This window comes from Lycium barbarum, chromosome 4, assembly GCF_019175385.1.
Source record: "Lycium barbarum isolate Lr01 chromosome 4, ASM1917538v2, whole genome shotgun sequence".
NCBI lineage: Eukaryota > Viridiplantae > Streptophyta > Magnoliopsida > Solanales > Solanaceae > Lycium > Lycium barbarum.
The window spans coordinates 99079457-99223635 of NC_083340.1; the positions used below are offsets into that span (position 1 = coordinate 99079457).

Here is a 144179-nt window from a genome sequence, read left to right on the forward strand (position 1 = left end):
CGTTTATACCTTCATTAATATCATAACAATGGTCATTAGTCATTCACATTATCTAGATTCCTCAATTTGCCTCTAATTCACCCACATTCATGGTCATAACACCCATCTTCGTCCGTTCGTCTAAAGTGTTTAGTTCATGATCTTAATACCATTTATGACACATTCATATCACAACACAACAACATTCATAACTCAATTCAAACTATTTCTCAAAATGTCACTATTCATCTTTCATGACCTAGTTGACCACATTTTCTATAACCCATGTATTTTAATTCTCCAATACCTTAAACATCTTGTAAAAATCATGAATCTTACCTTAGAAGTTGTAGGAACAAGCTTTGGTTGATAATACTCTTCTTTGAGCAAAACCCTAGTTTTTCTCCATTTGGATTTCTTGACTTGGATGATCCTTGATGATTCCCTTATCCTTGATTCACTTGTCTTAATGTTATTGATGGCTTATAATCCTTGAAAACTCATATAATAAATGTATAGAGAAGTTTTAGAGAGAAGTGGTGTAATGTTGTAATGAAATAAAATAAGTCTTGATCCTCATATTTAATGAATTGGAAAATCTGTGCTGGGTGAACAGTGGTCGTCCATGGAGGTTTACAGTCCGTATTCCACTTTATGGACCGTCCCTCGTGGTCGTCTTTAAGCTTAAGCAGGACCAGAGACTTTGGCCTGCATGCATGGTGATTTACGACCATGGTTTACGGACCGTAAATCACTTTACGGTCCGTCCACCAGGTCGTATTATACCTCTTCCTCAACTGGCAGAAAGTTGAAGTTGGACATGCCAGTTTACGACTTCAAGTTTACGGACCGTATTGCACTTTACGGTCCATATTTTGCACTATACGACCACTGGCAGAAGGCTGAAGCTTTTGCATGGCAGTTTACGACTGCCAGTTTACGGACCGTATTGCACTTTACGGTCCGTATTTTGCAATATACGACCACTGGGCAGTTTTGCCAACTTTCAATTTTTCTCATTTCCCGACTTTTCATTCTAATCATCCACATACCTTTTCATACATTTCCCATGAAACATTATACACTCGCACTCCTCGCACACATCATTAGTTCATTTACTTGCGCACCAACGGGAAATTTTTCCGAGGTGTAACATTCTACCCCCCTTAGGAACATTCGTCCTCGAATGTTAAAGGCTTGGGGAATTCTATAAAAATTTCGCTAGAGTTTCCTCTGTAATGTGGCACTACCACCCTGTCACAACAACCCACAATAACAATGCCTCACAGGGCAATAATACAACAGCACTAGAAATTTGGCCACAAACGACCTGAATGTATAAAAGGGAAAACATGCATACCTTATGATTTTGACGTCTCATCTTGGACTTCTTCCAAGGGCCGAAATAAATGTGGGTATTTGGATCGCATATTCTCTTCCGCTTCCCATGTCATTTCCTCTCGATTGTTATTTCTCCACAGAACTTTAATTGAGGCCACTTCTTTGTTTCTAAGCCTCCGTACTTGCCTATCTAATATGGCAATGGGTATTTCATCATAAGTTAACTTTTCTGTCACTTGAATATCATTCACTGGGACGATCCTCGTAGGATCTCCAACACACTTCCGAAGCATCGAGACATGCAATACTGGATGGACTGACTCCAAATCTGGAGGTAGATCTAGCTCATAGGCCACTTTGCCTATTTTGCGTATAATCTCATAGGGTCCGATATACCGGGGACTGAGCTTCCCCTTTTTGCCAAATCTCATAACGCCTTTCATTGGCGACATTTTCAAGAATACCCAATCCTTAACTTGGAACTCTAAGTCCCTTCGACGATTATCTGCATAGGACTTCTGGCGACTTTGAGCCGTTAACAATCGATCTCGTATAAGCTTGACTTTCTCTATTGCTTGCTGGACCAAATCTGGCCCTATCAACTTGGCTTCTCCGGTTTCAAACCACCCAATTGGGGATCTACACTTTCGCCAATATAGAGCTTCATACGGTGCCATTTGAATGCTAGAATGGTAACTGTTATTGTAAGCAAACTCAATGAGTGGCAAATGGTCATCCCAATTTCCTCCAAATTCTATCGTACATGCCCGTAACATATCTTCGAGAGTCTGAATAGTACGTTCAGCTTGCCCATTAGTCTAGGGGTGAAATGTCGTGCTAAGGCGCACTTGGGTCCCTAGACCCTCTTGGAACGATCTCCAAAACTTGGCAGTAAACTGAGTTCCTCTATCGGAGATAATAGATACTGGAACACCGTGGAGTCTTACTATCTCTTTAAGATAAAGATTTGCGTAATCTTCAGCCACATAGGTCGTCCTGACCGGTAAGAAATGAGCTGATTTAGTGAGTCTATCCACGATCACCCATATGGAATCATATTTACGTCGAGAACGGGGTAACCCTGTAATGAAATCCATATTAATCACTTCCCACTTCCAAGTTGGGATTTCTATAGCTTGCAATAAGCCACCCGGCTTTTGGTGTTCTATCTTCACTTGTTGGCAATTAGGACACTGAGCTCCGAATTCTGCCACGTCTTTCTTCATCCCATTCCACCAATATATAGTCTTAAGATCATGATACATTTTCGTCGCTCGGGGGTGAACGGAGTAACGGGAACAATGAGCTTCTCTCAAAATCTGATGGCGTAGACCTGCCACATCGGGAACACATAACCTACCTCGACATCGGAGAACTCCGTCTTCCAAAATGTCAAATGATTACCCCTCCTTCTGAGGGAGTGTATCTCTATACTGCATTAGCATGGGATCCTCATATTGTCGCTCTTTTACTTCCGCTACTAACGATGAAACTGCTGAATTCTGAATAGTAGCTCCGCTGCTACCTGAGTCCACCACTCGGACTCCTAGGCTAGCTAACTGCTGAAGATCACGGGCCATCTCTTTCTTTTCTGGTCGTACCTCACTTAGACTTCCCATCGACCTACGGCTAAGAGCATCAGCCACAACATTTGCCTTTCCGGGGTGGTATAGGATTTCAACATCATAGTCTTTTAGCAACTCTAGCCATCGTCGTTGCCGCAAATTCAACTCTTTCTGCTTGAAGATGTACTGGAGACTCTTATGATCTGTATAAATATCCACGTGGACACCATATAAGTAATGTCTCCATATCTTTAAAGCATGGACCACCGCGGCCAATTCTAAGTCATGGGTAGGATAATTCTGCTCATGTTTCCGTAATTGTCTAGAAGCATACGCAATCACCTTGCCATTTTGCATCAATACATAGCCAAACCCGACGCCTGAAGCATCACAATAAATAACATATCCTTCCAATCCCTCTGGAAGTGTCAAGACTGGGGCTGAAGTCAGTCGGTCTTTCAACTCTTGGAAACTACGCTCGCAAGCATCTGTCCATTGAAACTTAGCTGACTTTTGAGTCAACTTGGTGAGCGGTGCAGAAATAGAAGAGAAACCCTCAACAAATCTTCTGTAATAACTGGCTAAGCCCAAAAATCTACGAACCTCCGTAGGGGTCGTGGGCCTTGGCCAAGTCTTCACGGCCTCAATCTTTTGGCTATCCACTCGAATACCATCAGCTGCAACAATGTGGCCCAGAAATGCCACTGAGTTCAACCAAAACTCGCATTTGGAAAACTTCGCGAATAACTCTCGAGTTCGAAGAACTCCAAGGACAACACGCAAGTGATCCGCATGTTCTGCCTCGGATCTAGAATACACTAGGATATCATCGATGAATACAATCACGAATAAATCCAGAAAAGGCCTGAACACATTGTTCATTAAGTCCATAAACACTGCCGGTGCATTAGTTAGCCCAAACGACATTACTCGGAACTCTAAATGGCCATATCTTGTTCTGAAAGCTATCTTAGGGATATCTTTCTCCCTAACTCTTACTTGGTGATACCCGGACCTCAAATCAATCTTTGAAAACCATTTGGCACCTTGCAATTGATCAAATAAATCATCAATCCTCGGGAGGGGATACTTGTTCCTAATTGTCACTTTATTCAATTGCCGATAATCAATGCACATTCTCAAAGAGCCATCCTTCTTCCGGACGAACAATACGGGTGCTCCCCACGGGGATGAACTAGGCCTAATGAAGCCTTTTTCAAGCAAGTCTTTTAATTGCTCCTTCAACTCTTTCAACTCTGTGGGTGCCATCCTATAGGGAGGAATAGATATGGGTTTAGTGTCTGGCAACACATCAATCGCAAAATCGATCTCTCGCTCGGGAGGAAGGCCTGGAAGCTCTTCCGGGAACACATCCGGAAATTCGTTCACTACCGGAACTGACTGAAGAGTCGGCGACTCAGCTTCTACATCTTGAACTCATACTAGGTGATAAATGCACCCTTTCGTGATCATTTTCCTTGCCTTTAGATAGGAAATAAACCTACCTTTTGGTGATGCCGCATTCCCTTTCCATTCTAAGACTGGTTCTCCCGGAAACTGGAAACGAACCATCTTCATTCGGCAATCAACATTGGCATTACAAGAAGCCAACCAATCCATGCCCATAATAACGTCAAAATCTACCATTTCTAGCTCATGCAAATCAATCATGGTACGACGATCACAAATCACAATCACACAATTCCTATATACTCGGCTACCTATTACCGATTCACCCACGGGTGTAGACACCTCGAAAGGTTTGATAGACTCCGGCTCAATTATAAATCGACCCGCAATATATGGAGTAACATATGATAATGTGGAGCCCGGATCAATCAAAGCATATACATCATGAGAGAATACCGATAATATACCTGTGACCACATCAGGAGAAGACTCAAGATCTTGGCGTCCAGCCAAAGCATAAATACGGTGCTGAGGACCGCTAGTACTGGGAGCTCTGCCTCTACCTCTACTATGGTTGACTGGCACATGTGAACCTGGCCCCGTAGGGCGTACAGATGCTGATGATCTGGCTGCCGACCCTGCTGGCTGGGTCCTACCTCTACCCTGTACTGAGGGGAAATCATGCATGATATGGCCTGGTTGACCACATGAATAGCAACCATCCGAGCCCAATCGGCATCGACCCCAATGCAACTTCCCACACTGGGAACATCGTGGTACAGGTGGCCTTGACTGGCTTGAATCACCTCTAAACTAAGATCCCGAATAACCCTGACTCGGCTCGGAACGAGTAGATCTATCAAATCTCTGCCCCGTGAACTGTGGAGGTGTACTGGTCATAGAATAGCTTGAATGGCTGGGAAACTGCTGTCTGTGTCCACCCCTGGACTCGCTCCTCGAACCCGAAGGTCTGGCCCTCTTGTTATGGCCCCTATCCTGCTCACGTTCATTTCTCCGCTGCTGTAGGTGTTCCTCTAATTCCTGAGCATGTGCCTGAATGCGTGCAATATCCATGCCATCCTGAAGGGACGCAGTTAAGCATTTATCCATCAAGTGTGGCCCGAGGCCTTTCACAAACCGGTGCACCCGATCGCCCATATCCGCTACCATGGCCGAAGCATACCTAGCCAAGGAATTGAAGCGGAGACTATACTCTGTAGCACTCATGCTACCTTGCCTCAGATTCAAGAATTTATCGGCCCTAGCTCGCCGAACGTCTGGAGGCATGTAGTGACGGAGAAAAGCGTCGACAAACTCTTGCCATACCGGCGGAGGTGCATTGGCTCCCCGCGAAGCCATCCATACTGTATACCACTGGATCGAGATATCTCTCAATCTATAGGACGCTAGCTCTACCGACTCAGTGTCTGAAGCTTGTATCAACCGGAGCGTCCTTAGCATACCATCAATAAAGTCCTGGGGATCCTCCTCCGGTTTCGACCCAAAGAATTCTGGGGGTTTCAAAGCAATGAAGTCACGGGTCCTTGCACTACCAATCCTGTCACCTTGCCCTGCGCTTGGCCTCTGAGTCTGGGCCGCAACCAACTGAGTCAACAAATTAATGGCCTCTCTCACGTCTTGGCCCGAAGCATTCGGTGGAGGAGCTGGAGCTGGGGCTGAGGCTCCCACGTGCTCCTCGGTAATGGGCACTGTCTGGGAGGACTGAGATTGAGCCGCACTCTGGGACTCATCTTCCTCTACTACCGGTGGCGGTGCTCTTTCAGCCCGCTTTTCTGCCACCGTCTTACCCTTTTGGGCTGCTGTAGCCTTTTTCTTTTTAGGCATCTCTGAAATACACAACACACGATTTAAGAACAAGAATTTCTTACATCATAGCTCTATCGCACGATTCTTATGAAGAAAGAAGGTCATATATTCCTAGAATGTCTGCAGCTTCTCGTTTATAAGTGTGGCGCACAACACACCCATAACCAAGACTCTACTAGACACAGCTCGTAGACACATCCTAGGACTGAACTGCTCTGATACCACTTTTGTCACGACCCGACTCGGGGCCGCGACGAGCACCCGGTGCTGACCCACCCGAGCACCCTCTTAACTTACTCTTATACTTACATCTAGGTGAGCCACATAATTATACATGCATTTCCATTTATTCGTCAACTAGTCCCATATGGACAACCGCACATTTATATCATCATAGGCATTTATGCCACATCAATATTCATGGGCCAACTTGGCCGACAAAATGATATACAAAACATAGGCCGACAAGGCCAAACACATCTACCCACACACACACATGTCTACGAGCCTCTAAGAGTATAACATATCACATTAGCGGGACAGGACCCCGCTATGCCCATAATTATATACACAAAAGAATGAGTACCCAAAAGATATGGCTCCGAAGGAAATGGAGCTCTCTATGTAATCTCCGAATAGGCAGCTAAGGATCAAGTCTGTCTCCCTGTGCACCTACGGGCATGACGCAGCGTCCACAAACAAAAGGATGTCAGTACGAAGAATGTACTGAGTACGTAAAGCATGATCAAAATCAATATAGAAGCATAATAGATATGATATGAAGATAGCATAGGAGGGGAGACAGTAATATCATCATCATCATGTCGCTTACTTGCATACGTCGTCGTTCGTATCCCATAATAATACTCGTACCATATTGGTGCTCATATTCGTATACATGTCCTTATTCGTATTCTCATACATAGTCTTATCACATTCATATTCATATTATATACATAGCCATACACTTATATACATACATAGCGTACCCGACCATAAGGTTCGGTGTTTCATACATACTTGGCCAACCAAGGCTCAATATTATTTCTACCTGGCCCTACCAAGGCTTCAGGGTTATCTGTACCATCTGCAGAGGTGTGCGCGCGTTACGTAATCGTATACATACTTTATACATAATCATATACATATATCCTACCCGACGTTATAAGCTCGGGGTATCAGTATAGCCCTTCATAGGCACATATACATATATCATAGCTCGTAAGCATCTTTAATCTCATTTTACTCTCATCATCATTTCTATCCTCATCACTATCGTTACATCTACATTATGGACTTACTCGTCAAGCGAGGAACATAGTATAATCATAGTACATATCAAGGGTCGTGAGCTTATGAGCTCGGAATGTCAACCATGTGAAGACAACATACTCATATAGAGGAATTTAGGAATTTGGCCAAGAACCATGCCTTATGAAAGAAGGGTTAGCCTTACATACCTTTCCGTCGGACTATTCTACACTTGCACGTTTCCATTCAATGCTAGCGTTTATACCTTCATTAATATCATAACAATGGTCATTAGTCATTCACATTATCTAGATTCCTCAATTTGCCTCTAATTCACCCACATTCATGGTCATAACACCCATCTTCGTCCGTTCGTCTAAAGTGTTTAGTTCATGATCTTAATACCATTTATGACACATTCATATCACAACACAACAACATTCATAACTCAATTCAAACTATTTCTCAAAATGTCACTATTCATCTTTCATGACCTAGTTGACCACATTTTCTATAAGCCATGTATTTTAATTCTCCAATACCTTAAACATCTTGTAAAAATCATGAATATTACCTTAGAAGTTGTACGAACAAGCTTTGGTTGATAATACTCTTCTTTGAGCAAAACCCTAGTTTTTCTCCATTTGGATTTCTTGACTTGGATGATCCTTGATGATTCCCTTATCCTTGATTCACTTGTCTTAATGTTATTGATGGCTTATAATCCTTGAAAACTCATATAATAAATGTAGAGAGAAGTTTTAGAGAAAAGTGGTGTAATGTTGTAATGAAATAAAATAAGTCTTGATCCTCATATTTAATGAATTAGAAAATCTGTGCTGGGTGAACAGTGGTCGTCCGTGGAGGTTTACGGTCCGTATTTCACTTTACGGACCGTCCCTCGTGGTCGTCTTTAAGCTTAAGCAGGACCAGAGACTTTGTCCTGCATGATGGTGATTTACGACCATGGTCTACGGACCGTAAATCACTTTACGGTCCGTCCACCAGGTCGTATTATACCTCATCCTCAGCTGGCAGAAAGTTGAAGTTGGACATGCCAGTTTACGACTTCTAGTTTACGGATCGTATTGCACTTTACGGTCCGTATTTTGCACTATACGACCACTGGCAGAAGGCTGAAGCTTTTGCATGGCAGTTTACGACTGCCAGTTTACGGACCGTATTGCACTTTACGGTCCGTATTTTGCAATATACGACCACTGGGCAGTTTTGCCAACTTTCAATTATTCTCATTTCCTGATTTTTCATTATAATCATCCACATCCCTTTTCATACATTTCCCATGAAACATTATACACTCGCACTCCTCGCACACATCATTAGTTCATTTACTTGCGCACCAACGGAAAATTTTTCCGAGGTGTAACAGCCAGGCACGGACAACGCTGAGCCTTGGTAGGGCCAGGCACATATAACACCAGGCATTATTATATCTGGGTACGTAAGACACCAAACCTATATGATTAGGTACGATACTACTATGTATTTAAATGTCACGACCCATCTAGGAGCCGTGACAGGTACCCGGGGCTAACCACCAAGCACCGCTCGTGCCATCACTTATTAAGCTCATTTAGCAATCATTTATCCGATCCATGCTTAATTTATAATAAAATCCATGTTCATTTAGGAACGAAATGCTTTTATACATACGAGCCCTTAGGCTAGCAAAATAATATACATATATATATATATATATACATAATGACCATGCCATAAAACCACACGACCCACGTCGAGTATCTACGAGCCTCTAAGAGATGACATCTAAAACTGTATACAAAAGAATCATCATAGGCACCTCCGGGACAATAGAGGGCTTTCAGTCAGCTAGCCGCCTCTAAGAATCCGGAGTAAGATCTCCTCCCTGTCTACCTGTGGGCTTGAACACAGCGTCCAAAGAAAAAGGACATCAGTACGAATATTGTACTGAGTATGTAAGGCAGGAATGAAACAAACAAACATAATAGAAAGATCATGAGTCGTGGGACAAAGATATAACCTGAACAAATGTCATAGGCAATCATATTACTTTCATATCTCACATTTTACATAATCATAGTATACATGTTATCACATCCCATACATCATCACGTACGTCATCATCACATCATAATCTGTATCGTCACCCGCGTCCGGGTAACCCTCATACGCCGCCCACTAGTGGTGATCATGCCCGGCCCTCTCGGCTTGGTGTAAACATAGCAGCCCGCATTAGCGGTGACATGCCCGGCCATATAGGCGCGGTGGAATCATATCATCACAACATCAATCATAACACGTCATTATTATACATCTCAAGCCATAGCATCATGTTATCATTTCTTAGTGTTCCATGTATCCCATAGTGTTACAAGTTAGCATTACTTGTCATCTTATTGTCATAACATACATTAGCATTAAGGGCATTCATTAGGCTTTAAGACAACCATACTATGTCGGGGTGACGCAAGGTCGTAAACCCCCGATTGTATTATGGACATTTATGAGTATCATGCCTCGCCTTGAAGGGAATAAAACATAAGGCGAGTGTTAACAATAATAACATCATTAGCATTGTAGGAACATCATGCCACAATTTCTTGAGTCTCTAGACTCTAGCTCATTGTCATCACTATCATGCTCATAGGGGATTTAATATATAGAAGGACTCTTAAGCATCATCTTATAGAAGGATTTGTGGAAAGCTTGAAGGATTCATGCCTTTTGAAAGAAAAGTTAAGACTCACATGCCTTTCTCGTTTAAGCAATTTAACGTTTGCTTATTCTCCTTCAATGTCACGCCTCTACCTTCAAAAAGAGGATTCGTACGATCGTTAGTTAACCAACTATAAGAACGCACTACTATTTTTAGAGAAAATTGGGCAGCACTTCCTTTGTTTATACTACTTTTCCCATGTTCTATTTCAACTCCCAACATTTACAACAACACTCATAATATAGCAATCGCAATTATCATTCATATACAATGGCCATGATCCACCATTTCTCTTCACTTTTCCCCACATTTATGGTTTTAGGTTCGCTATCGTATTTTCCAATGTATCACACTTATCTCATAGTCTACATGTCCTTTATAACATATTCATACTCACAACACACTAACAATCATGATTCAATTCAACTACCACTCACTTATGACACTATTCACTCTTGAATGACCCATTTGCTATGTTCTTCTAAAATTAGGGTATCTTAACCTTCCAATACCTTAAACTTCATGAAATGGTCATGAAACCTACCTGGGATGATGGTTGAACAAGTCTTGAGTGGAGTTCTCCCTCTTTCACCAAAACCCTATTTCTCCTCTTCTTGGTTTTCTTAGTTTGGATGACTTCTACTTGAGTTTCATAGACTTTGATTCATGGATTTTGTGTTATTGATCTTAGTTTCCCTTGGGTTTCTCTTGTAGTGGAAGATTCGGGAAGGTTCTAGAGGTATCTTGAAGTATAGATTGAGGAGGGAATGAAATATAAAATGAAAAAGACCCCTCACACTTCAACTTAAAAGTTGCCCGACCCTCACTATACAGACCAACATACGGTCCGTACTATTTATACGGACCGTATGTATGGGCGTACATTTGGTCCAGAATGTTATCTTCATTTTGGCCAATTATACGGTCCAACATACGTCCAGTATAATTTATACGGACCGTATGTTTGGCCGTATAATGCCAACTGAAGCGACTTCCGTTTTCGTCGACTCGCTTGATCTCCGATCCTTATGGAACCTTCTTAACACTTGTTTAACACCTTGATACCCATCTAAATGACGTTATTGCTTATCCCTAAGACCTCATTATGCCATCACCAAATCGTTGCTTGTTATTCTTATCCGATACACAACGTATGATTAATTTTCCTTAGCAACTTTCTTTCCTTGCGTTGTATGCCTTTAGAATCTCGTCGAGGGTCATCTAATACTCTTTATCACTCATCAAAACATCGCACAGGCTACGCCCTTGGTTAACCTATTCACTGTACATATACGGGGGATTTTCCAAGGTGTAACATTCTTCCCCCCTTTTGGAACATTCGTCCTCGAATGTTAAACATTCGAGATTCTACAAAAATTTTGTCAGAGTTTCCCCTGTAACTTGGCACTACCAACCTGTCACAACAACCCATAATATCATTGCCTCACAGGGCTACACCACAATAGCATCATATCTATGGCCACACACGACCAAAAACATAAAGATAAAGCATACATACCTTGTATTGTCGGCGTTTCATTTTGTATCTCTCCTGGGGGTTGGAATGAGTGCGGATACTTGGACCTCATATTCTCTTCTGCCTCCCAAGTCATTTCTTCCCGATTGTTGTTTTGCCATAGGACTTTGACTGAAGCTATCTCTTTATTTTGAAGCTTTCACACTTGCCTATCCAAGATGGCAATAGGCACCTCTTCCTAAGTTAGCCTTTCTGTTATCTGCACATCGCCTATCAGGACAATCCTTGTGGGATCTCCAACACACTTGCGGAGCATCGAAACATGAAAGACTGGATGGACTGATTCAAGCTCCGAAGGCAATTCCAATTCATATGCTACATGTCCCACCTTGTGAATGACTTTGTAGGGTTCGATGTACCTAGGACTTAGCTTCCCCTTCTTCCCAAATCTCATTACCCCTTTCATTGCTGACACTTTCAAAAATACCCAATCGTTAGTTTGAAATTCCAAATCTCGCCGGCGGTTATCCGCGTAAGACTTTTGGAGACTTTGGGTTGTTAACAACCGATCTCGAATCACCTTGACCTTTTCTACTGCTTATTGGATCAATTCAGGGCCCACTAGTTGTGTTTCTCCTATTTCGAACCATCCGATTGGAGATCTACATTTCCTTCCATATAACGCTTCATACGGAGCCATTTGTATACTAGAATGGTAGCTGTTGTTATATGCAAACTCAATTAATGGCAAATGATCATCCCAACTACCACCGAAATCCAACACACACGCCCGTAGCATATCTTCTAAGGTTTGAATGGTACGCTCGGCCTGCCCGTCAGTTTGTGGATGAAATGTCGTGCTAAACTTCACTTGCGTGCCCAAACCTTCTTGAAAAGACTTCCAGAACTTAGCTGTAAACTGTGCTCCTCTATCCGTGATAATAGACAATGGAATGCCATGGAGTCGCACAATTTCCTTGAGATATCGCCTTGCATAGTCTTATGCTGAGTACGTGGTTCTAACTGGAAGAAAATGGGTTGCTTTTGTCAATTTATCCACGATCACCCATATAGAATCATATTTACCATGGGAACGAGGTAATCCCACGATGAAATCCATGTTAATCACTTCCCATTTCAAGGTGGGTATTTCTATCGCTTGCAATAAGCCTCCTGGCTTCTGATGCTTAACTTTTACTTGTTGGCAATTTGGACATTGTGCCACAAATTCTACTATGTCTCTCTTCATTACATCCCACCAATACATCATCTTGAGATCATGATACATTTTGGTTGAACCCGGGTGAATACAATATCGAGAGCAATGTGCTTCTTCTAGAATTCATCGGCGCAATTCCGCCACGGTCGGCACACACAACCTGCCTCGGTATCTAAGAATTCCATCACTAGAGACTTCAAACGGAGACTTTTCCTTTCCATGCGATGCGTCTCTATAATGACATAACTGAGGATCTTCATACTGTCGTTCCTTCACTTCCAGATCCAAGGACGAAATTGCGAAATCATTGATACTAATACCTACATCACCTGGATCAATTACACGCACTCCAAGATTAGCCAATCGATGAAGTTCTTGAACCATCTCTCTCCTTTCCGGAGGGATTTCACATAAACTGCCCATTGATCGGCGGCTAAGTGCATCGGCTACTACATTCGCCTTCCCAGGGTGGTATAAAATGTTAACATCATAATCTTTTAATAATTCTAGCCTCCGCCTCTGTCGCAAGTTCAACTCCCTTTGCTTGAAAATGTACTGGAGGCTCTTGTGATCTGTATAGATATCAACGTGCACACCATACAAATAATGCCTCCACATTTTCAGGACATGAATAACCGCATCCAATTCAAGATCATGCGTCGGATAGTTCTTTTCATGTTTCCGCAATTGTCTCGAAGCATATGCAATAATTTACCATGCTGCATCAACACGCATCCTAATCCTACACCGGAAGCATCACAATACACAACGTAGCCATCTGGCCCTTCTGGAAGTGTTAAAACTGGAGCTGAGGTCAACCTGTTTTTCAACTCTTGGAAACTACGTTCACAAGCGTCATTCCATTGGCATTTAGCCAACTTCTGGGTTAACTTCGTCAATGGGGCTGAAATAGATGAAAAGCCCTCTACAAACCTTCTATAATAGCCTGCTAAACCCAGAAAACTATGAACTTCTGTAGGCGTCATAGGCCTTGGCCAAGTCTTCACTGCTTCAATTTTCTGAGTGTCGACTCGAATACCGTCATTGGAAATAACATGGCCCAGAAATGTCACAGAATTCAGCCAAAACTCGCATTTCGAAAATTTTGCATATAGCTCCCGGGCTCGAAGAATACCAAGAACGATCCTCAAATGATCTGCATGTTCTGATTTCGTGCGAGAATATACCAGAATATCATCAATAAATACAATCACAAATAGATCCAAGAGAGGCCTGAATACGTTGTTCATCAAATTCATAAATACAGCCGGAGCATTAGTCAACCCGAATGACATCACTCGGAATTCATAATGTCCGTATCTCGTTCTGAAGGCCGTTTTAGGAATATCCGCTTCTCTAACTCTCACTTGATGGTAGCCCGACCTCAAATCTATTTTTGAAAACCACTTGGCGCCTTGCAATTGATCGAATAGGTCATCAATCCTTGGAAGAGGATATATGTTCTTTATCGTCACTTTTTTCAATTGCCTGTAGTCGATACACATTCGTAGAGATCCGTCTTTCTTTGTCACAAACAAGACCGGTGCTCCCCACGGCGATGAATTGGGTCTAATGAATCCCTTCTCAAGCAAGTCTTTCAGCTGCGCCTTTAGCTCTTTTAATTCTGTCGGAGCTATTCGATAAGGGGGAATAGAAATAGGCTTTGTGTCGGGCAATACATCAATAGAGAAATCAATTTCCCTTTCTGGTGGAAGACCTGGAAGTTCATCTGGAAATACGTCTGGAAACTCATTCACCACCGGAACTGACTGGAAAATTAGTGGCTTTGCCTCGGTATCATGAACCCGAACTATGTGATAAATATACCCCTTGGCTATCATCTTCCTTGCCTTGAGGTAGGAAATAAACCTACCATTCGGAGATGTTGTATTACCCTACCATTCAAGCACGGGCTCTCCCAGAAATTGGAATCGAACCACTTTTGTGCGACAATCAATATTTGTATAACACGAAGCCAACCAATCCATACCCATGATTACATCGAAATCTACCATTTCTAACTCAATCAAGTCAGCTTGGGTCTGACGATCGCATATCACAATAGCACAATTTTTGTACACTTGTCTTGCTATCACAGTATCGCCAACTGGGGTGAGTACCTCAAAGGGTTTAATTGACTCGGGTTTCACCCCAATACAACCATCAACATATGGAGTAATATAAGAAAATGTAGAACCCGGATCTATCAACGCATACACATCACGGGAAAATATAGACAATATACCTGTGACTACATCCGGAGAGGACTCGAGATCCTGTCATCCCGCTAAAGCATATACACGGGGCTGAGTGGCACCCGAAGTAGATGCTGCCTCTCGGCCTCTGCCTCAGCCTACTGTCATCTGAGGAGTCTGCCCTGCGGGGCGTGCTGATGAGGAACCCGCTGCTGAGCCTGTGGGCTGAACCCCACCTCTACCATATCGCGAAGGACAATCTCGCATCAAATGTCTGGTCTGCCCACGAACATAACAACCATCAGTGTCCTGACGACACGGCCCTGAATGTAATTTGCAGCACCGACTACATCGTGGAACTAGTGGTATCCTCTGACTGTAATCACCCCCAAACTGGGAACCCGAAGCTCTCGAGATCTGACCCTGTTCCGACGGAAAAGAGCGATCAAATCCCCTGTTCGCGAACCGGGGAGGTGCACTAGTCGCTGACTGGCCTGAATGTTAGGAATAAGCCTGCCTCGATCCCCCTCTATAATCGCCACCTGTGCCCTCAGATCTAGCCCTTTTGTTTTGCCTCCTATCACTGTCGCGATCGCCCCTTTGTTGTCGTTGTCGCCCCTCTAAATTCTGAGCATGGGCCTGTATCCGGGAAATGTCTATCCCATCTTGCAAGGAAGCCGTCAGACAATCTCTGAATAAATGTGGTCCCAAACCACTCACAAATCTATGTACCCGATCTCCCATGTCAGCCACCATAGTCGGAGCATATCTAGCCAAAGAATTGAATTGCATGCTATACTCCCGGGCACTCATGTTCCCTTGTCTCAAATTCAGAAATCTATCCGCTCTAGCTCGGTAGACCTCGGGTGGCAAATAGTGGCGAATGAAAGCATCTACGAACTCTTGCCAAACCAGAGGAGGCGCATTCTCCCCTCTTGATAACACCCAATTGTTGTATCATAACACCGCCACATCCCGGAGTCTATAGGATGCCAACTCCACGGATTCAGTTTCGGAGGCATGGACAATCTTCAATGTCCTCAATATTTCATCAATAAAACCTTGTGGGTCTTCCTCCGGCTTTGACCCGAAGAATTCCGGGGGATTTAGACTCATAAAATCACGGGCCTTTGTACTTGCTGCCCGGTCACTTGAGCCCACATTTTGTCATTGTGCTTGCGCGGCAACCAATTGGGTCAATAACTGAATAGCCTCGGTCATTTGTTGACCCGAAGCAGCCGGCGGAGGAATTGGAGCTGGGGCTCCTCCTTGCTCTTCCACATTAGGCGGGGTAGAAGAAGTATTTGACAAGGCCTCGTTGTGCGATTCGCCTTTCTCTATATTCATCGGAGGCTATCTTTCTACCCGCATCTTTGTTGTAGGCTTGCCCTTCTGGGTGGCTGTAGTTTTTCCCTTTGGCGGCATTCTGAAATCATAACACACTATTAGAGAGGATAACATCGTATACACGGCTCTATCGTACGATCTCATAGAAGAAATATGGTCATTTTTCCTAAATGCCCCATAGCCTCTTGTTTATTGATGTGGCGCGCTACACACCATAAACAAGACTCTACTAGACACGGCTCGTAGACACTTCCTAGGAACGAACTGCTCTGATACAACTTTTGTCACGACCCAGCTAGGGGTCGTGACGGGTACCCGGGGCTAACCACCGATCACCGCTCGTGCCATTACTTATTAAGCTCATTTAGCAATCATTTATCCGATCCATGCTTAATTTATAATAAAATCCATGTTCATTTAGGAACGAAATGCTTTTATACATACGAGCCCTTAGGCTAGCAAAATAATATACACACACACACACACATATATATATATATATATATATATTTCAATCAGCTAGCAGCCTCTAAGAATCCGGAGCAAGATCTCCTCTCTGTCTACCTGTGGGCATGAACACAGCGTCCAAAGAAAAAGGACGTCAGTACGAATATTGTACTGAGTATGTAAGGCAGGAATGAAACAAACAAACATAATAGAAAGATCATGAGTCGTGGGACAAAGATATAACCTGCACAAATGTCATAGGTAATCGTATTACTTTCATATCTCACATTTTACATAATCATAGTATACATGTTATCACATCCCATACATCATCACGTACGTCATCATATACATCATCACATCATAATCTGTATCGTCACCCGCGTCCGGGTAACCCTCATACGCCGCCCACTAGTGGTGATCATGCCCGGCCCTCTCGGCTCGGTGTAAAAATAGCAGCCCGCATTAGCGGTGACATGCCCGGCCATATAGGCACGGTGGAATCATATCATCACAACATCAATCATAACACGTCATTATTATACATCTCAAGCCATAGCATCATGTTATCATTTCTTAGTGTTCCATGTATCCCATAGTGTTACAAGTTAGCATTACTTGTCATCTTATTTTCATAACATACATTAGCATTAAGGGCATTCATTAGGCTTTAAGACAACCATACTATGTCGGGGTGACGCAAAGTCGTGAACCCCCGATTGTATTATGGACATTTATGAGTATCATGCCTCGCCTTGAAGGGAATAAAACATAAGGCGAGTGTTAACAATAATAACATCATTAGCATTGTAGGAACATCATGCCACAATTTCTTGAGTCTCTAGACTCTAGCTCATTGTCACCACTATCATGCTCATAGGGGATTTAATATATAGAAGGACTCTTAAGCTTCACCTTATAGAAGGATTTGTGGAAAGCTTGAAGGATTCATGCCTTTTGAAAGAAGAGTTAAGCCTCACATACCTTTCTCCTTTAAGCAATTTAGCGTTTGCTTATTCTCCTTCAATGTCAGGCCTCTACCTTCAAAAAGAGGATTCATACGATCGTTAGTTAACCAACTATAAGAACGCCCTACTATTTCTAGAGAAAATTGGGCAGCACTTCCTTTGTTTATACTACTTTTCCCATGTTCTATTTCAACTCCCAACATTTACAACAACACTCATAATATAGCAATCGCAATTATCATTCATATACAATGGCCATGATCCACCATTTCTCTTCACTTTTCCCCACATTTATGGTTTTAGGTTCGCTATCGTATTTTCCCATGTATCACACTTATCTCATAGTATACATGTCCTTTATACCATATTCATAGTCACAACACACTAACATTCATGATTCAATTCAACTACCACTCACTTATGACACTATTCACTCTTGAATGACCCATTTGCTATGTTCTTCGACAATTCGGGTATCTTAACCTTCCAATACCTTAAAAAACATGAAATGGTCATGAAACCTACCTTGGATGATGTTTGAACAAGTCTTGAGTGGAGTTCTCCCTCTTTCACCAAAACCTTATTTCTCCTCTTCTTGGTTTTCTTAGTTTGGATGACTTCTACTTGAGTTTCATTGACTTTGATTCATGGATTATGTGTTATTGATCTTAGTTTCCCTTGGGTTTCTCTTGTAGTGGAAGAGTAGGGAAGGTTCTATAGGTCTCTTGAAGTATAGAGTGAGGAGGGAATGAAATATGAAATGAAAAAGACCCCTCACACTTCAACTTAAAAGCTGCCCGACCCTCACTATACGGACCAACATACGGTCCGTACTATTTATACGGACCGTATGTATGGGCGTACATTTGGTCCAGAATGTTATCTTCATTTTTGACAATTGTACGGTCCAACATACGGCCAGTATAATTTATACGGACCGTATGTTTGGCCGTATAATGCCAACTGAAGCGACTTCCGTTTTCGTCGACTCGCTTGATCTCCGATCCTTAGGGAACCTTCTTAACACTTGTTTAACACCTCGATACCCATCTAAAGGATGTTATTGCTTATCCCTAATACCTCATTATGCCATCACCAAATCGTTGCTTGTTATTCTTATCCGATACACAACGTATGATTCATTTTCCTTAGCAACTTTCTTTTCTTGCGTTGTATGCCTTTAGAATCTCGTCGAGGGTCATCTAATACTATTTATCACTCATCAAAACATCGCATAGGCTACTCTCTCGGTTAACGTATTCACTATACATATACGGGCGATTTTCCAAGGTGTAACATTAAACGTATGAAAAGCCCGGGAGACCTGTATGTGATATTGTCGAGCCATTACATGGCCGAATACGGATAATGTTTAATGTGTATGAGCAGATACGATATTATGATATATATATATATATATATATATATATATATATATATATATATATATATATATATATATATATATATATATATATATATGATACGATGATGTATGCGCTATGATGATACATGTACTGTGATTATATATGATATAGGCATGAAAGGTATCCTCCCATAAAAGTTACGCAGGTTATGTCTTCATCTTATGTCTTATGATTTATCTATTATGTTCATTTCATTCATGCCTTACATACTCAGTACAATATTCGTACTGACGTCCGTTTTCTTTGGACGCTATGTTCATGCCCACAGGTAGACAGGGAGGCCACCCAGATTTATAGAAGCCGATAAGCAGACTTTTGAGAGCACTCCATTATTCCGGAGGTGTCGTTGATTTGCTGTTTTGTGTACATATATGTTTTGGGCACGACGGGATCCTGTCCCGTCCATATGTCTAGTACTCTAGTAGAGGCTCGTAGATACGTATGTGTGGGTAGCATGGTTTCACGATGTTACTATTGTATGTATATTATTTTGATAGCCGAAGGGCTTATGTACATAAAAGTAATTATGTTTCCAAAAGAAAAATGATTTTTCCTATGATTGAGTATGAATTTGATGAATGAACGCTTAATGATTATGATGAGTAATAGAATGATTAGTGCTCGGTGGTTAGCCCCGGGTACCCGTCATGGCCCCTAGTCGGGTCGTGACACATCATTACCTCGGGATAATTCCCAAGTCTCGTACCAGGCATTTGCTACATAGTCCTGGGTTTGAGCAGCTACTAACTGTGTGAGCATTGCAATAGCACTCCCAACATCCACATTAGTTGTTCTAGTCTGAGGAGCCGGAGTCTCTGTTGGAGCTGGAGCAGTAGGAGTAGTCTCTGGCGTAGGCGTCTGATCAGAATTGGCTCGGATAGCCTCGCGACGAGCAGCGTTGGAAGCTACCCTTAAACTATTGGTAGTCTTTCTCTTTAGAGCCATAATCGTCTGAAATTACGTAAACGCAAGAATTAGTAAGACATCCTGAAGTTATAGCTCTAGTTGCACGATCTAGAATACAAAGAAGTGAGACTTCCTTAATATGCCCTGGTGGTCAGCTGTTTATATGCATGCGACCGTTATACATATAAAGGAGACCCTACTGGACACGGTTTCATAGACTCCCTACGACACTGAACCTGGCTGCTCTGATACCAAGCTTTGTCACGCCCCGAACCATGGCCTAGACGTGACACGGCACTCGGTGCCTGACTGTCAATGACCGAGCGAACCCATGGCTACTGAGTCTAACAGTTGTATCGTGAAAGCATGCAAGATATAAAGTGAACCAATAGAATACTCTAACTCAAATATAATATAGGATGCGGAAATAAATGTTGTGAGGCAAAACCAACATAACTGACTAAAGACTGTGTCTATGAAACCTCTATGATCAAAATACTGTAAGAATAACTAAGTCAGGACAAGACCCTGACATGCCTCATATACTAATGAACTAACTAATACTCGAAAGCTGGAAATAGACGGGAAGCCCTGAATGAGAGGGGCTCACCAACTAGCTAATGTACTCAAAGTGCTTGAAGCTAAGCGGCTGTTGTATCCTCCTGAAAGTTAGACTCTGCACCGTGAAGTGCAGGCCCATGCATAAGGACGTTAGTACATTTGAATTGTACATGTATGATAGGCAACTGAAGCAATGATAAGGGATACATGAACAATAAAGTATAATAAAACTGAATACTCATATCATGAGCTGATCTATATAGAAACCACCTGTGCAAATATCATGTAACAATGGCCTCAGGCCCAACAAATAATGAGATCTCAAAGCTATGGCCTCAGGCCCAAAATAATTACATATGCATACGAATCATAACTATGGCCTTAGGCCCAATCAAACATGAAGCAACAGGTGTAAAACTGACTACTGGCTCTGTAACCTAACTGATGACTTAGACTGCATTCTGAGACTTGTAGATTGAATTACAAGTCTTTTAGATTAAGCTAGGTTCCATAGCATGCATAACAAGTGTGAACATAATCAGAAAACTGAGCTCTAACCCTAGGTTATGAAAATCAAGAACTGGCTGGATTTTCTGAGAATTATGATAATCGAGGTATGAGGATGATTAAACAATGTTCCTCATATAGATAATATGCTTAACATACCTGGAATTGCTCTCAAACTTGAATAATAATCTTGTCTTGGAAAAAGAGTTCCAAGGTTTTGCTCTTTATGCTCTTTAATTGGGTTTTCTTGAAAACCCTATGTTAAGAACATGGTTTCATGATTAGATTAAGAGCATATATGATAGAATTGATTTGGAAGAGCTTGGAATGACTTACCTTGTTGTTTTGGATTGTTGGGAGAAGAACACTTCGTTTCTAAAGCTTGGAATTATGAAAAACGAAATAAAATAACTAAAGGCTGGTATTTATATGTTCTGGTGCGGGCTGGGAAATACGGGCCAAAATACGGCCCGTAAACTGATTTACGGTCAGTAAACTGGACCGTAATTCAACATGTTTCAAACAGAATCACCGTTTCCGTTTCCTCCTTAAATACGACCACACTTTCCGGGCCGTATTCCAAAATACAGTCCGTATTTAACAATATGAAATTCCACAAGACAATTTCCAGAATGCACAGTGATTTAGGGTATCACTTTACGACTTGAAATACGGGCCGTATACTGATTTACGGTCCGTATTCTGGGACGTAAATTCCCATCTGACAGCTAAAGAGAAATTTCCAATTCTTACATTCTTTATCTAGTTTTCTAAGTCTGGAATCATGGTCAAAGCTTAAGTTAAAGGTCTGAGGTGTTACAGGCAGGTTCATTGTTATGCTTTCCTTAGTAGACCATATGCAGAGGCTTTAGATGTTGTTATCACAGGTACTATTTTAGTTTTCCATAGGGCAGCCTCAGTGTTATTTGATCTAGGCTCTACGTTCTCTTATGTGTCCACATATTCCTCTATGGGTTTGGATATGATTTGTGATCTACTTGATATGCCTATTATATGTCTACTCCTATCGAAGATTTTATGGTGGTAGATCGAGTCTACTGGTCTTGTACGGTTACATTCATGAAGTATGGTATGTGGGTTACGCTAGGGGTGTATGACTGTGATAGAGTACGAGACATAGTTTCATGCATTTTATCTCCATGACTTGATGATTCTTCCTGAGGAGGCTAAAAAGGTGAGGAGATTCACCAATGGGCTGATTTGTCCTCTTCATCTGATTGCAGCACATATGGCTGCCACAGGGTCCTCTTTCCAGCAGATAGTTGATATTGTTCAAGAGGTCGAGATTATTAGGCGTAAGGATTATGAGGAGCAGGTGGTCAAAAGGACCCACCTTACCCCTTGTGTTGGTACCTTGTCTGGAGGTAGGGGACATCACGATAGGAATCATTACCGCCAGTCCAGCAGACCAGTTTATGCAGCCATGCCAGTCTCTGAAGGAGGTCCGTCTGTGCTTACTTCTTATGGATCGGGGCAGTTTCCCCAGAGTTCTTATAGGCTATCTGGTCGTGGTGGACATTCAGGCGCCAGTTTTTCTCAGTGACCCGTGGTTCCTAGGGCATGTTTTGAGTGGTAACCCTGGACATTTCTATAGGGACAATCCTAGACTTAGCCGTGGTGGTCAGTATCAGAGTTCTCAGACTCCCGCACCTAGGGCAGCAGCACAGCCGATAGAGTGGTTCTCACGATAGTAAAGGTGGCTCTTAAGTAGGTAAAGGTGGTAATTAGCCCGGCTGAGGTGGTTGTGTAGGGGTACTCAGATTTCGGGTGATCGTGCTTATTTCTATTATGCATTTGTGACTCCACATCTCGTCTAAATTATGAAAGAGCAAATATTCCTTATAGTGAATTGATATTATACATTTCCATAGTATACGCATATCTAGCCGAGAGGGCTACAAAGGACAAAGCGTCGCAACGACGGCGCAATCTAGCTGAGAGGGCTACAAAGGGAAAGGCGCCACAAGGGCGGTCCGATCGACCAGGAAAGCTACAAAAGGGCAAAGAGCCACAAGGGCGGGATAATCGGGACGAGAGGGCTACAATGAACTAAATGTTATAAGGACAATATTATTATGCCAAAAGGGCCAAATGACGAACAAAACAACATATCAGACCAAGAGGGTCACAACCGACATAAAGGAAGAAAGAAAGACAACCTAGCTAGAAGGGTTATATCTGTCATTCATCCAAACATTTGCATGCCGAGAGGGCCATTCATAAAAACTGCCGAGAGGGTCATTCATACAAACTACCAAGAGGGCATTCATAAAAAAACTGCCAAGAGGGCATTCATACAAAACTACCGAGAGGGAAATTCATACAAACTGCCGAGAGGGCCATTCATACAAACTGCCGAGAGAGACATTCATACAAGTTGTCGAGAGGGCCATTCATACAAACTACCGAGAGGGCCTTTCATACAAACTGCCGAGAGGGTCATTCATACAAACTGCCAAGACGATCATTCATACAAGCAATGACCGAGAGAGTCATACGAGTCGAACGGTGCCGAGAGGGTCACCTATTTTAAGATTTTAGCCGAAAAGGCCACATTATTAAAACCACGCATGGGTGGTGGAAAGGAAAATACGTCAACCAAAGGGGCACACGAAAAATGACCAAGAGAGTCATTCAAATCAAACGGTACCAAGAGGGTCACCCACTTATAAGATAAAACCAAGAAGGTTACGAAGACTAAACCACGCAAGAGTGGTAAACAGAAAATATAGGCCAAATGGGACAACTATGTCGCTACCCAGCAGATGGAAGCAGGTTCGAAGCCGCCAAGGAGAGGAGCAGGCTAATCAAACCAGATCTAGTTGCATGCGGAGCAAACGTGAAACTTTTTCTTACACAGCAGGTCGAGATAGAGTGCCAAAAAGAGTCAAGCTCTCTAGATAGGAATTGGGGTCGCTCCACACCACACTCAGCCAAAAAATTGAATTTGAAAAATTTTCTCTTTATTTTGCTTTCTTTTTAAAAATTCGCGACCGGTCTGACACACACCGAAAGATTTTATCATAATCGGACAACGAGACATTCGAAGTATTCGAGAATTATGTCCGTTTACACTCACATTCATGGGTTTGAAGGGCACCACATTTAATGGCTTAGAGCATACAAGCCTCTTTCCGTTCGATCTCACCTGTCGTAGAGTTTGGAAACCAAGGCATTCCCGCGTAAGGGATGCCCCTTTCAGCCAATTGAGTCGAACTACATGTGACCTAATTTTCGAGACGGGATATGTAGATAGACTCAATACTAGAGGGTCAGTCACATTCCAACAGATCTCTCCTAAATCTCTCAGTTTCAACACTGGAGGGTTCAGGTGTTACTTCTTAGAAAACCGCGCATTAGAAGTCTAATTAATTCGAACAACAAGTGGTCTGAATTCTTATTTAGCCTGAGATATGTAGGAAACCCTAGAGACTAGGATCTAGCCATATTCTTTTGAAAATTGCATAAAAAGAGAAAAGTATTTTGACTTGGTCGGTTAAAAGTCAGATTTGTCAAATTTTGATGCTCAAGGACGGGCTCACCATCCCCGAACAATGAAATATGCATTTTACAAGTCAAAAATGATTTTACAAAATTATTTTGATGACATTTTGTCATTTTACTTGGAAAAATACCATCAAGCATAATATTGTATATCATCTTGTATTTTTGGTATATTTTTAAGGATTTTCAAATATATTTATCAAAATTTAATGCAAAATAGTGAAAATAATTATTTAATTAATTGCTAATGATCAACTGATAAATATTTTACTCTGTTAAGATCGAGAAATCTAATTAGTTAAATAAATAATCAATTACATCTCAATTTTATAGTTTATTTTCCTTTAATTGCAATTACTTTCAAAACGGTTAAGTTGAAATGTCAAATTGCTTCATGTGTTAATTATGGTCATAATTGAAATAATAGATTTATTTCTACATTTTAAATACTGCCACAATCGAAATGCTTGATTCAATTTTGAGTTTACAATTATAACCAAATTTGCATCAAGGAGCCTCATCTCTTTTTAATTTGTTGAATTAAAATTTGGGAAAAGGACATATATGGCGGGTCGGCCATAAATAATCCCACCCTCTAACCCAATTTTTCCCAAACCCAAATTATACTCACTAAACTAATTTCATCCATTAGCCAAAACTTAAATAAGACAATTTTCAAATAAAAACTCAAACACAAAAATGTTTGAGGCAATTTTTATATATAAAATGTGTCATTTGTGTATAAAATATGTATCGGTACCTGTCTGTAATGTATAGAAACTGTATAAAATATGAATGACTAAGGTATGTATCATTTTTGTATATAATATGTATCATTTGTGTATATAATGTGTATCAGCACAGTGCAACTGCCCTGTATAAAATAGAAAATTGTATCATTTTTGTATAATATGTATCATTTTTTGTATATAAAGTGTATATATAATTCCAGCATGTGTATATAAACTGTATCAGTCTTGTATAAAAAGTGTACTATACGTATAAAAAATGTATAATAGAAACCGTATCATTGTGGTATATAATATGTATCACTATTGTATAGTAAAAAAAATATCATATCATTATTGTATAATATGTGTGTAATAAATGTATAATTAAAAAATATATGATATCATTATTGTATAATATGTGTGTAATAAATGTATAATTAACGTATAATTTATGTAAAATAAATGTATGATTAATTCCAGCATATGTATATAAAATGTATAATTCTTGTATATAAAGTGTGTATATAATTCCAACTTATGTATATATGCTGTAGCAGCCTTTAGTGGCGAATTTTTGTGGTGACTTAGTCGCCACAAAAAGTTTTTTTTTTAAGCGTCTGGGCTGTTGGGCCGGCCAGCCTTGGCATTATTTTGGGCCGACCGACCATTTTTGGCATTATTTTGGGTCGAACGGACACCTACTGGAATTAAGCTCAAACAGTGGTTAAATGTGGGATTAATTTGACTGAGTGGACACACAGTGTACTTTTCCCTTAAAATTTTGGGCCATCAGCACAATCCTTTAACATTTTTTTGCGCGGATTGCCCTTCTTTTGGGGCGGTCTTTAAATTTTGCCCCTCATATTTGTGGTCTTTAAATTATGCCCCTCATATTGCTGGTCTTTAATTTTTTCCCTTCGCATTGCAACTTTGAGCGTTCATGCAAAAATCATGAGGTTCTGAGTTCGAACCCCCGCTTAAGCATAAATTAAAAAAAAAATTGCAAGGCAAGGTTTGGGTCGCGTGTATGCCGGACCCGGCATAAACTTGTTAAGGAATTACCAAATTTATGCCGGACCCGGCATACTCATGCCTTATGGGCAGACTTGGCATAAGTATGCGGGGCCCGGAATAACTTTGGTAATTCCTTAACAAGTTTATGCCGGTGGGGGCATACTTTTAATGGGCAAACTTTTATGCCGGACCCGGCATAAACTTGTGAAGGAATTACCAAAGTTATGCCGGACCCGACATACTTATGCCAAGTCTGCCCATAAGGCATAAGTATGCCGGGTCCGGCATAACTTTGATAATTCCTTCACAAGTGTATGTCGATGGGAGCATAGCGAAATTTAAACTCTGCCTTGCGAATTGTTTTAAAATTTTGACTGTATGGGGGTTCGAACCTGGAACCCATGAATTTTAACCGAAGGGCAAAATTTAAAGATTTCAAATATGAGGGGCAAAATTTAAAGACCACCCAAAAGAAGGGCAATTCTGCGAATTGGCCATCCTTTAAAACCGGCGACCCAACCCACTTTCCTTTTTATTTCACAAAATCTACCAAACAAACCCTTATTTGTTTTCTTTGTTGAAAGGTTTGAAAACCCTAGCCGTCGCAGCTTTTCTTGTCTATCTCACCATCATCATGCCCAAATTAGCAACGGTGCAGAGTACTTTTGTTTTTCTTCGAGCCATGCATGCCCTAACAAGGCACAGCATTAAATGCTCTGCCTTATCTCACCCTTCACCAGCGCATTACAGCCAGGTGAGGTTGACCCTCTCCCTATTTCTTTTCATCTGAATTTCTTTAATGGATTTGTCCAGTTGCTAGTTTGAATACTCGTTTGTAATTGGCTATTCAACATTGGAGGGATTTTTCCCTTCATTTCTACTCGTCCCACGTCGAAGCTGGGCATCAAACCTAGGTTTTTAGGGATTCTATATAAACGAACCCATTCCCCAGTGTTCAGATACCTTTTTGCATACTGAAATTCTTGATCAAGAGTTTTTCTAGCCTAATTACTGCTTAATTAGGGATCCAGCTTTAAGTAGAACCTTTACCTAGCCTAATTCGGTTTTCAATTTTTTAAACTCTCTTTTTTCTTTGTGGTTGTGTGTTCGAGGAGCTTGGAGGAGATCCCCAGTTTGATCCTCAACCAAGGCTACGCAAAGAAAAGGTAATTCCCTTTTTCTGTTTATTTCTTTTAGCAATTTTCTTTCATTCTCTGTTTGTATGAGTAATTTTCTGTGTTGGCATGTATTTGTGTGTTTTTTTGGTTTAGTATTAGTTAGTAAGTATGTGTTATCATGTGTTTAGTTTGGTATTAGTTAGATTAGTTTAATCATAGTTAATAGGTATTAGCATATGATTATGTCTGCTTAGCCTTATGTAATAGCAAGTATGTGCTTTAGGTATGCTTTAGATTAGTCTGATTATAATGAATATGCGTTAGCATATGTTTGCTCAGTTTAATATTGGTAGGAGTACCATGATGGCTTTTATGATGTGTTAACATAGTTGATTATGCATTCTGTGATCTAAAACAGTAGTAAAATGTTTGCTAATTGTAATGACCCTCTGATATTTATGTGATCTTTTGGTTATGGTCTTCTAATTAACCAACAGCTTTATCATATGGTCGATTATGTGAAATGATCTAGTCTAAACAATTTCTATCTATGTATTGTATTTAAATCCCTATAGGACATCCTGTTTAGATTAACCAAGTCGCAATATGAGATTAGTTTAAATAAAAAGGGACTATCTAGGACTTGTTCATAGTTAAGTGAAACCTGTAAAGACTGTGGCTAACAGTATCTATTAGCACATTTTGCATTGCCTGTGACTGTTTGAAAAAAATGACAAATATCCTACACATATTGTATGACTGTCTGCTTATTCAAAATGATGATGAACTTGACTTAGCTTCAACTGTTGTGTCCATGGACTGTTTTTGTGGTAAGAGTTGTTGGGGGATGTCTGTATGATATGGTTTGTTGCATTTTTGCTTGGTTGGTTAAATGGAGATTTAGGTTTGAAGAAGTCAAAAACTCAAAGCGTGTACTGTTAATGTTTCATGATAAGTTAAACTAGCATGGCACGGTAGATGTTAAAATAAACCAGTGCTATGCATCTTAAGTGTGAAAGGGGTCAGGGAGGTTGTCATTTGATTTGTGAAGAGGTAAGGAGTGATGTCCTAGAGTTAAGGTCTTAGGAAAGGCTTTGAGTACCCACTCAACCTAGTAATAATTGCCCTGGACTACTGGGGTTCCTCCCTACTAAATCACAAGATTATGGGACCCTCCATAATCCTAATAGTTAAAGAATAAAAGGAGATCTGAAGTACATTTACAAAATAAGGTCCTGCTTTAACTGAAATGGAGCCACTGAGGTTAACACTTGTTAGCACAACTTGTTAACTAAGAAATAGCCTTGAAATCAAAGAACTTGTGTGTTAGTAAAGGATAAGCTTGGCTATTAAAAGTTTGTACATGATTTGTGTGTTTTATCTGAGTGTTTCTAGTTAGTCTGTCTTGTATTCAACTTCGTGGCTAGGCCCCCATATAACTCTGTTAGAATGGTTTTGACCCGTATGTGCTCCACAAACCACATGTTGCTATAAATGTGCTGAGTTGAGTCTTTAAATAAGCTAAGAGATCCTGTGTGTCCAAGTTCTCTTCTTTGAGGAATAAGAGGTGTTTTGTCCTATTGGTATCAGCATGCCTCAAACTGTTGCATTATAGTATATGCATGCAAAACTATAAATTTCTTTTTTTTTTCTTAGCTGAAACTGTATTTGTCGTGTATATGAAGCATGTTTAAGATGGTTTGTCTTATGTTTGTTTCTCTGTTTGAGTCTAAAAGATACGAGGTACAGTTCAAAGGAAAGGTTCGGAATTAGCTTGATTCTGTTTAGAGTGTGTTTGCTGGGATAAGCATGATGCATATTTGAAATAAGAAAAAGACTGATGTTACTGAGTTTAACTAAAATCCTGAGCTTGTGTTTGGCCTTTATGTGTAGCTTTGAAATAAATTGTTCCATTCAACTCCCTCTCTTAAACTGCATTTGTGGGATAAATGTGAGCTGTTTATTTTACTTCTCCTTCAAACTGTGCATAAGCTTGAATTTGCCTATGGTACAGTAATGAGTGTCAAGGTGTGATATATAGGGTTGTTCACGGTTTTGGTTAAAACCAAAACCAAACTGAAAATTTAACCAAACCGAATAAAAAAATCGACATTTGGTTTGGTTTGGTTTGATTTGGTTTTAAATTTTAAAAACCGATAATATTTGGTTTGGTTATGGTTTTTTAAAAAATAACCGAATAAATAACTGAACCAAACCGATAAACTATATACATAAACTAGTGAATTTGACCCGCGCTTCGCGCGGCTATTCGTGGAAAAATACCAATGGATTTATGCTATAATTTTTTTTAGTTAGATTATATTTGAGAGATAAAAAAGAACCATGAGAATTATTAATATCAGCTATAAAAATCACATCTATTAATATCATACTAATAATAATTCAGGCAAGTAGATTACTCGGAGTAAAAATTACAAAATTTGTTAGCTATATCCTGATAGTATGTGGAAACAATTCCTAAAAACTCAATTTCTCATCATACATTAGTCGTGTAGCACCATTCATACTTCTATAATTCTAACAATTGTGCTTAGAAGAGATCTGGTGAGACTCTCCCTAATTCCTAATCGACATCCCTGAATAGAATAAAATTGAGGAAAAGAATGTAAGGAAAAAAAATAGATGACTAAATACTTGCATGAGTTGAGAAAATTAAAACCTTGAACACACTTAATTTTCTTTCTCATTTAATTCAATTATAATTGGATATTTTTTATAGATAAAAGAAGAGTTAGATTTTAATTTCATTTTTTACTGATATTTTACGTTTCTTCTTGTTTTAGAAGATAAATTACAAAAAAATTATTTTAATCTACTAATATTAGAATCCCATTAGACACTTTTAGAAACTTTGAAATCTCATTAAATAAGTTTAAATTAAAAATTACCGACACGAAAAAAGTATTGTTAGGTAAGTATATACAATGTAATTTCCATAAAATTGTACATGTACTACGATTATGTATAGGGTATAAAAGGTCAAAATATGCATGATAATGTGATGTATTTCACATTCTTCGTATACCACTCACTCCAACTTTTAATAACAAAAGAGTATTAACTTTTTTTCCCCAAGGCACAACAAAATTGATCAGAACTTAAAGCAAGGAATCATTCAAAAGTAATATAAAGTTAATTGACCTTCATTCCTTCAAAAGTTTTTTTTTTCCCTTATACATGGTTTATGCACAAAAGAAAATTAATAAAATAAATGATAAAAATATAATTTGACCTTTATTCCTTTTCACGTGAAATTAATTATGTAGGCAAAGTCTCTTTTTTTATTTTTTTTATTTTCTATTTTAATCAAACATCTTTATCTAAAAAGGTAATTGATATATCAATTACCACTCCTTATGATAGACTTTAAACGTCTCTTAATCGCAATTGCTTCAGAAAATACTAATTAAAAACGACTTAACAATATCCTCGTGAGCAAAATAATCCAAATATACACATTAATCAACCTGCAAAAAAAAAAAAAGACACCACAAGAAATTTAAAAAGGAGAAAGAAAAATATCATAAATTTATCTCGCTAAGCACAGTTCAAGCAATTGAAGCCGGAAAAGGCTTCAAATACAATTCAAAAGCCTAATATTTTCAATTAAGAATTTCAATGAAAAGTAGAAAAAAAATTGATGTAAATAATAACAATTGGCACTACAATTTTCAGTATACATTAAGAAAATCCAAAATTCATGAACCATAGAGAAAGAAGCACTGAAGGACAGAAGAAGAAAAAGTACCTGGACCAGCAGTGAAGTGGTTGAAGGCTGGGATTTTGAAGTAGAAATAGGTCTGAAACTAAGGAAGAAAGAGGGACTTTAGGAGAAGAAATAATTAGTAGTAATTAGGAGAGAAATAATTAGTAATAGGTTGAGGGATGTTAATTACATTAATGAGGAGAGAAATAATCAGTAGTAGTTAAGGCCTTAAGGGCTGTTAAATACATATGTTACTGAAGAGGAAAAGGTGGGAGAAAGAACAAGAGCATAATACTCAATTAAGAAGATCAATTGATTACGGGATAATAATATCACTTTAAAGTTTTTCAGCATAATTAGAGAGTTAAAAAGATGGTTTTTTTTTTTTTACATAGCACATTTAACATAATTAACAAAGGCCATAAATTGGAAATAATAGAAAAAGTGTCAAAAAAGGAGAAAAAAGATAATTGTATTTCTTGCCCATAGAGAGGTGTCACATAGGATTGCTTATGCCTAGCTTTATATTATATATAGATTTTATAATTATTTATATGTATAATATTAGTTTTTCATAAATAATTATAAATATTTTATACCTTTTAATCATTAATTTAATTTTTGGTCTACTTATTGCACATGATTGTTTAAGGCCCATTTTTTTAAGAATATGTCCAGGTCCATGTTTTTAAGAATATGTCCAAGCCCATGTTTTTAAGTCTTTTAACTCTTTAAGTGTAAACCTACTAACTGAAGCTCACGTTAGAGTCTTAATTTCTTTAACTAAAAAATTTAGCCTTTCTTTGTCAGCCATTTGATTTTTGGTTTTTTTTTTTTTCGAATTTATACCTTTTTTTTTCTTATCTGAATGGGTCCTAAACTTGTAATATTTTTCATATGAAAAGGACAGAGGTTGTAGATTTGGAGGTTTCTATAGAAGATATTTTAGTAACATCAGCATTTGTTGCAACTCAAGCACATGTTAATGCCCTAATACTTCTTCCGTTGGTAATCCTACTAAAAATCAGAAAAGAACAACTCCTTGTAGTCGAGACCCTAGCCTTAGGGATAATGATAGAAAAAACATCTGAAGTTTGGGATCATTACACAAAGCTTTTTTAATAAAATGGGAGAATTGAGGGCAAAATGCAAGTACTGCCCCAAAGTTTGGGATCGTTACACAGAGTTTTTTTATTTCATATATTTTAATTTTAATTTTAGGTAGTCTTTATGTGTAATTAATATGACAACAACTAAAAGCTCCTATGCTCTACTTTATTTCCAGGTATGTGTATTAAGATGACAAAAATGGTGCAACCACTACTAAGTTAGTTTTTAGCTCTATATGTAATAGTTTAGCAACTTTGGGTAACTTGAGTACTACACTATCACTAGTAGTGAAAATGTTTCTATGATGTATGTTCCACCTTTAAATATAAATAAAAGTTATCGTTTGAACAAAAAAAAAAGACATGTCTTTTTTGACTTTTTAATGTTTTACTGATAAGTCTTATGGCTGCTAGTCATAAACCGAAAAATCGAACCAAACCGACAATAACCAAACCGGTGGTTATTATTTTATTTTGTTTGGTTATTGTTTTAGACATTTAAAAACCGATTAAATTTGTTTGGTTATGATTTTAATCAATAACCGACTCAAACCGAACCATGAACACCCCTAGTGATATATACATGTTGACTCAAACCGAACCATGAACACCCCTAGAATGGAATGTTTCTCTTATTTGTTGTCTCTGTCATATTGTTCTTGTTAAATGATGAATGGCATCATATATATGCTAGATATATGCTGTGAAAGCAGAAACGTATACATATCTTGTATACCTCGAGTATACAAGGGGTATATCCTTTGTATATCAAGGTATATATAGTGTATATTAAGATGATCTAGTGTATATATATATGAACAATCCATATGTTTCCTACTCCTACTTCTATTCTTCTCAAAAATGATGAAGTAAGATATGCCATGAGTATACAGAAGTATACATCCTCTTGTATGATATGGTATACGAAGGATGTATATCATATATACCCAAAGCATATCCTACCCCTTAAAATGATGTTTATTTTTCTATATTTATTTAATTGGGCCGAGGTCTTCTTCCTTTCCCTTTTAGGCAAAATTTCTCAATTGACTACCTTATTGTAGCTTCCTACCATTTGTAACTACCCTTTTTAATATTACCATTCGTAGCTAAAAATCTGCTTATTTGTGTATGTTTTCGGATGTATTTGTTGTCAGCAAATACATGAACATACGGTAAAAAAAGGAACAACTTCCTTTATTTTAGCCTCTAAACGTGGTGATATTAAATGAGAAATCAATATATTTTTTACCTTCCTTTCCACAAAATAAGCTGTAATATTCCCTTTCCTTATACGTATCTCTTCTTCCATTCATTCTTCAACAGTAAAAAACGTAAAAATTCAAATTTCAAATTAAATCTTTCAACACATCTGAAATTACAGTAACAAACACAAACACGTCAATCATCAGGTAATTCGTGCAAAAACACATTTTTTCATTTCACTAATTTTGTCTATTCAATTTGTATTTATGTGATTTCAATTTTTTTCTTTGATCATAATGTCAGAGTTGTTTTATTCTTCTGTTTTTTAAAAAAATTCTGATTTCTGTCTTCATCACTGATATTCGAAAATAATGATGTAATCTCATTGTAAGCGTGTCAATGAATGAATAATGCTTTTGGAAATTTCGGTTGAAAGTATGTTAATGTACATGAATGGTTAGGAATCCAAAAAAAAGGATCCAGATCATATCTTTTATTTTTCTGAAGCTAAACTATGTTTTTCTGAACTAATTTTCATATTTGTAGCAATTTATGCTAAAACTAAGTATTTCTGAAGTGTCAAAATACATGTATGTTATATTCCAATATGTTTTCTCTTTTACACGTTCCAATAACTTTTCGAAGTGTTCATCAATAACTTTCCGAAGATCCAGTTCATATATTTTTTGTTCATCATTCTAAACTATGTATTTCTGAACTATAATTCAATATCTAAACCATGTATTTCTGTACAATGTAAACTGAACTATGTTTACTATGTATTTTTATAATATCCAAACTATGTATTTATGCACTGTTTAAACTATGTATTTCTGAACTATATAAATTATGTATTTGTCAACTATTTTTCATATCAGTTTATGCTAAACTATGTATTCTGGAGTGTAATTCAATATGTGTATGTTATATTAGAATTATTAGTGAGTAATTCTAATTTGTATAAATTATTTAAATTTGAACGTGAATCTTATGTAGGGCATACAATTACAGGTTTTATGTTGACACAGTGATTCAAGGAATTTTTTTTTTATAAAATGGTCAATATTTCATCGTTGATTAGACACTCTGGTATTTGGAACGACGAGAATAAATACGTCAATTACAAAATCGATGTTGTGACTTTCAAGGAGTATTCGACGTATGAGGAATTGTTACAAACAATTGCAACACAATTGAATTTGGACACGAAAATGAAAAACATAAGCATAAAATACATGGTTGAAGGTGATTATATTCCAATGGAAATTCACAATGACATGGGTGTTAAGGTGTATGTGGAACTGAAGAAAGAGAACAAAGCATTACCAATGTACCCATTATGTATCATTACAACGGATAGAAGCATGGAGATATGTATATCGGATGAGAGTTGTGTTGAAGGTGATTATTTGCAAATCGGATACACGAATCAAACAGTTGGTTCCCATGATTTTGCATCATCAAGTTGTGGAAAGGCTGATTTGTTATTCGAAAACAACAAGGGTATGGTTATTGATGACAAGAACCAAAAAGTAGTTGTCGTCGATCAAGTATACAAGGATAAAGATACATTAAAATCTGTGATGGTGAATTATGCAATTACGAATAGGTTCAACTATCAGACAAAAAGGAGCAATGCAATAAGGTACTAAATGTGCATTTGTTTATGTATTTGCAACTGTGTGTTGTTATGTATTTGAACCGTGATAGTGTATGTTTGTTAATTTGTACGAGTGGAAGTATTTCTCAGCATGTGTATGTTTATTATAAAGTAGAATCAATACTGATTTGTATGTATTTGTATTCATAAATAATGTATTTGGTCTGGTTTGCATTTGATTAACTTATTTACATATGGTAAAGTTACTCATCTGTCCTTTGTATTAATGAAACAAGAATAAATACATTACTGATGCATTTTACATTAATCTGTTTATTTATTTATTTCTCTTGTTTTTTTGTTGTAGCTACACTCTTGTGTGCGTATCAGGAGAGTGTGATTGGAAATTCAGGGCGTCAAGTGTCGGTAAGTCAGGAATGTTTAGAGTTAGAGAGTTTCAAGACAAACATACATGTCCATTGAAGGAAAAGGTTTATTCCCAATGCCAAGCTACAAGTCGGTTGATAAGTGGGATTGTCAAACCAAAAATATCAAATCATAAGAGGAAATATACGCCTAAAGACATTGCGGAGGACGTCAAAAATGATTTCGGAATGGATGTGTCGTACATGGTTGCTTGGCGGGCCAAAGAAAGGGCGATGAACGATTTAATGGGTGAACCGGCTGATTCTTATAAAAGACTACCTGGATATCTATACATTTTGGATAAGACTTACCCGGGTTCACATATCAGAATGCGTAAAACCCGCGAAAATGAATTTATGTATGTTTTTATAGCACTATATGCATTTATCAAAGGCTTTGATTATTGTCGGCCAATTGTGGTGGTTGATGGAAGCCACTTAAAAACACCATACAATGGAACATTTGTCTCGGCAAGCACATTAGACGGTGCAGGTATGTCAAAAAAATACATATTAAATTATTACCTCAATATATATTTTATATGTTTTGGACAAATACAAAATGTATTATATTATTTTTTTTTTCTTCTTAACTGTATCTCCAGGAAACATACTTCCCTTAGCATATGGTGTGATTGATTCTGAGAATGACAGATCATGGACGTGATTTTTTGAGCGTTTCAGAGAATCATATGGAATCCGAGAGAATATGTGTATCGTATCAGATAGGCATGAAAGTATAAACAAGGCTGTTTGTCGAATTTATCCAGAAGTTGCACATTATGCATGTATTTGGCATTTGTGGGGTAATGTATGTAAAAAATACAAGAAGAGCCATGATGTGCTGAGTCTTGTTTTTTATTCCATGGCAAAGGCATACACGCAGGATGATTTCGATGAGTTAATGGGAAAGGTTCAAAAGGTAGATATGCGCGTGGCAGAGTATTTGGAATCGGCTGGTAGAGAAAAGTGGGCTAGATTGTATGCATCTGTTAACCGACGGTGGACAATGACTTCTAACATAGCAGAGTGCATTAACCGACATCTTCTAGCAGCTAGAGAACTGCCTATATATGACTTTCTCGAAGAAGTTAGAAGGATGTTTGGGAGATGGAATTACAATAACCGGAGAAATGGAACATACACGTTCACTACACTCGGTAAAAAGTTTCAGAAAATGCTATCAATCAACGAGTATCTATGTCTATGAATGACGGTATGTTTCATTTTAATGCGTGTTATAATTTATTTGACAAACTTGTACTTGTACTAATCTGGTGTTTCTACACATTATACATTTGTGTATTTGGTATCCATGAACAGTTAGTGTTAATGTAAATTATATGACTACCTTTGAAAATTGATATGTATTTGTTTAATGATTTGTTCATTTATTTTAAAATTCTGATTGTTTCAATAACAAATACATGTAATATTTATTTTTTCAGGTAGAACCGTCAACAGAATTCGTGTACACAGTACATGATGGAGGACGACGATTCATTCTTAATTTGAATAGAAAAACTTGCAGTTTTCGTATGTTTCAACTAGATGAAATCCCCTGCCCGCATGCATGGGCTGTCATTAAAAAGAAAAATCTGGTTGCTGAGGATTATTGCTCTGATTTGTTCAAACCGGCGACCGTGTTGAAGACATATGATGTACCTGTGGATCCTCTACCCGACGAGCCTGAATGGAACATTCCCAACCACATCTTGGAGGATGTGGTTTTGCCCCCAAGATACAAGAGACCGCCTGGTAGGCCAAAGAAGAGGCGTGATAAGCCTTTAAGTGAATTGTTGTTTGGAAAGGGCAGACATGCTTGCAGTACTTGTGGACAAGTTGGGCACAACAGACGTTCATGTAGTTTTGAACCTCTGAGGAAGTGAATTTTTCTTGTGTTCCTATCCATTTAATTTTTTTACCGAAGATAGATTGGTTATTTAAGTATTTGAACACGTGTCAAAAACTTCCATTGACACTTGTTGTAGTATTATAGAAATTTTTGCAATGAAATGAATGTCCCATTCAAAATGATCTTAATTGAATTTTTTTTCACGATACGTATGGCGTTTTTTTCAACATCAAAAAATAATGCGTACTTGGTAAAATAACATACATATTATATCTGTAAAAATGATAAAATTGTTTTTATTTTCGAATTTTTTTGGATTGGAGGATCGTAGTTGTGCTGGTAATGTCAACTTAAAATTATGTATTTATTGGCCTTCTGAAAACTTGTATAAACTGTAATAGAACATACATGGTTTTTGTGATCCCGGTGTCTGAAATTACACGGTAATGTTCATGTATTTTTAACACAAAAAAAAAAGGCAAACCATGTTCCGGTATGAAAATGGTGTTGTCTATTCAACCTCGTAGCACAGCATATGTGGTATAAAAACGTACGTATTGTTTCCGAAACTGATGAAGATGGTTTATTTGAATTAATTTTTTTTTATTGAAATCATATAGTTGTGCTGGCCATATCAAATACACAAGATGTGTTTATTACCTAAAATATATCTAAAACATACATATTTTGTGAACCTGGGGGAATTAAAAATACATATTTTGTGAACCTGGTTAATAAATGTATTTGTGGATTCATGATGTCGCATTTTACTGTATTTTTTCGAAACTTCAGATTTATTTGACAATATATGGAACTAAGTACATCAAACAGATGGAACATAAAATCACTGAGATTTCTTTGGTTAAATGATAATTATCCAACATAAGTCAAAATACATCTAAAAGCATCAGATTGTTTGCTGTAATGAAAAAAAGGACAAAAAACATCGAATGCACGAATAGTATTTATCAAACATCAATTGCATCTACAGTGTCGTAATCGATTGCTGGCGTAATCGGTCTTGGTGGAACTTCATTATCACTCTCTGCATTGTCAGCAACCTTGCCTTCAGCGTAGTCCCATAAGAGTGCACCGTATCTCATACGCTGCATGTGTGCATCAATGACATCTGGAATCCTTTCACCCGATGTCAAATACTCGGCATACGCTGCCACAAAAACACCACAGTCCCTAAAAAAAAAAAAAAAAAAAGATAAGAACTTGTATTAGAAAATATATGTTTCTAGTTCTAAACAAGGTATCTCAAGTTCAAACAACTCATGTATTTTTGAAGAATAATAAATTGATATGATATATCATGTATTTGATACTCTATGATATTTTTAAAAATGTATGTCTACAACTTACATGCTACCAGCAGTTTAATGCGGAAGATTATCAACATAGACAACTTCAAGGATATCGATCTGTCCCTTATCCGCATATGCTGGGTCTTTCACCAAATCTATGCTTTTTTGATTTACATAGAATCCAGCCAGATGTAGGAAATGTGGCAGCAGTGTGGCAAGCTTTTTTTATTTCATTCCCAACAACTGCATTGTGCCCGGCTGATTGATACGAGTTGTAAACATACAGAAGCCTATACATTTAAAAAAAAAAGAATTCAACGGCCAATTAATGAATGAAAAACTAATGATAAATATTTAATTCATCATTAAAAATACCTATCCTTGAATGAAAGGAGTACCAATAACCAATGATTTTCTTCTTGTATATTCACCGGTATTAGCACGTTGTCAACGGTATGCCACGCGACATTGGCAATAAGCCTGTGGCCCTTAACATACTCAATCAATACTTGCTCTTCATTTGCCACATTTGTCTGTGTTTCAACATTGCGATATGCGTGGTGGACCACATCAATTCTCTGCTTGAATAGGCAGTCAACAGTGGTGAAGCTGAAATTGTTCCTTTTATCGTACTTTCCTTTCTTCCGAAAGTAATAGAAAATGACGTCAATGTGCTGGAATTGTTAAAAAATACATAAATTAGATCACAGTCAAATACATAAAAAACTTTGTAGTAGCAAAAATGTGGATTTCAGAACCTCTCTGTATTTTACAAAAACACAGCAGACCGAATGTACTGAAATACATCCATCTCTGTATTTTACAAATACACAGCAGCTAAAATACACAAAGTGCACTTGTAAAACAACTAGTTGATAGGCATATCATTGCTGATAAAAATCACCTCGTCATTCCAAAGCTGACCATCCATCGATAATAGGTAAAACTAGTTCTTATCATTGACAGTTGTGATGCCAAAATTGAATTTGACTCCATTGTCAAAAACTGCCATTTTTTTTTGTAATGGTCTTCGTTGTTCTTTCTGCGGCAACAAAAAAACCAAATACATCAACTTATTCACAAAAATCATGCAGAATCACTATGTGTAAAATTGGGAGAAAAACACATACTTGCTATCGTGCCTCATAAGCAGACCGTTTCGGAGCCAAGTACGGTATTCATCCACCATCTGTACATCAAGTGGACCAGTAATGGGATCTATATGGAATGGATATTTTTTATCAAACCCATGTACATGATTCTTGCCCGAACTACTACCTGTGTATTTGGTCTTTAAACATTAACAGTTGCGTATTAAAAAAACAAACAAGTAAATTAAAAAGTAGATATATACCAAAATCTGTCACAAACGGTGAAGACTTGTATTTACTGGGTCGTGTAGCTCGTGTGACTGATGGATGTTACGCCCTATTTTGAACGGGTCCAATATAGTTTGCAACTTCACGGTTCTTCTAACTGGTTTTAAAAGGGTTAGAGTCGCCACCTTATTTTTTAGGAAAATCAGGAAACCTATATGTATTTGTGTGTCTACTCCATTTTTAGTCCACGAAACCTATGAGATTCTAGATAAGGGTTTTATTTACCCCGAGGGGAAGGTATTAAGCATCCCTCAGAGCCTGTCCGAAGACAGTCCTTAAACTTAGTTTAACTGAACACTAGAGGGGGATTATCTATCTGTTTATCATTATTATTACCTGTTTTCAAAATGTTATGACTTCATGAAAAGCTACACTAGGTGATAATATAATAAGTATATACAGTGTATAAAAAATGTATTTATATCAAGTATTCATAACGAATGTATAGTAAAAAAAGAATATATAAAAGAGTATAAAGAGAATGTACCTCGTAAGTATAAAAGTGTATCTGTTAGTACAAAGAGTGTATATATATATGTTAGTGTAAAGAATGTATAACTATATAAAGAATATATAAAAAAAATGTAAGACTATGTAAAATAAATATATCAAGGATATAAAGAATGTGCGTCTATGTATATTAAAAGAATGTATGTATATTAAACATATAAAGAACATATTTCAAGTGTAAAAGAGTGTACGTCAAACCTAAAATGTATAAAGAATTGTATAACTAGGTATATTAGTGCATAAAGAATGTAAAAATAATTTACGAATATTCATTGGTGTAAAGATTTTATATAACGAAATTATTCAGAAAAGTGAAGTTTATTTGACTTGTTTCTACCGTTTAGTTAAAAAGAGTGTTTGTTTAATGAATATCCTATCAAAAGAATAAGGAACAAAATAATTGTAAAAAGTATTGGTAAAAAATAAGTATAAGAAATTGTGGATAAAAAATGAGTGAAAATGTGTAACGCCTCTAAAAAATAAAAGATTTGTAAATGGATGACTTAATATTTGCCTAGCGTCAAAATGTGAATTTAACTTAATTAAAAAATGTATTAGTGTACACGAAACAATATAAAATATAAGTTGTATTAAGAGTGTATAAAGAATATAAAATAAAGGATGAATTAGTATTTTTGCCTAATTGTCAAAAATGTGAATTTATTTAACAAAGTATTTATACCAAGTCAATTTAATCTAGTTATGAAAGAATTGACGGCCTAAGTTTTGCCTAAAGCGAATGACAATTTTAAGTTTAACAAACAAGGCGACAGGTAAATAAATATATCAACCCGTCATTCCAAAAATAAGATTTCCACTATACTATGAGTTTATGTTTTGTACAGTTATAAAAAAAATGTGGAAAGTAAATACAAACAGTAATTTGATGAAGTCTTCGGATTCCTTCTGAATGTCGTCTTCGGGATGTATCTCCGGATACCTGTATAAACACTTAGTAAAAGTGTTAGTAAGAGAATAAATAACTATCGAATGAATTAAAGAAATAATGAATAAACTTAAAATAAAAAATAAAAAACCCGTCTTTTGTACATGGGAGGCCTTGGAAATCGACGGAAATTTCTTCATCGGCCATTCCAATGTAGTAATTGGTCTATATCAGTTAAAAGTACCAACGAAAAAGAAAAAAAGAGGAGCAAAACAGTCCAAGGCAGCGAGAACAATAGAAAAATGGAGCAGCAAATACAATATCAAAACGGAGCAGCAAACCAATGCCCGAAACAAATCCAAACGGCCACTGGAAACCCAAAATAACACAAAGAAACTGGTCAAAAACTGAGTAGAAGTGGTAGCCTTGAGCAAAACAATAATATATACATCTCACAAAGCCATCAACATGGTAAAACAGAGGCAGAACAGTGGCGGCGTCGCTTCAACGACGAACGCCGGAGCGACGTCGGAAAAATAGAACTTCGATCATAAATCATAAAAAATAGCAAGACGAAACATTAACGATTAAAATAGAACGGAACGGACAAAATCAGTCAAGAAGACAAACAAAGCTCAGTATATTGTTGTTGATGGCATTTCCGATCAGATCTGAGTTTATGGCCAGCCATATCATTTTTCATGTAAATCAGTGGAGAAAAAAAAACGACATAAAAACACAAACACATATATACAAAATTCATGGAACGAACAGCAGTCCTCGGTCATGTATTGATTCTGATCGGAGTTGCACGTTTTCCGGTGGAAACTTTCAAAAATCATAAACACAAAAATGAAAATACGAGGAGAAAGGAATGAGGTGTAGCAGCGACTGGTGGTGTCGTTAGGTTGCTGGCTGCTCCGGTTCACCGGAGCTAGAAGCTCCTCGCCGGAGCAGCGAATAAAACAGGGTGTGTGAGGATGGAGTAAAAAGGGTTGGTTTTGTGGTTGTTGATGGTAAAGGCGGTGGCAGTAAGGGTGGTGGTCGAAAGGGAAAAATGGGGAAGGGCGGCGTGGTGGCGGCGTTAATGTCCAGAGAGAGGGATGACGTAGTGGGAGAAGATTGGGACGAAGTGGTGGAGGTGTGGAAGCTTGTCGGCGTGTGGGGGTGATTTGGTGCGTCGCCGGAGCTCCGAGCTCCGGCGTGGTGGCGGCGGCTGTTGGAAGTGGGGGGAGGGAAGAGAAATGTTTGGGGTTTTGTTACAAGAGAGAAGGAGAAGCAAACTCTGAAAATTAAAAGTGTGTGTGTATTGAAGATTGTGTACTAAAATTAACCCCTCCCTTTTCCTTTATAATACAAAATGGCTCCTTATTTTGTCCAAAGAATAAAAGAATGCACCCCCTTGTCCCCTTTACCTCTTTTAACTAATGAGTAAAGATACATTAACCAATGGATCAAGAACTCAACCCATCACCTCAAATGTCAACTTTTTAAAAGGTGACGAGACCTTAACTTGATCGAATTCTTGCTCTGTGTTTAAAAATTAATTGCTCCGGTTTTCTCTGCACTGACGGACTATACTAAAATATAGTTAAATAATAATGTAAGTATAAAATGTAAATATTAATGTATAAGATATAAAAAATGTACTTCTATAAAATAAAGAAAACAATTATTAATTGCACAAAATGGTAGTATTACGCTGTACATGTGCAAAAATAATGATTCTTGAAAAATGACAATAAACTGATAAAATTCCTAAAATAAGGATAATCATCAATAAATTGTTAAAAAAATGTAAAAATGTGTAAAAAAATGTATTTCGCGCTCTAAAACGTTAATTTTAAGCACGGCGAGCCAAAATTAGGTGTCAACAATGGATGTAACATGATTTCTTTCCTTGGGATTTGGCTTGGTAAATACTCATCAGGCAACAACCACTGAGACAACGGTTGCGCGTTACAAACTGCTGCCTGGGGTTCCTCTAAGACAGTTGAGCTGGTGTTTTCCTCGGTTTTTTCTGCGTGAACTTGTTCGTTGGTCATTTCTGATTCTGCTATATTTGCTAGCACCTGTGCGATCATCTACACAAAAAAAATACAAAAAAGAAACATTATTCAATCACTTGTATGATACATTTTAAAACCGAAAAAATGGGTGAATCAGAATTCGTTGTTATCGAACCTCAGAATTATTTGAATCATCAGAACATTTTTGCTCTTCCATAGTATGTTTCCCCGAACGTTCAACCGAAGTCTTCGGTTCCCCTGAAAGATCACCTCCTTCTGGAATGTCTTCGGTTGAAGCTTCCATCGTATCGCCGCTCTCATTGCCAATATCAACTTGAATATCCGGTGCAATACCCTTTTCCTTAAAAAAAACACAGGCCAAAAGTCTATAAAAATACATAAATTTAATAGATAAAGAACTATATAAAATACATAAATACATGAGAAAGTATTTGTTGATGATGTCCAAAAGAAGTAAACAAATACATAAAGAAACGGTGAACAGTCATGGTGTGAAACAAATAGTACACAAAAAAATACATGACACTACTCTTTGTCATATTAATATCAAATACATAATATTTTAAATGCCAGTAGTTCCGAAATTTTCAGCATACCGGAATTATATTTTTTTTTAAAATAAGATATAGAAATGAATAAAAAAATACCTCTGTTGGATCCACCGGACGTTCAACCGAAGTCTTCGGTTCTCCTGCATGATCACCTCCTTCCGCAATCTCTTCGGTTGAAGCTTTCAGAGTATCGCCGCTATCATTGCCAATACCGACTTGAATATCCGGTGCAAGACCCTTCTCCTTATGAAAAAACACAGGCCAAAGTATATAAAATAAATGAATGTAATAGATAAAAAAACAATATTAAAAACATAAATACATAGAAGTATTTGTTGATGATGTCCAAAAGCAGTAAACAAATACATAAGGAAAACAGTGAACAATCATGCTGTCATACAAAACAGTACACAAAAAAAATACATGACACTACTGTTTTCCATATCAATAACAAATACATAATATTATAAAGTCCAATAGATCCCAATGTTTCATCATGTCTGCATTATTGTTATAGCCCGTACTTTGTACGTTCGGATAATTCAAGATAAATGCGAGAAGTTAAGGGCAAGACTATCTCCAAAATTATTTTAATGTACAAGTTGTTTATTAGTATGGAAAAATATTGAGAAAGACCAAGGGCCAGAACAGCGCGAACGCGCTGAACAAAAATCTGCGGACCAGGTTCGGGATGAAGGTTATACTATAAGAGTGTAATAATAACCTATATATGATATTTGGAGACCATATGGAGTGAATCGGTTCACATAGTTCTTAACGGGAAATTCTCATCGCCAAGTGGGGCCCACACGTCGGGGTTTCATAAAGGACGTATGAAGAGACATATGAATAGTATATGGAAAGTTGAGCAAGTCCTAAGATGGACCCATAAGCTAAAAATAAGTGTAGGCCCTCCAAAAGGACAATTTAAGAAAACGTTTTTGGGTGATCCGACTTGGAGGGGCAATAATGGCATTATAAGTTTGGAATTTGGGAAACTGTCCAGAAACAAAAGTTGTAGATAATTGAATTATCTTTCCAACCATAGGTCGTGGGCCCTCATACTATATCGGGATTGAGCGTTATGCCCCATTTACTGAACGAACGCGCAGGCAGAAAATTAAGCCAGCGCGATCGCGGCCCATCTGGGCGCGAACGCGCAAGAGGCCACTGGCCAACTCAGCGCGAACGCGCTGACCAAATTTTATGTCGGTCTGGGCAGCTTCTGGAACTCTATTTAAGGAGGGCTTAACCTCCATTCTTCATCCAAAAACGCCCAAAGACCCCCAAAATTCTGAAAAAAAACCTTCCACAACCCTACAACATCAAATTTTAGCCCGGATCAGGTATAATCTCCCAATTCCGGTCTAGATACCGTATAGTTTTCGCTGCAGAATCATATGACGGGCGTGTGGTGGCCAAAAGTTAGCGTGAAAAGGTGGAGATTAAGCAGTATTAAAGGGAGAAAGGTATGAATCTCTTTCTATTTGTGCAAATACCGGTTTATTTACGAAGAAAGCGTGATTAAATGATTGTATACCGAGTTAATTAGCTGTGGAAAATTGGAAAAAAGTGTGTGGGCTGTTTTATGAGATATGTTGATATGGAAATTGATATTATTGATGTTGGTGTTGTTGTTGTGTTGTTGGTTGCTGAATTGAAAATTCGGGCTAGGCATATAAACAGGGGAGATGCTGCCCGATTTTTGGTAGAATATAAAATAGTATAATTTGGAATATGGTATAAATGTGCATTGAAGGGGCTAACATTAGTGTGAATTATCTTAAATGTAGACTTACGAGCTCGGACAAATAAGCGTAGCTAATAAGAGGCGGAGCAAGTATGTTAAGGCTCGTCCCTTTCTTTCAAAGGCATGATTCCTACGACTTTAATTCCATGAACGTTTCCACAATCCTCTTTGTGTTCAAACGTTGGACATTTATAATTACAAGGCATGATTACCTTTCCAAAAATCGTTAATGTTTTCCAAAATGTCTATATTTTTTCAAAACGGAGGTTTACGATTTTGTACTGCTTTATGATAACGATGATGGACATGTTTGATCATGATGACAATGAATGCTAAGAATGAGAGCGTTTTCCTATGATGGATATGATGATGATTCTATGTTTGAAAGGTTCCAAGTTTACGTTTCAATGACGATACAAGAATGTGGGTCTATTTTCTTGACTTCTCAGTTTTATTAATGAACGACAATTATTTCTTAAAGGTTTCAAAGCGTATGAATTGATGCCCTATGGGATGATTATTTTACTTTATGTCCTCTCAATGCTATTTTTCCTTGATAGTCTCACCTTATGAGAATTGTTCCTTCAAGGTGAGACAAAGTGACCATGGTTATTCCATAATGTATTCGGAGGTTACCGACCATACGTCACTCCGATGGGTATATGACTTTCTTTGGGCTCTCATGCATGCTGTTTATATGATATATGTCTATGTATATGATATGTATATGAATATGTATATGTATATGTATATGGGGAAAAGGGAAAGGGCAACTGTTATATTACCACCTGATTCAGCTGGATTTCATCCCGGACGTGGGACATGGGAGAGCCGGACACGACGTCTGTATATGTGTTGTATGATATGTATGATATGATATGATATGTTGGGACACCGTTGGGGAGGGGGCGGGAGAGCCGATGTACTCGGCGTCTGTAAAATGTGAATAAAGGATACTGTTTTCTGAAATGTTCTGTTTTCTATATATGTGAATAAGAAGTACCGTTTTCTGAAAAAGAGACCAAGCATGCATAGCATCCGCCTAAAAGGCATTCATATATACAGGTTACTTCTATCCCAGGATAAGCTCTATATGTCTATTCCGTCATTATTCATACTGTACATCCCTTTATTATGTTAGTATTCATGTCTTGCATACTCAGTACATTACTCGTACTGACCCCTTTTCTTCGGGGGATGTGTTTCATGCCGCGCAGGTACACCCAGATGAGCTGAAGTTATTCTAGAGGATATTCCAGCGAAGTTGGCAAGCTCCACTTGCTCCTGGAGTGTTGCCGAGTCCGAGCTTGTATGCTAGGATTTCTGGACTGATGTTAGAGACTTTGCAGACAGAGTCGTGGGTGTTGGTTGTCAGTTCTGAAGTGGCTATACCAGCCGATGTGTCATTTGTGTTATGATATAAGTTTCATATGATTACAGTTTTTGTTTGAATTGAGTACAAAGAATAGAAAAAAAAAATCTGAAGGTTTAGCTATATTTTATTTCTTGTTGATGTACGAGTCTAAAGAGGTTAAGTATGTAATATGAGTCAGCGGGTTCGCTCGGCTCCGTATATGGGGTCGGGTGCCCATCACACCCTAGTAAGGTCGGGGCGTGACAAAGTGGTATAAGAGTCGGGTCGGTCTAAGGGTTGTCTGCAAAGTCGTGTCCAGTAGAGTCCTGTTTATGGGTGTGAAGCCGGACACATTTATAAACAGGAAGCTGCGGGGCATCTAGGGACTGTTGACCTTCTTTCTGTCTTAGATCGTGCAATAAATTCAAGTCATAAGAAAGTGGAGTTCCTTATATAAGCCCTACATACGACGTAAGGAGGTGCGGGATGATATGGGAAGACAGAGAGGTAAGTCTGGATACGTTTGTTCTGTTACTTGAAATTGGGAGCCCTGGGTGGCTGTGACATGATACGACATGATAGATATGGTAAGATATGATACGATATATATATAAAAGTCCTGGATGACTGGAATATGTCGTGTAACCGTATGTTCTGTAAAACATTGTTGATATTTGTGGTGTACAGGCTTTGAATAGTAAGGGTTGTAAAGGGAATTCTGCCAAAGTAGTTCAGAAGTCAGGCCATTTAGTGAGACACGCTTAACAGAAGGAAACGTGGAGAGGAAATACTGTAAATAGGTAATAAGTAAGATGTGTTGTCCCAGAAAGGTTATGGATTTGGCATGACGATGAAAGTGCGATCGCTGCCATCGGGACTCTGGGGATCCTGGACGGGAGGTAATTAAATATGAAAGTGAAAGGTGAACGTTGGGAATTGAAAAGGGCAACATAGTAATTGTAAGGAAAATGACGTGTTACGAAAATGCCACGGAAGCTGTAAGACTTCGACTTGCTCCAGAACATGTAATAAAGGTCATGTGAGGAAGCGGACGCAAAAATATCAGCATTAAGACATCGAATTCCAGTGAAGTTTTTGGGTTAAGCGTGCTCAGGTGGAAGCAATCCTATGGTGGGCGACCCCCTGGGAAGTTGGCAAGAAATTTTATAGATTACGACATAAGAGACAAATGAAAAGCTAGGGTAGTCTAAGGAAAACTAGGATATACGGGATGGTTGGAGACCATAGGAAGACGCGTAGGACGAGGCAAACTAGATCGGTGAAGAGACAGAAAGTGCATCACAACTTTGAAATTAGGATAGGCTTGAATAGTGGTTGGACGTATTTTGTGGACTAGTTGATAGTAAATATGTATATATATAGGAATGTGTGGGATATCCCACATATGATTGTATCGGTGGATATGTGAGTTCCAGAAACTGGCGCTACGGTAAAGAAAGCATTAACCAAGTAAGGGTACCGAAGTTCCAGTGACAAAGTGGAAGGCAAGAAAAATCAAAATGTCGGAAAAAGGTGAAACGTAAGATGCCTCAGTAAGTGAAGCTCCCGAGAGAAACTACCAGCAAAGCACGAGACTATTCGGGCAAGAACTCAAAGTAGGCATGTGAAGAGGATAAAGTGTGGTAATATGAAACAAAAGAGGAATGTGTGAGGTTCGATGAGCGAGGATAGAGAGAGTGCAAACTGTAAGGATTATGTGCTACGAGCAAAAGTAGTGGGACGTTCGAAAAATATGGACGCACGACTGCAACACAAACGTGTAATTAGAGGAGAACTACGAGTATGTGAGTTAAATGGGTGAAGGATTAATAGTGGAGGGAAGAGTATGGAAATGTGAACAAAATGATGATATAGACAGAAAATGAAAGGAAAGCTTATGATAAGAAGTTTTCGATATGATATGCACAGAGTTGGAAAGAAGGACGAGGAGTAAGATATAAACGAAGACTTCACAAAAGGAATGTTGGCGTATAAGGAGCCCTTTATAAACGGGAGAGAATCGCAACACTTTCAGGCTTCAAGTCCAAAGGAGGAAATTTATTAGCTCGAGGTCAGAGTTCAAAACATATCGGCATATCAGGAGAATACATGAAAGAAGTAGAAACGAATTGACGATAAGGGTAACTGGACTGCGAAGGATGATAAATGGTTACATTTTTGGATAAACATATGGAATGAAAGATTAAAAGGGATAGTGACAAAGACATAAACAAACAGGGGAAAAAAACACACCAAAGGCCGATGGATACTTATAGAATAGTAAGCGAGACTGCAATACTGTAGGAAAATAAGAGCAAGAAACAGCCTGTGGCCATATTGGATTGTCAAGTGAAGATTGCGTGCCAAAGACATGGCTTCTATTAAGATGTGGTGGCGAGACAATAACACAGAAGGGGTGACTTGGGAAGGACAAGGATAATAAGTTGGCGTAGTGGATAACCCATGACACAGCACGAGGAGTCAAGTAAAGACCCAGAAGTTCGATTATAAGGGGAATAGGGTAAAGGATAAAGAATGGTCATGAAAAAAGGGACAACTAAAAAGGGGACCCTCCCGAAGCATTATGACACCCCGTGAGGCCAGTTGAACATTCGAGGACGAATGTTCTAAAGGGGGGGAGAATGTTATAGCCCGTACTTTGTACGTTCAGATAATTCAAGATAAATGCGAGAAGTTAAGGGCAAGACTATCTCCAAAATTATTTTAATGTACAAGTTGTTTATTAGTATGGAAAAATATTGAGAAAGACCAAGGGCCAGAACAGCGTGAACGCGCTGAACAAAAATCTGCGGACCAGGTTCGGGATGAAGGTTATACTATAAGAGTGTAATAATAACCTATATATGATATTTGGAGACCATATGGAGTGAATCGGTTCACATAGTTCTTAACGGGAAATTCTCATCGCCAAGTGGGGCCCACACGTCGGGGTTTCATAAAGGACGTATGAAGAGACATATGAGTAGTATATGGAAAGTTGAGCAAGTCCTAAGAAGGACCCATAAGCTAAAAATAAGTGTAGGCCCTCCAAAAGGACAATTTAAGAAAACGTTTTTGGGTGATCCGACTTGGAGGGGCAATAACGGCATTATAAGTTTGGAATTTGGGAAAATGTCCAGAAACAAAAGTTGTAGATAATTGAATTATCTTTCCAACCATAGGTCGTGGGCCCTCATACGATATCGGGATTGAGAGTTATGCCCTTTTTACTTAACGAACGCGCAGGCAGAAAATTAAGCCAGCGCGAACGCGCAAGAGGCAACTGGCCAACTCAGCGCGAACGCGCCTGTAGGTGGCGCGAACGCGCTGACCAAATTTTATGTCGGTCTGGGCAGCTTCTGGAACTCTATTTAAGGAGGGCTTAACCTCCATTCTTCATCCAAAAACGCCCAAAGACCCCCAAAATTCTGGAAAAAAAAACCTTCCACAACCCTACAACATCAAATTTTAGCCCGGATCAGGTATAATCTCCCAATTCCGGTCTAGATACCGTATAGTTTTCGCTGCAGAATCATATGACGGGCGTGTGGTGGCCAAAAGTTAGCGTGAAAAGGTGGAGATTAAGCAGTATTAAAGGGAGAAAGGTATGCATCTCTTTCTATTTGTGCAAATACCGGTTTATTTACGAAGAAAGCGTGATTAAATGATTGTATACCGAGTTAATTAGCTGTAGAAAATTGGAAAACAGCGTGTGGGCTGTTTTATGAGATATGTTGATATGGAAATTGATATTATTGATGTTGGTGTTGTTGTTGTGTTGTTGGTTGCTGAATTGAAAATTCGGGCTAGGCATATAAAGAGGGGAGATGCTGCCCGATTTTTGGTAGAATATAAAATAGTATAATTTGGAATATGGTATAAATGTGCATTGAAGGGGCTAACATTAGTGTGAATTATCTTAAATGTAGACTTACGAGCTCGGACAAATAAGCGTAGCTAATAAGAGGCGGAACAGGTATGTTAAGGCTCGTCCCTTTCTTTCAAAGGCATGATTCCTACGACTTTAATTCCATGAACGTTTCCACAATCCTCTTTGTGTTCAAACGTTGGACATTTATAATTACAAGGCATGATTACCTTTCCAAAAATCGTTAATGTTTTCCAAAATGTCTATATTTTTCCAAAACGGAGGTTTACGATTTTGTACTGCTTTATGATAACGATGATGGACATGTTTGATCATGATGACAATGAATGCTAAGAATGAGAGCGTTTTCCTATGATGGATATGATGATGATTCTATGTTTGAAAGGTTCCAAGTTTACGTTTCAATGACGATACAAGAATGTGGGGCTATTTTCTTGACTTCTCAGTTTTATTAATGAACGACAATTATTTCTTAAAGGTTTCAAAGCGTATGAATTGATGCCCTATGGGATGATTATTTTACTTTATGTCCTCTCAATGCTATTCTTCCTTGATAGTCTCACCTTATGAGAATTGTTCCTTCAAGGTGAGACAAAGTGACCATGGTTATTCCATAATGTAATCGGAGGTTACCGACCTTACGTCACTTCGATGGGTATATGACTTTCTTTGGGCTCTCATGCATGCTGTTTATATGATATATGTATATGTATATGATATGTATATGAATATGTATATGTATATGTATATGGGGAAAAGGGAAAGGGCAACTGTTATATTACCACCTGATTCAGCTGGATTTCATCCCGGACGCGGGACATGGGAGAGCCGGACACGGCGTCTGTATATGTGTTGTATGATATGTATGATATGATATGATATGTTGGGACACCGTTGGGGAAGGGGCGGGAGAGCCGATGTACTCGGCGTCTGTAAAATGTGAATAAAGGATACCGTTTACTGAAATGTTCTGTTTTCTATATATGTGAATAAGAAGTACCGTTTTCTGAAAAAGAGACCAAGCATGCATAGCATCCGCCTAAAAGGCATTCATATATACAAGTTACTTCTATCCCAGGATAAGCTCTATATGTCTATTCCGTCATTATTCATACTGTACATCCCTTTATTATGTTAGTATTCATGTCTTGCATACTCAGTACATTACTCGTACTGACCCCTTTTCTTCGGGGGCTGCGTTTCATGCCGCGCAGGTACACCCAGATGAGCTGAAGTTATTCTAGAGGATATTCCAGCGAAGTTGGCAAGCTCCACTTGCTCCTGGAGTGTTGCCGAGTTCGAGCTTGTATGCTAGGATTTCTGGACTGATGTTAGAGACTTTGCAGACAGAGTCGTGGGTGTTAGTTGTCAGTTCTGAAGTGGCTATACCAGCCGATGTGTCATTTGTGTTATGATATAAGTTTCATATGATTACAGTTTTTGTTTGAATTGAGTACAAAGAAAAGAAAAAAAAAATCTGAAGGTTTAGCTATATTTTATTTCTTGTTGATGTACGAGTCTAAAGAGGTTAAGTATGTAATATGAGTCAGCGGGTTCGCTCGGCTCCGTATATGGGGTCGGGTGCCCATCACACCCTAGTAAGGTCGGGGTGTGACAATTATCTTTTATTAAAAAATAACATATAAAAATGATTAAAAAATGATAAATACATTAAAAAAAATATATATATATATATATATATATATATATATATATATACCTCTGTTGGATGCACATCACCCGTATCAGTCTCCATGTGAATATCGTCACCATGGTCCATGTAATCATCAGCTTGTTGATGTATGTTGCCATCATGTAAAGGAACATGAGTTTCACTGTCATCATCCTAAAAAAAATATGTATTTGTTAGATACATATGCTTCCTACTTCACACTGAAGGCAATCGTTTGAATATGTATTTATTGATTTTTTTACCTTTTCTGAGTTTTGTTTCCCTTTGACATGTTCCAAAACCTTTTTGAAATTTTTATCAATAGTTTTGAGAAGATCCTTGAGCTCAGTAAAAACAACCTTGAATTCAGCAAGCACCTAAATGGTAAAAACAACAAATTCATCGTAAAAATCCTCATTTGCTTGTAGTTTGATGAATATCAAAATAAAATTAGAAAACTTACTTCCTGCTTAAATTGATTAAGTTCATGCCTCAAACTTGTGAGGTCAACTGATTTGCTGGTGGATACGTCGTCAACAGGAACGCGGTGGACACTTGGAGCAGCTTTTTCTTTTTCCTTTGATTGAACTGGCTTATCTACCACCGAAGCAGATTTTTTAGATGATTGTCCAACTGTAGGTTTTTTTGGGATAGTTATTGGTGACTTCTGAACAAGCAATGCTGCCGTCGACATCTTCCTGGGCTTCTTGTGCGGTGGAGATTTTGAAGCATCGTTCTTTTGAGTTTTCTTGGCAGCGGCAACATGGGGAGGTGTTGTGGTAAAATCAGCATATTCATTTTCCTCCTCTTGGTGTGTTTGGGGTGGTGGTGCACGTCTGTTGACCAGATATGCACGCAGACCAAGCTTCTCAACCTCTGATATGGTCGGAACAATGTTGTTGAATTTACAACTAATGTCCTGCACATAATATATTGTGAACTGTCAGTTCAGAACCTCTGTGTATTTTACAAATACATAGCAGACCTATATTGCTGGAAAAAAACCCATCTGTATTTTACAAATACACAGCAGCAAAAATTACGCAAAATGCACATGTAAAAACTAGTTGGTAAGCATATATTTAATGTAAGTATTTTACCTCACCGTCCTTAAACATGCCCAACATCAAGTAGTTAACAGATGGCTTTGGGTTCACTGTTCTCCAATTAAACATTCTTGGGATTCGGCTTCCGGTTTTAACCATTAAATTAGGGTCAACATTAGAGCAACACTCATATATCCACACTTGCATCGCAAAAGGGAAACCCCGTAGACAATAAAACTGCTTCGGCTTGTCCATCTTGTGGTGAATACTCTTAATCAAATCATCAAATGCTTCCTTACCCCAAGTATGTTCATTGTACTGTTCACTCTCCACCAAGTCAAAATGATGTCTTGGGACTGTGACGTTTCTCTTTTCACTTGAAAGTATGTAATTATGAATGAAATACAGGATAACAATCTTTACAGCATCTTCATCTGCGTTATCACCAACCCCCCAATCCTTGTCTTCAAAGCACTTATTTAAAGTCATCTTTAAAATACTATTACCAGAACCACCGAAATATTGATCCAACAATCTGTTAGAACCCTCGTCAAAAATAACTTCATCCCCGTAACACTTCAAACCAGCAATTAAAGCAAATTCAAAAAGACCGAATGTCAATTCGGTCCCGTTAATATCGATAACAAACGCATCGCTATTACTACGCTTCAACTCCCTAACCATAAAACACCTAAATAACTTACCCTGCACCTCGGTGTCAACTTGCATCTGCATATATTTTCCAAAAACAGTTTTGGAAAATAGATTGAATTGTCTATCTGTCAGTTTTTCCTTCAACTCATCTTTAATGTTATGGTTCATATATGAAGCATAACGTATCGGTTGAGTGGGGGGACGTTTAACCAGGAATTTGGAGGCCTGAAAGTTTGAATATAATGGCAACACATGAGATACAAAAATACATACGAGTGCTATCACAGTAATTAAATACATGCAAACAAAAAACAGTCATTAAGATGTTTAGCTGACAAAAGTTGAACAAATACACCTTTTATCTGACACATACACATGCCTGCTTTTTAAAACATACATAACCTGTTATTAATTTGAAAATTGCACAAATGTGAGGAATTACAAATACATGATACATAGTTTGATATTTTGATAGCAAAAATGGTTAGTGAAATACATGACACAGTTGTATGTATGTTTTATATACAAACTCTTTCAAAACACAACAAAAATAAATACGAATGCTATCCCGTATGAATTGTTCAGATCAATAAATACATGGAAACAAAAACACAATTATTAAAGATGTTTAGCTGATAAAAGTTGAACAAATACACCTTCTGAACTGACATTTACACATGCCTGCTTTTTAAAACATACATCACCTGTTATTAAATTGAAAAAATACACAAATGTGAGGAATTACAAATACATGATACATAGTTTTATATTTTGATACCAAAAATGGTTAGTGAAATACATGACATAGTTGTATGTATGCTTCATACAATACAAAAATACAAAACTAATTCAAACAATACAAAAATACAAAACTAATTCAAACAATAAAAAAATACATACGAATTCTATCCCCTCTATTAATGAAATATTCAGATCAATCAATACATGCAACTATACTTACGGAAGCGGTCAAAAATACATCAATCATTAACCGAAATTGGGCAACATGTACAATATAATTTTATTCACAAAAAATATATATATATAATAAATGAAAAAATACCTGCTTGTTCATAGTTAATTGTTGTTCTCCGGCATCTGTCTCTACAACATTCTTCCCTTTGCTACTATAAGCAACATCGGATGTTTTTCTCCTCTTTGTGGCAGTATCAACATCATTTTTTTTTCCAAATTAACAGTTGAAGGAATTCTGATTCTGGAAGGATCATGGATTTTCTTAGATCTCCTTTCAGCAACAAATTTCTCAGCAGAAGCTGCATCAACATCATGTTGTTGCTGAGAAATACCCAAATCAAAAGAAGGGGAATCTAAATTTTGAAGAGTATGTGGGATACCTCTTGTAACCCTACTAGATGTGCTTTCATCCGCCATTAATTGATGTTTTTCACTACTCAAAATGGGAAACCCTAAGCATTGAAAGTTAATTTTTTTGAAAATAGACAAGAATATTGAATTAAGTTGACTAAAATACACAAAATAATGAAAGCTTACACAAATACACAGCCACCCACGAATCTCGGCAAAGTAAATGTAGTGGAATCATGCTTGATGGTAATGGATAGATTCTGAGGAGAAAAAAATGGCTAAAATTAATGGAAAGGGAGAGAAACTAACGTATATTACGTGCGTTTCAAATATGGGAAGTTGGGATAGTGTTTACCTTTATTTACGGTGTATTTGAGAACTGATAAGTGGAAGTTACTGTTGTATCTAGAATGGGTAATTTAGAAAATTAATTAGCTATTATTATTAATTTTAGTAAAAGGTAGTTATTAACATTAAATAGGTAGTAAAAGTAGCTATAACAAGTAAATTTTCCTCCCTTTTATGCCTTCGCTGGTCTGAATTTGTTGGGCCTGTTTGATATGCCATTCATCTCCCCTGTATATGCTTTTTTTTTTTGGCTCGGATTGCCCTTCATTTGGGGCGGTCTTTAATTTTTACCCTTCAAATTGGTGGTCTTTAAGTTTTGCCCTTCGCCTAACACCCCGAGGTTGTGGGTTTGAATCCCAGTTCAGTAAAAAAAAATTGCAAGGTAGAATGTGCAAATCTATCTATGCAAATTTTGTCTTAAGGCAGAATTTCTGTCACACCATTTTGAGGGGTAAAATTTAAAGACCACCATTTTGAGGGGTAAAAATTAAAGACCACCCCCAGCCAAGGACAATCCTGCAAATTGCCCCAGTATATGACTCCATGTACTTGGGTCTGCTGCGAATAATACCTGTTGTCTATGCATTTTTGGGCCTGCATAATATGTGCTTATCTATGTGCATATACACGATCCAATTTCGTTGTGTGTTGAATATGTCCGAAGAAATTTATATCCCTTCATAGATAGCTTTCTCTATTTAAATAGTTATTAAGTATAGATGCCTTCTAACCGCACTTTCCTTTTTCCCTTTGCATGACCATCCTCGCGCGGGCAGATACCTTCTTACCGCACTTTCGTTTTTCGCTTTGCATGACCATCCTCGCGTGAGCCCAATTGGGCCCAGATCTGCATATCCGTCATTTCGTTGGGCCAAAGGCTCAACATTTCATATCGTCGATTCCAAACACAGAAAATGAAGTCCCAACCATGGATGAAAAAAGTTTTTGATTTAACTGGTGGGCCTAGTAAATCCACTAGTCCGTTTTTCCTTTAAATATTTGCATATTTGTTGTATTATATATTTATGTAAATATTAAAACCCATAGTTAGAACCTAGTTGAAAATAGACAAACCATACTGATATCATTAGAATGTATAGGAACCCGAACACTTTTTAATTCGGACCCAATGAGAAAATAATAAAGAATGCTTTTCTCATGAAATAAGCGAATAAATCTTTTCTTCAAAAGAACGAAAACGGAAACAGTGGTATTTGAAGAAGAAAACCTGAAATTCTTTTAAACTTTGGAAAATTTCGAGCAAAGGATTTGAGAAAGAATTTGATCCAAAATGAGAGTTTATTTACAAAGGATTCAAATGGTTCAAAAAAAAAAAGGGCTTCTTTCAAAATATTACAAATCTTTTTGGGTTTGGCCCACTTCAAGTCAAATAAATAAGGGAATTTCTCACCTTAGTCCAAGTTTGGATAATTAAATTTGGGTTGACCTATATATTTTGTTTTTGAAAAAAAGGGTAAAATGTAACCCTTTCTTTCAAAAGGGACATTATTTAGAATAACTTGGACAAAAGTTGTGTTATATTATGATATCTTTAAAGGGATGTGAACTTGAAACATTTTAAAACTTAAGGTCAAACGGAGTACGACACTTTGGACTAAAGTCAAGTAGAACTCTTCTAGGGAAATCTTAAGTGTGTTTTTGGTTCGGAAAGTAAAGTAAACTATTTGAAACCTTATTGGTATATTATTTTTAAAAGATTCAACTCTTTTGAAAAGAAATGAAAAGGACTTCATTTCATGAAAACCTATTTTAATATCCCATGACTTCATAAATATACAATTTTAAACACATTTCAAGCAAATAATTATTAAAATCACATTTTGAAACTCGAATGTCAATCGCATTCCGCGGATTCTTAAAACTTGGTGCCTAACACTTTCTCCAGGAAATCGCCTGAATCTTTACCCGAACTCTGATACTAAATAAGGTTTTCATAAAATAACTTTAAAATTGATTTTTCTAATTTTCATAAATAAATTAGGTGCCGATTTTAAAAACAGTAATGTTATATCCCGTAATTTTGTACATTGGATTATTTGTGAGCTAATGGACATAAATTCAAGGACAAGATTATTTTGGGATATGAGACAAAGACTTTTAATCCCCGATTTTAATAAGTGCACGACTTGTTAATTAATTGCAGTTAGTGTAGAAATATTCGTGGGGATTAAGGATTAATTAGGCTAATTAGTGTATTAAGTGGGCTCCACCAAGCATTATAACAAAAAAAAAAAATCTGATCTTGAAGACATTCTATAGTGGGCACGTGTGGGAGCATTATGCTGCCCATAAACAACACTTTGATGACTAAAATAATTCATTCATCACATTGTCATCTTCCACACTTCATTCCCAAATCTGAAAATTTAGAGAGATGAGACAACATGTGAGGTCTTAGTGGATGACTCACACTTCCAATACTCATTAAATTCGAAATTTAGAGAGAGAGGGGGATTTCCTCTTCAACCACAAATCTGAAAATCTAGAGAGAGGCACTCATCTTCTCCACAAAGTGAACTAAAGAAAGAGGGAGAGAGCTACACGGCCATGGACATGGCAGTAGCTTCAGGAAGCTCACGGCTAGCTCCTCTTCTTCCCCCCTTCTACACAATTAAGTTGATGATTTCCAAGTCCAATTAGAGGAAGAAAACAAGGATTACAACAGTTATGACAACTCACGGCCATGGCAGATTTTTTTTGGAACAACTTAAGCTTCTAAAGTGTCCTAATTTAATTTGAGGTAAGATTTCGGTTTTTTGTTATAAGATTGGAGTTAATGATGTTGTAATGGATCTATTAAGTTGTATTATGTGAAGTTGGAAGTAAGAAAAACTGTTTGATTAAAGTTGGCATTAAAAGTGGGCAGATTTGGAGTTGTTTTAATTGGGTTGAGTTTGATTAGTGTTGTCATAATTATGGTATGATATTTGTAGATAATTTGTTTATGTTGAAGGGCTGGAAATATGGTTATTAACATGTATAGGGGCTGTTGTCAATGGTAAAAATTACACTTGATTCCATGTGTTTGTAATTTTGTGGAATAAAGGTCGAAAATTGTATTTCGATGTTGTAGTGTTGATGGACTGTTTTGGGTTTGCTATTGAAACGAAATTGAAGGAATTTCTTGTACATGGATGGTTGTTGTTATTAATTTATGGATTACGTGTAAAAGGTGAAAGGAAAGTTTAAATCATGTTAGAACTTGTTGTGAAATTAGAGCAGTTTCCTTGCATATAATAGTCGATGTTGTTGTTGTTGTGGGCTGTTTTGATAAGGTTTTTGGTGGAAAATCTCATGTGATTATATGGCTATTTGAGGTTGTCATTGTTATGGTTAAATCGTAGTTAGGGGCTGTTCTTGAGGAATTGGAGAACTAAGGATAGTTAAGATTTGTATTGTGACGTCATAATGGATGGGGCTGTTTTAGAACTTGTTGTAATGTTACGATAGTTTGCTTGCATATAGAGGTTGATGTTGTTGCTGATGTGAATCATCAAACTTGGAGGAAAGAGGCGTATAAAATATCGTATGCGAAGTGTGTGCGATTTGCTTGGTATATTCTTAGATGTTCGTGAGATTATCGGTCATTGCTATGTGGTAAATAAGGGTTGTTTTGTAATGAATTTCATGGCTGTTTTGTGATGGATTTTGTGGCTGTTTTGGGGCTGCTTGTTATAAATTTCGTGGCTGTTTTGTGGTGACATTTTGGGCGCTGTTTGTTGTAATTTTCGTGGCTGCTCTTGTTGAGTCGAAATGCTGGGATTATAGTTATGATTATGTACAATATATGTAGTATATTTGCTGGAGTGTGGGTTGTTCTTGATGGCTGGTCTAACATTGTTAAAGGGGCTGGATAAACATACAGAATTAGTGTATTAATCACTTTGTTGTTGTACTCCATGGATGTAAAGAGAAAGAATGATAACAATGGTGTAGGTAGTGCATATGGGGCTGATTTTGTTATGTCCTTGAATATTGTTGGTAAAGATTCGGGTTGATAATTGAATGTATGAGCGATAAGGTGGCTCGAATGTAAGCCGTCGAGTCAATTATTATAAATGTTGTTGAATGATGAAAAAGAGAGTATTAATGTAATATTGTCTTTCGGATTGGTTATTGGAGTTGCTAGGTTGGTTATTGTGGTTGTTGTTGTTGATTTTGAGCGAGTTAAATTCTCGGGTTGGCCTATTTACAGGGGAAATGCTGCCGAATTTTCTGTAGAATTTAATGATTAGTTTGGAATGAATGGCTTAAGTGCCCTTAGCTAATGATTGGTATTCGTTGGCGTAATTGTAGACCTTGGGGAGCCCGAGGCGTAGATTTGGATTAGCTTTAGATTGGCTATCTTGGAAGTGCGTTCGAGGTATGTAAAGCGCAACCCTTCTTTCTTTTGGCATGCCTTAGTTTTCAATAGGCTATATCACGAGCCTCGAGGAAATTCCAAATTCGAAATCCGAGCACGTTATGATCCTTATATATAATTCTTGGCATTCTCATGTATGTTGTGATGAAGTATGAACCATTATGTCTTCGAAAGCATTGATTTCCAAACTTTGTACAAAAAGTTATTTTAAAGAATTCCGTAACTACGAAATGCCATATCTTTCGCATAAAGGCTCGGATTGCTCCAATATTTTTATAGGAGTTTGCATGATGTATAATGATTATGTTTTCCATAGGCGGGCCCGACTCGGGTCAATACCCGTCCGTGGGTCCCGCGACTTTCCGTTATGTACTTTGGACGACTTTTGAAAGAATTTGGTATGATTATCATTTCGAATTTCAAGTATGGTCATTTACTTATATTTGAGTCTATGATAATGATTTTATGCATATGGTTACTCATGACTCTGCTCGTGCGTTCTGTTATATCTTTCGCCGGTTCCCGGGCCGGTTCTGTTATCGTGCGCGCTTTGATATACTCCGGAGTTATGCTGTGCTTATGGTTCACCGAGCTACTCGCAAAAGAGGGTCGGGTTCCACTTATATTTGGTGTTATGCTGTGTATGGCGTTATCTTGTGAGGTGATATGTGACGGGGATACGGAGATTTGAAACTTTCTGGTGTTATGCTGTGTTATGGCGCCATCGACAGGCGGGTGACCATATTCTTCTGTACCCTATGCATGACTTACATATTTGAAACTAAACATTTTGATATGATTGGATTTGCACTTATGTTCGACAATTCTGTTTCGTTTATGTCTCGGGTTTGTTTTCTGTATATTCTGCTTTGCATACTCAGTACATATTTCGTACTGACCCCCTTTCTTCGGGGGCTGCGTTTCATGCCCGCAGGTACAGACGCACAGTTTGGTGATCCTTCCGTTTAGGACATCCCCTTCTGCTGTTTGGAGTGCTCTTCTCATTCCAGAGCATACATTTTGGTATATATTTGTTCGCTATGTATATGTGTATTTGTTCAGGGGTACGGCGGGGCCCTGTCCCGCCATATGATTCGTTTGGTCTGTTTAGAGGTCTGTAGACGTATTTGTGGGTGTGTGTGCCTGCTTCTGTACAGATGTGTGTATATGTCCCTATTCGCTATGGCAGCCTCGTCGGCTTGCATTTTGTATATGTATATGGCAGCCTTGTCGGCGTGCGTTTGTATATGTGTTTTGGGCCGTTGTGCCATTTGACAGCCTTGCCGGCTTTTTGATATATGTCTATGTATATGTTGCGCTGAAATGTGTCTGATGCAGTTTGATATAGTTTGAGACGACATATAGCAGTTATAGCCATATATGCTATCTGTTTGTGATTCGATTTGGATAAGTGTGTTACGATTTGATATGTTTGTCTGTCTGGGTGTCCAAGTAGGGCACCAGTTGCGGCCCACGGGGCTGGGTCGTGACAAGTAAATCCAAAAAGAGTTCACAATTGTGAAGTAGTTTTTATGCCTCGTGTAAAAGTAAACCATAACAGTTGCTACCTCTTTTTTCTCACTTGCTCTCACACTTCTCACTTGATGACTCACTTTTTGCTTGCTTTCTTGTTAGAAATTCTCAGGATTACTCCATCACTAGTAAATTTGTCTGCACTTCGCACGGTCGTAAGAATATAAATCAAGTTATGAAAATATTACATGCTAATAATTAATTTAGAAATTTTCTCTTTTTTTTTTTATGAGAAAACAAAATATTTTTAAAAGCAATATATTTGGGTTAATAATAAAATTTATTTATTAGAGCAAATATGTATTTGCAATATATGAAGTTTATTTAATAAAGAAAGATTTAAAGAGTATTAAAACATACAAAGCTCAAATTTAAACAAAAAATTACATTAAACTTTTGTATGTAGTCTCTAAATTTAAGACGATATGATCTCTTTGAATGCTATTTATTTTTCAGGGGGGATTTAGAATCAGACCATCCATCTCAAAGATGATATGCGACTTTTCAAGAGTTTTTTCTTTTCTCTTAAGGTGTTCACTTTCTAATATCCTCTCTTTAATTTTAAGAGTTCCTTCAAATGATCAAAATTGTAGAATGAGCAGAAAATGATACTCATGTCCTCCTTAAATAAGTTTACCAAGGTTTTGCATTCCTAAAGAAATTCTCAAAAAGTGAAGACCTGAAAAAGTGATAAAATAAATGAGTACTTAGGAAATGGTTACAGAAAAATATGATAATTAAAAGAATTGAAGAATTGCCTAAACTCCACCTAATTAGATGGTCATAAATAGGCGAAATAATCAACAAACACAATGAAGACAAGGTTAAATACTCTTGCCAAATGACAATTATTAGAAAGGTAGTGGATACATGTAATAAATAAATAATTAAGAGAAAAAGTAGTGGATATTGAAACCGTAGAAAACCGCATAAATGAGAGAACTAAGAGAGTGAATTTTGGTTTTTCTAAAACAAAATAAATAGCACATTAATTTAAAATGAGGAAAAAAAATGAACAATATTCTTCTAGATCACAGAGACATATCACCTCTTCAAAATAGATTAAAATTTGGGAATATAACACTCTATGTCTATTTGGAGAAAATATTTACCCGAAATGACCCACATTTTTTATATTACCCGAAATGGCCTATTTATACATTATTATACATTTTTATATAAAGTTTAATACAATTGCAAAAAAAAAAAAAAAAAATTGGCTACGCGAATGTAATAATTTGTGCTGGATTGTATATTATTGAAATAATCCCTTAAAATTTCAAGTTTTTCATCTTATTACTGATATACCTAGTTTTATAACTTTGGAATTGTACCAAAAAAAAGGTTTTTTATTAATAGTTTTTACAAGTCTAAAAATGCTTGATTTTTGTATAGTATTCGTGTGTGCCTTTAAATTTACGGAAAAGGGCCAAAATTACCCCTGAACTTTGAAAAATAGTTCATTCATACCCTTCGTTATACTTTAGGGCCAATTATACCCTTACAGTTATACTATGGGGTCAATTATACCCTTATGTCTAACGGCTGCCACGTGACATCATCTCAGTCCTTCAAAATTATTTTACCCTCAAATAATTTTTTACCCACTAAAATAACTCAAAACGACACGAATTTTTTTTTTCCAGCAAAAATAATACGAAATTATTTTTATATTTTTTCTGGAAAAATAATTCCCTATTATTTTTGCTGGAAAAAAAACATTCGGGTCGTTTTGAGTTATTTTAGTGGGTAAAAAATTATTTGAGGGTAAAATAATTTTGAAGGGCTGAGATGATGCCACGTGGCAGCCGTTAGACATAAAGGTATAATTGACCCCATAGTATAACTGTAAGGGTATAATTGGCCCTAAAGTATAACGAAGGGTATGGATGAACTATTTTTCAAAGTTCAGGGGTAATTTTGACCCTTTTCCGTTAAATTTAATATGTGAGTATTGATATGAACATATAAACTTCTCCTTTTGTATATAAACAACAATAATATAACATAATAACAAAGAACGAAAAGGAAAAAAAAGCAGGTAAAATCAAATTCATCAGTCCCAAATTCATGAAATCAAACTGTATAAATCTCTAACTTTCCCCTTTTCTTTTCATGTGTCATCTGATCCTTTCCTTATTCCCGTCCCTTACTTACTCCCTTGTTCATTTTTCAAAAAAGAAAAAGAAAAACATACTTTTCTTTTCTTTCTTCTTCAGTAACTACCAATAACCTAGAAGACTCATGGCAATAATAAAGGTATGTAACAAAAGAGACTAAAAGAATTATTGGGCTGATTTTTAAAACAATTTATACTAAAAATAAGAGAAAAAGAGGGAAAAATAAGAAATAGGACATTACCTCACCTCACCTCGCAATAGATAATCATAAGGGGAGAGTAATAATTACAAAATGGCCAACTCCACGTGCAGGTTCTTTTATGAAATTTGGTGAGAGCATGTATACTTTATCATTAAAAAAACTCTTGTATTTTGGTGAAACTTAAAGAGGATTGTATGCATGTATGTAGCTTGAGTATTTCTTCATTGCAATTGCTTGTGATAGTTCAAGTTGTTTGAGAAGTCTTCTTGTTGGTTGATGGCCCATTCCCCAATCATGAAATCCTGCTATCATCATAAAGTTTTAACCGAAAAAAGTATTATTATTAACGAAAAATAAGAAAAATAGATCACTGATACACTGCCCGTCTCAGTGAAAAATGCTTCAAAACCAGTCTACCCAAAAGCTTTTGATGCCTTTATTCACGTGAGCAAGAATGCAGGATGACCCTTGCTATGCCTCATCATTATCTTCCATTTACTACAATTCTTAATTGCCTACATAACTTTTAATGTTCCTTCTCTATTACAACGATAACGAATAGAAGAGGAACAGAGAAAGAGATTTAAGTGGTGCAATTAATATAATTAGTTGAGTAATGTTTTGATTTTTTTTAATATAGCACATTAATTTTTAAATGAGGGAAGAATTCAAATAAAGGAGAAAAAAGATAAATGCTAGTGGAGGCCATAGAAAGGTGTCACAGGTTTGTCTATTCGTAGCTTTATATTACATATAGATTTCTCATGAAGAATCTCAAAGAAAGATACGCTCTAACTCCAGTTCTCTATTGATTCAACAGCTTGGACAAAAATGATAACAAGAGACTACTCAGGACACTAAAGCAGCACATCTTAAAAGATCATAACTCTATTGCAAATATTGCAATATACCAGGGCATGAGAAAGAAAAATGTTATAAAATGGTAAGCTATCCATCACATTTTTTTTGTCATAACTAGGTCAGAAAAAATGCCTATGGGAATCCACAAGCCAATGCAGTAACCACCGAGGATGATTCTAATCCAGTATCAAATGTAAATGCTTCCTTTTTTCTCTTTCTGAATAACTAAGGGTTCTCCAAAGAACAAGTGGAGCAGATGATACATACTGTTTTAGTTCATGCAGGGCAGCAGTGCTTCTGGTTTCAATTCTAATACGGCAAAGGATCAAAAATACCCATAACTTATGAAAAATAACTCACAAATACCCTCGTTCAATCTTTTGGTCTAAAAGTACCCCCAATCTAATTATTTTGGCTTAAGAATACCCCATCAAGCTAACAACATAAACTTGGATGGCTTTCTGTTATTTAAAATTGCCACGTGGCCAATTATGATTTGCCATATATATTATTTAATTTAAAAATTAAACCCACCCATTTCTTAAACCCAAACCTTCAGCCAATGATTCAAACTCCTAAATGTTTTCCCTGCTTCCAGGTAATTTCTTTCTTCTTTCTTCCAAATATGTTTTCAATATCTCCCTTTATTTTTGCATAAAGTTTGTTCCGGAAGCTATTGAGCACTTGAGCATTCAATTTTTGTGTGTGTTTTTTGTCGTATTCAATTTAGTGATGCACTAGCAATATTTGTAACACTTCATTCTCCCGAAATGGAGGTGATTGGGCTCAAAAAATATTTGGTAATCTCCACACAACCAGAAAAATAATAGCTTGTGTTGGCTAAAAATAAGGACCCCACGTTTTGTGGGATTAACTGAGTATGTTGTTGTTGTTGGCTAAAAATAAGAATTGGTACTAGAAAAATAGCATGGTAAAAATCAGAACAAAAATAATTTATGCAAAAATATAGTACTAGAAAAGCACAAAAAATTGAATATGTAAGTGCTCAATAGCTTCCAAAACAAACTGTATGCAAAGATAATGCGATATCTTGGTAAACAAATTTGGAAGAAAGAAGAAGTAGAAGGAAATTACCTGAAAGCAGAGGGAAATTTTTAGGAGTTTGAATCATCGGCTGATGGTTAAGCGCATGGCTGAATGTTGCGTCTAGAAAATGGTTCCTGGGTTCAAGTGTTAAAAGAAATGGATCTGATTATTAGGGGCTAGTTTAGATTTTAAAAAACGGAAAAGGGCCAAATATACCCTTGTACTATCGGGAAAGGATTAAATATACCGTTCGTTATACTTTGGGGTCAAATATACCCCTGTCATTATACTTTGGTTCAAATATACTCCTATAGTTATACTTTGGCACATATATGCTACTCATTTTAACGGAGCAACACGTGTCATCGTCCTATTGGCCTATATTTAAGTCTGCCCTAATTAATTATAATCCAACGCATGATTAGATATCCAATTAAAAGACCATAATCATATCTGGAAAATTTGAGACACCACCCTCTGCTATTTAACTTGCTGGGTTATGCAATGGACGACTCCAATCAGAATAAATTGATTATTGTTGAGTTTATGCCAAATGGGTCTTTATATGAATTGTTTTTATCGTTCTTCTAAGTCCCCTAATTGGACTCGCCGTGTCCGATTTGCTTTACAATCTTTCCAGCTTGTTTGCCTCAATCTTTCTCTTAATGAATTTACAAAGAAAATCCCAAATTTGTTTGAGCTAATGGCTAACCTTGAAGTTCTTGACGTGCATCGAAATATGCTTGATGGTACTTTAGATCCAGAGTTTGTACTGCGTCGGTCGAGTACTTGAGTCTTAGCCATAATCAATGTACGGGGTCATCAGCAAGTGGCAGTGGAGATCAGGCATTCGGGAACTTGAAGGTGTTTGATGCTTTTGAACTTGAATATGGGTCTTTTAATTGGATATCTAATTATGGGTTGGATTTTAATTAATTAGGGGAGACTTAAATATAGGTCAATAGGATGATGACACATGTTCTTCCGTTAAAATGAGGGGTATATATATGTCAAAGCATAACTATAGGGGTATAATTGGATCTAAAGTATAATGACAGGAGTATATTTGACCCTAAAGTATAACGAAAGGTATATTTAGCCTTTTCCGATAGTACAAGGGTTTATTTGGCCCTTCTACATTTAAAAAATGGGTTAGTTTAATTTTTAAGTTATGTATGTGGCAAATCGCGTTAATTCCCTAGATTATCACCTAAGTTTGTCAAATTATCTCCAAATATCATTTTTGTTTCTTTTAGGACAACAAAGTCATTCAACTATCACAATTTTTCACAAAATATACTAAACATCTCAAAAGTCTTTTTTTTTCCTAGTTGGCATGACATATCATTAATTTTTTTTAATAATAGACCTATTTAACTCAGTAAACCCATTTAACCAAACTCATATTTTATACCTAATCAAATATGATTCATTTTTTTTTTTCAATTTAAAAAGGTCATGTGGCTTATTAGGATTGGCCGCATATATTATTTAATTTAAAATTGAAACCCACTCATTTTTTAAATTCAAATTCGCTGACCCGTTTCTTTTTAACCTAAATTTTAATTAGATATAATTTTTTCCTTTACCAGATGGTTACTTTGTTTCTTCTTCTTTCGTTTCCAAGCGTACAGTAATTATTAGTATAAGATTTTTTTGTTCCAATGTGATAGAAGATGTATATACTTATTTATGTGTTTACCCAAATAGTAGTTACTACTTTGTTTCTTCTTCTTTTTTCTAAATCTATAGGCTACCGTAATAATAGTAAAAGATATTTTTTCAATGCAATAGAAGATATACGAAAATACTGCCAAATTTTGTGTGTAATTTCAACAATCGTTTTAACAAATATCTATCAGGTTAAACGGGTAAGAGGGTTTTGAAAAAAATATCTGAATTTAAATAGAAAGATAAAATTATTTAAATTCAAATATAAATTTGAAGGTAATATATTTGAATTGAAATAAAAGAATCTTAATTTGATGGTTTATTTAAAAGTGGCTTAATAGAAAGTATGGTTTAATTCAATTGCTTTTTAATCGGGTCATATTTGATTGAGTATTAAATATGAATTTGATTAATTGAGTTTGATGAGTTTAATAGGTATATTATTCAAAAAATTGGCTTCAATGACATGATATGCCAACTAGGAGAGAAGGAAGTTTTTGAGGTGTTTAGTATATTTTGAGGAAAATAATAATAGTTGAATGACTTTGTTATCCTAAAGGAAATAAAATTGATATTTGGAGTCAATTCCCTAAACTTGAGTGATCATTTGGGGAATTAACTCGTGGCAAATCATAAAAGGTCACATGACAATTTTAAATTGCAAAAGCCATCCAAATTTATGTTGTTAGTTTGAGAAGTACTCTTAAGCCAAAAAAAATAAATAGGTTGGGGGCATTTCTGAACCAAAAGGTTAAAAGAGGACAATTGCGAGTCATTTTTTCATACTTAGGGGTAGTTTTGGACCTTTTCCGATTCTGACACTATGGCAAGTGCAAACTTAGCTGGTATTCCTTGAGTCCAGAACCAAAATACCCCTAAAAAAGTGGGGTTGAACAAAAATACCCCAGAATAAAAAAACCGTGACAAAAGTAAAATTTGGTCACCTTTTTTTTTTTTTTTTCGTACTTTGAACAACGATTAGTCGTGTGTCAAGACTCTGAAACGTCAATATTTTATATAAAACCTGATATTTTTTTCTGCGTATAATAATGTAGGCACAATACATCAAGGATACGTAAACGTTCGGATCGTCATTTTAGGGGTTGAAAAGATGCCCGAAGTAAGTTTTGTTTGAAAACTATAGGTTTAGTGTTGTTTGAAAACTTTAGGTTTAAGTGTTCTATATACATAGACATCCATTTTTGTTTAAAGACTTGTTGTCATTAGCTTAAAGTTTTTTATTTTTAGGACTTAGATTTAAGTGTGTTATTTTTTAATGCGTAACTTTATTTCGAATATACGCGATTTTTTGTGCTCAGACGTCTGATTTACGCGATTTTTTTTTTGCAACATATTCGAAATAAAATTACGCATTAAAAAATAACACACTTAAGGAACACTTAGTGTTTTTTTCCATAAAAGATCGCAACATCTTATTTTAATTAATCTTTTTTTTGCAACACTTAGTGTTTTTTTTCATACTTTAACTAATGATTAGTCGTGTGTCAAGACTCTGAAATATCAATATTTTATATAGAACCCGATATTTTTTCTGCGTACTATAATGTAGGCTCAATACATCAAGGATACGTAAACGTTCGGATCGTCGTTTTAGGGGTTGAAAATATTTTTAAAAGCAATATATTTTGGTTAATAATAAAATTTATTTATTAGAGCAAATATGTATTTGCAATATATGAAGTTTATTTAAGTTTTATTTAATAAAGAAAGATTTAAAGAGTATTAAAACATACAAAGCTCAAATTTAATCAAAAAATTACATTAAACTTTTGTATGTCGTCTCTAAATTTAAGACGATATGATCTCTTTGAATGCTATTTTTTTTTTTGAGGGAGGGGGGGGGGGGGGGTTGGTATTTACAATCAGACCATCCATCTCAAAGATGATATGCGACTTTTCAAGAGTTTCTTCTTTTTTCTTAAGGTGTTCACTTTCCAATATCCTCTCTTTAATTAAGAGTTCCTTCAAATGATCAAAATTGTAGAATGAGCAGAAAATGATACTCATGTCCTCCTTAAATAAGTTTACCAAGGTTCTGCATTCCTAAAGAAATTCTCAAAAAGTGAAGACCTGAAAAAGTGATAAAATAAATGAGTACTTAGAAAACGATTATAAAAGAATATGATAATTAAAAGAATTAAAGAATTGCCTAAACTCCACCTAATTAGATGGTCATAAATAGGCGAAATAATTAACAAACACAATGATCACTGATACACTGCCCGTCTCAGTGGAAAAATGCTTCAAAACCAGTCTACCCAAAAACTTTTGATGCCTTTATTCACGTGAGCAAGAATGCAGGATGACCCTTGCTATGCCTCATCATTATCTTCCATTTACTACAATTCTTAATTGCCTACATAACTTTTAATGTTCCTTCTCTATTACAACGATAACGAATAGAAGAGGAACAGAGAAAGAGATTTAAGTGGTGCAATTAATATAATTAGTTGAGTAATGTTTTGATTTTTTTAATATAGCACATTAATTTTTAAATGAGGGAAGAATTCAAAAAAAAGAAAAAAAAAGATAAATGCTAATGGAAGCCATAGAGAGGTACCACAGAATTGTCTATGCGTAACTTTATATTATATATAGATTTCTAATGAAGAATCTCAAAGAAAGGTACACTCTATCTAGTTCTCTATTGATTCGACAGCTTGGACAAAAATGATAACAAGAGACTACTTAGGACACTAAAGCAGCACATCTTGACACATTGAGGAACTTAAAAGATCATAACTCTATTGCAAATATTGCAATATACCAGGGCATGAGAAAGAAAAATGTTATAAAATGGTAAGCTATCCATCACATTTTTTTTTTGTCATAACTAGGTCAGAAAAAATGCTTATGGGAATCCACAAGCCAATGCAGTAACCACCGAGGATGATTCTAATCCAGTATCAAATGTAAATGCTTCCTTTTTTTCTCTTTCTGAATAACTAAGAGTTCTCCAAAGAACAAGTGGAGCAGATGATACATACTGTTTTAGTTCATGCAGGGCAGCAGTGCTTCTGGTTTCAATTCTAATACGGCAAAGGATCAAAAATATTCATAACTTATGAAAAATGGCTCACAAATACCTTCGTTCAATCTTTTGATCTAAAAGTGCCCCCAATCTAATTATTTTGGTTTAAGAATACCCCATCAAGCTAACAACATAAACTTTGATGGCTTTCTGTTATTTAAAATTGCCACGTGGCCAATTATGATTTGTCATATATATTATTTAATTTAAAAATTAAACCCACCCATTTCTTAAACCCAAACCTTCAGCCAATGATTCAAACTCCTAAATGTTTTCTCTGCTTCCAGGTAATTTCTTTCTTCTTTCTTCCAAATATGTTTTCAAAATCTCCCTTTATTTTTGCATAAAGTTTGTTCCGGAAGCTATTGAGCACTTGAGCATTCAATTTTTGTGTGTGTTTTTTGTCGTATTCAATTTAGTGATGCACTAGCAATATTTGTAACACTTCATTCTCCCGAAATGGAGGTGATTGGGCTCAAAAAATATTTGGTAATCTCCACACAACCAGAAAAATAATAGCTTGTGTTGGCTAAAAATAAGAATTGGTACTAGAAAAATAGCATGGTAAAAATCAGAACAAAAATAATTTATGCAAAAATATAGTACTAGAAAAGCACAAAAAATGAACATGTAAGTGCTCAATAGCTTCCAAAACAAACTTTATGCAAAGATAATGCGATATTTTGGTAAACAAATTTGGAAGAAAGAAGAAGTAGAAGGAAATTACCTGAAAGCAGAGGGAAATTTTAGGAGTTTGAATCATCGGTTGATGGTTAAGCGCATGGCTGAATGTTGCGTCTAGAAAATGGTTCCTGGGTTTAAGTGTTAAAAGAAATGGATCTGATTATTAGGGGTTGTATACGGTAAAAACCGGGTCAATGTATGACCGGTGAGACCGGGGGCGAGGGCGAGGGCGAGGGCGTGGGCGAGTCCAAATGAGGACGAGCATGTTCGGTCTTTTCTTTAGACCGGGCGATTGCACCGGATGCAACTTACTTGAGATAAGAGAAGCGTGGCCGTTGGTCCTGTTACTCCGATCCTAACTCAACGTGGCCGTTGGTCCGGTTACTCCGATCCAAACTCAACGTGGCCGTTGGTCCGGTTACTCCTATCCAAACTCAACGTGGCCGTTGGTCTGGTTAACCAGTTACGATGCTGCCACGCGTTATGAAACTATTCTGTCATTTTGTACTGACGACCGTACGGGTGTCAGACCGTACGGTCTTACCTTATCTTTTTAGGGTTTCTTTATTGTAAAGGACTTTGTGTTGTATTCAAGGACCATGAGGAAAACCTATAAATAGAGGGCATTATCCACTTTTAGTGGTTGGTTTTTTCAGATCTAGAACGTTGTAATAAAATAATATATTGAAGTTCTCTCTCTCCCTCTCTGATTTTAGTCCGAATCAGTAGTGCTCTTTAGCTTTATTCACCTATTCGACATAATACTTATCCATATATATATATATATATATATATATAGCTTAATCACCAATATCAATATACTTACTCACGGCATTAGCATACATACATATATATACATATATTATAACGAGCAAATCCATATATATATATATTTTGTGTCAACCAAAAATAGATTAAAATTCATCCACATATCCTATACCTCACTTACAAATTCAATTGTTACCGAAATTCGGGGTAAACAGTTTGGCGCCCACCGTGGGGCCAGGATAATAGTGGTTTTTTAATCTTTGTTTCTATCTCCTTTTACCCGTTTGATTAAGGAATCTTCTGCTAATTTCTGCAAAAAAGGGACCAAATGGCAAGCAGCGGGTAGTCTGGTCATAACAACAACAACGAGATTGTGGTTGAAAACGAAAACAGTGGGTTACGAAGCCTACCAGCAGATCCAATCGACCCAAACTCGGTTGATTCGAGGGAAGGCCTCAACCGGCAGAACACGGTGAACCAGGAGAATGCCACCTTACCGGTCACTGATCCCTTGAATACTCACAACTCAATTACTTTATCTCGGGCTCAAGGCCAGAAAGCATCGGATACTCCGGATGAGATTAACTTACGTTTAATTTTTGAAATGTTGCAGGAACAGGGGACCGCCATAGCCGAACAAGGAATTGCAATAGCTCAGCTGCAGAGCAAAAATAATAAGGCAGCTCCGGAAAGGTCAAAAGGGGTCACCGAACCAATGAGAGATGAAACACGGAGATTCGAGAGTAATGGATCGGGAGCCGGTTCATCCACCGAAGTTATGAAGATGCTCGAAACCTTGGCAAAGCGGGTAGATTCAACAGAGAAGATGGTGGAAACGTATAACTCTTGGTGGATCAGATCCCGGGGGCTCCACCTATTTTAAAAGGGCCGAATTCAAAGAGGTACATTCAAAGGCCTTTCCCTCCAAGTGTGGCTCCGAAGTTGATCCCGAAGAGGTTCAAAATGCCGGATATCCAGAAATATGAAGGCACAATGGACCCACAAGAGCACGTGACTTCGTACACCTGTGCCATAAAAGGCAATGACGTCGAAGAGGATGAAATTGAGTCCGTGTTGTTGAAAACGTTTGGGGAAACCTTATCGAAAGGAGCATTGACCTAGTACGACCATCTGCTTGAGCATTCAATCACTTCTTTTGAAATGCTCGCGGATGCGTTCATAAAAACCCATGCCGGTACTAAAAAGGTGCAGGCCCGAAAGGCGGACATCTTCCGTATAGCCCAAAGGGATGATGAGTTGTTACGAGAATTTGTGAACCGCTTCCAAAGGGAACGGATGGAGCTCCCTCCGGTTTCGGAGGAATGGGCTGCACAAGCTTTCACCAAAGGGCTTAATCCTCGGAGCTCGACTGCCTCGTTCAAACTGAAAGAAAACTTGTTGGAATACGAGGCTGTAACCTGGGCAGATGTTCATAACAGATACGAATCAAAGATTCGGGTAGAGGATGACCAACTCGAACTTCCCCCGGGACCCATAAATATGAGCAAAAGCTTTGAGAGGTCGAAGAAAAATTACGAGCCAAAGACACGACCATCGATGGAAAGGTATCGACCATACTCATTCGGAAAAGCCGACCTTCAGGTCGGAAAAATCAAGGGTTGGTCCCAGTCACTTCTCAAGTAGGGACAGTCGAGGCCTCTCATTTAGGAGTGATGCTGGAAGTTCGGCTAGCAACAAAGACTTACCGAGGATATTAAAGTACAACTTCAACGTCAACACCTCGGATCTCGTCTCGGTCATCCGCTATATCACGAAAGCAAGATGGCCGAGGCCATTAAGGTCAGACCCGGGATAGCGGGACCTGAGCGTGGTGTGTGAATACCATGAAACCCATGGGCACAGAACTAAGGACTGTCGCCAACTAAGGGAGGAGGTGGCTCGCTTATTGAAGAATGGCCACCTTCGAGAATTCCTGAGTGAACGAGCTAAAAGCCACTACAAGGAAAGGGAATCTCATAAACGGGCCGAGCCGGTGGAACCTCAACATGTAATAAATATAATAATTGGGGGGAACAGATGCTCCTCGGGGGTCGGTGATGAAACGAAAAAAGGTTTCCGTTGTACGTGAGAAGTGCAACCGGGATTACGTACCCGAGGGTTCCATCTCCTTCAGCAATGAGGATGTAGAAGGCATCATTCAATCACACAATGATGCATTGGTAATTTCTATTCTTATTTTCAAATCACAAGTTAAACGTATTTTGATTGACCCAGGTAGCTCGGCCAACATCATCTGGTGGAGAGTAGTAGAACAGCTAAGGCTACTCGACCAGATTGTGCCGGTAGCCTGAGTACTTAGTGGGTTCAATATTGCAAGTGAAATCACAAAGGGAGAGATTTCTTTGCCGATCAACATCGACGGCACCATATAACAGACGGTATTCTATGTCATCGAGGGAGTTATGAAGTATAATGCTTTGCTCGGCAGACCATGGATTCATAGAATGAGAGCAATACCGTCAACACTACATCAGTTGCTGAAGGTCCCGACCCCGGAGGGGATAAAGACTATCCGAGGTGAACAGCCCGCTGCAAGGGAGATGTTCGCGGTCGAGGAAGCGCCATTTTTTCCAAAAAATCCGGATCAAAGAGATGATGAATTAATCAAGGGCGAGGACACCAAATAGAAATTAAAGGAAATGGGTTCGGAAGCAGAACATAAGGGATCGGACCCGGTTGGTGAAGAGGACGATTTCGGCGTACCCAAATCATTTGTATTATCGGACGACTCGGATGCAGCTAAATCTACCGTGGAGGAGCTGGAACAAATCATCTTGTTTGAATATCTACCAGATAGAAACGTATACCTGGGCACGGGGTTAACCTCGGAGCTCAGGAACAATTTAATTAAATTTCTTCAAGCTAATGCGATTGTTTTGCATGGTCCCATATAGACATGACACGTGTACCGCCGAAAGTTACGACTCATAAGCTTAGCCTTGATAGGAGATTCCCCCCGGTGAAGCAGAAAAGGAGGCCAATGGCCGAGCTGAAATATGCCTTCGTAAAAGATGAGGTAACAAAGCGTTAAAAATAGGCTCTATCCGGGAGGTAAAATACCCGGATTGGCTAGCTAATGTAGTGGTGGTTCCAAAGAAAGGTAATAAATTTAGAATGTGTGTTGACTATAAAGATTTGAACAAAGCATGCTCGAAGGATTTGTTTCCGATGCCTCACATCGATCGAATGATCGATTCAACGGCCGGGCATGAGATGTTAAGTTTTCTCGATGCCTACTCCGGGTAGAACCAAATCCGGATGCACCCGGAGGATCAAGAGAAAACTTCCTTTATTACCCGATACGGGACTTATTGTTATAATGTCATGCCATTAGGGTTAAAAAATGCCGGAGCAACTTACCAACGCCTAGTTAATAGAATGTTCGAAGAACAGATAGGGAAAACGATGGAAGTTTATATTGATGACATGGTAGTCAAGTCCCTGGAAACAGAGGACCATTTAAAACATGTGCAGGAAACCTTTGATGTACTTCGCAAATACAACATGAAGCTTAACCCGGAGAAATGTGCCTTCGGTGTCCGATCCGGCAAATTTTTGGGTTTCATGGTGTCGAACCGGGGAATTGAAATTAACCCGGACAAGATCAAAGCCATCGAGGATATTGAGGTGGTGAATAACGTCAAGGGAGTGCAGAGGCTCACCGGAAGGATAGCAGCACTAAGCCATTCCATTTCGAGGTCTTCAGATAAAAGTCACCGTTTCTTCTCATTACTGAGGAAGAAGAATGACTTCTTCTGGACATCGGAATGCCAAAAAGCTTTGCAGGAATTAAAAAGATACTTATCGAGCCCGCCTCTGCTGCACACACTGAAGGCAGGCGAGCAGTTGTTTCTATACCTTGCCGTATCCGAGGTAGTGGTAAGCGGTGTTTTAGTCCGGGAAGAGGAAGGTACATAATTTCCAATATATTATGTTAGTAGGACTTTAGGGGATGAAAAAACTCGTTATCCACACCTCGAAAAGTTGTCCTTGGCATTGGTAAGTGCTTCAAGAAAGCTGAAACCTTACTTTCAATGCCATCCGATATGCGTACTTACCCACTAAAGAATGTCATGCATAAATCGAAATTATTAGGTAGACTGACCAAATGGGCCGTAGAGATTAGCGGATATGATATTGAATATAAACCTAGGACAGCCATTAAGTCTCAAATCTTGGCCGATTTTGTGGCAGATTTTACCCCCGCCATTATTCTCGAGGTCGAGAAAGAACTTTTGCTAACCTCGGGAAAGGCTTCGGGTATCTGGTCTCTACATACGGATAGGGCCTAGAACCAAAAAGGTTCCGGGTTGGGCATTGTCCTTAAAACGCCCGCCGGTGATGCCATTAGGCAGTCGATTAGAACTGTTAAATTAACTAACAATGAAGCCGAGTATGAGGCTATAATTGCAGGTTTGGAATTGGCTCGGAGTCTGGGGGCCGAAATAATCGAAGCAAAATGTGACTCTCTCTTGGTTGTTAACCAAGTAAATGGTGTCTTCGAGGTCAAGGATGAACGTATGTAGAGATATTTGGAGAAAACCTAGGTGATACTACACCTGTTTAAAGAGTGGACCATGCAGTATGTACCCAGGGAACAGAATAACGAAGCCGACGCATTGGCCAATTTGGGCTCTTCAGTCGAAGTAGAAGATATCAACCCCGGTACCATAGTGCAGTTGATGAATTCGATGGTAGAAAACGGGAATGCCATGATAAACACGACGAGTCTAACTTGGGATTGGCGCAACAGATACATCGACTACTTGCAAGATGGAAAGCTCCCGAGCGACCCAAAGGAATCACGGTCACTCAGGACCAAAGTAGCACGGTTCTGCTTAATAGACGGTCAATTGTATCGCTGGTCCTTCTTCGGACCCCTGGCCAAGTGTTTGGGTCCCGAAGAAACCGATTATGTGATGAGAGAAGTCCACGAGGGTACCTGCAGTAATCACTCCGGGGCTGAAGCCTTGGTTCGAAAAATTATCAGAGCCTATTATTACTGGAACTGAATGGAGGATGATGCGAAAATTTTTGTCTGGAAATGTGACGGGTGTCAAAGGCATGCTCCGATGATCCATCAACCCGAGGAGTTACTACATCCGCTGATATCGCCTTGGTCTTTCATGAAGTAGGGAATGGACATCGTTGGTCTTTTGCCATGGGCACCAGGTAAGGCCCTGTTTCATTTTGTTTATGACTGACTATTTCTCAAAATGGGTTGAAGCGCAGTCCTTTGAAAAGATTAGAGAAAATGAGGTTATTGACTTCATATGGGACCATATTATCTGTCGTTTCGGCATCCCGGCCGAAATAACTTGTGACAACGGCCCTCAGTTCGTTGGCATCAAGGTCAATAATTTCCTCGAAGGGTTAAAGATCAAGAAAGTTGTATCAACTCCGTATCACCTGAGTGCAAACGGACAGGCAGAATCCACAAACAAAACAATAATTCAAAATCTAAGGAAAAGACTTGAAGCATCGAAACATCGATGGAGGGAAGTTCTACCAGAGGTACTGTGGGCTTACAGAACTACGTCAAAATCAAGCACAAGAGAAATGCCTTTCTCGTTGGTCTACGGGGCCGAAGCTCTGATCCCAGTAGAAGTTGGCGAACCGAGCCTCCGATTTAAATACGCCACTGGCGGGTCAAACGAGGAGGCCATGGCCGTAAAACTCGACCTAGCGGATGAACTACACGAAAACGCGTTGGTCCGTATAGCATCTCAGAAACAGAGAATGGAGAGGTACTACAACCGGAGGGCCCAATTTTCGGCATTTCCAAGTTGGGGACTTGGTGCTTCGGAAAGTTACTTTGAATACCAAGAATCCCAATGACGGGAAGTTGGGTCCGAACTGGAAAGGGCCGTACAAGATAACTGGAATAACGGGCAAAGGGTCGTACCAGCTGGAATCCATGGACGGACAACAGTTGCGCAATAACTGGAATATGGCTCATTTGAAGAGATACTACTGCTAAGGTATGGATGCCCCTTGTGATCATTTTTTATTGTTGACCTGTCTTATTTTTTGCAGAAAGTAAAGCACCGGACGAAGTTAGGTCTGAAAACACGTACTGCACTCTTTTCCTTAGTACGATTTTGTCCGAAGTGGGTTTTCAGATAAGGTTTTTAATGAGGCAACAAGTACAACGTGTTACTGTATGAAAACGAGGAAAAGTACCTGGTAACTCGAGGTCCACCCCTCGAGTGGGGACTTGATAGTGCTTACCCGATCATGCGGCTCGGATAAACACTAGGGGACTATCATACCCACATCGAGGTCTACCCCAGAAAGTTAAAATGAGTCCAATTCAACAAAGAAAATGAAAGAATATTGTTAAGTGCTACCCCGGACCTTTTGTGTTAGGTTTCGATATAAGGACCAAACGACCAAAAACGAATCGTGTCCACTTAGTATTTGCTACGGCAAAAACAGAAGGAAACAGATGAAGTCTTCATATTATGTACGTGCAAATACTTGCAATGTAAAGAAAATTATGAAAAATTCATCTCAGACATGTCTTCTTATTAAATACCCTGTATCTGGGACTACCGTTGAAATTCGGCATCTTTTTATTAAATATCCTACACTGGGGACTGCCGTATCAAAATTTCATAAGGCAGGGATTCAGGTGTCCGAACCTAATCTGTTATAAGTAAGCGGTCGGAAAACCTCGGCCCAAAAATGCCTAACGTGATTTGGAGACGTCTGAATTCACAAAGCATAAATAAGTCCCGCGGGCAAATCACTCGATAAAATCCTCAGACAAAAATATACCGAACGAAGAGAAAAGCCAACACTTAGGCACAGTCTGAAAAAAGAAATGACTCCGAACCTTTGATTATTCCTAACGGGATAAGCGATTAAGGCAAATGTCATAACAAGCATTCGGATAAAAGAATGAAGAAACAGTCAAAAGGGAAATGCGCATTTCATATATGAAAAGTTTTTACATTTGAACTTTCCACAAGTCAAAAAGCAAAAACAAACCAAAAGGCAAAAACAAAATAAAGGCTAGTGCAGGCCCTGGTCTACCCGGTATGGTTGGAGCCGGTGTTCTCGAAAACCGTTCGCTCGAAATCCTCAGACTCAGCATCAAGAGATTTTTTAGCCTCCTCCTCCATTGCTTTGTCTTCATTTATCTGAGCCTAGAGGTCCCCTAATCCTTTTTGGGCCTGTTCGAGGGTAGCCCTCCGGGACATCCACCGTTCATACTCGACCAAAACGTAGTACGAGCCTCGGCAGCCTCCATGTCTTTAAGAGACTCTTCTAAGTCGGCCTCGGCTTTTTCCAATTTAGCCATTAGTTTGGATCTCTCTTCGAGAAGAACTCTGTGAATTTGGTTAGCCGACTCGAGCTCGGCCTGAAGCACGTCATTGGCTTCAGATGCCTCCTCGAACTTGATTTTGAGCTCGTCACTAATCTAGGCTCGAGTTTCGGCTTTCTGTTCGACTACCCTCAACTTCTCCTTGTCTCTAGCATGCTTGGATTCCAGCAGCCGATGACTCTCTGCCATCTGCACGGCATCGGCCTTGACCGAATCAAGTTCATTTCGAAGTTGGGAAATAGTGGCCTCGAGTTCACCAAGCCTCGAAGTAAAATGGGCATTGTCTTGATGAAGGCCGGCATTGTCCGCTTCAAGGAGCCGGTTCTTTTCAACCACTTCGGCCAACTCGGCCTTTAAAGTATCAAGCTCGGGTTGAAGATTGGAAAGAGCAGCGGCCCGGCTCAATTGGTCTTCTTTTTCCTACAGAATGTGCTGGAACTTCTCCGTTTCTCAGCCCTGGGCATCCAGCTGGCCCTTTAAGTCATCGACCTCGTGTTGGGCACAGATAAAGCCCTCATTGACGAGGACAACACTCTGCAGAAGAAACAAATCAAGTTAATTTGGATAAACTAGTTGAAAAACACATTGAATTACGGAAAGATTGGATATTAAGCTTACCCGGTTGCCTGCATGCATGCCCTCGTTAATAAGGCACTGCCAAGGGACTCCAGCCATCTTTCTCTTATCTGAGTCCGAAATAAGAGGCCTCAGATATCTTGCTACTCCCACAGGACGGGACAAAAAGCTGCAATCATCGGTGACGGTGACCACGACCGACCTTGTCCTTCTCGGTTCCATGCTAGGGGCCGGAAAAATAGCTATAAGACTATCTCTTGCACCCGTTTCGGTGGCCCGGCTAGCTGCCCTCGTGGCTCGAGGAATAGGGAGATGTCCGAACCCGGCTGCTTCCCCGGTTACAGGTGGGATATCCGAGAACATGTCGTCCAGGTTATCGGACCTCGGCGTAGGAGTATGAGAAGCCGGAACAGCCCCAGCGGCCTCGGTAGAAGCAAGTGCCTCGGATGTTGCAGCTTGGTCACCACCGGGCAGTGGGCTGGTATCCATTGGAGCCTCGGTATCGGGGGCCGACTTTGCTCTTTGTGCGGCCTCAATATTCATACATGGCCCGGATATTCTAGGCCTCTGCAGGGGAATCTCTTCGGGTGAAGCGTCATGTTATATCCCGTATTTTTATACATCGAATTATTCGCAAGATAATCGACTTAAGTTAAGGACGGGATTATTTTTGGATATGAAATAGGACTCTTAATTCTCAATTTTAATTAGTACACAAGTTGCTTATAAATTTTATTTAGTGTACAAATATTATTGGAGATTAGGGACTAATTAATTATGATTAGATTATTAAGTAGGGATTAGTGATTAATTAAAATTAATTAATTTAATTATGTTTTGTGGGCCCCACCCGTAATTAAAAAAAATATAATCAAGAAACCAAAATTGGTGAGTCATAGGGGGGTAGCACGTGTCCATTGGAGGGACACCATATATATAGTTGGCATGATGAACAATTCATTTCATTTCACAAAATTAAAGTTAGAGAAAAAAAAAAAGAACATTTCCATGGCTGCCAAGCTCTCGGCCAGCCATGGTTGTTGAGCAAAAATTATTTTGTTGCTTGTTTTGATCAAGTTCCAAGTGGTTTGCAAGTTCAAGGAGGTGATAGCAATATTGGATATTGAATTGAGGAAGAAGAAATAGTGAAATTGGAGCAAATAAGTGTAGAAATTCCTCCGAGTAAATTAAGGTAAGATTTTCTTATTTTGTGGTATAATTGTATTAATGGTGTTGTAATGGAAGGATTAAAATTGGATTGGATGAAATTGGAAGTAAGAAATTGCATGAAATCGTTGTTATATGGAATTGTTGAGTTAAAAGGATTAAAAGTATGATTTATGTTCATATGTCGTTGTTCGTGTTGTGGTCGTGTTGTCGTTGATGTGGATTCTAAATTTGGAAGAAAGAAGTGTATAACGTATCGTATACAAAGCGTATGTTAGTTTATTTGGTGTAAAATCTTAAAACGTTAATGATTTAGATTGGAAAAGGATTAAGAAGGGTTGTTGGGTTGTTTGAGTTGTTTATGGGATGAATTGTAAGGGTTTTATATGCATATCTCTATTACTGTCATTGTTGGTATTGCTGTTATAACAAGAAGTTAATTGGAAGTTCGGGTTAGGCGAGTATATAGGGGAAATGCTGCCCGATTTCCGTTAAGTTCTTAACTAATGAAAATCCTAACCAAGAGAGCATGAATTAAAGGATGATTCCTATAGATTTATAAGCTAGAAAGTATAGTTTATTAACGATAGCGTTACTTCCATATTAAATAGGCTAAAGGGGCGACGAAGCGAACTTGGTTACGGTTAATCTGTAACAGGTATGTAAAGCTGACCCTTCTTTCTTTTTTGCATGATGTTTATGAAACAAACATGCGACATATGTATAACTTCAAAGAAATTCCTATTCTTAGAGCCACTAGGATGTCTAATGTCTTTGATTTCCAGAACTTACTTTATTATGTTTTGATACGTATTTATGATTTATGAAGTTCTATTTGATATGTTCCCTAGTGACACTCGAAAGATACTTGATATGACTATTGTCCTGATTTTCAAATGATGGTTCATTTTGATTATTCTATTGAGTCTCAGATATGATTTAGTTTGCATATGGTTGCTCACTACTCTGCTCGTGCATGTCTCAATATGTCTTTCACTGAGTCCCAGGCCAGGATACGTTTTCGTGCACAATTTCACTGCATTGTTCACCGAGTCCCTCACTAGAGGGCCGAGTACGGTATATATATATATATATATATATATATGTATATGATGGTGTTATGATGTGATTATGGAGCCAAGGATGGTATGTGGCGACCTTATTCACCGAGTCCCATAATGGGCCGGATATGATATATGATATTGATATGCATGATTTTCATTTCATAAGGCAAGTGTATTGATATTTTAAAAGTCATACTTGTTTCTGGTAATCTCTATTTCAGTTATGATCCTCTTTATTGTATTTCATGCTTTATATACTCAGTACATATTCCGTACTGACCCCCCTTTCTCCGGGGGGCTGCGTTTCATGCCCGCAGGTACAGATAGTCGGTTTGGTGACCCTTCAGCATAGGACTTTTACTCAGCTGTCTTGGAGAGCTCCGTTGTTCCGGAGCCTAGACTTTTGGTACAGATCTTATGGTGTATATATATATGTTTACCCAGGGGTACGGCGGGGCCCTGTCCTGTCATATTTCGCTATCGATATTCTTAGAGGTCTATAGACATATGTGTGGGTTGTGTATAAGTTTTGTTCAGCTGTTTCTATACGATGTGCTACAGATATGTTCGTCTGTAGTGGCAGCCTTGTCAGCTTGCATATGATATGGTGTTCGTCTGTAGTGGTAGCCTTGTCGGCTTGCGTATCATTTTATGATTTGATTAGCTGTGACTCCTCAGGAGACAGTTTGTCTGGACATATATACATGACGACGTTATGAACCTTGGAGTTCTTTTACAAGTTTCCATATTGTTCTTAGATTCAGTTTGACTATATCCAACAGGTACGTATACGAGTGTCCAGGTCGGGCACTAGTCATGGCCCACGGGATTGGGTCGTGACAAAAGTGGTATCAGAGTATTTCATCCTCGGAGTGTCTACAGACCGTGTCTAGTAGAGTCTTATTTATCGGTGTATTTTGCACCACATCTATAAACATGAAGCTACAGGACATTGAGGATGTTACCTTTCTTTCATATCTAAGATCGTGCGATAGAGCCCAGCCATAGGAAATTAAATTCCTTATACTAACCCTTGATTTCAGCTGAAGAACGGCATCGACAGAAGGAAGTGACTGATAATATTGGAATTTACAAAGTACATAGGTAAGCAATGGTGCGAAAGATGCAAGTCGAATAAGGTAATAATATTGAAGTATGATTGAAATGTAAAGTTGAAGAATGAAAGGGGAGGTAGATAGGAAGGTATAACAGGACAGATCGTTAAAGGATCAGGTACGTCTTGAGGTGTGATACGTGAGGTAAGTTTCGATATCTTTATACTTTTACTTGAAATTGGGAGCCCTGTGTGGCTATGATATGATATATACGTATATATGTTGGCCCTGTGAGGCATTGTTGGTATTTCCTGCGTACAGGTTTTGGGATAGTGAGAAGTACAGAGGAAACTCTGCCAAAATTTTCCCAGAAATAGAAAAAAAAAGGGAATGAGATATAAGTTCATAATATGTCTTGAAAGCCGACATCGATATGGTAAATTTATCATGATGGATCAAAGCTTTAAGAGATACCCTCCATGTCATCCGTAAGAGGCATCATTCTTATTTGGGAAATTTCATTTCAAAGAAGCATATATGAGCAGCAAAGTTTGGAATTCATTTGAACGGACCAGAATACTTTCCAACCACATTTTTACCTTAGAAAGAGCTCATGTTGAAGAGCAAAAACGTCCAACAATTAAGTTTCACTTTTATTGAAGAGTACAAAGCATACAACAAGTAGTTTATGAACAAAATAATTCGTTCACGACTTAAGAACAAATCTCGAGGTAAACCATGTGAATCAAGCACTAGAAGTCCTGTGGTGCTTGTCGGATTCTAGTTTTTCTTCTGGTGGTGGTTGGAGGATGCTTCATGGTGACATTTTTATTAGTTTTAATCAACTAATTGAAGATGGGATTTGTGGAAAGAAAAACTCAAACTTGTGGGCTGTCTAGGATCATGTGTTTCACGTGTTGTTGATGAGATGCTAGGATAATTTGGAAGGGCTAGCGACACTAAGAGATGGTTTAGAAAAGGTGGCAAATCTTAACAGAAGGTTATATTGATGTATCGACTGAACTGATAAGCAGGGATAAATCACGACGAGTTTACAGTTAAAAGGAGTAGTAGTATGATTGAGATAAAAGTACGGAGGAGGAAGAATTATGATAAATTATGAAGGTATTAATATGACAACTTGTGAGATATTAAGGATAAGATTGATCAGAAGGGGTGAAGGGTTAAGTACGCCAACTCCACAGAGTGTAATTAAAACATAGTAAGAATTGTAAATAAGGTTAAGAAGTGTTACGTTATAGGATTGATTACGAACAGGATGTAATGTGAATACCATAAGGATTGTTATAAAATGAGTAAAGCCTAACGAGGAAGTAACTAAAGGATATGATGTGATCAGTGTGAAACGGAAAAGCAAATATAAAACGAATAAGAAATACTTACAAAGTCCTATAGGGAAAGTTCATAATAGAGATCAAGTGGTAACGAAAGTGAAAGCGAGCACAAGAAGAGAAGGAGTTAATTGAAAGAAGAAAATAAGAAGAAAGCGAGTAGGATTACAGTGTAGCGATGTGTTATGACATGTATAGCTAAGAAAATGAGTAATATAAGCAACAGGATTGTGAAAGACCAAACTAAAGGAAGATGAGCAACGAGACAGAATAAGTGCCAGAAATGACTGGTATGATAAGAACAAATAAGGATGAACAGAATATGTTTTGAAAATGAGAGAGGGGTTATGTAGAAGTAGTGTTTTCCGAAGGATACAGGAGTAGCATGAGATTCCTCGTGCACAAAATAAAAGATGGACATAGACTGGAGAAATGAAAGGAATACTAAAGAAAGCACCCAAGACAGACATAATCAAGTGAGTACGAGTATAAAATAGAAAGGAAAATATATAACTACGAACTTAAAAGTGCAGTACGACGACAAGGTAGTGAGATAAGACCATTATTAAGACGAATTTTATATGATTTTGAGTAAATTAGAAGTTAGTGTTGGGTACACAACAAGGGTGAAAGAGCACAGGGCATAAAGGAGTGCTGCATGTATATGACTTTATCTCGGAACTAGTGAAATCCTTAAAGGACAAGGACTGTAGGCCTAAGGAACAAATAATGTATTGTAAAATTATTAGAGGAAACAGATGATATCCGTTGAGATAAAGATAATACTAGAGGAACATTTTGGACACTTATCATCGGAATATAAGTGCTAACCAATTGAGCATTTGGAACGACTATAGGTACTGATTAATTACAAATTGGAGTAAGTGGAATGTGGCCTTAGATGAGTTCCTACATGGGTTGCATTACTCGAGTATAGATGGTTAGATGAGATTTTGTACTGTATACAGAAAAGTTCTCATCGCCTCGTGATTGTGTTAGGGTTTCGTACATGGGTAATCTAAGTTATAGATGATATATAAAAAAGGACATGGATATGGTGCAGTATACCAAATGTATTGGAAAAGAATCATATGAATTTGAAAATTGGAAATAGGGACATAGAGCAGAATATAAATAGATAATGATGTGAGTACACCCAGGGGAGGAAGCGGATGAGAGAAATGCAAGTGTAAGATGAAAACAGCTGACACTGCAATACAATTAATGTGGATACTTAAACTCCAAGTGAGATCTCTTGCTGAAACAAGTTAGTAAGATTTGAAAGCCAGCAATAAACGGATAGAAGTCAGGATGGTATTTGAGACAGTGCTGAGAATTATTGGTAAAGATCTTGGATAATATGACATTAGAAAATGGATTCTTATAAAAAGGAAGGATACGACAAGAAAATGGTAACGAGTAACTTAAGAGATATTATAAAGAATAGAAATGCTATACTGGATTGGAGGTTGAGACGTTGGCAATGGGGTTGCTTGCTAATGATATTGTGACTTATAAGTAGCAAAGAAGAAGGGATAGGGAATCTCCTATAGTAGAATATGAGAAAATTGAATGGTAAGTAAAGGAAGGGAAAAGAGTAGGACAAGATAGACAGCAAGTGAGTTTTAGTACAATTAAGATACGTAAAGCAGAATGAACCAGGAGAAGGAAAGACTATGACTAAGGTTGGATGTACTTTGTACAAGTTATACAAGAATAGTTGTGCGATCTACACATATTTATATGTTAAGAATGAGAGCAAGTGAGTACTTGATAAGAAGAGTAAGGATTCAGTAATAACAATGTGGTTACGATATTTTGGATACATTAGGGAAAGGTGTAAGATGGTTTAAACCAAAGTACCGAGATGCAATTAGTGCTGAGGGCAAAAGCCATAGTTGAGACTTGATATCAATTGAAAGATATAAGAGGAGAATGTAGGGTCTGCATAAAGACTAATAAGGCGACGCTAAGGTATTTCTCGGGCTGATTTGAGCACCTACACATACTCTTGTAAAGATTGCAATATGATGTGTGATAGGAGAAATAAGAGCAAATTTAAGTAAAGGGGCAATAGAAAACGACACGAGATAATATGCCTAAAATGTTACAAGTTGGATTAAGGGAAGTTGTGAAACGGTTTAACCGAGACGGTTAGAACAAACGGGTTACTGGTTACTGGATGGCAGTGACTTTATATGTCCAATCAAGAAAATATTCTTTCAGAATTACACCAGTTAATGATAGTCAGATCACAGAGCGACTACGTAGAGTTATTATAAGAGGAAGCTCCAGTGTTACTTGATAGCCAACTCTAAAGATTGAGATCAAGAGCCAGAAGCAAAGTGACAGTTAAGAACCTTTAAAAGAAAGTCGAGAAGTGACACATGATACGAAAGATTCCAGAACATGGACTGTAATAGCAGAGCAATGCAAGGTTATTGGAGTAAAATAATGTTATACCTTGGGAAAGGTCGTTTTATCCGTAGAGTCTGTGAAGGGTCTATAAGTTACCGGAGGTATGAAATACTCCAAGAATTGTAAAGTCTAATAAACCGATGAGGGATGTCTGCACGTTACAATATCTTATTTAAAGATTAGAAGGTAAAGTGAAGTGAACGATGTACCATCTTAAGGGGGTAACTATGAAAAGGGAAAGAGTCGGGTTATGACTAAGTGCAGCATGAATACAAGTCCAAATCAATCAGTGACAGTACAACTGAACAGTGCGCAGACAAGAGAAAGAGTAACACTTCAGCAAAAGAGCTCGCAATAGAACTGACAACCGACTGCGAAATAAAGAGGAGAGTAAAGACAACGACGTGGAATAATTACCTCGAGAAGCAACAGAAGGAGGAAATATTACGGGAATGGTTATGTAGAGATCTGGAATGCGCTATAATAAAGTAAAGGGATTGACCAATGAAAGAGGCTTGTGAAGGACATAATTTAGTAAAAGAACGCTTGAGGAAGTATTGGGAATGATCTAAAGGGGGAAGGATGTTATATCCCGTATTTTTATACATCGAATTATTCGCAAGATAATCGACTTAAGTTAAGGACGGGATTATTTTTGGATATGAAATTGGACTCTTAATTCTCAATTTTAATTAGTACACAAGTTGCTTATAAATTTTATTTAGTGTAGAAATATTATTGTAGATTAGGGACTAATTAATTATGATTAGATTATTAAGTAGGGATTAGTGATTAATTAAAATTAATTAATTTAATTATGTTTTGTGGGCCCCACCCGTAATTAAAAAAATATATATAATCAAGAAACCAAAATTGGTGAGTCATAGGGGGTAGCATGTGTCCATTGGAGGGACACCATATATATAGTTGGCATGATGAACAATTCATTTCATTTCACAAAATTAAAGTTAGAGAAAAAAAAAAAGAACATTTCCATTGCTGCCAAGCTCTCGGCCAACCATGGTTGTTGAGCAAAAATTATTTTGTTGCTTGTTTTGATCAAGTTCCAAGGGGTTTGCAAGTTCAAGGAGGTGATAGCAACATTAGATACTGAATTGAGGAAGAAGAAATAGTGAAATTGGAGCAAATAAGTGTTGAAATTCCTCCGAGTAAATTAAGGTAAGATTTTCTTATTTTGTGGTATAATTTTATTAATGGTGTTGTAATGGAAGGATTAAAATTGGATTGGATGAAATTGGAAGTAAGAAATTGCATGAAATCGTTGTTATATGGAATTGTTGAGTTGAAAGGATTAAAAGTATGATTTATGTTCATATGTCGTTGTTCGTGTTGTGATCGTGTTGTCGTTGATGTGGATTCTAAATTTGGAAGAAAGAAGTGTATAACGTATCGTATACAAAGCGTATGTTAGTTTATTTGGTGTAAAATCTTAAAACGTTAATGATTTAGATTGGAAAAGGATTAAGAAGGGTTGTTGGGTTGTTTGAGTTGTTTATGGGCTGAATTGTAAGGGTTTTATATGCATATCTCTATTACTGTCATTGTTGGTATTGCTGTAACAGGAGGTTAATTGGAAGTTCGGGTTAGGCGAGTATATAGGGGAAATGCTGCCCGATTTCCGTTAAGTTCTTAACTAATGAAATCCTAACCAAGAGAGCATGAATTAAAGGATGATTCCTATAGATTTATAAGCTAGAAAGTATAGTTTATTAACGATAGCGTTACTTCCATATTAAATAGGCTAAAGGGGCGACGAAGCGAACTTGGTTACGGTTAATTTGTAACAGGTATGTAAAGCTGACCCTTCTTTCTTTTTTGCATGATCTTTATGAAACAAACAGGCGACATATGTATAACTTCAAAGAAATTCCTATTCTTAGAGCCACTAGGATGGCTAATGTCTTTGATTTCCAGAACTTACTTTATTATGTTTTGATACGTATTTATGATTTCTGAAGTTCTATTTGATATGTTCCCTAGTGACACTCGAAAGATACTTGATATGTCTATTGTCCTGATTTTCAAATGATGGTTCATTTTGATTATTCTATTGAGTCTCAGATATGATTTAGTTTGCATATGGTTGCTCACTATGTCTTTTTCTGAGTCCCGGGCCAGGATACGTTTTCGCGTACAGTTTCACTGCATTGTTCACCGAGTCCCTCACTAGAGGGCAGGGTACGGTATATATATATATATATATATATATATATATATATATATATATATATGTATGTATGTATATAATGGTGTTATGATGTGATGATGTGATGGTGTTATGATGTGATAATGGTGCCAAGGATGGTATGTGGCGACCTTATTCACCGAGTCCCATAATGGGCCGGATATGATATATGATATTGATATGCATGATTTTCATTTCATAAGGCAAGTGTATTGATATTTTAAAAGTCATACTTGTTTCTGGTAAACTCTATTTCAGTTATGATCCTCTTTATTGTATTTCATGCTTTATATACTCAGTACATATTCCGTACTGACCCCCCTTTCTCCGGGGGGCTGCGTTTCATGCCCGCAGGTACAGATAGTCGGTTTGGTGACCCTTCAGCATAGGACTTCTACTCAGCTGTCTTGGAGAGGTCCGTTGTTCCGGAGCCTAGACTTTTGGTACAGATCTTATGGTGTATATATATATATATGTTTACCCAAGGGTACGGCGGGGCCCTGTCCCGTCATATTTCGCTATCGATATTCTTAGAGGTCTGTAGACATATGTGTGGGTTGTGTATAAGTTTTGTTCAGCTGTGTCTATACAATGTGCTACGGATATGTTCGTCTATAGTGGCAGCCTTGTCGGCTTGCATGTGATATGGTGTTCGTCTGTAGTGGTAGCCTTGTCGGCTTGCGTATCATTTTATGATTTGATTAGTTGTGACTCCTCAGGAGATAGTTTGTCTGGACATATATACATGACGACGTTATGAACCTTGGAGTTCTTTTACAAGTTTCCATATTGTTCTTAGATTCAGTTTGACTATATCCAACAGGTACGTATACGAGTGTCCAGGTCGGGCACTAGTCATGGCCCACGGGATTGGGTCGTGACACGTCACCTGAAATGTCAATGAATTCAATTGACCTTAGAGGAGTTGGAAAAAAACATTCTTCCCCACCTGTGTGCGGAGCCGGAACGGAAGGTCCTTCCTCAGTTATAGGAAAGGTTTGAATGGTGGCTTCCTCCTCCGGAATAGAGGCGATAAAGGGGCCCTTACCAACCCTTCGAATAAGAACGTCGGACTCTGATTCATTCCTCAGAGTCCGAACAACGCTCCTCGCCCTTTTCTTTGGTTTCTGCCCTTTGGCCGAGGGTTTTCTCCGTCTCTTACCGGCTGCAGCAATGAGCCGAGATGATCCTGCCGAATCAAATTCAGGAACCGGTGCAGCAGGCTCGGCTGTTGGTTCCGATCTTGGCTCCACCGAGCCCTTGGGTAAACCTGAACACCGAAGGGGCTATAGAAAGAAAAGGAAAAAGGGGAGGCAATAGATAACAAATCAAGGAGAAGATTACTGTGATTTTGGGCACCCCATCGGCCACGCGACTGGTCCCCCCATGCCCGTTGTTCATAAGTGTGTTGGCCGATGATTGCTCCAACCCATTCGGTAAGGTTCCGGACAGCTGGAGGTTGCCATGCCTCGACTAATAAAAAAAAAAGGGCAGAGAAATCACATGTATGCAAGGGAGCAAATGTTGACAAAGCGCGGAGGAAGAATAATTATAGAAGGGAGAACTGATAAACTTACGCCTATCGTTCCACCTCTCCGGAAAGGGCATGTGATCGGCCAGAATAATGTCTGCAGTCCTTACCTGGACTTAACGCTCCAACCATCCTCGATCTCTGTCCTCGTCGAGTTTGGAAAAGATCGGGTTCCGACCTCGCTTGGCGAGCTTTATCATGCCCCCTCGGAAGATTCTCGGGGAATATAACCGGATGAAGTGTGCCATCGTGAATTCCCTGTTGACGTTATTGGCCAGTAACGGGAAGCAGGCCATGGCCCTCCAGATAATCGGCCCAATTTGGGCCAAGGTCACATTGTACGTCTGGCACATCTCCAAAATAATCGGATCGATTGGAGGATCGAGTTTGAGTGTAAACGGATACGTGTAAACGTATAGTAAACCTTCTCTATGATCAGTAATAGACTCGTCGAGCCCGGGGGCGAACACTTGCACAGGACGATTATCCCATCCGCAATTGGCTCGGACCCGGGGGAGGAGATCCTCCGTAATAGACGAAGGGTATAGCCTTATGTCGAAACCCCTATCTGCGATCGGGCATGGCTTCTCGACGTCAAATTCCTGGCTGTAGTTGGGTATGGATGATTTCCCTCGGGTTTTGAGGCTGGCTCGGCTCCCTGAGAATAAACCAAAGGAACGTCCTGGGAAGTAGATTCGGTGTTGGCAGACATTTGGAAGGTGTGAAAGAGTGGTAAGAAGATTTGAGAATTTGAAGTGGCTGATGGAAAATTCAAAAATGAAACAATAGAGGAAATATTAAGAGGATGGAGGAGACAATTGAAAGAAGCAAAACAACAAATGAAAGGTTTAGAAAAGAATGCTCTTATGGTCAAAACAACAAATGAAGAGAAGTTGGAGTGGTTTTTTACGATCAAGAGAGCAAGAAATAAAGAAGCGGAGAGTGAAGAATGAAGAAGTGAAAATGAAAAGGGGAAATAGCTAAGGGCCTTATATAGGTGTGATACTGTAGCGGTTACAAAACAACGGCCAGTCGAAAAGTGACACCTGTACCACATTTAATGCGACGTGATATGAAGAGACATGCGTTAAGACGGTTTTTGAGGTCGACCATTCGGGACGAGACACGTGGATGATGTCAGAAGGACGTGACATAACTGTTCCCGCCAAATTTGAAGATAAGAGCGAGCTTATGGAACCACCGGTTTTGTGACTTACCCACTTCCCGTTACTCCGATAAAACTATAGCCCGGAAAGTGTGGGGACTATCTGTATACGGTAAAAACCAGGTCAATATATGACCGGTGAGACCGGGGGCGAGGGCGAGTCCAAATGAGTACGAGCATGTTCGATCTTTTCTTCGGACCGAGCGATTGCATCCGATGCAGCTGACTCGAGATAAGAGAAGCGTGGCCGTTGGTCTGGTTACTCCGATCCAAACTCAACGTGGTTGTTGGTCCGGTTACTCCAATCCAAAATCATCGTGGCCGTTGGTCCGGTTAACCAGTTACGATGCTGCCACGCGTTATGAAACCGTTCTGCCATTTTGTACTGACGACCGTACGGGTCCTACCTTATCTTTTTAGGGTTTCTTTATTGTAAAGGGTTTTGTGTTGTATTCAAGGCCCATGAGGCAAACCTATAAATAGAGGGCATTATCCCACTTTTAGGGGTTGGTTTTTTCAGATCTAGAACATTGTAATAGAAAGATATATTGAAGTTCTCTCTCTCCCTCTCTGATTTTAGTCTGAATCAGTAGTGCTCTTTAGCTTTATTCACCTATTCGACATAATGAGCAAATCCATATATATATATATATATATATATATATATATATATATATATATATATATATATATATATATATTTATAATGAGAAAATCCATATATATATTTCGTGTCAACCAAAAATAGATGAAAATTCATCCACATATCCTATAGCTCACTTACAAATTCAATTGTTACCAAAATTCAGGGTAAATAGGGGCTAGTTTAGATTTTAAAAAACGGAAAAGGGCCAAATATACCCCTGTACTATCGGAAAAAGGGTCAAATATACCGTTTGTTATACTTTAGGGTCAAATATACCCCCGCCGTTATACTTTGGGTCCAAATATCCCCTATAGTTATACGTTGGCACATATATGCCCCTCATTTTCACGGAGGAACACCTGTCATCATCCTATTGGCCTATATTTAAGTCTGCCCTAATTAATTATAATCCAACTTATGATTAGATATCCAATTAAAAGACCCATAATCATATCTGGAAAATTTGAGACACCACCCTCTTGTATTTAACTTGTTGGGTTATGCAATGGACGACTCCAATCAGAATAAATTGATTATTGTTGAGTTTATGCCAAATTGGTCTTTGTATGAATTGCTTTCATCGTTCTTCTAAGTCCCCTAATTGGACTCGCCATGTCCGATTTGCTTTACAATCTATCCAGCTTGTTTGCCTCAATCTTTCTCTTAATGGATTTACAAAGAAAATCCAAAAAGTTTTGAGCTAATGGCTAACCTTGAAGTTCTTGACCTGCATCGAAATATGCTTGATGGTACTTTGGATCTAGAGTTTGTACTGCGTCGGTCGAGTACTTGAGTCTTAGCCATAATCAGCGTACGGGGTCATCAGCAAGTGGCAGTGGAGATCAGGCATTCGGGAACTTGAAGGTGTTTGATGCTTTTGAACTTGAATATGGGTCTTTTAATTTGATATCTAATTATGGGTTGGATTTTAATTAATTAGGGGAGACTTAAATATAAGTCAATAGGATGATGACACGTGTCCTTCCGTTAAAATGAGGGGTATATATGCCAAAGCATAACTATAGGGGTATATTTGGATCCAAAGTATAATGACTGGGGTATATTTGATCCCAAAGTATAACGAAAGGTATATTTGGCCTTTTTCCGATAATATAGGGGTTTATTTGGCCCTTCTACATTTAAAAAATGGGTTGGTTTAATTTTTAAGTTATGTATGTGGCAAATCGAGTTAATTCCCTAGATGATTACCCAAGTTTGTGAAATTGCCCCCAAATATCATTTTGTTTCTTTTAGGACAACAAAGTCATTCAACTATTACAATTTTTCACAAAATATACTAAACATTTCAAAAGTCTTCTTTTCTCCTAGTTGGCATGAAATATCATTAATTTTTTTTAATAATAGACCTATTTAACTCATCAAACCCATTTAACCAAACTCATATTTTATACCTAATCAAATATGATCCAGTTTTTTTTCAATTTTAAAAAGTCATGTGGCTTATTAAGATTGGCCGCATATATTATTTAATTTAAAAACTAAACCCACTCATTTTTTATATCCAAATTCGCTAACCCGTTTCTTTTTAACCTAAATTTTAATTAGATATAATTCTTTCCTTTACCAGATAGTTACATTGTTTCTTCTTCTTTCGTTTCCAAGCGTACAGTAATTATTAGTATAAGATTCTTTGTTCCAATGTGATAGAAGATGTATATACTTATTTATGTGTTTACTCAAATAGTAGTTACTACTTTGTTTCTTCTTCTTTTTTCTAAATCTATAGGCTATTTTGAGGAGGCTTTTGAGGTGTTTAGTATATTTTGAGGAAAATAATAATAGTCGAGTGACTTTGTTATCCTAAAGGAGGCTTTTGAGGTGTTTAGTATATTTTGAGGAAAATAATAATAGTCGAGTGACTTTGTTATCCTATAGGAAATAAAATTGATATTTGGAGTCACTTCCCTAAACTTGAGAGATCATTTAGGGAATTAACTCGTGGCAAATCATAAAAGGTCACATGACAATTGTAAATTGCAAAAAGCTATCCAAATTTATGTTGTTAGTTTGAGAAGTACTCTTAAGCCAAAAAATAGATTGGGGGCATTTCTGAACCAAAAGGTTAAAAGAGGACAATTGTGTTACATCTCGGAAATTTTTCCGTACTTGTGTGATGAGTAGAACGAGGAAGGGATTGAGTGTATGATGTTTTACTAAGTCGGGAATGGCTAATTATGAATTTTGGAAATAAGAAAGTCGCGTGGTCGTATATGGCACTATACGGCCCGTAAAGTGATTTACGGACCGTATAGTGCAATCGTCTTCCATCGTGCCAAAAATCTCAAGTTCTGCCAGTGTTGATATGGTTAAATATGACCTAGTTTACGGCCCCGTAAACTGATTTACGGACCGTAAACCAGGTCGTAAACTGCCATGTCCCTAAGCCAAAACTTTCTGTTTTTGAAATGATTAAATACGGTCCGTATATGGTGGTTTACGACCACTGTTCACCCCGACAAGAATTCATTAAAGATCATATTTTGTGATTTTAAAAAGGGACTTAGGCTTCATATTATTTCATTATTCATCCAACAACTCAAGAGACCTCTAGAACATTCCAAATAATTCCTCCACAAGACTTCAAGAGAATTAAAGGGGGTATCAAGATCAACACCACCAAATTCATGAAATCAAGTGTAAGAACACAATAAAGGATCATCTAAGTGAAGAAATTCCAAGGAAGGTGGAACTAGGGTTTGGCTAAGTGAAGTATTTCAACTTAAGGATTGTTCAACCATCATCTAAGTTAAGTTTCATGATTATTCCATGTTGTTTGAAGTGTTGGAAAGCTTAGACACTTGAAATGTAGAAGAACATAGAGAGTGGGTCATTATTGAGTGAATAGTGACATAAATGAATGATAGTGGAATTGAATTACGAATGTTGAAGTGTTGAGAGTACAATTACATTATAAACGATGTTTATATCATGAATCAAGCATTAAATGCATGAAAACGCAAAGACGAGTCATAAGGCTAAGTATGGGGGAAATTGGAGGAAAATGGTGGATTTTGCTAAATGTACGTAAATGACGATTGTCGATTGTGATATTATGAGTAATGTTATGAATGTTGGGAGTTGAGATAAAGCATGAGAAAAGTAGTATAAACGAAGGAAGCATTGTCCGACTTTTCCTAGAATTAGCGATGCGTTCTTGTAGTTAGTTACTAACGTTGATCCAAATTCTCTTATGAAGGTAACGACGTGATATTGAAGGAGAGCAAGTGAGCGATAGTCTAGCTAAACGACCAGGTATGTGAGGCTAGTCCTTCTTTCTAATGGCATGAATCTTTTAGCTTGAATCTCTATTCTCTTCATGAGTTCTCACATTCTAAGAAGTTAAAGGCCTATGCCTATAAATGTCTATATGAGATAAGCTATACGATATGAGGATGTTATTCCTTGCCTACACTCACCTTATGTATTAGTCCTTTCAAGGTGAGGCAGAATGTCCATAATGGTTCCATAATGTAACCGGGGGATTACGACCTTACGTCACCCCGATAGAGTAAAGTTGATCTTGAGCCTTATACACATATCATGATAAGATGAGTATTTTATGATGAGCATATTATTATGAATATTTTGCATTGAGGATGTCATGATGCATATATGTCATGATGATGAGTATGAGTAAGACAACATGCATTACTTCTTTTATGATCATCAGTCAGATCCAGATGCTTCTTGTTGATAGTATCACTATATTATTAATGCCTTCTTTCATTGTTTATGCCTCTCATACTCAGTACAATATTCGTACTGACGTCCTTTATTCGGACGTTGTGTTCATGCCCACAGGTAGACAGGGAGGAGAGCTTGGCCCAGATCCTCAGTAGCTGCCAGCGGATAGAGAGCACTCCATTGTTCGGAGGTGCTTATGGCCATTCTTTTGATGTACATATACATATGCATATTTTGGGCACGACGGAGTCCTGTTCCGTCTGTTGATACAGTATGTCAGTAGAGGCTCGTAGATACGCAGTGTGGGTTAGATGGTCTCACAAAACGCTATTACCACACACACACACACACACACACACAGATATATATATATATATATATATATATTATTTTGATGGCCGAAAGGAAAATGCATATAAGTATTTATGTTTTTATTTAAATATGATTTTCCTACAATTGGTATGAAAAGTTGATGAAAGAGCATTAAATGAGTAGTAGGTAAGCGGTGCTCGGTAGCTAGCTCCGGGTACCCGTCGCGGCCCCTAGTTAGGTCGTGACAGAAGTGGTATCAAAGCAGTTCGCCCTAGGAAGTGTCTACGAGCCGTGTCTAGTAGAGTCTTGTTTATGGTGTGTTGCGCGCCACGCTAATAAACAAGAGGCTACAGGGCATTTAGGAGAATGACCATTCTTCTTCTCATGAGATCGTGCGATAGAGCCATGTCTAGGATTATATCATTCCTAAAGGTGCGTTATGGTTTCAGAAAAATGCCGCCGAAAGGGAAAGCTACAGCTGCCCAGAAAGGCAAAGCTACGACAAAGAGGCAGGCGGAAAGAGAGCCTCCGGCAAATGTAGAGGAAAGTGAATCGCAAAGTGAGACCGCACCCAATATAGAAGAGCAGGGAGGAGCCTCAGCTCCGATTCCTCCACCGGGTGCTTCGGGTCAACAAGTGTCCGAGGCCATACATTTATTGACACAGTTGGTTGCCGCTCAGGCACAATGACAGAATGTGGGCCCAAGTGATCGTTCGGCTAGTACAAGAGTGTTACACCTCGGAAAATTTTCCGTTGGTACGCAAGAGAATGAACTAGTGATGAATATGAGTGCATGATGTCCATGAGCAAGAAACGATGTTTGATGACCTTAGGCGAGATTTCGAAAGTATCCGATGTGAGACGAGGAAGTTGGCTAAGTTAAGATGAGATACAAGGTGAGCAATGCATGTGCATGGACGGGGGTGATTAAAATGAGAAGTCTAAGAAATATGGGAAGTTGCAGAATTGCAACTGCCAAGTGGTCGTAAATTGCAAAATACGGACCGTAAATTGCTATACGGTCCGTAAACTGGCAGTCGTAAACTGCCATGGAAAAAGCTTCAGCTTTCTGCCCAGCCGAGAAATGGTAAAATACGACCAGGTTTACGGACCGTAAAGTGATTTACGGCCCGTAAACCATGGTCGTAAATCACCATGCATGCAGCCTTAAGTTTCTGGTTCTGCTTGAGCTTAAAGAAGACCACGAGGGACGGTCCGTAAACTGAAATACGGACCGTAAACCTCCATGGACGACCATTGTTCACCCAGCACAGATTTTTCAATTCATTAAATATGAGGATCAAGACTTGTTTTATTTCATTTCCACATTACACCACTTCTCTCTAGAATCATCTCTCTACATTTATTTCATAAGTTTTCAAGGATTATAAGTCACCAACAACATAAACAAGTGAATCAAGTGTAAGCAAGCCATTAAATACCATTCAAGTCAAGAAATGCAAATGGAGAAAAACTAGGGTTTGGCTCAAAGTGGGGTATTATCAACCAAAGCTTGTTCCTACAACTTCTAATGTAAGATTCATGATTTTTACATGATGTTTAAGGTATTGGAGAATTAAAATACATGGATTGTAGAAAATGTGGTCAACTAGGTCATGAATGGTGAATAGTGACATTTTGAGGAATAGTTTGAATTGAATTATGAATGTTGTTGTGTTACGATATAAATGTATTATAAATGGTACTAAGATCATGAACTCGACACTTTAGACGAATGGACGAAGTTGGAGGTCATGACCATAAATATGGGAGAATTAGAAGCAAATTGAGAAATCTAGATAATGTGGATGATGTGAATGACTAATGGCCATTTTTATGATATTAATGAAGGTATAGACGCTAGCATTGGAAGGAAACGTGCAAGTGTAGAATAGTCCGACGAAAAGGTATGTAAGGCTAACCCTTCTTTCATAAGGCATGGTTCTTGGCCAAATTTCTAATTCCTCTATATGAGTATGTTGTATTCAAGTGATTAACATTCCGAGCTCATAAGCTCACGATCCTTAACATGTACTACGATTGTACTACGCCCCTCATATGACGAGTAAGCCTAAGATATGGATGTAGCAATAATGATGATGATAGTGATGATGATAATAATAATAATGATGCCAAAGGTGCCTACGGGCTATTATACTTATATGTGCCTATGAAGGGCTATAATGATACCCCGAGCTTATAACGCCGGGTAGGATATATGTATATGATTATGTATAAAGTATGTATACGATTACGTAACGCGCGCACACCTCTGCAGATGGTACGGATAACCCTGATGCCTTGGTAGGGCCAGGTATGTATGATCTTGAGCCTTGGTTGGCCAAGTATGTATGAAACACCGATCCTATAAGGTCGGGTATGCTATGTAAATGTTATGTATATGAAATGACTAAGTATATAATATGAATATGAATGTGATAAGACTATAAATACGAATGTGAGCACAATTATGGTACGAGAACTATTATGGAATACGGATGATGATGTATGCATACGAGTACGTATGAGGAATGGAAAGTCCCTACGAAAGGTAAGTAAGTGCCATGACGATGACATTATTGTCTCCCCTCCTACACTATTTCTTCTGTTATGTATTATGCTTACATATATATCGATGTTGATCATGCTTTACATACTCAGTACATTATTCGTACTGACGTCCTTTTGTTTGTGGACGCTGCGTCATGCCCGCAGGTGCACATGGAGACAGGCTTGATCCATAGCTGCTTATCCAGAGATTGCATAGTAGAGCTCCATTTCTTCCGGAGCCGCAGCTTTTTGGTACTCATTCTTTTGTGTACATAATTATGGGCATAGCGGGGTCCTTTCCCGCTCATACGATATGTCATACTCTTAGAGGCTCGTAGTCATGTGTATGTGGGTAGAGATGTTCGGCCATGTCGGCCCATGTTTTGTATATCTTTTGTTGGCCTCGTCGGCCTTGTACTTATGATGTGGCATAAATGTCTATGATATGTTAAATGATGATGGTCGTCTAATGGGATCAACATGATTAACGATAAAAAAAGCACGAATTGACTTATGGTTCACCTAGATGTTATGTTATGAACGATAAGGGGGTGCCTAGGTGGGGTAGCACCGGGTGCTCGTCGCGGCCCCCTAGCCGGGTCGTGACAAAGAGCCCGTGATTTCCTTACTCTAAATCCTCCAGAATTTTTCGGGTCGAGGCCGGATGAGGACCCTCAAGGTTTTATTGATGAGATGCTGAGGACACTAACACTTATGCATGCTTCTGAGACTGAATCTGTAGAGTTGGCCATATATAGACTTCGCGACGTGGCGGTACTATGGTATAGAAATTGGATGATATCGAGAGGAGAGAACGCACCACCTCCTGTTTGGCAAGAATTCGTGGACGCCTTCATTCATCATTACTTGCCACCCGAAGTCCGCCGAGCTAGAGCGGACAGGTTCTTGAATTTGAAACAAGGAAGCATGAGTGCTCGAGAGTACAGTATGCAATTCAACTCATTGGCCAGATGTCACGACCCAACCCCATGGGCCGTGACTGGTATCCTAACTGGATACCCAAACGTACCTACCTGACAGAAACGGCATACCAGATAGATAATTCACACTAGCTGTATACGGACTTAAGCCAATACAAATGCAGCGCGCGCTATAACATACACAAACCCGAACATGCTGAAATTTCATATAGGCCGATGAGGCTAACATAACGGGCAGAGTCACAAAATCGTACGTACCTACCCAAACCGTAGCAACCCGTAACCCACATACATATCTACAGGCCTCTAACAGACATACAGAATCATATGACAGGACAGGGCCCCGCCGTACCCAGAACTACCATACATACAGAATATACCGATGTCAGAAGATATATACCAAAAGTACACGCTCCGGATCAAAAGGAGCTCTCCAAAATAGCAGAATCAGTGCCCTAGACTGGCGGCGTATCTCCGGGTGCGTCTGTACCTGCGGGCATGTAACGCAGCCCCCGAAGAACCGGGGGTCAGTACGAAAAATGTACCGAGTATGTAAAGCGAGAATATAACAACATAATCATAGTCTGAATCAGAAGCACAGAAATATAGCGAATGGAATCATAATCCAACGGACAGACAGAGGTGTACCGGACAGAGTAATAATTCAGACAGACAATCGGAGGTATACCAGACAGAATCATAATCCGAACGGTCAGACAGAAATGTACCGGACATAATCATAACCCAGACGGACAGACAGAATCATAGTCCAGACGGACGGACAGAGTCATAGTCCAGACGAACAGACAGAAGTATGATCCAACGAACGGACAGAATCATGCATGCAGAGTCATACAGAGTCATACAGAGTCATGTGCTTATATAAATGCTGATAGCACATACCTACATACATACAAATCCCGGCCCTCTCATGAGGAGCGCGGTAACAGAACCCGGCCCTCTTAGTACGGGACGCGGTGGACAGACAGAATCAGATCATATGCCATCCTGGCTGCCATCCCCATACACAAATCATAATATCATACAGATATAAATAAATCCCGGCCCGCACACCAAGGGACGCGGTGAACAATGCAGAGGAATATGCACGATAACATAACCTGGCCCGGGCGTAGTGAAGGAAGCGTTGAGGCATCCACGAACAGATTAATGAGAAACCACATACTTACAGATCATTATACAGACTCAATCAAACTGAAGTATGCCAAACGGCGAGTCAAATCAGAGTATTCGGATAGTGTTCATAATACGCGCCTATATCCTACTTGGGAAGGGACGACAGATTATTACCGGAATCAGATTTCCAGATGTCAAAACCATTTTGTAGGATTTATATAAAAAGTAGTCATATCATGATCAGAATAATAGTCCAGATGTTGCATGTGAGAAACGGACAGAAATAGGGCAATTTAGGTTATACAAAAGTGTCAGGGCCTTGTGGGCCCACCTCGGACCAACTTGAGGCGACATACGTAAATTACTGATAATAGACCTTATGAGGTCGTCCATAGTCATTTGGAAGCATTCCGACTCCGTTTGGGACAATTGCATACAAAAGTTCACTTTAGAGACAAGTTATAAGAAAAGTGATTCAATCTTACTGAAGGAATTGGAGCGGATTTCCCTCTCGAATTCCGAGGAACGGAGTCATATTTAAGGCTCGCGGACGAGCCTATTATGTTCAGAACATGCCTAAGAATGAAGGGGTAGGCTTTACATACCTCAATTGCGCCTTATGCTCCCTTAGGTTCACTTCCAATTTCGTCCAGAATCTACAAATGGTCATGTTTACCAATTGTCAAATTCAAACCTTAAGACTCCAAACTTAAGCACATATTTGCCTACCGAAATTTCGGCAGCATTTCCCCTATATATATAACATCCCCGAGACTTAGCTCGGCTTAATATATCAACACAGCACCCAACAACAACATCAATAACAATCAACAAGTATTATAAAATACACAATATGGCACAACTAGCCATCTTTCCGATATAACATGACATCTTTCGTTCCGACCTTACACTTCCACACCAATCTTACCATTTTTATATTCATCACTTATCAAGGTCAATACAACATAATTTGGAGGCATATCGTATCGTTTTCACAAAATATTCATAAGGTATACACAATATACAAGCTTCCTACCAAAGTCATATTTCACCCACAACTTCTAATCTTTAGCATATATGTTCATGACATATTTTTATCTTCCAACTTCATCAATGACAATCATAATTTGCATCTTACTACTTTCATTTCCATATTTACATAAGTAACAATAAACTTGTATGTTTTTCTACAACAACTTAACAACCATTTTTCCATAGCAACAAGAAGCATTATCCTTTCATTCACTTCACAATAACACACTTAACATACTAACAAGATTTAATTCACATTCCATCATCAACATGATGCCACACGGCCATGCCTCATATTTTCCAACCTTCACTAATTTATTCAACTTTCACTCCCAATACAACTTATACCATAACCATAACTAGAACGCAACATAAATTCAAGTCATCATAAGCATGTAACATATACATACACACACGGCCAAAACCTCATACACACGGCCCAACTTCAACATTAGTTTTATCATGAATTTCTTCATCTTTAGCTTACTACAACATCTCCAAACCATGTATAACACATAAAACAAGACTCAAACTCACCTTTCTTCTTCACTTCTCAACTTGACCAAAATTGGTGGATAGAGAAAACAAACAACCGATTGTCCGAAACAACGACTCCACGTTACTTAGCACCCTTGAATTAGTAAATTTACTTGAAGAATCAAATTTCTTGATGGCTAAATCTTGGTCTTGAATTTCCAAGAGAGGGCCGAATGGTCCCTTGTTTGTGCTCTTCTTTTTGGTTTGTTCTTTCTTCTAGTTTCTTGAAAGCTCTAAAGGATAAGGCTCATAATATAATATGCTCCTTTATTTGTAATTATCACATGGAAATTTAATTAATTCCATGGTCTTGGGCCCTTGTTTGGCCGGTTGGGCTTCCCCTTGTTGGGCCTCATTGCTCTTATTATTTTGTGAGCCCAATTCATCAAAAATTCTTATTTTAAAATTCCCGAAACAAATTTCCAAAATTCCAATTTTGCCCTTGGCCTCCTTTCGTAATTCCACACCAATGTATTCTTAGCCGACACATTCATACCAAGTAAGGTCCAAATATGGCCTCATTCATTACAAGTCAAGTTATCTCGAATTTTCCGAATATGCAAAAATGCCTGATGTAACACCAGATATGCTCCGACTATGGTGGCTGACATGGGACACCGAGTTTATAGATTTGTGAGTGGTTTGGGGCCACATCTGTATAGAGATTGTTTAACGGCCTCTTTACAAGATGGGATGGATATTTCCCGAATACAGGCTCACGCCCAGAATCTTGAGGAACGACAACAGCAGCAGAGAAGTGAGCGTGATAGTAACAGGAGACAAGGTAAGAGGGCTAGATCTATGAGAGAGAGCAGTGAGTACCGAGGGGGACATAGACAGATGCATTCTAGGCACTCAGGTCAGTCAGCGACTAGTGCACCGCCCAGATTCGCAGACAGAAGGATCGACCGTTCTTTTCAGTCAGGGCTGGGCCAGAGTTCGAGGGCCCCAGATTTTCAGTATCGGGGAGATTTTAGTCAGAGGAGACCTCCATTACCGCGGTGCAGTCAGTGCGGTAGACTACATTCCGGACAGTGTCGTCAGGGTACGGATGCTTGTTATACATGTGGGCAAGTTGGTCACATGATGAGAGATTTCCCCTCAGCGAGAGATAGAGCTGGGACTCAGCCTACAGGTTCAGCAGCGGGTTCTTCTTCAGCACGCCCGACAGCACAGACTCCTCAGACTACAGCAGGTAGTGGCAGAGGTAGAGAGGGAGCATCTACTTCAGGTGTTGTTCAGCCCCGTGTGTATGCTTTAGCTGGGCGACAGGATCTTGAGACTTCCCATGATGTTGTCACAGGTACCTTGACTATATTTTCCCGTGATGTATATGCTCTGATTGATCCGGGTTCTACCTTTTCATATATTACTCCGTATATCGCCGATTGTGTTGGGGTGAGACCTGAGCCAATTAAACCGTTCGAGGTATTCACTCCGGTTGGTGATCTCGTAATAGCGAGACAAGTATATAAGGACTGTGTAGTCATTATATGTGATCGTCAGACAAGAGCTGATTTGATTGAACTTGAGATGCTAGATTTCGATGTAATTATGGGCATGGATTGGTTGGCATCGTGCTATGCTGATGTTTGTTGCCGGACAAAAGTAGTTCGATTCCAATTTCCAGGAGAGCCCGTACTTGAGTGGAAGGGTAATACAGCTTCCCCAAAGGGTAAGTTTATTTCCTACCTTAAGGCGAGAAAGATGATAGCCAAAGGTTATATTTGTCATCTAGTTCGGGTTCATGACACGAAAGAGGAAATGCCAACTTTCCAGTCGGTTCCGGTAGTAAATGAATTCCTAGATGTATTTCCAGACGAACTTCCAGGTCTTCCTCCGGAAAGGGAAATTGACTTTGCTATTGATGTATTGCCGGACACGGAGCCCATTTCTATTCCCCCTTGTCGAATGGCTCCAGCAGAGTTGAAAGAGCTAAAGGCACAGCTGAAAGACTTGCTCGAGAAGGGTTTCATTAGACCCAGTTCATCGCCGTGGGGAGCGCCAGTCTTGTTCGTGAGAAAGAAAGATGGGTCACTACGAATGTGTATTGATTACAGGCAGTTGAACAAGGTGACGGTAAATAACAGATATCCCCTCCCCAGAATTGACGACTTGTTCGATCAATTGCAAGGTGCTAAGTGGTTTTCCAAGATAGACCTAAGATCGGGTTATCATCAAGTGAGGATCAGAGAAGAAGACATTCCCAAGACAGCCTTCAGAACGAGGTACGACCATTATGAGTTCCGAGTAATGTCGTTTGGGTTGACAAATGCCCCGGCAGTGTTTATGAATTTAATGAATAATGTGTTCAGGCCGTTCTTGGACCTTTTTTTAATAGTGTTTATCGATGATATCCTGGTGTATTCTCGCACAGAATCGGAACATGCAGATCATCTAAGAATTGTTCTTGGCGTTCTTCGAGATCGAGAATTGTATGTAAAGTTTTTGAAGTGCGAGTTTTGGCTAAACTCGGTGGCATTTCTAGGTCATGTTATTTCAGACGATGGTATCCGAGTCGACACTCAGAAGATAGAAGCTGTAAAGACTTGGCCAAGGACTACGACACCCACGGAAGTTCGTAGTTTCCTCGGGTTAGTAGGATATTATAGAAGATTGGTAGAGGGCTTCTCATCTATTTCAGCCCCATTGACAAAATTAACCCAGAAGTCGGCTAAATTCCAGTGGAGTGATGCCTGTGAGCGTAGTTTCCAAGAGTTGAAAAACAGGTTGACCTCAGCGCCAGTGCTAACACTTCCAGAAGGATCAGATGGCTATGTCGTATATTTTGATTCCTCCGGCGTGGGAATAGGATGTGTATTGATGCAGCATGGGAAAGTCATTGCAAATGCCTCGAGACAGTTGTGAAAACATGAACAGAATTATCCCACTCATGATCTTGAGCTAGCTGCGGTCATTCATGCATTGAAAATGTGGAGACACTACTTATATGGTGTGCACGTGGACATCTATATGGATCACAAAAGCCTTCAATATATTTTCAAACAGAAGGAGTTGAACCTGCGGCAAAGGCAATGGTTAGAATTATTGAAGGATTATGATGTGAACATTTTATATCATCCAGGAAAGGTGAATGTAGTAGCGGATGCACTTAGCCGCCGGTCGATGGGTAGTTTATGTGGAGTTCCTTCGCAAAAGCGAGAAATGGTTCGTGAGGCCCATCGGCTAGCAAGTCTCGGCGTACGGCCAATTGATTCGGGTGACGCAGGTATCAGCATCAACGACCCCATAGTTTCATCGTTGATTCTAGAAGTGAAGGAACGACAATATGAGGATTCCCAACTAGCCCATTATCGAGATCTAGCTCATGAAAAGGAAAAGTCTCCATTCCAAGTTTCCATAGAAGGGGTTCTTAGATATCGGGACAGGTTATGTGTACCGGATGCGGCAAACTTGCGCCAACGGATTTTAGAGGAAGAACATTATTCTCGGTATTCTATTCATCCAGGTACAACCAAAATGTACCACGACCTTAAATTTCTATATTGGTGGGATGGCATGAAGCGAGACATAGCAGAATTTGTAGCACAGTGCCCAGATTGCCAGCAAGTGAAGGCCGAGCATCAAAAGCCAGGAGGCTTATTGCAAGCAATGGAAATTCCTACGTGGAAATGGGAAGAAATTAATATGGATTTTGTGGTAGGGTTACCCCGTACGCGAGGGAAGTATGATTCTATATGGGTGATCGTAGATAGACTCACGAAAGCAGCTCATTTTCTCCCCGTTAGAACCACGTATTCAGCGGAAAATTATGCTAAATTGTATCTCAAGGAGATTGTACGACTTCATGGTATTCCTTTGGCCATTATCACAGACAGAGGAGCACAGTTCACAGCCAAGTTCTGGAAGTCCTTTCAAGAGGGTCTAGGTACTCAAGTTAAGCTCAGCACGGCGTTCCACCCACAGACCAACGGGCAAGCCGAGCGTACTATTCAGACCTTGGAAGATATGCTACGAGCGTGTGTGCTGGACTTCGGTGGTAGTTGGGATGAGCATTTTCCTCTTATTGAATTTGCCTATAATAACAGCTACCATTCCGGTATCCAAATGGCTCCATATGAAGCTTTGTACGGAAGAAAATGTAGATCTCCAGTTGGATGGTTCGAAAAGGGAGAAGCACAGTTGATAGGCCCCGACTTGATTCAACAGGCAGTCGAAAAGGTCAAGGTGATACGAGATCGATTGTTAACAGCCCAAAGTCGTCAAAAATCTTATGCGGTTAACCGCCTACGAGATTTGGAATTTCAAGCTAACGATTGGGTATTCTTGAAAGTCTCGCCAATGAAGGGAGTAATGAGGTTTGGCAAGAAGGGGAAATTGAGTCCAAGATATATCGGACCCTACCAAATCATTCGCAAGGTGGGTCGAGTAGCCTATGAGTTGGACTTGCCTTCAGGGCTCGAGTCGGTACATCCAGTTTTTCATGTGTCGATGCTCCGCAGGTGCATTGGATACCCAACAAGAATAGTCCCGGTCTATGATGTCCAAGTGACAGAAAGATTGACATATGAAGATATACCGATTGCCATTTTAGATAGACAAGTGCGGAGACTCCGGAATAAAGAGGTCGCTTCAGTCAAGGTTCTATGGCGGAATAACAACAGGGAAGAAATGACTTGGGAAGCGGAGGAGAATATGAAAACCAAATATCCGCATTTATTCCACTCCCCGGAAGAGACTCAAGAAGAAACGTCGACGATATAAGGTATGTATGCTTTAGTTTTATGTTTTTGGTCGTGTGTGGCTATAGATATGTCGATATTGTAATGTAGCCCTGTGAGGCGATGATATTGTGGGTTGTGGTGACAAATTGGTAACGCCAAACTACAAAGGAAACTCTAGCGAAATTTTTCTAGAATTCTCAAGTGTCGAACATTCGAGGACGAATGTTCTAAAAGGGGGGAAGAATGTTACACCTCGGAAATTTTTCCGTACTTGTGTGATGAGTAGAACGAGGAAGGGATTGAGTGTATGATGTTTTACTAAGTCGGGAATGGCTAATTATGAATTTTTGGAAATAAGAAAGTCGCGGAAAATTTTCAGCCCAGTGGTCGTATATGGCACTATACGACCCGTAAAGTGATTTACGGACCGTATAGTGCAATCGTCTTCCATCGTGCCAAAAATCTCAAGTTCTGCCAGTGCTGATATTGTTAAATACGACCCAGTTTACGGCCCGTAAACTGGTTTACGGACCGTAAACCAGGTCGTAAACTGCCATGTCCCTCAGCCAAAACTTTCTGTTTTTGAAATGATTAAATACGGCCATGGAGGACGGACCGTAAATCAAAATACGGTCCGTATATGGTGGTTTACGACCACTGTTCACCCCGACAAGAATTCATTAAAGATCAGATTTTGTGATTTTAAAAAGGGACTTAGGCTTCATATTATTTCATTATTCATCCAACAACTCAAGAGACCTCTAGAACATTCCAAATAATTCCTCCACAAGACTTCAAGAGAATTAAAGGGGATATCAAGATCAACACCACCAAATTCATGAAATCAAATGTAAGAACACAATAAAGGATCATCTAAGTGAAGAAATTCCAAGGAAGGTGGAACTAGGGTTTGGCTAAGTGAAGTATTTCAACTTAAGGATTGTTCAACCATCATCTAAGGTAAGTTTCATGATTATTCCATGTTGTTTGAAGTGTTGCAAAGCTTAGACACTTGAAATGTAAAAGAACATAGAGAGTGGGTCATTATTGAGTGAATAGTGACATAAATGAATGATAGTGGAATTGAATTACGAATGTTGAAGTGTTGAGAGTACAATTACATTATAAACGATGTTTATATCATGAATCAAGCATTAAATGCATGAATGTCACGACCCAACTCCGTAGGCCGCGACTAGTGTCCGTGCTGGACACCCAGACGTACCCGATAACCCAAATTAGCAAAATGACAGAATATTTCAAATATAAAAGTCACTTGACGTTAGTAATTAGCATAAAAGAACCGACACAGTACATGGAGGTCGATGAGCCTGTCACAGATCGTATCATACCCGAACATATACAGAACCCACACAAGTATATCTACAGACCTCTACAGATCATAACATAATCATAATACGGGACAGGGCCCCGTCATACCCCTGAATAGCATACATATATATAATAGCGGCAAACTGTACCAATATACAGGCTCTGAACAAAAGAGCGCTCCCAATATAGCAGAATAGATGTCCTAGGCAGGCGGTCAGCAAATCTGTCTTCTGCGCCTGCGCGGCATGAAAACGCAGCCCCCGAAGAAAGGGGGTCAGTACGAAATATGTACTGAGTATGTAAAGCATAGAACGTAGTAAACAAAGTCATAATCAGAACAGAAGGTACGGAAAATGGACAGAATATCCAAATTAGCAAAATATTGATCATAAAGCATAAATAGTATTTGTTGAAAACATATGTCGTACCTGGTCCCAATACGGAACAAGATCATAACCGAAACAGGACTTACAGAGAAGTGAGTGTGACATCCGAAGTATCAAATGCATATTTTCAAAACATGAGGAGTGTGTTCAGAAACATACAACATATCATATCCGGCCCCTGTCAAGGGCTCGACAAATAGAACGTGGCCACCCCCCGACGCTGGTGCCACCATACATACGGAACAGAGTAGGGGATAACCCCGTAACATAACATATCATATCAGATGGCCATATCAGATCATAGCATATCAGAATGTGTGTACATGGCACAGCATACTCCAAAACCCATGTACATATATACCTGCCCCCTCACATCGAGGCACGGCAAACAATGCAGTGGAATACGCTTGACAACATATCCTGGCCCGGGCTCAGTGTGGGAAACATTGAGGCATCCACGAATGGAGTAGTGAGAGACTAAATGCAATAAAAATATCATAGATTTCCAGAGACTCAATGAGGCATATCGAATGACAAATCAAATCGATGAAGTCGGACGGAATCATAGCAAGTGTATGTCATATGTCATAATGAGTTACGGAAGAATAATCCTCCTGAAATCTTTTTCATATTCCAAAATAGCTTACCAAACTCGAGGGAGTCAGCAAACGATTTTCCTTAGTAGTTGAAAGGATAGTTAAAACATTTTATTTTATATTATTCGAAAATAAGGCAATAGTACAATAATAGGGCAAAGCGGGAATAGTGGAGCTAAACGTAATACAAAATATCGTACCTTTACAGAGACTCGATATAGTATCCAGAATAAGTATCATTAGTAGTCGGAAAAGTAGTTAAGACGTTTCCTTAAAAATTGCTTGAAATCAAGTTACAAAGGACCATAAGGGTAAAATCGGAAATAGTGGGCCCGCCTCGGGACAAACAAGGCGGCGGGCTCAAATTACGTATATTAAGCTTATGGGATCACCTACAGAGGTCTTAGGGGTATTCCATAACTTTCTAGGCAGTTTGGAGAAGTTTGCATAATTTTTCAGTAAAGCCTGCTTAGAGGGTTCAATTCTATTGAACGAAAAAAGAGCATTTTCAATTGCGGATTCCAATGGGCAGAATGTCTTCCGAAGTTCAAATCCAATCCTAGTACACCTAGGACATGCCAAGAGAAGAATCGGGATAGCTTTACATACCTTTCAAGCTCCTTACGCCTTTCCAAGCTCATTTCCCGTTTCGTCAAAAATCTGCAAATGGTCATATTTACCAGTTGTGAGTTATAGATTCTACGAATTCAACTTAACTCATATTTGTCTACCGAAATTTCGGCAGCACCTCCCCTATACATATAGCACTCCCGAGAATTTAACTCGGCCAAAACAATCAACAACAACCCAACAACAACATCAACAACAACAACAACAATCACACTAAACACAATATAACACAACTAGCTATCTTTCCAACACAATGTCATAACCTTCACTTCAACCTTAAATTCCAAACTAATCTCAATGGTTTCACATTCATCATCAATCTAGAGCATCACAACATAATTTAGAAGCATTTCATATCGTTTCCTCAAATTATACGCACGATATACATAATATACAAACTTTCCGCCAAAGTCATAATTTATCCAAAACTCCTAATCTTTGGCATACGTATTCATAACATGTTTCCATCTTCCAAATCTATCAACGATCATCATAATTTGCACCCTAACAACTTCATTTTTTTATAATGTTGTAAGATCATACCTAATCGACATAAGCTTCTACATTCCATTTCAATACAAACTCACATCATTTATCTTTATTTACATAGCAAGCATCACAACAATCCAACTAACATGTTAAACAAAATTGATTCATTCCCATTCCTCTAAGAGGTACCACACGGCCAATGCTTCTTTTTACAACTTCCACCCAATTTATTCCACTCCCATTCTCAATGTGAATTCCATCATACACACAACTAGACTACAACATAAATTCAATTCACCATAAACATACAATGTATATACACACACGACCATACACTATATTCCATACCCACTTTGAAATCTTCCATTTTTCCATACAATCAACTCATTTCTACATACTACAACACAAACAAGACTTCATAACACAATAAAAAGAAATGAATTCTTACCTTTCTCTCCAATCTTCTTCACTTGAATATATGATCAACTTGAGGTATCAAGTGTTCCTTCTTCCAAAACAACTACACCAAGTTGTAGAGGGCACTTAATTTAGTAGGAAAATCACAAGACAACAATTTTTAGAACAAGATTTTTGAGGGGTGAAAAATCATGGACATGGCCGAAACCCTCTACTCTTTGCTCTCTCTTTTGCTTGTTTGATTTTTCTTGAATTTTCTTGAAGAAATGAAGACTTATCTCCTTTTATCTTGTTTGTCACATGACCAAGCACATGACTACTTAAATGGGTTTGGGCCAAGGCCATGTTGGCCGGCCACCCCCCCCCCCCCCCCCTTGATTTGGGCCTCATTTGTTTCTTATTTTACAAGCCCAATTGGCTACAAATTTTATTTTTGTAATTCCCGAAACTAATTTCCAAAATTCCACGTTTTTCCCTTAGCCTTCCTCGACACTTCCACATTAATATTCTTTCATAAACAACTCATGTGTTAGATGGAATCAATTATGACTTTATTTCTTACAAGTCAAGATTATCAAGATTATTTCTAATTTTCCAAATGTGCGAAAACACGGGATATAACATCCTCCCCCCCTTAAGAACATTCGTCCTCGAATGTTAGATTAGTCTTATAGGGTCTGAAAGTGCTTCGGGGGAGTTTCTGTTTATGGTCAGCACATATGATACGCATTCATTATTGAATATAATTAAGCAAGGATTTTAGATTACCTGTGGGCATAGGGAACAAATGAGGGTATTTCTTCTTCATTTCCTCTTCGGCTTCCCAGGTCATTTCCTCCCTGTTATTGTTTTGCCACAGCACCTTGACGGAAGCTACATCTTTATTCCGCAATCTTCTTACCTGGCGATCCAAAATGGCTACAGGCTGTTCTTCATGTGATAGTTCCTTTGTTACCTGAATGTCATCTGCTGGAACTATTCTGGAGGGATCCCCAATACATTTGCGGAGCATAGACACATGAAATACCGGATGTACCGCTCCCAAATCAGATGGCAGATCTAGCTCATAGGCGACATTTCCAATTTTTCGAACAATCAGATAAGGCCCAATGTAACGCGGACTAAGCTTACCCTTTTTGCCGAATCGCATTACGCCTTTCATAGGCGATACCTTCAGAAATATCCAATCACCAACCTGGAATTCCAAAGGTCGACGCCGTTTACCAGCGTATGACTTCTGTCGACTCTGGGCTGCTAATAGTCGCTCTCGGATAAGTTTCACTCAACGGCCTGCTGGATCATATCTGGGCCAATTAATTCTGTCTCGCCAATATCAAACCAGCCGATCGATGACCTGCATTTTCTGCCATACAAAGCCTCGTACGGAGCCATCTGGATGCTGGAATGGTAGTTGTTATAATAAGAAAATTCAATCAGTGGCAAGTGATCATCCCAGCTACCTCTGAAATCAATAACACAGGCCCGCAACATATCTTCTAGCGTCTGTATAGTGCGTTCGGCCTGCCCGTCACTCTGAGGATGGAATGTTGTGCTCAGACTCACCTGAGTCCCTAATCCCTCCTGAAAAGATCTCCAGAAGTTCGCCGTAAACTGGGCACCTCTGTCAGTGATAATAGATATAGTAACTCCGTGAAGTCTCACTATTTCTTTAATATATAGTCTGGCATAATTCTCAGCTGAATAAGTGGTCCTGACGAGGACAAAATGGGCTGATTTTGTTAGCCTACCAACCATACCCCATCAGGTGGGACCTCAAACTGGGTCCTTTCCTTATCAAGGGTTGTATCTCTGTACCATACCAGAACAGAATCCTCGAACTGATGCTGTTTTACCTCTTCCGTAATCGACGATTCAGCAACTTCTCAGACAAAATCCCAATGTCTCCAGAATCAACCAAACGGACTCCAAGGCTAGCTAACTGATGTATTTTACAAACCAATTCCTTCTTTCCGGATACACGCCGGTCAAACCGCCCATAGATTTGCGACTAAATGCGTCTGCCACAACGTTAGCTTTTCCAGGGTGATACAAATTATCATCGTCATAATCTTTCAATAATTCAAGCCATCTTCTCTGCCGCAAATTCAGCTCCTTCTGCTTAAATATAATGGAGGCTCTTAGGGTCCGTATAAATATCAACGTGGACCCCATGTACGTAATGCCGTTATATCTTAAAGCATGAATCACCGCAGCTAATTCCAGATCATGAGCGAAATAATTTCCTCTCGTACGGTCTGAGCTGCCGAGGAACATAGACTATAATTCGACCAATCCCAGGGAACTGCGTATTTCAGTCGATGTCGAAGGTCTAGGCCAATTCCTTATCGCTTCAATCTTCTGTGTGTCAATTGTTTTCATTTATACTTACTTTACTCTCATTCGCTCCCCCCCCCCCCCCCTTTGGGGTTATACTTATACCACATCCATGTCTTTTCTTTTTAACCTATAGCTTGATTATCGTCGTACGAGACCTTAACAGAATCGCGATTATGTAGTACAAAGTCTTATCCGATAGCAGACTCTCAAGTAATGTAGCTAGTGTAGCAGTTTATCTCTTAGTAATCACATTCTTCCTTCATACCCATACCTTATCTGTCATTCTGTTTTCTCAATAATCGAATTATTTGATATCCACATAATTCATCATTTCATGCCATAATTTTTCCTTTGCCCCGCACTATTTCATCTTAGTTCGTTTTTCGCAATCAACTTCATGCTTTGCCCGTCGACTCTTTTAGAGACTCTGCTTAATTTTGTTTCTTACGATCCACTCAATTATTCTCTTTTCTTTCCAAATATCGTTGTATTAGAATCTTCTATTCTCAACCGGTAGCCAAAATGAATATTAGTTTATTTCGTAACATCTGTACCGTTCCTTTCCCTTTTTCTCGTAAATCCTGTCTAGTTAATGTTTTCCATATGTTACAACACTGGCTATTAGGGTTCACCAATCGATCGATATAGTCATAGATGGGGGGGGGGGGGGGGGTTCTACACATACGTACATATATCACTGCCACTTCTTTTATAATACATTTTCAATCACTTGCTCAAACTTACTCTAATTTCAGAGCTGCGCTGCTTTTTCTTTCTTTTTACCAATCCAATCTGTCTCAGCTCACGTGACCCCTATAAAGTTTCTAACCGTTCCACATATTCTAATTCCCTTTTGGTTACCCCGAATTTCCTATTCGTCTCTCATAGCTGTGTTTGTGAAAATTCTGGTACATTTCCCAGGGAGTCACCCATCCCAAAATTGCTCTGGCCCTAGCACGCTTAACCCTAAAACTTTAATGCATTTAGGTGCGTTAAGGCCGGTATAATCACATCAACTGCCCCACGCGAACTTTATCACATAATTTAAGGCAAATCGGGGTCTTAACAACTTTCAAAACGTTCTCGTAGCGGGTCCCACCCCGATTTAGAGGGGATTCTTTTACTTTTCTAACTATATAGTTACCGTGTCGCCCCTGTAAATCCTCAATATTTACCTCCATGCGTGTGTATATATATACTTTTAGACAGCTCACGGGTTTAGGTTTTTATTCCACAGATCCCATCTCCAACCAGTCGATGAAAACTGATAAAATGTTACCGTAAGGCATCTTCCGACCACCAGCAAAAGAAAACTAGAATTCGACGAACTTCGCGGAATCTCTTAGCACTTAACTCACATAATTACCTCCATATTTGTGTATATATATATTTTTGAGTCGTAAACGGACCACTCAATTTCCACTGCCTGTCATACACTTTCTATTCTTCCAATTAGAGGAAACTTAATCGTTGGACATTTTTTGCCCTTCCACATATGTTGTCCTAAAGCAAAATAGGGTCGGAACATATTCCGGTTCGTTTAAATAAATTGCAAATCTGCTACTCATATATGCTTTCTCGAGATAAAAATTTTCAAATACGGATAATACTTCTTACGAGTGACACGGAGGGTATCTCTTAAACTTTAATCCAACATAATGAATTTACCCTATCGGTATCGACCTTCAAGACATGTTAAGAATTTATATCTCACCTTCCTCTTCGTATTTCTAGGAAAATTTGGGCAGAGGTTCCTCTGTATTTCTTACTAGCCCAAAACCTGCCCACAGGAAATACCAACCATGCCTCACAGGGCCAACACATATACATATATACATATCATATCATATCGCATCATAGCCACACAGGGCTGATAATTTCAAATAAAAGTGTAAATATGTCGAGGCTTACTTCACATGTCCAACTCGAACTGCACCTATTGCACTTTCCTGTTTACTTTTCATTACGATTTTAAACTTTATGTTTCAATCGTGCTTCAAATACCTTACCCAGCGTACGTCTTTCATACCATTGCTTACCTGTGTACTGTGTAGCTTCCAATATCATCAGTCACAGTCTTACGTCAATACCGTTCTCCAGCTGCAATCAAGGGTTAGTAAAGAAAGAAACTCATTTCCTACAGTTGGCTCTATCGCACGATCGAAGAATCAAAGAAAGGTAACACCCCAAATGTCCTGTAGCCTCCTGTTTATAGATGTGGTGCACAACACACCGATAAACAAGACTCTACTAGACACGGTCTGTAGACACTCCGAGGACGAACCGCTCTGATACCACTTTTGTCACGACCCAACTCCGTAGGCCGCGACTAGTGTCTGTGCTGGACACCCAGACGTACCCGATAACCCAAATTAGCAAAATGACAGAATATTTCAAATATAAAAGTCACTTGACGTTAGTAATTAGCATAAAAGAACCGACACAGTACATGGAGGCCGATGAGGCTATCACAGATCGTATCATACCCGAACATATACAGAACCCACACAAGTATATCTACAGACCTCTACAGATCATAACATAATCATAAGACCGGACAGGGCCCCGTCATACCCCTGAATAGCATACATATATATAATAGCGGCAAACTGTACCAATATACAGGCTCTGAACAAACGAGCGCTCCCAATATAGCAGAATAAATGTCCTAGGCAGGCGGTCAGCAAATCTGTCTTCTGCACCTGCGCGGCATGAAAACGCAGCCCCCGAAGAAAGGGGGTCAGTACGAAATATGTACTGAGTATGTAAAGCACAGAACGTAGTAAACAAAGTCATAATCAGAACAGAAGGTACGGAAAATGGACAGAATATCCAGATTAGCAAAATATTGATCATAAAGCATAAATAGTATTTGTTGAAAACATATGTCGTACCTGGTCCCAATACGAAACCAGATCATAACCGAAACAGGACTTACAGAGAAGTGAGTGTGACTTCCGAAGTATCAAATGCATATTTTCAAAACCTGAGGAGTGTGTTCAGAAACATACAACATATCATATCCAGCCCCTCTCAAGGGCTCGACAAACAGAACGTGGCCACCCCCCGACGCTGGTGCCACCATACATACGGAACAGAGTAGGGGATAACCCCGTAACATAACATATCATATCAGATGGCCATATCAGATCATAGCATATCAGAATGTGTGTACATGACACAGCATACTCCAAAACCCATGTACATATATACCTGCCCCCTCACATCGAGGCACGGCAAACAATGCAGTGGAATACGCTTGACAACATATCCTGGCCCGGGCTCAGTGTGGGAAACATTGAGGCATCCACGAATGGAGTAGTGAGAGACTAAATGCAATAAAAATATCATAGATTTCCAGAGACTCAATGAGGCATATCGAATGACAAATCAAATCGATGAAGTCGGACGGAATCATAGCAAGTGTATGCTTACCAAACTCGAGGGAGTCAGCAAACGATTTTCCTTAGTAGTTGAAAGGATAGTTAAAACATTTTATTTTATATTATTCGAAAATAAGGCAATAGTACAATAAGAGGGCAAAGCGGGAATAGTGGAGCTAAATGTAATACAAAATATCGTACCTTTACAGAGACTCGATATAGTATCCAGAATAAGTATCATTAGTAGTCGGAAAAGTAGTTAAGACGTTTCCTTAAAAATTGCTTGAAATCAAGTTACAAAGGACCATAAGGGTAAAATCGGAAATAGTGGGCCCGCCTCGGGACAAACAAGGCGGCGGGCTCAAATTACGTATATTAAGCTTATGGGATCACCTACAGAGGTCTTAGGGGTATTCCATAACTTTCTAGGCAGTTTGGAGAAGTTTGCATAATTTTTCAGTAAAGCCTGCTTAGAGGGTTCAATTCTATTGAACGAAAAAAGAGCATTTTCAATTGCGGATTCCAATGGGCAGAATGTCTTCCGAAGTTCAAATCCAATCCTAGTACACCTAGGACATGCCAAGAGAAGAATCGGGATAGCTTTACATACCTTTCAAGCTCCTTACGCCTTTCCAAGCTCATTTCCCGTTTCGTCAAAAATCTGCAAATGGTCATATTTACCAGTTGTGAGTTATAGATTCTACGAATTCAACTTAACTCATATTTGTCTACCGAAATTTCGGCAGCACCTCCCCTATACATATAGCACTCCCGAGAATTTAACTCGGCCAAAACAATCAACAACAACCCAACAACAACATCAACAACAACAACAACAATCACACTAAACACAATATAACACAACTAGCTATCTTTCCAACACAATGTCATAACCTTCACTTCAACCTTAAATTCCAAACTAATCTCAATGGTTTCACATTCATCATCAATCTAGAGCATCACAACATAATTTAGAAGCATTTCATATCGTTTCCTCAAATTATACACACGATATACATAATATACAAACTTTCCGCCAAAGTCATAATTTATCCAAAACTCCTAATCTTTGGCATACGTATTCATAACATGTTTCCATCTTCCAAATCTATCAACGATCATCATAATTTGCACCCTAACAATTTCATTTTTTTATAATGTTGTAAGATCATACCTAATCGACATAAGCTTCTACATTCCATTTCAATACAAACTCACATCATTTATCTTTATTTACATAGCAAGCATCACAACAACCCAACTAACATGTTAAACAAAATTGATTCATTCCCATTCCTCTAAGAGGTACCACACGGCCAATGCTTCTTTTTACAACTTCCACCCAATTTATTCCACTCCCATTCTCAATGTGAATTCCATCATACACACAACTAGACTACAACATAAATTCAATTCACCATAAACATACAATGTATATACACACACGACCATACACTATATTCCATACCCACTTTGAAATCTTCCATTTTTCCATACAATCAACTCATTTCTACATACTACAACACAAACAAGACTTCATAACACAATAAAAAGAAATGAATTCTTACCTTTCTCTCCAATCTTCTTCACTTGAATATATGATCAACTTGAGGTATCAAGTGTTCCTTCTTCCAAAAAAAACTACACCAAGTTGTAGAGGGCACTTAATTTAGTAGGAAAATCACAAGACAACAATTTTTAGAACAAGATTTTTGAGGGGTGAAAAATCATGGACATGGCCGAAACCCTCTACTCTTTGCTCTCTCTTTTGCTTGTTTGATTTTTCTTGAATTTTCTTGAAGAAATGAAGACTTATCTCCTTTTATCTTGTTTGTCACATGACCAAGCACATGACTACTTAAATGGGTTTGGGCCAAGGCCATGTTGGCCGGCCACCCCCCCCCCCCCCCCTTGATTTGGGCCTCATTTGTTTCTTATTTTACAAGCCCAATTGGCTACAAATTTTATTTTTGTAATTCCCGAAACTAATTTCCAAAATTCCACGTTTTGCCCTTAGCCTTCCTCGACACTTCCACATTAATATTCTTTCATAAACAACTTATGTGTTAGATGGAATCAATTATGACTTTATTTCTTACAAGTCAAGATTATTTCTAATTTTCCAAATGTGCGAAAACACGGGATATAACAATGAAAACGCAAAGACGAGTCATAAGGCTAAGTATGGGGGAAATTGGAGGAAAATGGTGGATTTTGCTAAATGTACGTAAATGACGATTGTCGATTGTGATATTATAAGTAATGTTATGAATGTTGGGAGTTGAAATAAAGCATGAGAAAAGTAGTATAAACGAAGGAAGCGTTGTCCGAATTTTCCTAGAATTAGCGATGCGTTCTTGTAGTTAGTTACTAACGTTGATCCAAATTCTCTTATGAAGGTAACGACGAGATATTGAAGGAGAGCAAGTGAGCGATAGTCTAGCTAAACGACTAGGTATGTAAGGCTAGTCCTTCTTTCTAATGGCATGAATCTTTTAGCTTGAATCTCTATTCTCTTCATGAGTTCTCACATTCTAAGAAGTTAAAGGCCTATGCCTATAAATGTCTATATGAGATAAGTTATACGATATGAGGATGTTATTCATTGCCTACACTCACCTTATGTATTAGTCCTTTCAAGGTGAGGCAGAATGTCCATAATGGTTCCATAATGTAACCGGGGGATTACGACCTTACGTCACCCCGATAGAGTAAAGTTGATCTTGAGCCTTATACACATATCATGATAAGATGAGTATTTTATGATGAGCATATTATTATGAATATTTTGCATTGAGCATGTCATGAGCATTTTACACTGTGCCTAGTTGGTCGGGCAGTCATCGCCAAGGCGGGCAGCTATACGGATACACCATGACCTTCGGGCGTGGGCAGACACCACTAGTGGGCGGCATGAGATGGTACCCCGGATGCGGGAGGCCTGGACACGGGCTTATATTATTGATTATCACACCGTTCCGACATAGACGGGCAGCTTGCATATGATGCATATATGTCATGATGATGAGTATGAGTAAGACAGCATGCATTACTTCTTTTATGATCATCAGTCAGATCCAGATGCTTCCTGTTGATATTATCACTATATTATTGATGCCTTCTTTCATTGTTTATGCCTCTCATACTCAGTACAATATTCGTACTGACGTCCTTTCTTCGGACGCTGTGTTCATGCCCACAGGTAGACAGGGAGGAGAGCTTGGCCCAGATCCTCAGTAGCTGCCAGCGGATAGAGAGCACTCCATTATTCGGAGGTGCTTATGGCCATTCTTTTGATGTACATATACATATGTATATTTTGGGCACGACGGAGTCCTGTTCCGTCTGTTTATACAGTATGTCAGTAGAGGATCGTAGATACGCAGTGTGGATTAGATGGTCTCACAAAACGCTATTACCATATATATATTATTTTGATGGCCGAAAGGCAAATGCATATAAGTATTTATGTTTTTATTTAAATATGATTTTCCTACAATTGGTATGAAAAGTTGATGAAAGAGCATTAAATGAGTAGTAGGTAAGCGGTGCTCGGTAGCTAGCTCCGGGTACCCGTCGCGGCCCCTAGTTGGGTCGTGACAAATTGTGTGTCATTTTATCATACTTAGGGGTAGTTTTGGCCCTTTTCCGATTCTGACACTATGGCAAGTGCAAACTTAGCTGGTATTCCTTGAGTCCAGAACCAAAATACCCCTAAAAAAGTGGGGTTGAACAAAAATACCCAAAAAAAAATTGTGACAAAAGTACCTTTAACGCAATATTTTCTGCATTAAAGGATTTAACCGTAACGGTGCGGTTAAGTCCTTTAACGCAGTAAAATACTGTGTTAAATATTTTTTTTTGGTTCTATAACGTTGTATTTTACTGTGTTATAGAACATAGTAAAAAAAAATTGGTCAACTTTTTTTTTTTTTTTTTGCAGCACTTATTGTTGTTTTTCATACTTTGAACAACGATTAGTCGTGTGTCAAGACTCTGAAACGTCAATATTTTATATAGAACCTGATATTTTTTCTGCGTACTATAATGTAGGCTCAATACATCAAGGATACGTAAACGTTCGGATCGTCGTTTTAGGGGTTGAAAAGGTACCCAAAGTAAGTTTTATTTGGAAACTTTAGGTTTAAGTGTTTTATTTTTTAAGGTTTTGATTTAAGCGTGTTATTTTTTAATCAAGACATAACTTTATTTTGAGTATAAATCCAATTCAATTAGATAAAAATGTATTTTAAAAATGTAGGGAGAAAAGCTAGTTGTAAAGTGGTCAAACTTTAGACGGTCATAACTTTGCGCTCGGATGTCCGTTTTATGCGATATTTTTTTTTTGATTATGCGTATTTTTTCGAGATCTAAGCGGGCAAACTGCAACAAGGGTGGTGTTGGACTAGCTTTGAATTTAAGGGGAAAAAAAAGATTTTGAAACTTGTGATATAAAATAAGTCATATATTTTTTTTATTATTATAAATTATTTTATTAAAATAAAAAATAAAATAATATTATGTCTAAATAAGGAAGAATAATATTCTTTTCAGGGCAACTAAAAAAGAAACTATACCATATATTTTGGGACAGACGGAGTAAAAAAGATTGGAAAAAATGGAAAAGAAACAACTAAACGGTTGCATGTACTTCCTCCATCTCAAATTATCTGTCACGCGCCCCTTAGAAAATATTAATTAGGAGATGTATTTGACCTGCTTTACCCTTATTTATGTCTAAGTTACAATCTCTCTCCTTTAAATGTTTACTCAATTTATGTGTCATCTCCATTAATGACAAAATTCTACAAAGAGTAAAATAAAGAAAACATAATTAATTATGCCTTTAACTTTTAAAACAACAAACAAATTTGAGATAATTACTTTTAGTAACCACGCCAGATAATTTGAGAGGAATGGAGCACTTCACAAGTTGAAAATGTTTCTTCTTTGGACCTTGATATTGGTACACCTTCCTCCAATCTGCACTCAGATGTAGCCCAAATGATTTTCTTGTCTTCATTAGACGTGTATAACCAAATAGTATTTAGATTATTATCTATCAATAACACATCAATGACGTCGCTTGAGCAAAGAAATTCCTACCTGCTGAATCCTAGGAGCTATAATAATTCGTTCTATTTTAGTTTTAGGTATAAAGTCTTATTATAGATGTGGAAATTCAGGAAACTCTTGTTTTATATTTCCACTTATTTTCTTGTTTCTATCAAAAGAGACAACCATCATAAAGCTTTTACTTACTAGATTATAATAGGGAAAACGATGTGTATATATATGTTAAGAAGAAATATTTACGAAACGTGACGATAGTTTTTCCTTTTTTACAAAACATAACGATATTTTACGAAACATGACGGATTTTCATATATTTTTCGTTTTTTAATTTTATTTTCAGAAAATTATTTTATTTTTGAAAATTATTTTTAAAAAAATTAAACTTAAAATTTTTTTAAAATTTTTATTTTTTATTTTTTATTTTTTTTGCTCAAAGGATTAAAAAATTACTTCAAATTTTTGTGTATGAAAGTTGTATGAAAAATGTATGAAATGTGTATGTGTAAGCGAAATTTTTAATATAGTTTTTCATACACAAAATGTGAATGAAATTCTAAGTCTTGAGCGAGATATACACATTTCATACCATTCTCATACATAAAATTTTGAGCGTAATATTTAAGCCTTGATCGAGATATACACATTTCATATGTTTTTCATACACAAAATTTGAGCGAATTTTTTAAGCCTTGAGCAAGATATACACATCTCATACACACAAATTTAAGCGGTTATTTTAAGTCTTGAATGTTGTATCAAAGTTGTATACAATGTTGTTGTAGTTGTAGTAATTTTAGAGAAATTTAACATGGACTTTATACCCGAAAATGTGAGTGAAATTCAAAGCCTTAAGCTAAATATAAATTTCATATTGTTTTCATACATACAATTTTGAGGTGATTTTTTAAGCCTTGAACGAGATCTACACATTTCATACAGTTTTCATATCGTTTTCATACACTAAATTTTGAGCAAACTTTTTAAGCCTTGAGCGAGATATATACATGTCATACAACTTTCATACATAAATTTTTGAGCGAAAAAAATAAAAAATAATATAAATAAAAAAAGTGTGTTTGTTATAGGGTTTGTAATTTTATATTTTGTAAATAGAAAACTATCGTCACGTTTCGTAAATATTTCTCCTTAATATGTATATATACGTAATTTACCATTATAATATTGACTCTTGAGAAGAAGTGGCTAATCATATTTCTTGTTTTGGACCAACAACAACGTGACTGTTTTGTTTAGTAAAATAAGTTTAAGATTTGCACGATTGTCCTTATTCGGGGGTGGTCTTTAATTTTTGTCCAACAAATTGCTGGTCTAGGTTCTAGGTTTGAATCCGGCTCAGTAAAAAACAAAAATCGCAAGACAGAGATTCGTAGCAAATTTAGGTCTTAAGGCATTTGTAGAATTCTAGCAGAGTAAAAAAAATATAAAACATTGTCTTGCAAAATTTCGCAAGACAAACTTTTGCCTTAAGACAGAATTATTCCTTATAAGACAGAATTTTAAGGCAAGCTCTGCCTTAAGGCAAATTCTGTCTTATAAGGCCGAATTTTCACGAAGCCTTGCCTTGCTAATATATTTTTTTTAATGAGCGAGAGTTCAAACCAATTATCTCTGATATTTTCGACCACTTTTTTAAGCGAAGAGCAAAAATTAAAGACCAGCAATTTGAGGGGCAAAAATTAAAGAGTCCAGAATCAAAATACCCCTAAAAAGGTGGGATTGAACCAAAATACACCAGAAAAAAAAAACATGACAAAAATACCTTTAAAGGACTTAACCGTAACGGCGCGGTTAAGTCCTTTAACGCAATAAAATACTGCGTTATAGCCCAGTAATTTTTTTTTTCTTTCTATATGACAGTATTTTATTACGTTGTAGAACCCATTAAAAAAATATTGGTCAATTTTTTTTCTTGCAACACTTAGTGTTTTTTTCAATACTTAGACCAACGAATAGTCGTGTGTCAAGACTCTGAAACTTCAATATTTTATATAGAACCTGATATTTTTTTTCTGCGTACAATAATGTATGTTCAATACATCAAGGATACGTAAAAGTTCGGATCGTTATTTTAGGGGTTGAAAAGGTGCCCGAAGTAAGTTTTGTTTGAAAACTTTAGTTTAAGTGTTCTATATACATAGACGTCCATTTTTTTTAGAAGACTTGTTGCTTAAAGTTTTTTATTTTTAGGGTTTAGATTTAAGGGTGTTATTTTTTAATGTGTAACTTTATTTCGAATATACGTGATTTTTTGCGCTCGGATGTCCGATTTACACGTTTTTTTTTTTTTTTGCAACATATTCGAAATAAAGTTACGCATTAAAAAATAACACACTTAAGGAACGCTTAGTGTTTCTTTTTTCATAAAAAGATCGCAACATTTTTTTTAATAAGTCTTTTTTTTTGCTACTCTTAGTGTTTTTTTCAATACTTTAACCAACGATTAGTCATGTGTCAAGACTCCGAAACGTCAATATTTTATATAGAACCTGATATTTTTTTCTGCGTACTATAATGCAGGCTCAATACATCAAGGATACGCAAACGTTCGGATCGTCGTTTTAGGAGTTGAATTACCCTAAGTAAGTTTTGTTTGGAAACTTTAGGTTTAAGTGTTTTATTGTTTAAGGTTTTGATTTAAGCGTGTTATTTTTTAATCAAGACATAACTTTATTTTGAATTAAATCTAATTCAATTAGATAAAAACGTATTTAAAAAATAGGGAGAAAAACTAGTTGTAAAGTGGTCAAACTTTAGACGGTCATAACTTTGCACTCGGATGTCCGTTTTACGCGATTTTTTTTATTATGCGTATTTTTTCGAGATCTATGCGGGCAAACTGCCGCAAGGGTGGTGTTGGACTAGCTTTGAATTTAAGGGGAAAAGAAGATTTTGAAACTTGTGATATAAAATAAGTCATATATATTTTTGTGATTACAAATTATTTTATTAAAATAAAAAATAAAATAATATTATGTCTAAATAAGGAAGAATAATATTCTTTTCGGGGCAACTAAAAAAGAAACTATACCATATATTTTGGGACGGACGGAGTAAAAATGACTGGAAAAAATGGAAAAGAAACAACTAAACGGTTGCATGTACTTCCTCCGTCTCAAATTATCTGTCGCACGCCCCTTAAAAAATATTAATTAGGAGGTGTATTTGACCTATTTTACCCTTATTTATGTCTAAGTTACAATCTCTCTCCATTAAAGATTTACTCAATTTATGTGTCATCTCCATTAATGACAAAATTTTACAAAGAGTAAAATAAAGAAAAAATAATTAATTATGCCTTTAACTTCAAAAACGACCGACAAATTTGAGATAATTACTTTTAGTAACCGCGCCAGATAATTTGAGAGGAATGAAGCACTTCACAAGTTCGAAAATGTTTCATTCTTTGGACCTTGATATTGGTACACCTTCCTCCTATCTGCACTCAGATGTAGCCCAAATGATTTTCTTGTCTTCATTAGACGTGTATATCCAAATAGTATTTAGATCATTATCTATCAATAACACATCAATGATGTCGCTTGAGCAAAGAAATTCCTACCTGCTGAATCCTAGGAGCTATAATAATTCGTTCTATTTTAATTTTAGGTATAAACTCTTATTATAGATGTGAAAATTCAGGAAACTTTTGTTTTATATTTCCACTTGTTTTCTTGTTTCTTTCAAAAGAGACACATCATAAAGCTTTTACTTACTAGATTATAATAGTGAAACTTACACAAATAGCTACCTTTTAATAGTTTCTAACTAGTTATAACTACAAATTGAAGATTTATAATTCGTAGCTGCTTTTTGCTATATTTCAGTTGTATTTCGCATTTTTGAAATACAGTGAAATATAGTGAAATACAGAGAAATACAAAACACGTTAGAGTAAATTTAGGCTCTATTTTTGGAACATATTTTTTAAAAAAAATCTAAGAGAAAAATAAAGCTATATTTTTGGAACCTAATATTCTTTTCCTTTTTAAATAGTAAGCAAATTAAATCAACCTATTTCACACAAATCACTGAAGATTAAAATCAGGCCCTATTTATGGAACAGTTTTTTATTAAAAACAATTATGGGATTCAATTTAAAACTTCCCATAAAATCACGCAAAACGGTTATTCTTCCATAAAAGCTCACGAATCTCTCTCAACTTTTATTACAATCAAAACTTTTTGAATTCAAAAATCACTAAAGATCTAAAAACTTCCAAATACAGAAAAATATACACTGAAATATGGTTAATTGTTTAAGAAATATAAAGTTGCAGTATGCATATATAATATGGAATACAATGAAATATATCAGAAATTGTTTTTATAAATTAGAAATACAAAATGCAGAAATACATTGAAATACAGCGAAATACAAAAGTCATGAAAACAAAGTGTAGTAAAAATAGGCTCTATATTTGGAACATTCATTATATTTACAACAAAAAAAGATAAATATATTGAAATACAACGAAATAATATGCTGAAATACACTGAAATATACGAAAAATTAAATATATTGATTGTTAATACACAGAAATACACTGAAATATACTAAAACATTTTATCAAACACTTGGTGGGCACGAGCTCCACAACTCTCATCAATGGTGTTCTAATGGAAAAGAAGCGAATCGTCTCAAATTGCTACAAAAAGAACGTTATCCGGAGATAAAGACTTTCAATTGGACTAGTTAATAAAGCTTCACTCTATCGTCCTTCACCATTGTTAGAGTTCTTTTTTTTCACTCCTTTGTCGACATGGCTTCACTACCACTGGTAGCGGTGCTCATTGCTCTGTCTTTCTCCATTTCTATGGGAAGACCATAGTGTATTCTTCAACAAGGTTCAATCAAAAATCAAACTTTTTTTCTTTTTCCCATTTGCTACCAGTTGCTTTCTCGTAAGCCACTAATTTTTCCTTATATCAACTTCATCTTTTTACAACTTCCATGTTGTTTCCATTAAAGCTTTCACGTATTCCATTTTAACTATTTCCCACGAGAACCCTTTGTTTCTCACAGAAAAGCAATACCCAAACGTCGACCATGGCTTCACCACTTCATCGACCATGGCTGCTGCTACTACTGTAGGATTCTTCTGATTTGTAAGAGAAAATGAGATCTAGGGTAGGTGATGGAACAAAGAGAGAAAATGGGTGAGGGAGAAAATAAATTTGGTAGGTGAAAGAAAATCAATTTAAAGGATTAGGAGATGGAACGGAGAGAGAAAGAGGGGTGAGGGAGAAAACAGATTTGATAGGTGAGAGAAAAATATTTTTAAAAAAAAGATTATGGGTATATAGGAGAGAGGTACCTTATTTTTAGGGAAATACATTGTAGTTACAAAAATAAGCTATAGATGGTAATTTGATAGATAATTAAGTTACCAAATATAATTAAAAACAAAAGTAGCTATTACTAATAAATAAGTCTTAGAGGTAGTTATGGGATGTAAATTTTCCATTATAATATTGACTCTTGAGAAGAAGTGGCTCATCATATTTCTTGTTTTGGACCAACAACAACGTGACTGTTTTGTTTAGTAAAATGAGTTTAATCGGGCAATTTGCACAATTGTCCTTATTCGGGGTGGTCCTTAATTTTTGTCCCTCAAATTGCTGGTCTAGGTTTTGGATTTGAACACGGCTCAGTAAAATAAAAAAAATCGCAAGACAGAGATTAATAGCAAAATTAGGTCTTAAGGCATTTTTAGAATTCCAACAGAGTAAAAAATAAAAAAAATTGTCTTGCAAAATTTCGCAAGGCAAACTTTTGCCTTAAGACAGAATTATGCCTTATAAGGCAAATTCTGCCTTATAAGATAGAATTTTCGCGAAGCCTTGCCTTGCTAATTTTTTTTTTTAATGAGCGGGAGTTCAAACCTATTAACTAGGATATTTTCGATCACTTTTTTAAGTGAAGAGCAAAAATTAAAGACCATCAATTTGAGGGGCAAAAATTAAAGAGTCCAGAACCAAAATACTTCTAAAAAAGTGGGGTTGAACCAAAATACCCCAGAAAAAAAAACTGTGACAAAAATACCTTTAACGCAGTATTTTACTGCGTTAAAGGACTTAACTGTAACAGCGCGGTTAGGTCCTTCAACGCAGTAAAATACTGCGTTATAGCCCAGTAAAAAAAAAAATCTATAACGCAATATTTTACTACATTATAGAACCTAGTTAAAAAAAAAAATTGGGTCAACTTTTTTTCTTGCAATACTTAGTGTTTTGTTTTTTCATACTTTGACCAACGATTAGTCATGTGTCAAGACTCCGAAACGTCAATATTTTATATAGAACCTGATATTTTTTTCTGCGTACAATAATGTAGGCTCAATACATCAAGGATCCGTAAACGTTCGGATCATCATTTTAGGGGTTGAAAAGGTGCCCGAAGTAAGTTTTGTTTGAAAACTTTAGGTTTAAATGTTCTATATACATAGACGTCCATTTTTATTTGAAGAGTTGTTGCTTAAAGTTTTATTTTAAGTGTGTTATTTTGTAATACGTAACTTTATTTCGAATATACGCGGATTTACGCGATTTTTTTTTTTTTTTGCAACATATTCGAAAAAAAAAATTCCATAAAAAGATCGCAACATCTTATTTTAATAATTTTTTTTTTTTTTTTTTGCAACACTTAGTGTTTTTTTTCATATCTTAGTATTGTTTTTCATACTTTGACCAACGATTAGTCGTGTGTCAAGACTCCGAAACGTCAATATTTTATATAGAACCTGATATTTTTTTCTGCGTACAATAATGTAGACTCAATACATCAAGGATATGTAAGCGTTCGGATCTGTCATTTTAAGGGTTGAAAAAATATCCGAAGTAAGTTTTGTTTGGAACTTGGCTCAGGCCACATTCCCAAAGATTATTTTTGTTCACTAGGTATACTCCATCATACAACTTGTGTGGCCACTCCCCAACAGAATGGGGTTGTTGAATGTAAACATTGACATTTGTTAGAGACTTGTACAGCCTTGCTATTTCAATTCCATGTTCCTAAAAGATTTTGGGGGAATCCCTTCTCACTGCCACATACTTGATTAATTGATTTCTTTCTAGGGTGCTTAAACATACGTCTCCATATCAAAATATTTTGCCACTCAACCTAATTATTCTTATTTGAAGCCCTTTGGTTGTCCATGTTTCGCTTCTACTCTAAATAGAGGGAGAGACAAGCTTGATCCTAGGGCCTTTCTGGGGTCTTTTTGAGTTATCCCTTTGACAAGAAAGGATATAAGGTTTTGAACCTTCAAACTAATCAAATTTCCATTTCCATGGATGTCAAATTTGTTGAGTCTATTTTTCCGTTTTCCTCTACTTCTCCCTTGCCTAAATTGTTTCCAGTTAATACATCTCCCATTTCCCATGACCTTGTTCTTTAGTTTCCTCACTTTGATTTCCTCATCCTTCTATTCTCACTTCTAATGCCACAACACCTGCTCCAGCACCATCCTCTATCCCCTTTTCTCCTATTCTATCTTCTTCTGCCCCTTCTCCCTCTCTTCCAATCTCACATATTTCTCCACCCGCAGTGTTATCTTAAGCTTCAGCACCAACTTTGCGCAGAACTGAAAGGGTATGCAACCAATCTGAGTACTGAGCAGATTATATTTGTCATACTGCATATATTGTTCTCCAAACCCACCTCTTTTTCCTTTCCATTCTTTTTCTTTTTCTGCCTTGACACCAGCTAACCAAAACCTATCTACTTTAATATGCCAAATTCGTGAGCCATATTCTTACCAGCAGGCAACCCTGTATCCTAGCTGGACTTCTGCCACGACGAAGGAATATGATGTTTTAGCCTCCAACCATACTTGGGATGTGATCACTTTGCCAGAGGAAAAAAGGTGTTGCCTTGCAAATGGGTACAAAGTTAAGATTAAATCAGATGGATCTCTTGAGCATTTGAAAGCTCGATTAGTTATCCGGGGGGGGCACTCAAAGAGAAGGGATAGATTATACCGAAATATTATCTCATGGCGAAAATGAGTAGCATCCGCTGCCTTCTTAGTATTGAAGTTAAAAAAGAGTGGATCTTGCATCAGTTTGATGTTCACAACGCCTTTCTCCATGGCGACTTGGATGAAGAGGATTATACTCATTTTCCTTTTGGTATTACTGCCCCTTCTTCTTCTTATGTTTTCCAGCCATGAAAAATCTTTGTTTGGGCTTAAACAAGCCTCTCGACAGTGGTACACACGCTTTTCCTCTGCTTTGGGCACAAGAGACTTCCGCTCTTCTCTGATTGATTACTAGCTCTTTTACATAGCGACTAGGAACCTTGTCACCATTTTGTCGGTCTATGTTGACGATATCTTAATCATTGGCACTCATACTCAGAAATCAGAGCTCAACTGTTTCTTGCCTTTGCATTTCAGATTAAATATTTAGCGTAGACTAATTACTCTTGGGCATGGAATTGCTTCATGAATCAGGTGGTGTGGTTGTTACCCAGAGGAAATTTGCACTCAAGCTTCTCTCTGAGCTTGATTGTGAGGATGCTCAATCTATTTCGACTCCCTTGGATCCAACTATGAAGCTCACTTCAGATTTTGGTACTCCTCTAGCTGATCCGACCATTTATCGTCGCCTCATTGGAAAGCTTAATTTTTTAACCAATATGCGACCTGATCTTTCCTTCACTGTTCAGACTTTGAGGCAGTATATGCAATCTCTATGTGAGGGCTATTATTAGGCTGCTCTTCGTACCTTGTGATACCTCAGTCGCGACGCCTAGTCGCCGAGATCACCTGGGTGGTATGTCTTCTTCATGATTTTCCTTATTGCCTTCAGTACCTGTTTTGTTTAACTGGGATACTGATGTGATTCTTCGAGTTAACAAAGAACCAATCTACCAAGGATTTTGATCTGAAGCGATTTGATAGGCAAAATTCAAGAAACGACGTAACTCAGGCTATAGGTCTCAGAGTCAAGTGATTCCAAGATGAGGAGAAAGATGATTTGAACTATGAAAACAACTATTGAATCATTTAAAACAAGTAAATATTGAGGGCGGAACGAATTTTAATCAAGAAATGCGTTCTTGAATGATCAAGAACCTATAAAGTTCCTAAGTCAGCACTTGAAATTAATAAACATGATAAAGAAACACCACACGCAACTGAAAACAAGCTAAAGACTATCACCACCTTACTTGGAACCAAAAACAAGGATAAAGAAGAAGAAATAGAGAAATTAGCTCTATTGCAAATTAGGGTTATACTAAAAAACGTGGATTGTCTTTAAAAAAGCATAAGAACCCTTTATATTTTCCTAGGGTCTCTTCTTTGCTGACTACAAATCTTTATTCTACTCCAGAAAGAAAATAGCTAAAAACAAGAAAAGTAAAATCCCTATTCTATAAGAAAAAGAAAAAAGAAAACTAGAATCATACTAGAACTAGGATAAAGATCCTACTAATGATAGGAAATTAAATCCTTACTATAATATAAACCAGGAGACAAGAAATCTATTTAGAAAAGGATTCAAGAAACAAGAATTCCCATTCTTGGAAGAAGATAATCTTCCAACTTGAGCTTCTTGGACTTTTTTGCTCTTGAATATTAATCTTGTGCTTATTGGTTTTCTTGGATTTTGTTGATCTTCTTGATCTTACATCATTCTCCCTGGTTGAGAAAGACTCATCCTTGAGTCTAAAGGACTCACCAGGCTCTAAGTTGCATTTTTCTAGCTTGTCATAGAGTTTCATCATGTTGTAAGAAATCTTTGCATGTGGCCGAACTAAATACCACTTCCTTAGTAGTATCTTTATACGTCGATTTCTCAACCATATCATTTTAAACTGATCTTCAATGTTTAAGCCACGACAAAAAATTATTTCCTTTTGATCTTTAGGAATCTTGGACATTTCCACGTCTTTGTGGTTTGTACATGAAAAATCTGAGTTAGTGCCATGAAAATCTTTAAACAAATCAAAAATTCATGTACCTTTGGATCAAGGTTGGAGATCAAATAATGTATTCTTAAGAACTCCTCGATGATTTTGCTGCACCCATATTTGACATGATTATAGTCATTAGGCTGAAGTGGTTACAACACCCCTAAACTTGGCTTAGATTATTACTTTAGTTCCCTAACTATGCCTACTATAAAAAAAAAGCACCCCTAAATTGGCTAAGTGAGGTTAAAAACACCCACGAGCTACCACATGGCATAGCAAGTGGTCTCAGTCTCTTCTATGCGCGTGAGAGTAAAAAACATGCCACATAAGTCAGCCAAAACGACAAAAACCACATTTTTACATTTTCTTTTATTTTTAATCCAACCCAAAAGCTGAAAAGGCTATTTCTTCTTTATGTAAATGCTCCTTCATTAAAACACACCCCAAGTTCAACTAAAAGAAATTCTTGACCTTCTTCTCTAATTACTGAAGTTCTTAGTTATAATTGTAGGTTTCTCTCTCAATTATCTTCATAAGTACTAAAGTTTAAGATAGAATGAAAAAAGAGGTAAGTATAAAGTTATTATCCAAAAAAGACGATCCAATTGAAAAGGGTGAGGTAAATATGTCTAAGAGCTGATTAAAACACCAGCCATTGAAGTGGACTGCAAAAATCTTTAAAATTTTTGCAAGTGATATAGTTGAGAAGAAAAAAAATCGAATCTGGTATTTGAAGAAGACAAGTATAATGGCTAATTAATCCACGAACTTGAACCCATCCACACTCAATAAACCGAAGAACCAATAGAATACGACCCTTAAAACCAATTGATAGTCCCAAGTGTATTCGTGTTTAGATGATTGTCAAACTGCTTCAGAACTAAATAGAGACCTGGTCTGTAATCTGCTCTCTGTGCACCTTGCACTTTCGGAAAGACAGTGGTAAAGTCGAGCCACTTGCTGCACACTAGTACAGCTGTGAATTGGCCCACGCTTTAGGTCAAAATTGAAGAGTGGTCTCTTTTTACCGCACATGATCCCACTATATATACAACATGATGGCAACATATTTGGTAGACTTGAAAACCTAATCAAAATCGAGCAAATGTTTGTCATTACAAGTTCTCAAGTTCTCACAAGAACAAGTCAGTTGCAAAACTGAAGAACCCAATCCAGACACAAATTTAGTCTAAGTTCTTTATGGTGTTGTAAGTCTTTGTTCGTTTGTGCTTAAATTGTAAACCTACTCTTCTTGTTTAGAAGTTGTTTGTAGGTGTTTTTAAATTCTCAAATTGTACTTGTTGGAAGTGTGTTTCCACAAGCTTTTGAGTGGTACACTAGGGTAGAGTTAGTCTAGCTGTATTGATGGTCCTTAGCTAGAGTTAGCTAAGTGGAGTGGCTTGCAATCGGAGTATTGCAAGCGTGGAGGGACTACGGGAGTCAGTTCCTAGGTTGCATAAGCGTTATTGTAAGGGTGAGGGATTATGGGAGTTAGTTCCTAGCTTACGATCGAGTTGTAACCTGAAGTTGCTCGTGTAGTGGAGTTGAAATCCTACTGGGGTAGGTCGTGGTTTTTAATCTCTTGAGCAAGGAGTTTTCCACGGTAAAAATCGTGCCTTCTTTACTTACTGCACTCCATAAGGAAACTGGTACACAACTAGGTCCCTCATACATTAATTGGTGGACGCATAGCCTATAACACCAATGCTTATCGAGATTTCTTAGCTAAAACTAAGATTTCTATGGAAATAAAGGGAGATGGGTTTTGCGATTTGAGAGAATTTGAGAGAGGGAGATTTCTAGAAGGTTTTAATGGGTTGGGTGATTAATTTGATCAGGTGGGTTATCGGGTCGGGTGTTTTGGTAGGTTAGTATTTTTCCTTTCTTATTTGGTTTATAAATTATCTATGTGGAGGACACATCAGCTGGAAATTCCAGTTGGACCGCGAGTGACTACACTCACTAAGGTGTATGAGCTCGGGGGTATATTAAAATCCACTTAGCCAAGCTTAGGGGTGTTTCTAAGACTAGTCATAGCTCGGAGACTAAAGTAATAATCCAAGCCAAGTCCAAGTTTAGGGGTGTTTTAACCACTTCAGCCTAGCCATTAACCTCAATCAAATTGAGAGATCTTAAAATTACACATTCTTGCAAAGATTCAACCTTTTGAGGAATAATTCTTGCTCGAACTAGATCACAAGTTAAACTCCCATTCATAGACTCCTTTTTAAGTAACTCATTCTCTTTCTATTCTAAATCTTTATAGACTATTGGTCCTATGCATTATGCCACTTTGGTTGGTGTGGAGTAAGAAACAAAATCTGTAAATTATTTTAAATCCCTTAATGGTGGAAACTCAATCTCACAAATGGTTGGATGCTCCAATGGATCTTCATCAAATTTTGGAGGTAAATCCTCCACTTGTGGATCCAATACATTCTCCTCCTATGTTTGCTATTTCATAGTTATGAGACCAATCATTTTGTAATTTGGTCACAAAAGATCCATTAACATACTTGGAGTTTTTAGCAACATCTTCTGGATTCAAGGGAATCAAATTGATTTTTCTCCCATCCTTTTGTAAAAGAATAGGTATTACGGTATTCATCATATTTAGCACACCTATCATACCCATGGTCTTCCAAGTAATAAGTGGAAACCATCGATCTTTATTACATCACACCAAACAAGATATTTATATATTTTTCCAATAGAAAACAAAAAAACTAGGCATTGACGGGTTACCTCTAAACCATCATCATTCTCAAATTTGATGTTGTAAGGATATGGACAAGGTTTGGTTGACAAGCCAAGTTTAGAAACCATCTCTTCAAAAACAACATTTACATGACTCTCATTATCTATGATCACCGAACATAACTTGCCATGTGAGGTACATCTAGTGCAGAAAAGAGATTCCTTTCTCCTTTCATCTTCTTGAACCCAACATCCTCTTCTTTCTTGCATATAATCTATGATATTCTTCAACTGTGCTTTGATACCAAATTGATGTGATTGCGATGTGAATTAAACTCTGATACCAAATTGATGTGATTCCTTGAGTTAACAAAGAACCAATCGACCAAGATCTTGATCTTTCATCACAGCCAAGCGTCCATACATATTGCCAAAAATCCTGTCAGTCGTGAACGAATCAAGCACATCAAGCTCGAATGTCACTTTGTTTCGTGAAAAATGGCTTGATTGTCTCATTTCTCTTTCCTTTGTGTCATCTTCTTCACAACTTGCAGACCTTTTCACTAAGGTTCTAGCAGTAACCTCTCATCGGCATCCTTTAGGCTAGTTAGGAGTCTATTCATCAGCCTCTTACTTGAGGGACGGTGTTGCCGGAAAGAATGGTGTTACCGGTGGTTTAAGGGTGCTCAACGATTTGGGTAATCATGGTTGATTTTATCTCAATTTGGCTATGAGAAAAATAAGCTTAAATTACAGCTTTTATCTTCTTTACTTTGACAGCGAGATGCATACATGTTGAGAGGATCAAATAATTTTTATGTTGTCAAAGTGTGACTCCTAGATGGATATTATTTTCTTTGTTGTAAATATACTAGTTAGGCAGTTAAAATATTTGTTACTTAGATTCTTTTGGGTTCATTGACCCCCCAGCCCCACCCCTCCTCTTTATTGAAGAACGAAAAAAATAGAATCTTATTACCTTCTTTTTTAAATAATAATGAAAAACCAATTGATCGGGAAAGATCTTGTTCATGGTGGTAAGCGAGGGAGGATTTAGTAAAGAGATAATGCCGCTTTATACTAATATAGTCCCAAGTTGGTAATTTGAGGTAGAAGCTTCACAGCTTCCTCCACTCACCTCCATGGGTCAATGATCAAATTGTCATCCTTCCTTTAAGAGGATTTAAAAAAATTACTTTGACGGCTCCGTTGCTCGGACCACCCAGTTCCCCACGAGTGAATCGGAAGTTGGATCTACATTGAATTTCACCCGAATTCCCCCATCTTTCCTCTTGAGGAGGAGTTTGGTTTCAAACCCCGGCGTCCGTGGAACCAGCCCATTTATTCTTTTTGCTTTCTATGTAAGGATGTACAGTATAGAGCCATTATACACACGAAATAGAAATCAGAAAGTCTGTCTCAATTGTTTCTTCATTCCTTCAATTTTTATGTTCTTGTGCAAATCCTTTTCTTTGTGTGCAGTTTCAGCTTCTTGAGAGGGTAATAATGAATGATGAGAATCCTTTCATGCGACATAAACAATGACACTAATATATAAGTACAATAAATAATTTTCCACTTATAGGCTGTAAGGAAAAACACTGAGATATTTTGCCTATAGCGAGCCTGCTCAATGTGATTACAGTTCTTCAAATGAATGACCTAACGATGCATGAATGTTTCCCTATATTCAACCACAAACTTTAAAGAATACTTAAAATGAATCTAGAATTAACTGCTATATTACTTGGTATAGTCATTATTGTCATCGTCTTGAGGTGGCGTGAGCCATCTACCATCAGATTCTGGAGGTTCAACAACGACTACTCCACCATCGTTTAAACCCAAAGCAAACTGGTTCGGATTTTTAGGATGAGCAGCAACCACCAAAGGGAACACATAAGAACTGCATTCGGACAGTAAAATGACTAGTCAATACAAAAACCAGTGAAAGGCAGTAATAGAGGATTTGTATGTAAATCTTTTACTTCCTTACATTCTTCTGGTTCTTTTTCATTTTTATTATACGCTCAATGTTCGTAACACAAAATTAGTGCAAAAATAGAATACTGTTCATTCTTGCTCAAGTTTAGTATAAACAAGTAGAAAGGCAGAAGCAAATCTAAACAAGCCACTGTAAAGAAGCAGCTGCAACTATGATTCCCAGGTTATGAGTCGTACCGCATGATGAATGAAATACTTAAATGCACATCAAGAAAGTAAAGTAGGAGAACAGTTGTCATATTTAACATGAAATAAAATAACCCAATGAATGCAAAAGTTGAGTCCTCCCAGATCCCAATAAACTATAAAGCATATCAAATTACCTGAAATCAGAAGGGAGGAAAGTAGAAGGATCTATCTCATATTTGGGAGAGAGATCTGAAGCAGAGAGTATCAAAACGACCCCATCTTTCATAACGACATAAATCCACTGATTATCACACGAGAATGTCGCGTGCGAAATTCGCGCACATAAGTTTTTGATGATCCACTGGCAAAGATGACATCAAAAATTGGTTTATTATTGTTGATATGGACAGAAAACAGTATATCTTTGGTTTTGAATACTTTTTTATTTCATATTGGGACCGAGGAGCCAGAGAGAGAGAGAGAGGAAACCTGCTTTACACATTCTAATTTTGTTGTTTCATAGATTGCAATTTGAGTCTCATGTACGACAAGGAAGTGTTTCTCATCTCGGTGAAATTGGATGAAGGTCTCTGATAGTTCTGTTGGTAACCAGTCAGGAGAGATCTGCAACATTGTACTTCGCTTCCTCTCCCAATTTGTTGAATCCCACGCCACTATCTGGGAAAGTAAAGGAAACCCAGTAGAAGACAGTTCTTCCATGTAAGAGAGTTGCTATATATATGGTCCTTTGCATTGACTACCAATATATCCTATGTTCTCAATGTTCACATAGAAAATGACTACGCTTCAATCATAAACTAGTTATGGTTGGTGGTTATATGAATCCTTTATATCCATGTTGTTCTTGGTTCCTTTTCATTCCAATACTCAATAATAAAAATTAAGGCCTAGAGGTTCTCATTTATCAAACAGGATTAACTATCTAATAGTACACAATATGTGCTATTAGACACTACAAAGTTAACTCGTCATAAATAGCAAACCAATTGTTACTTTTTTCTCTAATGGATGACCAATAATGGTGAAGGAAAAAACCTGAGAGTCTGCTCCTGAAGAAACAAGCACATTCCGTATGTTAGAGAAGGAAAGTCCGGTAATCCTTTTAGAATGTCCCTTAAGCATGTTTGTGACCTACAAAATCAAATGAAAAAATCAACTTTGGCTGGTCTTCGTGTATTTGACACTTTCCTCAATGGGAAGTGGGTGATAAATATGATACCATATCCAATCGGACACTGTAGACATTGATTGTCGAGTCATCCATCCCTATAGCAATCACATTGTTATCAGACGGGTGACAAGTAATACATGTTGCTGCAGGTATAGGAGGCATCATACTTTTCATTTTCTGCAGTTACCAAGAACAAAAAGGAACGGTTAATGACAAACAACAACGACAACATACTCGGTGCAATCCCACAAATGGGATCTGGGGAGGGTAGGGTGTATGCAAACCTTACCTCTACCTTTTGCGGGGTAGAAAGGCTGTTAACAAGGAACGGTTAATTGAACCATTACTGTGGGATTCTCTAGGCTTTGGGGAACTTCAATATTAAAATATTAGTTCTTAGGAGAAATCAAAGAGCTCCATGAACACCAGCATCATGCAAGTGAAGCATAAATGAAGAACATAAAGCAAAGTGTGGATTGAAGAAAAACTAAATCATATGAAAGCAATGTAGCAGTATATATCCTGTTGTCAGTTTTGATTCTGTAAGCAATGAAACTTGGGCCTAACTCAACTCCAAAAGATAGCTCATGAGAGGAGGATTGCCCAAGCAATATTAAGAGACCACCCATCCCTTAAAGGGCCTATGTGGGACTCTTAACAGATTCCATTACTCTTAACACTTACAGTAACTAACATGATTTGATTACTTCAGTTTGGTACTGAAGGAAACTTTCATGGGCAAGTGAACAGATATGGGGAGGGAGAAGCATTTCATTATGCAGCATGTAGACTTCATTTTCTTGTAATCACCTTAAACATGGTAATATTGAATATAGAAACCGCTCCTCCGGATGCCGAAATTGCATAAGAGTCATTCTTGGTTAATGCTACGCAAGGTGAAATTGCTCCTGCATCACTTCTGGGCAGACTGTTGGTCAACAACACCCCACTTCGTGGTTGCCATAGTTGAGGAGTGCATTTTGTTGTTGCCTACAGCAGTAAACATGTTGGGCAGCCGACAACCATAAATTTATAAGACATTTTCTTATAGCTAATAGAAGAGTTATATAAGCCATTTTTCTTAAAACTCCTTTACCTGGCCAGTCAAATTAGAACCACTCTTCGACCATTTCCAGAGTAGATGAATACCATCTGCGACTAAGGCCAAAAGCGTATTTCCTGCATGAGTATACATCAACCTCCACACCTGCAATCATTGATAGTAATTTCAATAAGAAGTTTCCTCCTTTTTAAGTGCTAATTTTTTCACAGAACTCAAATGTTTGGAGAAGTACAATATGTAACATAAAATTCCAACAGAAGTTAAAAAAGGAGATTGACATAAATACTGATTTTAGGGCCATAGGTAAAGTGCATTCTTGGAAGAACATTTGGTAGAGACATATGTGAATTAAAGGACTTTTAGATCCTCAAGCAGTTCCCTTAATTAACAGTGTCTTTGGTAGAGTGCCTAAGAAGGACAATTTTAAAAAATGAAGCCTACGCATTTAAGCACTCATATTATGAGATTCTGTTTCAATGAGTCATATTATGAGATTTAAAGATTTCATACCCTATATTTCCTCACGTCTGAAGGGAGCCTCAAAGATTGACATTGTGAAACTTGGATGACCTTAGTGATACTCTGATTCCCTAATATCTTGTGAGGCTGCATACTTGCCAGGTTATCTACTGTCTTTTCCTGCACAGCACTCCATCAGTTTGACAAGTCACTAAAATAGCTATGTCTATAATTTGGTTTTATATGTTTGAAAAAGGTGGAAGCTAAAACAAATAGGATAGAGATGGAATTAAATATATCAGAAAGAATTGACTGGAAGAAGAACCACTAAAGAATTGTAATAGAAAACATCAGTTTCTTTCAACACGCACTTGAGGGACAATGCGATCAGTTGAGCTAGTATTAGAAGGACCACCAAGGGAATAGCTTGCAAGCTGCAGACAACAATAAAAATTGAGCATAATTTTTTTCTTATCTTGAGAAAATTATCAAGTTTGACATGCAGACCTTTCTGATAGAATCTGATAGATATCTAGAGGCATCCAATGAAGCTTGAAGCAAAAAGCAGCCACAATAATTTGCCAAGATTTTGATCCTGCTATGGTCCACAAAGACAGCCAATAGAGAGCCTTGCTTGCTGAATCGAATATATGGACTTGCCTTGAGAAAGAAAACAAGAATTTCAGACTGTGTTATACTTCAAATGCAAGTACAATTAAAACAAGCGATTTGCATAAGCATGTACTTATATCAAACTTGATAACATCCTCCACACTTTCTTGTTTTTGTTTTTAAGTATTTGTAGTCAAATTATTGGGTGATGTTAGTGTCAACTTAAGCATTGACACAGAAAATAGAAACAAAAGGGAGAAAAGGTACATCTGCTAGGATTCTGATAAAAAATATATAGCTAGTAGAGTACATACAGGTAGGTCTCCACCAATATCGACAGCTGTCAAAAGTTGAGGATCATTTACATTCCAAACTTTGATTACATGGGAATCTCCAGCAGCCACATACTTATTGCTGCTGATGTCAAATTGCACAACACCTAAAGAAAATCTGCTAAGTCCGAGGTAGGTCCTTGCTATGTAACCTTCAGTTTCATCCCATTCCACTATATGCGAGTCTCCGTCTTTATTAGTCCCACATGAAAAAAGCCTACAAGCTTCAAACTAAGTTTAACTAATCCTTCCAAACAAACCAAAAGCAGAAAAGAATGACATAAGTTCAAGAGTCTGGGTAATCACCTTTTACCATCAGCACTGTAAAGCATTCTCATGCAACAATGACCAGGAGCCTCATAAGAAACCCTTGGTCGTCCCGAGTTTTCAAATAACCACGCTTTTATTTCACCATTAGTTGATGTTGAAAATATAAACTGAGGCAGAAGAATCAATCAGAATGCTCTAAATACTTAATAGAAAGCAGCAAATAGCAGCTTTTGCAGTATGAACAGGTAGGTATGATTACATGAATATCTTCCTTCTGATGAGCGCACAGAGAGTAAACAGGGGCTCCATGACCTTCAAAAGTATATTGGATAGCACCAGTTACGGTACTCCAGACCTTCAAATAGTGCAGTTAAAGATTAGCTAATTTCTCTGTTACGATTCAACTATTTCACCATGAACACCAAATTAGAGTTCGTGGTGTAATACACTGTTGTACTTAACTCATTCAACATGTAAACTAACCTTGACCAACTTGTCCTCACCACAGGTAATGACAAATAGTTGGTTATCTGGCTTAGAAAATGCAAGATCATTTACACTGCCAGAATGGGCCTCAAACTGAGAAAGTAAAATCTGTATTAGAAATAAAGCAAAAAAAAAAAAAAAAAAAGAGAGAGAGATGGAGAAAATTAAGCAAAGATGATTTTGCAGAAAACTACCTCCAGATATTTTTCAGCATGGTTGTTATTATTATGATAATAATATAGTTGAACAATGCTTTTGGAGTATGCAACCCCTGTTCATTGGTTCCAAGTTTAAAGAAATATTAACAGAACAGAGCACCAAATTCAGATAATAAGTTCCTCTCCAAGATCCAAAAATATGAGACATACCAAAGAAACAGCCATCAGAACTCCATAGGATTCGATTGACTGAGATATGCAGATCTTCGGTTATACTTTCCTGAACAATTATGGACACCACCTTTGGTTACAGTACGAAACTAAATTTCACTTTTAAATATCAGTTGTAACTGATCATACCAGAAATGCATATGAAGCAGCTTTTACTTTCCAGATCATACAGTTTCTTGAACTAACATTCCACAGCTCTATGCCTCCAAAACTGTCTCCAACTGCAAAATAATATACACTAGCAATAAGTTTCATGATTCGAAACTTTATCACAAATATATCATTTTGCGAACTATAAATTCCTTCTCAATGAAAAACCTAGCAGAAGAGTCTGTTGAATAGGGTGAAAATCCATTGTGGTTGGAGAATGGTCGATGTTTAAAACACGTGCAACGACATTGGGAAAGTCATCAGAGAGGTCAGACGATGCATCCTGATTTTGCCCAGCAACAGTTGTGGATAACACCTTCTGCATGAATATAAGTATTAAATAATTCAAATTTACTGATAGGCAACTAAACCATCAAATGAGGACCGTGCACGATCACCTCTTAAATTGGGAGAAAAGAATAACTATGTGTGTTAAAAGTACATAACCTTATTCATATCCCCTCGAGAGCTTACATCATATAAATTACCAGAATCCTGAACGGCCTTCGAAGTCGTAGCTAACCAGAACAACAACGCGAAAAATTCAGTTAAAACAAGAGTGACATTATTTTTTAGCAATATATAGTACTTCAACTGCATAGTAGGTTCATCAGAACCAGGTTTCATGGATCAGCAGCCTCACCAGAACCCATGTCATCCGTTACAATGGAAGAATTAGAGAACATTTGTGGAAAAGCTAGTTTTGCAACCGGTATGGTTTTGCTAGGCTGAGGAAAAAGAATTCAAACATTAGTGGGAAATGTCGTCTGCAAATGTGGAGTAATGCTATAATATAACAAACACTTCCAAATAAGTCACCCTTGGCCTTTGCTCAGAAAGCTTAACCGATTGATCTTCAGGTTTGGGACACTTATGATCTCTGAAGAGTGTTTTGATCTCTGGTTCTGGCTGAGGATTTTCACACTGAATATGCTGCCAGTTCAAGCTGTATATATTGAGATAATATCAGCTCTTTGCAAACATCCATAAAGCTATAAATAGGAAATAAAGACATTATCGAGTAATGAAAGGAGAAAAAAAAATACTCAGGTTAATTAGATTATATTGTAGTTGCTGGAGTTCCAACTAGTCAATATGAATAAGCAGATTACAGAAAAGAGAGAGAAGACAGAAAACAGTAAGATACTTACTACCTTTGATTAATTAGACGGCGCAATCTTGCTTTGTCTAATTCTGGAAATTTGACTCTCCCCTGAAACTGGGGGCTTGATTCAATGACAACCTTAAGTTCCTTCATCATGCGTTTCCTAGCACATATTATGTCTCCATAAAGAGCAAGAGGAGCATATTCTCTGTGCATAGAATTAACAATAATCAAGAGTTTCTTGTCAGGCGTCTTACTTCTACAATTATATCACAGACAATCACAATTGATAATCAGTTAATCCAACCTGAAGTCATCCAATGTAAGAAGCTGAGCCATCTCTCTATAAAGCTCTTCATTTGACTCGGCAAACACTTTAAGATCTTTCCATAGGATGTCTAGAGCAGTTCTATGATCTTGCCTATCCCCGGAATCAATTATATATAAGAACTTTATCCAAACTTTTGCCTTATAAGAATGCATATTACATCTGAATTCTGATAATCACAAGATTACCTGTCGAGTGTCTCAAGGAACTTTTGTTTCCTTATCTCGAAATACATTTTTAAAGAATATTTGTTGTCATTGACACCAGTGAAACTTGAAATGTAATTCTCAGTCTCATCCCAATTGCCACTGAGCACCAGAGCTTCAAAATGTTCTATGTCAAAGAACAACCCTGTCTCCTGCCCTAACCTATTTCACAATTTTACAACTCCGATTAAAATACAAAAAAATGACTCTTATTCTATTAGGCATCCATTGAAGAAAAAGAAGTAAAATGGAACTCA

General features: G+C 37.9%; 6 protein-coding genes and 1 long non-coding RNA gene across 12 annotated transcripts in view; 4 read left to right on the top strand and 3 right to left on the bottom strand.

Annotated features, from left to right (window-relative positions):
- Positions 1-34631: 34631 nt before the first annotated feature.
- LOC132637617 (uncharacterized) lies at positions 34632-36268 on the top strand. Its single transcript, XM_060354679.1, has 3 exons — positions 34632-35221; positions 35544-36094; positions 36207-36268. Exons 1-3 carry the CDS (start codon positions 34632-34634, stop codon positions 36266-36268), a joined length of 1203 nt encoding a protein of 400 aa, XP_060210662.1.
- Positions 36269-36466: 198 nt separating this feature from the next.
- Positions 36467-37490, top strand: LOC132637618 (uncharacterized). The gene is made up of 2 exons (XM_060354680.1): positions 36467-36691; positions 37050-37490. Exons 1-2 carry the CDS (start codon positions 36467-36469, stop codon positions 37488-37490), a joined length of 666 nt encoding a protein of 221 aa, XP_060210663.1.
- Positions 37491-38424: 934 nt separating this feature from the next.
- Positions 38425-55879, bottom strand: LOC132637619 (uncharacterized). Its single transcript, XM_060354681.1, has 12 exons — positions 55685-55879; positions 53888-54712; positions 53251-53706; positions 53051-53164; positions 52836-52961; positions 44219-44365; positions 43726-43911; positions 43465-43625; positions 39671-39808; positions 39525-39579; positions 39142-39440; positions 38425-38647 (listed from the first exon to the last, which is right to left on the bottom strand). Exons 1-12 carry the CDS (start codon positions 55877-55879, stop codon positions 38425-38427), a joined length of 2925 nt encoding a protein of 974 aa, XP_060210664.1.
- A 2593-nt stretch (positions 55880-58472) lies between these two features.
- Positions 58473-62029, top strand: LOC132638484 (uncharacterized). The gene is made up of 3 exons (XR_009581760.1): positions 58473-58922; positions 60479-60545; positions 61480-62029. It is a non-coding gene; the product is annotated as an uncharacterized LOC132638484 (long non-coding RNA).
- Positions 62030-64421: 2392 nt separating this feature from the next.
- Positions 64422-67332, bottom strand: LOC132638485 (uncharacterized). 2 transcript variants are annotated; one of them, XM_060355344.1, is made up of 3 exons: positions 67021-67332; positions 66357-66442; positions 64422-64702 (listed from the first exon to the last, which is right to left on the bottom strand). In XM_060355344.1, exons 1-3 carry the CDS (start codon positions 67110-67112, stop codon positions 64581-64583), a joined length of 300 nt encoding a protein of 99 aa, XP_060211327.1. In that variant the 5' UTR covers positions 67113-67332; the 3' UTR covers positions 64422-64580. The 2 variants fall into 2 exon arrangements, with proteins under 2 accessions (XP_060211327.1, XP_060211326.1); XM_060355343.1 differs by having other exon boundaries at positions 64422-64705.
- A 63680-nt stretch (positions 67333-131012) lies between these two features.
- On the top strand, positions 131013-131466 carry LOC132637620 (uncharacterized mitochondrial protein AtMg00810-like). Its single transcript, XM_060354682.1, has 2 exons — positions 131013-131277; positions 131393-131466. Exons 1-2 carry the CDS (start codon positions 131013-131015, stop codon positions 131464-131466), a joined length of 339 nt encoding a protein of 112 aa, XP_060210665.1.
- A 5254-nt stretch (positions 131467-136720) lies between these two features.
- The window catches only part of LOC132636158 (topless-related protein 1-like), an 8830-nt gene continuing 1371 nt past the window's right edge, over positions 136721-144179 (bottom strand). For 3 of the 5 annotated variants that reach the window (XM_060352869.1, XM_060352868.1, XM_060352870.1), the window contains exons 3-26: positions 143905-144084; positions 143696-143809; positions 143435-143596; positions 143103-143229; positions 142927-143011; positions 142731-142801; positions 142452-142602; positions 142263-142354; positions 142113-142182; positions 141939-142015; positions 141742-141837; positions 141518-141613; positions 141295-141425; positions 140971-141205; positions 140552-140704; positions 140416-140478; positions 140096-140224; positions 139619-139729; positions 139333-139512; positions 138571-138699; positions 138387-138482; positions 137820-138008; positions 137525-137691; positions 136721-137103 (exon numbers count right to left, since the gene is read on the bottom strand). In XM_060352869.1, the coding sequence (XP_060208852.1) occupies positions 136941-137103; positions 137525-137691; positions 137820-138008; positions 138387-138482; positions 138571-138699; positions 139333-139512; positions 139619-139729; positions 140096-140224; positions 140416-140478; positions 140552-140704; positions 140971-141205; positions 141295-141425; positions 141518-141613; positions 141742-141837; positions 141939-142015; positions 142113-142182; positions 142263-142354; positions 142452-142602; positions 142731-142801; positions 142927-143011; positions 143103-143229; positions 143435-143596; positions 143696-143809; positions 143905-144084 (3067 nt within the window). In that variant the 3' untranslated portion in view covers positions 136721-136940. The remainder of the gene's footprint in view (positions 137104-137524; positions 137692-137819; positions 138009-138386; positions 138483-138570; positions 138700-139332; positions 139513-139618; positions 139730-140095; positions 140225-140415; positions 140479-140551; positions 140705-140970; positions 141206-141294; positions 141426-141517; positions 141614-141741; positions 141838-141938; positions 142016-142112; positions 142183-142262; positions 142355-142451; positions 142603-142730; positions 142802-142926; positions 143012-143102; positions 143230-143434; positions 143597-143695; positions 143810-143904; positions 144085-144179) is intronic. The other 2 variants (XM_060352871.1, XM_060352872.1) reach the window with 2 other exon arrangements.

Coding starts and splice junctions, on each gene's coding strand:
- LOC132637617 (XM_060354679.1), top strand. CDS start 34,632: ATGGTCAATATTTCATCGTTGATTAGACACTCTGGTATTTGGAACGAC. Junction 35,222..35,543: donor AAAAGGAGCAATGCAATAAG/GTACTAAATGTG, acceptor TTTTTGTTGTAG/CTACACTCTTGTGTGCGTAT. Junction 36,095..36,206: donor AAGCACATTAGACGGTGCAG/GTATGTCAAAAA, acceptor CTGTATCTCCAG/GAAACATACTTCCCTTAGCA.
- LOC132637618 (XM_060354680.1), top strand. CDS start 36,467: ATGGCAAAGGCATACACGCAGGATGATTTCGATGAGTTAATGGGAAAG. Junction 36,692..37,049: donor TATATGACTTTCTCGAAGAA/GTTAGAAGGATG, acceptor TTATTTTTTCAG/GTAGAACCGTCAACAGAATT.
- LOC132637619 (XM_060354681.1), bottom strand. CDS start 55,879: ATGGCGGATGAAAGCACATCTAGTAGGGTTACAAGAGGTATCCCACAT. Junction 54,713..55,684: donor GAATCAGAATTCCTTCAACT/GTTAATTTGGAA, acceptor TCAAACTTTCAG/GCCTCCAAATTCCTGGTTAA. Junction 44,366..52,835: donor GTGATGTGCATCCAACAGAG/GTATATATATAT, acceptor TTTTTTCATAAG/GAGAAGGGTCTTGCACCGGA.
- LOC132638485 (XM_060355343.1), bottom strand. CDS start 67,112: ATGGCTAAGACTCAAGTACTCGACCGACGCAGTACAAACTCTGGATCT. Junction 66,443..67,020: donor TGCACGTCAAGAACTTCAAG/GTTAGCCATTAG, acceptor ACTTGAACCCAG/GAACCATTTTCTAGACGCAA. Junction 64,706..66,356: donor AAATTTCCCTCTGCTTTCAG/GTAATTTCCTTC, acceptor TTATGATGATAG/CAGGATTTCATGATTGGGGA.
- LOC132637620 (XM_060354682.1), top strand. CDS start 131,013: ATGGAATTGCTTCATGAATCAGGTGGTGTGGTTGTTACCCAGAGGAAA. Junction 131,278..131,392: donor GCAGTATATGCAATCTCTAT/GTGAGGGCTATT, acceptor TATTGCCTTCAG/TACCTGTTTTGTTTAACTGG.